Source organism: Acomys minous, assembly GCF_964271855.1.
Source record: "Acomys minous genome assembly, chromosome: 10".
Lineage (NCBI taxonomy): Eukaryota > Metazoa > Chordata > Mammalia > Rodentia > Muridae > Acomys > Acomys minous.
Window position 1 is genome coordinate 73,954,147 of NC_140491.1, and position 109,856 is coordinate 74,064,002.

Here is a 109,856-nt window from a genome sequence, read left to right on the forward strand (position 1 = left end):
CTAATTTCCAATTATTTTCTCTATCAGGCTGGGCAATTCTGGACAGGTAGGGAGGTTTAATAAGCTCAGTCTTGGTCAGGGTATGGGGACAGGGGTGTGTGTTCAGGAATTGAGGCTGGAGCTGGGGACAGACACAAAGTCGCAGGAGCTGCCAAGATTTCCCTACATGGGAAGAGTGGCCTTGCCTGCTTTCTGGGAGCTACGAGGAGGCTCATCTTCCCTTCAGTGATGAGCATTTTTAAATGATAAAGAAGATCATCTAGTAATGAATGCTGAAATAGAACTTAGAATTTAAAAAGGAGAAAGATGGAAACCGCTTTGGGTCAACCTTTAGGGATTTGTAGAAAGGCATGTTAGACAAATGGCCAGATGCGCAAGCATTGCCTTCAGCATTGCTTTCTAAGTAGAAGGAACGTCTTGTACAGGGACTTTGGCAGGATGGTGACAGTGGCTGGTGGATGTGAGAGATTCTCTTTTGGAGTATTGAGTCTCCTGTGGCTAGGGGACAGCACACTGGGGCAGACTGTAAAAGAGTACAAATCTAGTTTACTCTATACATACATGTGCTTGGACATAGCTTACTTCCATAGCAGTTAAATCCCAGGTGCTCTTATGCCGATTATTTGTTCTGTCCGTCTCCACCCCCACCCCCAGCCCCACCCCCACCCCCAGCCCCCTACCCCTGCAAATGCACTTTTAAGTCCTTGGTTTAGCACAGTTGGTTTCTGGGAAAGCACTGTTCCCTTGCCTCCGCCCCTACCTGTGTTAGAGGTCTCGCCTTTATCACTGTGTGCGATCGTGCACTATGATCAGACTCCATCAGCCTTATACTGTACAGCAGACATAGTCTATGGCTGTGGGATACGGTTCCTTGGCTGGGGGGAGGGGCAGGAACAGCTTCTCAAATAGCAGAGCTTTTAGGGAGGAAAAAAGCTACCGAATTCATGATGTTTCTACCTCAGGAAAGTCATAGGGCACATGAAAAATAAAATGTCATTCTGTGTAATCAATGGTCGCAGTAGAAGCTGGACTTTTAATGAGGAGGGAAGAAGGTAAAACTCCAGTGTCCTGGGATAGATTCCCATAGGTCTCTCTCTCTCTCTCTCTCTCTCTCTCTCTCTCTCTCTCTCTCTCTCTCTCTCTCTCTTTTTAATGCAAGACTCAAATCTCTCTCCTCTCCAGAGACCACCAGGGAGAGCTGGCCTGAGAGTGGATCCAATCAAGAGGAAAACACTATCCAGAGGCCGACTTCTGAATGTATCATCTGAACACCTGAACTTCTGAGCTGCACGAGCCAATAAAATTCATACCACGTTGATTTCTGCCACATGAGCTGAAAAGGGTTCTGGCTGGGACTGGAAAAACGAGCTCAGGCCCGGATGCCAGTGCTCATATGGCCTGACTTCCTCGTGTGGACAATGAGGAGGTTACAATCCTTTGAAGTACAGTGACCCTGGGATGGGTAGAGACAAGCCCCTCTTCCAGAGGCAAATACGAAACTAGCAACAGGAGCCTGGAGAGATGGCTGCTCTTCCGCAAGACCGGAGTTCAGTTCCCAGCATCCACATGGCAGCTCATAACTCTCTTAACTCCAGTTCTAGGGGACTTGATGCTCCCCCCAACCCCCCACCCGGCCTCTGAGGGCACTGAGTGCACACGGTGCACAGACATGCAGGCAAAACATCCGTACACAGAACAGAGAGGGAAGAAGGGAAGGGCATGATACCCACTGCACGTCATTACGTCACCTGCTTTCTGTATTTCTGTAGACACCATGGTGGTGTCTATGGTAGGGGAGTGAGTATGTTTCCTTGGCAGAAAGGCATTTTCAGGGCAGTTTAGAGCCGTATGAATATACTTCAGGCTTGGAGGGACCATGTGGGTTTTTGGTTTTTTTTTTTGTAACTACTCAAATATTGTTACAGTGAAAAATGGCTTTGGGATATTATGTGAGTTCCTGAGGACATCTGTGTTCTAATTAAAACTTCCTTGGACCCTGAAATTCGATTCTCATGTGTCACAAGACAATAAGCCTTTGACTTTTTCCCTTAGCCATGTAACACCCACAAGCTGCACTAAGAGAGGTAGCGTGTGCCACTCTGCTGAAGGACCGCCTACCTGGGGAGATGTTGGTAGGCCTGACATTTGTAGATTCTTTTTTTTTTAATTTTATTTAATTTTATTTTTTTCTCCTTTATTAATTTATTCTTGTTACATCTCAATGGTTATCCCATCCCTTGTATCCTCTCATTCTTCCCTCCCTCCCATTTTCCCCTTATTCCCCTCCCCTATGACTATTCCTGAGGGGGATTACCTCCCCCTGTATATGCTCATAGGGTATCAAGTCTCTTCTTGGTAACCTGCTGTCCTTCCTCTGAGTGCCACCAGGTCTCCCCCTCCAGGGGACATGGTCAAAGGTGAGGCACCAGAGTATGTGAGAAAGTAATATCCCACTCTCCACTCTATTGTGGAAAATGTTCTGTCCATTGTCTAGATCTGGGTAGGGGTTTAAGGTTTACCACCTGTATTGTCCTTGGCTGGTGCCTTAGTTTGAGCGGGACCCCTGGGCCCAAATCTGCCTATCATAATGTTCTACTTGTAGGCGACATTTGTAGATTCTACCTAGAGCTCTTCTACTGTGCATCTTTCACTTTCCCTTCCTCTTCCTCCTCCTTCATCTTCCTTTTTTTTTTTTTTCTTTTTGAGACAAGGTCTCACTATGTAGCTCTGGCTGGCTTAGAACTCTGTAGACCAGAGAGCCACCTGTCTCTACATCTTGGGATCAAAGGCACGCGCCACCAGACCTGGCTCATCTGTCCAACCTCTTGATCCTTTACAGCGAGTTTGGGTTCGGCTTCATCACGTGAACCCTTGAGGGACACACCGACACCGTAACATCTGTTAACTGTGTAATCCTGCCTAAGTCACATCATGCCTCTGGGTTTCCCTACTTCCCACCTGGACAGCAAAGAGGCGAGGTGGGATGGACTCGAGAGTTGAAGAGACTCTCAAGTCACCAGGATCCTAGTGCCTCAATCAGCAAACTCACTGAGCATGTGTTACATGACAGGCGCTGTTTAACAGTCTGGTGGCACAGCAGTGGCAGAGTTGTCTCTTGAAGTCGACATTTGTATTTTAAACAAAGGACAGATACCAAATTATACAGAATGTTGGGTAGTGGTAAGTTCTATTTAGAAAATAAGAGGGCAGGAACTGAAAAGTGGCAGGGATGTAATTTTAATGAGAGGCCAAGGCCAGCCTCTTAATCACTGACACATAAGCAGAGAAATGAACAGATGGTGTGGGCCCAAGAGCATCCCAGGCAACAGCAGTGGCCAATGGAACCTCTTGGGGAGCTGCTTCCCTGTACCCAAAGCAACAGTGGCCAAGGGGAGAAGAGGCCATAGGGTGGACAGGTAGTTAAGCACAAGTCACTTGGGACCATTTAGATGTTTGTATTTTATTATAGAAGTGGTGAAAAGCCTTTTATTTGTTCCTTTGTTTGAACTTTTAAACATCTTGCTATGGTGTAGAGGCTCTCCATGATTTTCTGGACTTAAATGGTTCTACTTCTGCTTCTCACACAGCTAAGACAACAGATACATGCTATTGTATGTAGCTTGAGAGTGACAATTCAAAATGAATTTTGTTTTTGTTTTTTTGTGACAGGGTTTCTCTGTGTAGCCCTGGCTGTCCTGGACTTGCTTTGTAGACCAGGCTGGCCTTGAATTCACAGCGATCCGCCTGCCTCTGTCTCCCGAGTGCTGGGATTAAAGGCGTGCACCACCACGCCCGGCCTCAAAATGAATTTTTAATAAAGGATTGTTGGGTCAGGTGACAAGATTTGTTAGGCCAGCTGTTTGAGGCCTGAGACACAAGTTCAAGGCCAGCCTGGGTTACGGCATGAGATGCTTTATTAAAATGAAAAACCACTAAAAGGGCTGGGTATGTAGCTCAAAGATAGAGCACTTGTCTAGCACAGCAAACTCCTGGGTTCAACCCCTTCAGTTCAAATCCTCTCTGTGGGGGGGACGATCAGTGAGACATGGCAATAGCTGTGACCCAAGCGAAAACAGCAGTGTTGGGTGAGGAGTCATCATATTCAACATGTGTTTGGAAGAGGGACCAGATAAGAACAAGAAGGAAAAAGAAAAGAAAAGAAAAGAAAAGAAAAGAAAAAAGAAATCAAGGGCAAACTTACTTGCTGGGTTCAAATATTTTAGGAACAGAGTGATTACACACAGGAAGTGTTTTAACATTTATCTTAAAAGGCAAGAGTATCTTGTTATTTTATACACTAGTATAAAAATCAGAGATATATGTATGGATTTGGAAATTAGCAGCTCATCTTTGTAAGAGACAAGAGTCATAGAACGCTTGGCTTTCCCAATTTACAACGTGCTTTGTGAGTCCTCTCCTCAGGTGACCCTTTCCCCACGTACAGGAAGCCAGCAGGTTAGAGTGCGGCCGTGATCTCAGTCTCCGCTCCCACCTCACACTCAGTATTCCCATCAACTCTCCACTCAAACAAGTCAAAATGAAAGTGAGATGATATTGACTAAACAGCAAAACAAAGAATAATTTCGCAGTACAGAGCACCTCTTAGTAGCCCAGGCTAACCCTTGCACTCTGAAGTCTCTCTTCAGACCCTTTCGGCATATTTGCAATGCACACATTCATTCCTTTAAAACTTCTGCTTAGAGAGAGGGAACACAGGACACGTGCAGGGACTCCAGTCCCCTATGCCACGAGACCACCCAGGCTCTCTAATGTCCTTACCTCTAATGGCAAGGCTAGGCAGGCAAAAGTGTGCAGCGACTTGGCCGGTGGAACCTTCTGGAGAGAAGACACTGAAAGCACATCACCTGGACACACGGGCCGATCTGAGTGGAGAGCAGTCTACCAGAGCTCTGATGCAGGCCGTGGATAAAAGACGTTAAGACCACACAGATACCATCTTGAGTTTATTCACAGAGAGGGTAAGAATCGGTACAAATCATAGACATTGTTTAAATACAAATAAATAGCTCTAGTTTCTAAAGAAACAACTCTAGATAACCCTAAGTATTCTCTAGGTTCCTATTAAAAATAGAAGGCTATTGGCATGGAGCTCTACTCCACCACAACCCTTTGAGAACTTAAGGATGAAACGGTGAGTTCTATATTCTGAGAAGTCACCAGACAAATGGGAGCCAGTGTTCCCACTTCCCTGAATGAGCTCCCAAGTGGAAGGAGAGTTTCCTGCATCATATACACACGACTAATAAATTCCCAACGTACTCAGTATCTAAAGTTAGCTAAAAAGACTGGCCTTGGGAAAAGTGGTAAGGGTTCCTCTGAAGCAGTTCCGTGGACTTTGAAACCTCAGAGGTCAAGTGTCCTAACCCCAAGGAGACTTGAGTTTCTACAATCCAAGTCATCACGGGTGGCACCTGCGGTGAGTGACAGTGCTTTGCCCAGTGAAGAATGGTGCTGCTAGTGAAACAGTCTGTCAGGCCTGCCTGGCACCAAAACGATCAACACGAGGCTGAAGACACACGTCCCAAGGCTGTCCGTTTGTGCACGTCCCTACGCTAGAGACAGTTATCTGGAGAGAAGAGAAGCATGCTGACAGAATAAGGCTCACTTTGAAGCCGTGCAGTCTTCCAAAATGACACAACAATGTGGTTACGGTGTTACGGTCTTGGTGCCAGAGCACTGGCCTCCCTGACTCCCGGTGCCTACTGCACTGTCTTTTTCAACTGCACAAGGTCACTCAGCCACTACTTACCCCATAGGACTTTTAGAAAGTAATGCTTGAGAGTGAGCAATACAGTAAACTTTAGGTTTTCAAAGACATTTTGGTTTTCTACCTAGATTGATCATGATACGATTCTAACTGGAACAACCTCATGCTATAAAACAATCTCATGCAGTAAGTGTATTAAAATCCAGGTTGGTAATAACATTTTGGTATTACAGAAGGTGAGGTTACTCAGATTCAAAACCATGATTGCCAGAGAATAAAACCTGGATTTCCAAGTAGAGTATGTGTTGTGGTATAAATTGCTAAATGTTGATTCTACACTTTGTTCACATCAACAATTTGAAGACATACACCATGTTTTCCTAATTGAGATTTGGAAATAATAAGCATAATTCTTAAACAGATTGCTACAACATTCACTCAAGGGATCAGTTGCTTTTTGCCAAGAATTCTCTTTTGTCTGACTGAAGGATTTCCACAGTAAATTCCCAAACAGTTCTAAAACTGTCTCTCACTTCCCACCCTTGCCCTTACTTTTTGCTTATGTTGAAAAGATGTGTATACGTAAGAATGCCAAAAGTTTTTGGTGGATGTTAATAAATTTAGCTTCCTGATTTAAATAATGACTTTGTATGCTTGTTTTTCTCCCTGGCACACTGTGTTCATGGAGTACAAATCCAAACAAAGCAGCCAACTAGAGCATCTCAGTGTTCACATCACAGTTTGGACACATTCCTATTTATTCTGGATGGTGCTCAATTCCAGACAGTTCAGGGAAGACACATCCATATGACTACCCCAAGTGTCATGTGACCAGCCCTAAAAAGAGACTGTGCTCCGTTGTAGTACCATTCACATCTACAAAGTACAAAGGCGAAGGACTTCAGACATGGAGACATTTGCTTTCGCTGCTCTGGTAATTCACAACCATCATCTCCGAGACTTCCAGGCTGTTCTAGAGTAAGGAGTAGTCCTTTTTTTATCAGGTGGCTTGAAGTAGGAATACACAGGCGCTGCCGGGTACTCTGCATCGGGATGCTCTGCCATCATTTTCAGCTTTGCTTCAATGGCCTTTATCTTTGCAGTGACACTGGAGAGAGCACAGCAGAGGGTGAGAGGGAACTAGGTATGCTCAAAAGCGCTGTAGCTTCCCCTTCTCATGCTGATGGGGATCGGGGAAGCAACACAACATAAAATTATAAACAGGAACCAAGAAGACAAAGCCTGAGAACCAGTTCTGCTTTTATAATATAACCTGGGCACAGCTCACATGCTCGTGAATAGTCAGTCCTCAGACACGGACTCTAGGCAGTGTCTTAGTGCTCGTCAGAAAGGAGACAAAAAGACAGGACTGACAATGGTGTTAAAAGGTAGGTTATATTTCTTTTTTTCCACAAATGTTAAATGGCTAGTGAGAGTTGAGATATGGGCTCAAAAGCCCATGTCATTAGTATCTAATATACCACCACATCTTTTTGACCACTGAATAATATTAAAAAATAATTCTAGAATTCTTATTAAGTCTCTTTTTCTCTCTTTAAAAACAAAAAAAACTTTAACTTTATGTGTATGTTTTGCCTGCAGATATGTCTGTGCCTGGTGCCCCCAGGGTCCGATGGCTGTGGCCCGCCATGTGGCTGCTGGAAGAACAGCTACTGTCTTCACCTTTGAGCCATCTCTACAGCCAAGTATGCTACACTGAGCCAGACACCCACCATGCTCAGGACTTTACTGCTTCTAGTCCAAAGGGTTAGCTGCAGGGCTGTGTGGGACAAATGCAAAGAAATGTGCTCAGGGCTCACAATGCTAACAACCTGCGGGACGAGGATTCAACCAGTTTCTTTGCTGAAAAAGCCTTTGCTTTTTCCTCCCCATAGCTCTACAGCTACAAAAGGGATGAAGTGAGGGACGCTACATAAGCCGTGAGGGGCCTGCTTCTGACTGGGGTCACTGCAGTACCTGGACCAGAATGCAAAGCACTCAGGCAGTAATGTGTTGCCTCAGATTCCCCATTTTTCATTTTTGATGCTGTCAAAGGTCTATGGCTTGTAAGGAATGTCCACGTGGTCTTCTAGAGATCCACAAAGGGCACAGGGCGGCTGAATATTCCCATACATTTTTGTGGGAAACAAATTAAAAACTAAGTCAACAAGAAGGGAACAAACGTGGGAGGAGGAAGATGGTTTCCCTGCATGCAAGTGTTCAAACATGGATTCCATAAATACGTGCAATCCGTTGAATACATGCCACCAGTAGAAGCAGCCTACACTACAATCAAATCCTGATGCATTTTGGTCTTTCTTCCATTAATGAGACAGCCAGACTTCAATCTGCATGAGTCACAGGGAAACAACCTCATCTACTGAGGCATAGTTTTAAAAGAAAAATAAAGGCCGAGATTCTCTGGACTAAAAATTAGGTGGCAATCAGCAGGCTATCTGGTAAACAAGCTGCAAGTGCAGAGGCAGAGAAGGTAAAGCAATGTTCGCCATAACATGGAGTCCATGGAGTGTGAGGTCAGAGAGCAGCACGGGCGACCTATGCAGATCTCTAAGAGACTGACCTGTGGTCAAGGAGTGTCAGATTTTATGGGGAGGACGGCACATGGCTATGATCTCTCAGTGACTCTGAAGAAATGTTTCAAGACTGTCTCCTTCCCTTGCTTTTAAGGGTGTGCAGCTCAGTGCACATCACATATAAGGAGGACATGTGTCCTTCCTGTCTGGTGTTCCGTCCACACAGGTGTCACAGAGTTGATAATCTTACAACAGACTGAGTGTATGTGCTAGCTTCCGACCTCCAGGTGTTCCCTCACATGCCTTCTTCTGCTCTCCTGAAAAGGCTTTAATATGTATCTTTATTTCTAACCTGGGGCAATTTTGAAGTAGCAGATGAAAAATGGTCCATCAAGCCTGTTTTTAAATTCTGGTTCTGTTACCAACTACCAGCATAGTTTCAGCAGTTATATTTCACTTTTCTAAGCTTCAGTTTTCCCATATGTGAAGTACTTTTTATGGCATTAAAGGATATACTCTAAGTAAAGTACTTAGCATAGTTCTTGCTTATAGAAAGCTCAATAGATCCTGACTATTGTTACTGTTATTGTTAAAAATTTTCCCTAAGCTACAATGCACAGAAAGAAAAAACAAAAACAGCAAAACCCCCAAACACCACACGCACACAGAACTGCTTCTGCTTAAAATCCCACTGAACTTCTTTTCCCTACTCAACTCCTAGTGCTCCTGTTTTGAATTAACTCCAAAGAAGCAACTGACAATCCTTACAAACTGGAACAAAACTATTCTACTTGCTGCAAGGGTGCATAGAATTAAACGTCTGCAAACATAAGGGAGGCCATAGCCAGGGAGGGGCTAGCATATGATGCGAACACCGGGGACCGAGGCCTCCTAAGAACGCTTATTTTCAGAGTAAGGATGTGATTTATCTCGGTAGCCCCAGCACTAGCTCAAGGCCTGGTGTGTGACAATTAAACCTGCTCTTCTTTGAGAGAATGAATTCTATACATGGTGGCACGTGACAGCGGTGGGGGAGTGTGGAAAAAGAGGGACTCTATACTGAACACATCCTACAACACAACAAAGCAGGGATCCAGTCTAGACTAGGAGCCTGTAGATGAAGACGTGGAAGAAGAACAGTTGAACTGCTGAACGACAGTCCTGCAGGGGCCACCTACCTGAGGTTAGACTGGGCAGGTTCAGTGCTTGAGGACGGCTCAAGACTGATGGGCAGGATCTTATCATTCTTGTTATGATCATATCTCTGAAAGGGAGAAAAAGGGCAAATTAGTTCACCTGGGCAAAAACCAGACCTGACTGTACGGCATGAGTTGAATCATGCTAATCCTATCCAGTTTATCACCAATATATTTCCAGACAACCTTAGGCCTGTTTTATATTTAATATTAATGTAAAAGTGCTCACAGTTTTGTCCTAAAAGCTGTCAGTTTAGGAAAAGAAGTCAAGAAAGGGCCTCTATCTAGTCACTAGTCCTCTTCACTGGGGAGAGGAAGAATTTCCCGGCTAAGAATTTCACTGTTCAAATGCACAGATGGTACAAATGCACAGCAGGGCTGCCCTCTTACATTCTTAAACTGCCATATAATGCCTCTTACAATATTTGTTTTATTCAAAACACTTTAAAATTCTGGTAGATTCTGCGAAGTACAGAGCACAATACTCAACTCTTAATAGGCCTGAGAGGAGCAGAGGAACAGTAACAACGTTCAGTGGCGGATGCAGAAAACATTACATAGGAAGGGAGCTTAATTTGATGTCAGGTAATTACACACTTGTTGGGAAAAGTAAGTGCGATATTAAGAGCAATCAAGAGTCTCTGGTCAAAAAGGAGCCACGAGGTAGAGGCTTCAAAGGAAAGGCAGGATGATGGGGCTTCTCCTGCTTGCCTCTTCAATGAGATGCAGGACAAGAAAACACCAGCCAATTTGGCAAATGAGACTTAGTGTTAATGTGAGTGAAAGCAGTTGGCAATTCTGTGTCTTAGACAGCAAGTGTGTTCACCATCAAGATCTGGGCTCACAGGCCTCACAGCTTCTGCAATCTGCTTTTCAGCAGGAATATTCTATTTGGATGTCAGGTTACTGAGTCCCTTTGGGGAAGTGTGCTGGGAAGCGAGCAGTGTGCCTCAGATAACAATCTGGGTTCATCTAGCCATGAGCAGAAGCAGCAGCTCTGACAGCAGCACATCTTCTGCTGGCAGGTTTGTCCAGATCCACTGCAGCAGGAGCTGTCGCTTGGGACTGCTACGGTCCACACACTCACCACCGCTGTGCCAGCTGCAACACAATACCTTCTCTCTCTCTCTCTCTCTCTCTCTCTCTCTCTCTCTCTCTCTCTGTTTTTGTTTTTTGTTTTTTTTTCAAGGCAGTTTCTCTGTGTAGCCCAGGCTGTCCTGGAACTTGCTCTGTAAACTAGGTCTTCCTCAAATTCACAGAGATCCCCCTCCCTCTGCTTCCCAAGTGCTGGGATTAAAGGTGTGTGCCACCACTGCCTGGCTTTTCCCCAAGAGACCAACTATAAGATTATAAGATGGACAGGGCAGTGGTCCATTTCTCAGGGCCCAAAGACATATAGACCCTGCCAAGTCCCACAAATCCACAGTCTCGTTCCCAACTCCTGAAAGAGGGAGACTGCCTTGTTTTAAACAGAGAAACTACCAATTTCTTAAGCATTTATAACAATAAACACACTCAAACTCTCCTTAGAGTCTATTAATGTCCACAGCAACTAATTTTAAAAACAAATACATTTTCCCCTCCCAAGAACATCTCCCATACAAACAAACAAACAGACAGACAGACAGACAGACAGAGACAGAGGTCTGAGCGTACACATCAGCCACATGCAAAAATCAATCAGAGCAGGATCTGTGGGCATGTGTAGAGAAACAATGAAGGAATTCGCTCCCTCCTGAGACGCTTTTCAAAAGCAAAGTCTGGCAAAACACACAGTAAACAGCAGCACAAGAAAACAAAGCAGGGCTGCTGCAGACCAAGAGGCTCAATGCAATGCAGAGGTCGGAGCTTGTCCTCAGACACTCAGGAGGAGGCGTTTTGCTGTGTCTCCCGTAGACTTACCTTGACTTGAGCATGGGCCCATCGTACAACCAGTTTCTTAGACAGTGCCAGCTTGCCATTCAGACACTGGATGGCTTGTTCTGCTTCCTGTCCAAGAGAGGGACACGAGTTCATCAGAAATTCAAATGCTTATTAGCTGCCCGGATTCTCATAGGGCCAGCAAGTTTCAGTAGCTGGGTTTCTGACCAAATTGCTTTTGGTAACTTGGCAATGGCTTATAACTTCATATGGCAAAACAGCAACAACATCTGAAGTTTTAAAAGTGAAACCTAATTTCAAATCCTGTCATTTGTTGGCAGTAGAGTGTTTGGCAGGCCACTTAAAGTCTCTACATTTGTCAGCTGTAAAATGTGGTCACTATTACTTGTTCCTCAGGGGTGGCTGTGAGTATTCAGAGGGCATGAAAGCAGGGAGCACAGAGGAGGCACTTCCTGAGTGTTAGCGGCAGCACTGCCCTCTCAGGGGTTATCCTTCTGCACTCCTGCTTTAGGGCGTGCAGAGTACCACATCACAAACCTGTGCTCCCCTCAGGAGCTCCAGAGCCATATCCTGGGCTATGGGTTACAGCTTCACGGATATGAATGCGAAAGGAAAAAGCAGGGGCTAATCCAAGAGACCGAGCAAGGAATCTGTGTGCGTCCATCTACACACCTGGTTTGCAGAGCACAAACTCTCCTGACCCTTTCCTGATCAGATCTAGCAGTAACAAGGTTAAAAAGAATCCCTAAAGCTGGATAAAAGTCACTCTCGCAAACCTGGCTGTGTTGCCCATCCTGACAACCCTCTGCCCTACTGGTACCCATGAAGCATTCAGCCAAGTGTAACGCGTATCTAGTCGGGGTGAGGAGTCCTGTATCAACAGGGAGTGCCGAGGCTGAGGAGTAACACACACACACTTACTAATATCCACTGTGTATCAGGCACTAGCTATTCACCAGCCACAAGAATTCGCCACTGAAGCGCACAGTGCTAGATAGGAGACATGGTTTTGTTTCATTGGGGCTCAGAATGTCCACAGTGCTCTTAGCTCTATAGTATCAGGAGCAGCAGAAGCTTACAAGGGACACTATTCTAAAAGGACAATTTCCATCTCTGCACATTGTTTCAAAGTTCACACATGTGATACTAAATGTGAACCTTGCCATAGTACGCACACTTCCATAGCCTCATGGCCTCCCAGCTTTGTGAAAGAGAACCTCTTCCTTTACCCCATTTTTAGATAAAACTGAGGGCAAAAGAGTCTTGTTCAAAGTTAAATAAAAGATACAAGAATATAAAGTATGTTTTATGACTACTAGTCCAGGATTTTTATTTTATTTTATTTTTATTTCATGTGCAGTGGTGTTTTGCCTGTATCTGTTTGTGTGAGGGTGTTGTGTCCTTTGGAACTGGAGTTATAGACAGATGTGAACTGCCATGTGAGTGTTGGAAATTGAACCCAGGTCCCCTGGAAGAGCAGCCGGTGCTCTCCAGCCCTAGTCCAGGGTTTTTAAATGAACATGCATCCCTAACATGGCTTCTGAATTTAACTGTCTGCAAGAATCCTCATCACTCTGTCAAGGAAAATCATTTAAAAATGGTTATTGTATGAACATCCTTTAATTGCTTCCAAGGAAGTGGACAATTAAAATAACAACATATTTGTTGCCTATATCTGCAAAAGTTAGACGAAATGAAATATTCTCAGCACTGGTAAGGATAAATGATGCTCTTGTGCAATCTTAGAACTCTCTGATGCATCATCATCTCTGGTGGGTACTCTGGCAACTAGATTTCTTTTCCTTATTGTGTAGTCCAGTTTGCCCTCCAACTCTCAATCTTCTTGACTTAGTCTCCCAAGTACTGGAATTTCAAGTACAACCATGCCCAGCTGTGGCAACTACATTAACAAAAATTATGCTTTTGCCTTTTGTTTTGTTTTTGTTTTTTTTCCTTTTTGGTTTTTTGAGACAGGGTTTCACTGTGTAGCCTTGACTATCCTAGACTCACTTCATAGACCAGGTTGGCCTCGAACTCATAGAGATCTACCTGCCTCTGCCTCCCTAGTGCTGGGATTAAAGGCGTGCGCCACCACTACCCAGCTTTTGTTTTGTTTTTTTGAGACAAGGTTTCTCTGTGTACTCCTGGCTATCCTAGAACTCTGTAGACGAGGCTGGCCTCAAAATCAGAGATCCACCTGCCTCTGCCTCCTCCTAAATTCTGGGATTAAAGTCGTGCGCAACCATGCATGACTAAAACGATGCCTTTTGGTGATGCCATCCATTCCATTTCCGTAAATGCAGTGAATACATGTAGTTATAGCTATAATGATTCTGACTCTATAATGTTTATATAACCAATCACTGGTGGTGATTCAAATAACTAACACCTGGGGATCAGGTAACATAAGTCCATATAGTGTCATGCAGTTACCAGAAATTGTGATTTTTTCAAACAGAGCCTCACTGTGTAGCCTTGGCTGCACTGGAACTTAACTATAAGACCAGGCTGGCCTCAAATTCAGAGATCCCCACCTACACTCACCTCGTGAATACTGGGATTACAGGTATGTAACCTGATGATTACTTTTTAACTGTCCTCTAAGTCACATGTGAAATGTACCAATTTCAGACACAGATCACTGAAGATCAACATGTGCTACTGAGCAGGGTAGCTCAACAGGGTTACCTAGCTAGTATATATGACTCCAGGCTCAAGATGGAGCACGGCTTTAATCCCAGCATAGCACAGAGGAGGCAGAAGCAGGCAGGGGTTACAAAGTGAGATTGTCTTTAAAAAAAAAAAAAAAAAAAAAAAGAATAGACAGTTGGTCCTGAGTTTAATCCCAACATCACATAAATAAAATATGTATGCATGTATTGACACAATGGGATATATACACATACATATATAACACATTACACATATATGTGTATACATACATTATGTATGCATATCTGTAACATGAGTGGTGTGTGTGTGGGCCCATGCGTGTGCACACGTAGCAGTCAGGTCACTGTTGAGTGCTCACTGCCTTGGTTTTTGTGGCAGGGTCTCACTGAACCTGTAACTCAAGGGCTGCTTACACTGGCTGGCCAGCTAGCTCAGGGGATTGGCCTGTCCCACCCTCTGCCCCTCCCTGAAGCACTGGGATTACAATTGTGTGCCACCATGCCTGGCCTTTATGTGGGTACTGGGACCGGAACTCAGGTCCTCCCACTTACCCTTTGGGCACTTTACTGGCTGAACCATTTCCTATCCCCAGAAGGGTACATGTTTAAAAGATAAACATGAAATGACTGTTTGTGAGTGGTTCTGTCAGAAACAAGGCCTCTATAGAATCAACTGAAAGAAAAAGAGATTTTGTTGGCCCGCCACTGAAGCAGCAAACAAAACAAGTTAGGAAGGGCAGTGTCCACAGGTTCAACATGTGCATCCCAAATCATGTGGTCAGTAAAAGCCCTCCAGCCCAGCCAGGGAGAGGACGTCTGTACAAGCTGCACTCCCTAGATCCACTGGTGGAAGGAGCATATCCTTTAGCTCAGTGTGAGCACACCAAGGATAAGCACACAGGACTCCTGCCTATGACGTGGACAGAGTGCAGACTATGAGGGGGAGGGAGCTCAATTACCTGCTTTGTTTCAAAGTTAACAAAACAGTACCCTCGGGGCTGGCCCTCCAAAGCACCGGACTTATGGAAGAGGAAGTCAAACTGTTTCACCTTGCCAAACTTCTGGAGGAGCTTGAGGAGGTGGTATCTGTGGAGACAGAAGAGCACAGAGTTCACTCGGGAATGCTGTTGGCCGCTCAGCCTCAAATGTGAGATTACAAAAGGGAGAAAATTCACCTCAGCAAAAAAAACGTTCTCTGCAAACTGCTGTTAGTTTATTTGGAAACAGGGCTGTTTGCCTCTATTTAGAACGGGAACTAGGATCATCATGCCTATGCATCTGTCCAGCGCAAAATACCAAACAACAAAACCACACCTAACGGGCAGCTGTCTGCCACAAGGACCGCTTGTTTTTCTTTTGGAGAAAAGCTTTTAAAAATAGTGTTGATTTATTTACCTTTTAATTTCTTGGCAATGAAATAGCATTTGTGAGTATCTGCAACTTCATCAGAAACACACACACACACACACACACACACACACACACACACACACACACACAACCTCAAACCTACCCTGTCTCAAAAATAAACAGAGTTGCAGAACCATCCCTATTCACACAAATAAAAAGCAGTCCTAAAACACCTTGGTATTAGATTTTGTAGCTAGTCATTAAACACAATTGTACCTGAGACCGACTCTGCTAAAGCCCAAACTACAGCTAGTGGCATTTCCACAAAGCTTAAAACGTGACTGGAAATTAGGACAACATGGAAGCCAAACACGACCGAGGCTGGTCTCACCACGTGGGGGACACTGGCCAGCTCTGTGCATCAGCCCCCCTCAGCCTCAGTACTACAGCGTATCCTCTGGGGCACGGTCACATTAAACACAGTCAGGGGAGGAGTTCACTCCCAGCAGAGGCTCATCACACTACTGCCTGCCGTCTGCTTATCCCTTTCTTATCTTCCCGCTCCTAACACTCAGTGGGTTCCCATACAGATGTGGCCTGAGCAGGTTGCTGTGGTTGCTCTCCATTCTGACTTCCTGTCATCCGATGTAAGGGTGAGACAAACCAACAGCTCTCCCATTTCCTTTTCCTCTGGCCTTCCTCCTGGCATCCTCTCAACTATTCAAACGGAGTCAAGGCTTTCTCTAAACAATGCTGTCCCCTTGATACTAAAAAGGTATCAGTCCACATGCTAAATGTGTTACTCCTCGGAATTCTGCCCCGCGGGGAGTCAGCAAAGTCCTCATCGGCACAGTTATAGTCATATTGTTTTCTAGGAGAAACTCACCAAGATTTTACTCTTGAGCAAGGTCTCCTTTGGGAAGCAGAGATAGGAAACACATTACACAGTGCACTAAATCTGACACTAACATGTGTCAATAAGCAAGTCTCTTATATTTAGTCAGCTGTCTGATACCACTGAAGAAAGATACAATACAGGTCTAGTCCTGGGATAGGATGAAAGGCTCCCAAGCCCCATTGTGGATAGTAATCTGGTCCTCAGTTACCTAGTGAGAATGCAGGACTCTTTTGGGGGGGCGGAATGGGAGACCCCTCTAATACAAACCTCTGTTGTTGATTATCTGAACAGGTTTACAGCAAGGCTGAGCCTCCCCCATGGGCTCTAATTCATAGCCACACCTGCTCTTTCAACACCCATTCAAACCTTCACACCATGCCAACGCCACAGAATGGTGGGTCAAACCCATTTATAACAAAACAAAACTTAAGGCTACTACGGCGCAACTATCTTTTCATTAGCTGCGTTCTGCTAAATAGCAGGAAGGTAACGCGATTGGCATTTCCTAGGAAATGAATTTTAATTTACTCAGGAAAAAAATGCCAACAGATTATTCATTGTAAAGCTAACAAACACACGCTGCCTGAGATGTGTGACCTTAAGAACCCAGGAACATCTGCTTAGGCCTGTGTCTTTCAACTTCTCTAGGATTTCTTCTCTTGTTTGATAATTTCTTGAAATTATCGGAACACTGAAACAAAAGGAATGAAATGTTTACTGCTCTGCTTCCTGGAGACGGGGACTGCAGGCTCTGATAGTGAAAGAAGCCTGCAGCCTCTGCTTTCACATCTGCAAGTACTCTCATCTGCTGCCGGAGTATGGGGGCTCAGTCCTCATCAGCAGGCTCGCGCCCTTAATGAAACGTGCACCCTGCTGCCTCTGGGAGAGAATCACTTCTGTAACCCAATCAGTGCTTCCTTCTCCTAATGAGTCATCAAAATAGCCTTCCTGCCTGGTGGCATAGAAGCAATCTCCTGCACAAACGCTAAAACAGACACCTACTATGTGCTAAGGGCCAACTAGGCATCAGGACCTCTAGACGAATACAACTCTCTTCTAGGCCCTCAATGCTAGTTAGAGAAGATAAACACACACACACACACACACACACACACACACACACACACACACACACACAAAGAGCAAGAGTGTAGAAAAGCTCCAGAAACACAGCCATTTGAATGCAGTATTAGTGTGAGTGAACACCATGCAATGAGAAAGGTAAAGTCTGACCTGTTGGAAGAGAGCAGAGAGTAGGGCAGGCCATGAGGAATGTGTGTTCAGGAAATTCTGATTTGAGGTTACAGGAAACGGAGAGGCAACAAAGAGCCAATGAAATGGCCTCTAGATTTTTTTTTTAGTATATAGTTTTTAGAGAAAAATTTCTTTATAGCCAATAGAAATGATTTTTTAAATTTATTATTTATTATTATGATTACAGTGCTCTGCCTGCGTGTACACTGGCAGGCCAGAAGAGGGCATCAGAATACATTATAGATGGTTATGAGCCACCATGTGGTTGCTGGGAATTGAACTTAGGACCTCTGGAAGAGCAGCCAGTGCCCTTAACCTCTGACCATCTCTCCAGCCCGTCAATAGAAACTATTACAAGGAGAATATTTTTGCCCTGTGCCTTACCCCTTAGTAAATGCTTTACTGTTTCAAATTTAAGCAAACAGCAAATGCCACTTCATGCAAACCACGGACTATGAAGGAAGACTATGGACCGGACTGAGAAAGGTAAACAAACTGCTGTTCCTGGCTCATGCATCCATTTCCTGTGAGCTCTGGTTTATCCAGGTAAGCCCCTCAAAGTCAGCAGCAGAAGGCCACCTGCACCGGGCAGGCTCCCCACCTCTTAGCCTTAAGTTACTCACTGTGCTGCAAACCGATTTCCTCACCACAAACTACCCTAGGGTCAGTGGGGATGTGAATTAATTCCCAGGCAAGACCTCTCCAGGGCCGGAGGCTATGAATTTGAGCCCCAGTGTTACAAAACAAAACTAGCAGCCCCCTCAGAATCAGCCTTACCCGCCACTCTTCTTCACTCCTGTTTCTCACAGCTCAGACCCTCCCACCACTGTAATTTCCCTGTCCCATCTCTGTGGCAGCGCTCACAGGTGACTATCCCCTGACTACCCTGCACCCCAGCCTTGGCCCTTCAAACCCGCCTTGCATGTGTGCAGCTGATTCCCCTGCTAGAACATTACTGTCCTGGTAGCAGGTTCTTGTTAGCATCCTGTGGGGCTCTTCCACGGGAAATTCAACATGTCTAAATACATCTTGAAGGCTCCATCTTTTCCTGACTGTATTCTACTGTCAACCACCCGCTTCACTGCCATTTAGTAGTCGTTCTCGCCTTAAGCCAAAAGGTCCTTCTGGTTCTGGTTCTATGGAGCTCTCTCTCTTACCTGACTTACATGCATTCATGACTTCCCCTCTGCTTAGAAGGCACTATTGGAATTCCTACTGACAGTCTCTGGCACTTACATACAATGCAAGGTTTAGTTACTTATTTTACAGAGCACATTTAATATCTGAGTAAGAAAACTAGCACTAAGTACAGAACGGCAGTCAACTTCTGAGACACTAACCGGTTGGCTTCCGTGCAGAAAGCACTGGTGATGTTGAAAGGGGCTGTCCTAAGCTTATAGTCTGGGACCCACAGCAACTTAGAAGTTTCCACATGTTTAAATTCAAAACAGGATGCTGTAGGTCATGACTGCTCAGTTACTCCGACTACAGAGTATCTGAGTGAAGGTGCACCGAACTAGGCAGGAGGAAACCAAAGCTATCAGAGACTGCTTTGTAAACCGAGCCAACTTGTGTAACTTTCCTTTTCCTACCAAAGAGGGCGAATCTGTTCCCCTCACCCGGGCTGCTGGGAGGTGGAAGAAGTGCAGTGCTACAGTCGGAGAAAACAGCCCCGTCGTGTAGCTAAACAGTCTCACCTTACAGAAGCACGAGGCACAGTGAAGCTGAGGAAGTGGAGCACAGCGCAGAGCACGTGGACCTAGGCTTGACTACGCTGTAGCAACAAGTGCTCATTACTCTCAACAGGTACCTCGTCCACGGCTGCTTCTGGCATGTAGCACAGTCGGGAAACAGCAGTACTGACAAGACGATCCCTCTATGTTCACAAAAGCTCTACCTTACACTACAGCAGTATTTGGGAGTGCTTGTGTTGTAATTATTCACATGGGCTCACTGTAGCTGGCCCAGAAGAGCTGGATCCAGGCATTTCGGCAGCTGGGCTATGGTAAGGAATCACCGTGAGCACAAAGGACAGAGCATCTGAGCACCAGACTGTTATACTCTTGAAAGGACTGAAGAATGTTTTAGTACAGCTTGAAAAAAACTCAGATTAGTAACCAAAAGATGCAGATAAACACAGAATGACCAGAACTAATCACAAAATAAAAGTCGGGGGAAAATGAATGACAGACTGCATTGTTCAAACGCTGTTTAAAAACCACCATCGGGCTGGGTGGTGGTGGTGCACGCCTTTAATCCCAGCACTTGGGAGGTAGAGGCAGTTGGATATCTGTGAGTTTGAGGCCAGCCTGGTCTGCAAAGAGAATTCCAGGACAGCCAGGGCTACACAGAGAGACCCTGTCTTGAAAAAACAAACAAAAAAACACCAAAACAACAACAAAAACAAAAAACCACCATCAGGGCTGGAGAGATTGCTCAGAGAGGTTCAGAGCATGGATGCTCCTCCAGAGACCCTGGATTCCATTCCCAGCATCCACATGGTGGCTCACAACCATCTGGAACTCTAGTTCTGCCAGGGGATCTGATGCTCTCTTCTGATCTCTGAGGGCACTAGGCGTACACGTGGTGTACCTGACATACGTGCAGCCAAAATACCTGTTATGTATAAAACAACAAAAACAAAAAATACTCCCTATGATTATATTAGATCCCTTGTAACTATTTCTGACTGTTTCCTAAAAGGAAGTGAACATTTCTAAAGGAGAAACATTCCAATCAACTTCTGTAAAAGATTACGAATACGTGTTAAAGAGCTGGGATACAGGCCCAGGAAAGGAGTAAGGGTCTGTAGAAGAGGAAATAGCAGGAAGTGGCAGCAGCTTTTGGTTGGGTAAGCTCAATTACGAAAACTAGAAGATGTTTTGTAAACTGCCCTTTCAAGTCATTAGAAGATTAGAGATTTGGATTCAACTGACAACGTAAGTACCACGTGTTCATCCCCTTCAATCCTGGGGAGCAACTGTCTGTTAATCACTTAACTAGGTTCACTAACTATTTTCTACCCTTTGAGAAGCAGCATCTGAAAGGTCATGTACTTGGGTAACTTGAAGGAAATAACATTTCCGTAAGACTCATGGAATTTAGCAGAGTGACACTAAGCTTTCATGTGATGAACCGTAAGCTTTGACCGGCAGCTACAATTCTGAAAATAAATTATGTACCACATCTGTTTGTTTGAGAGACAAATCACTGCACAGGAAGGAAGTTAGAGAACAGCGCTTCGGCAATACAGACGTGGGGATACTCCAGGTGGAGCACTGCACTCCCAGCCAGCAAGCCCTGCCCTACAGCTGGCATTTCATGTCTGCCTCTGACGGAAACATCAACGGGGAGGTCTTAATCCATGTTCCTGGTAAAGATGTGAGTCAGGAATACGTTCCTGACTCACTCTGACATAGCCCGCGGCAGATGCCCTCGTGAAGCCCTCTGACAGGCAGCAGGGCATGCGCAGCACAGAGGTCTCGTTACGGAGAACTACGGCCACCACAGCCAACCAACACTGCCTCCACGCTTTAGATTTCCATTCAGACAAGGAGGGGGGAGATGAAACCACTCTGGGGAGCACCCCTTACAGCTTGGGGTTTAGATGATGGAAAAGAGTAGATGAAGACATTAAGAGCCCGTGCTGACTCACACATCCATCCTCAGTCATACGAGAGGATGTTAGTAAATACAATGCACAGTCCAGTGTTCCCATGGCCACAGTAACATCACATGAAGACAACACATCTTCAACATCACTGTCACTTACATGGATACCGAATGATAGCCACACTTATGTGATTTGAGCCTCTGCAGGTTTAGGAGCTAAACTCTCTCTTGTGATGTAAAATTATATCTCTTTTCCTCTTTCCTAATCCCAATCCTTGAATATATATGTCATCTCATGCTAGCCTCGCATGAGCAGGCTTGCCCTTTGTGTTTACTTAGCTCTACCTAGGCCTGACCCCAGGACTGTTGGTTTGTTCCAAGCTGGCTTTGAGTACTGACTCCGTGGAGGTCAGTCTACTTACCCTTCGCTATTCTGCCACCAACCAACAGCAACAAAGGACATACTTTGGATTTGAGATATGGCTCTTTCTTCCTATTCAACAAAGAGTGGAACTCTTTGCAACTGTTCAATTCTGTACCCAGTGTTTATGGGGAATCATTCTAGAACCAACCTGAGGCATATTTTGTCTCTCAGAACGGAGGAATAAGAAGTAGTCTCCAGATCTTTGTGAATAGGCATATGGGCCCCACTTGACTGACTACTGTAAGCACCCCCAGAACCATAGAAAGTCAGAGTGGGGTGGGGGTGGGGCTGGAGAAATGGCTCAGCAGTTAGGAGCACTGGCTGCTCTTCCAGAGGACCTGGGTTCAATTCCAAGTACCTACACAGGAGCTCACAACTGTCTTTAACTTCAGTTCCAGGGGATCTGACACCCTGACACAAACACACATGCAGGCAAAACACCAATGTACATGAAGGGAGGAAGAAAGAAAGAAAGGGAGGGAGGGAGGGAGGGAGGGAGGGGTCTTAGAGATCACCTGAGTGCCTTTGGTTTTCAGTCATTCATAAAATGATTGGAGTATCTGGTGTGTGCCCCACACTATGCTGAGCAGTTTAAACAAGAGGAGCCCTGTGATAAGCGAATCTGAGGAAGCCTTGTGTAAAATAGGACTCCAGAGATACTTTGACCAAGGAGGGAGAAGAGGCCCTGGAAGCCTTTCGTCAACTGCCACTCTTCTTTTGGCACTCCCTAAGCAGGCTCCATGGGTTGAGATCACTTGGGGACCTCTGTACCATCCACTCTCTTCCCTGTAATAACGGACATGAGGGTCTAGAGGCAGAATCACCTTACCCAAGATCACGTTACCAATTGAACACAATTGTCCTGACTTTTCCTTTAGGGCCATTATAGTGAAAGGGAGTATCTTGGCAGAGAATGAATAGGTTTTTCTTTCCACGACTTCTCTGATGTGGGGAAGGTGTTGGTTGGTGGCAGAATAGTAAAGGGTAAGTAGACTGACCTCCACGGAGTCAGTACTCAAAGCCAGCTTTGGGACAAACCAGCAGTCCTAGGGTCAGGCCTAGGTAGAGCTAAGTAAACACAAAAGGCAAGAAGAGAGGAAGCTGCTCATGCGAGGCTAGCATGAGATGACATATATATTCAAGGATTGGGATTAGGAAAGAGGAAAAGAGATAATTTTACATCACAAGAGAGAGTTTAGCTCCTAAACCTGCAGAGGCTCAAATCACATAAGTGTGGCTATCATTCGGTATCCATGTAAGTGACAGTGATGTTGAAGATGTGTTGTCTTCATGTGATGTTACTGTGGCCATGGGAACACTGGACTGTGCATTGTATTTACTAACATCCTCTCGTATGACTGAGGATGGATGTGTGAGTCAGCACGGGCTCTTAATGTCTTCATCTACTCTTTTCCATCATCTAAACCCCAAGCTGTAAGGGGGTGCTCCTCAGAGTGGTTTCCGCTCCCCCTCCTGTCTGAATGGAAATCTAAAGCGTGGAAACGGCTAAGAATAGCATCATGTCCCCTTGGGTGAAAACTCCAAACAACTGAAGGGATCAAGGTGCTGTGGAATGGCTCTCGAGCATCCGCAGCAGACACTGAGCCTCTGCGCATATCAACTAAGCGACTTGGACTTACTCTGTGATTTTGGGATCCAGGTTGCCAATCCATAATCGGTGTCCTTCCTGTAGAGAGCCCTCTGAAAGGATGGATGCGTTCTCCAGGGGAAGAGTTTTGGTTTCTGCTTCCATCAATCTCTAAGAAATACTAAAGGCAATGTGAACATTCAGGCAGGAGAGTGAAACAACCTTGTGTGAACATAAGACTTGACATTCAATCCAAGCAGCTGTCTAAGGAGGGCATGCTCTCTGGGCAGTCCTGTAGAGGCCTGTTACTCCCCAGCAGGAGCCCTGGGCCAGTTCCCTTGGAACAGCCCTTCCGGCAGCCAGAGTCGCCTTTTAGGATAGAGAAGTACGGTTGTGTGGCGAGTTTTAAGTTTTCATGACGCAGGAGGCCAAAGGCTCTATCAGCACATAATGCTGCAGGGGAAAAGGAGACAGTCCTGGTGGCGTTGAAGGGAATGGGCAGGGAAATCCAGCTTATGTTCCTGCTCTTCCTGGAGATACACAACAGGGGAGGACATGGCACAAAGCTGTGAGCACAGGTTCTAGAGTTAGAGCTGGATTTGAAAGCAGGTTGTATGACCTCGGTAACTATCTGAACTTTACAGGTCTCACTTTCCTCAAATATAGAATTAAAAGCAATAGTGTTTGCCTTATAGGCTAGCTGTGAAGACTAGGTACGTAAGAAAATTACTGTGCTTAACAACAGTAAGTAGCCAGTATCTATCAGTTATTGATCACCAAGCTTACTGTTTTGGCGGAAACAAGAGACTGCCTTCTTAGTGTGATTTTCAGCAAGTCACTTGACTTCTGTTCACCTTCGTCCCCTCCCAAGGACAGTACCTCTGCCAACTTACACCCCTACAGCCTTTAGAACCAGGCTTCTGTAAGTATTCAAGACCGATAAACTACCACTAGTCTTCCTTCCTGCAGTATCTCATCTCACAGACAAGGAGGATGAGGGCTGTGATGGAGGCAACAATGCAAAGAGCAAAAAGCCTGGCGCCAGCCAGGCATGATGGTGGCACACGCCTTTAATGCCAGCACTCAGGAGGCAGAGTCAGGCAGATCTCTGTGAGTTCAAGACCAGCCTGGTCTACAAAGCGAGACCAGGACACCCAGAGCTACAAGAGAAACCTTATCTCAAAAAACCAAAAGAGATCTGGTTTTAAGTTGTTCCATTTCCACTGGAGGTAATTTTCATTGGCACTTTAGTTTCCTCGTTCTTATTTATTGACCTTATTATCAGAGGGTGGGGGTGGTGGGGTGCTGTTTATGCCATGTAGCACAGGGAGACCATAAGACAGCTCTCAAGAGTTGGTCCTCTCCTTCCATTTTCACTTGGGTCCCAGGGATTGAACCCAGGATGTCAGGCTTGGATGGGAAGCACCTTCAATGGCTAAGCCACCCTGTTGGCCCAGTTTCTTCATGTTTTATAATAAACTTTGAGGGGCAGGAGAGATGACTCAACAGTTAAGAGCACATGTTGCTCTTGAAATGAGACAGCTTCTTCTAACTTTTGCAGTTACTGCACACATGTGGTGCACATATATAGATGCAGGCAAAAAAAATGCTTGTGCACATAGAGTAAAAAAAAAATCTAAAAAAAATCATAAAGATAAACCTTGTTTTGCTTAGTAGTTAAGGTTGCTGAGAAGATAAAAAATGAGTTGATAGATAAAAATAAAAATTTTAATAAGTATATACTATGATCAAGGGATAATAACAGGTTGTGCTGTGCCAGACTTCAGACCTCCCTGCTAGAAAACATGTCTTCTATATCTAGAAGTGCCTCAGAGCTTGGCCTTGTAGGAAATAGTCCCTTTTCTCAGAAATTTTTGAAAGGGGAACAGAACTAAAAAAAAACAAAAACAACAGATTTAAGTAATTAAGGATAGATAGGGAGATACTGTAAACAACACTGAGAAGGGCAACGCAAGGATCGCACTATAGAGTGAGTGGAGTTCGATTTGAATGCTAGAATTCCTGTGCTCATGTTTAAAAGCAACAGTAACATCAAAATATACTTAAAAGTGCCAAAGCGTCCATGTTTCAATAGGAAGAATACAAGACATGGGGCTAGAGAGATCTGGACTCAAATTTGACTTTCCCAACTATAGTGCCTTTGGTAACAGTCTCTCCCTTAGGAAACTTCCTCATCGTTCTCTGACCCTGTCACTTTTCCCCTTCCCATATACTGTGACTACAATGGGCTATTTACTTTCTGCCTGTGTCTCCAAAATAATAAAAACTACTACAGCACTGGGCCTTGCCGCTGTGATCACGGCTCTATGCCCAGCCTACAGTGGACTGCATGGCTCAGAGTGGGCGCTGTTTTCTGAGAGAATGAATGAAACAAAGTAAATTCTCTTCTTTCCAAAGCTGGAGACAATGATTCCTGTATCACGTGGTTATTTTAAACAAGAACATATATGTGACAGCTCAGCACGCGGACATGTGAGAAACAGTAAAATCTAATGAGACAGTATGCGGCCATCAAATCTTTTGGGGTCTGCAAAGGCGACAACTCCTTAGAGTAACAGTTCACAAAATGCCTATCTATTCCTCCCAGCTGAGCTGCATCAAGCCTAGAATTCAGGAGGGGCCAAGGGTCGCTTATTCCTACACGCTAACCCCGGGGTCAGGGCTGGAATCAGGCTTTCCCGATCCCTGGCAGCGAAAAGTCCCTAATGGGATTGTTATTTCCGGGCCAGGGACAGGACAATCCGGGGCGGGGCCTAGAAGCCTACCGGAGCCGGCAGTCACCGCCAAGGCCCCGCGGTCAGGATGGCGCTGAGCTTCGAGTACTCACCCGCTAGCCTCAGAGCTGTGTCCTCAGCTCATGCCCCGAAAGAAGCTTCCGATGCTGGGGTCCGAGCGAGGGACGTGAGGATACCTCGGTCGAAACACCTCTCGCCGCCCCGCTGCCCGTGACGTACTACGCCTGCGCCGCCGCACCACCCCGTGACGTCATGACGCCGCCCGGCCGCCTCCGGTGTCGCGCGTGTGTTTCACTGTAGTCCGGGCTATAGGTGGTGAGTAGTCTCGGGGTGGGGAGAGGGGGAGGGGGGGTCTCAAGGAGCGGGCGGGATCTAGGTGCTAGTGACAGTTTTTCAAGGACCTCGGGGCGGGGGGGGGGGACCTCGTGGGGCTACCATCCGTGACTGGTTCAGCAGAGTTCGGCTCGACCTTAAGGCCGGGGGGCGGGACTTCTGGTCCCTTTACGCTCACAAGGGTAGGGCGGGGCTTGTGTCACTTAGCCCGCATTTAGAGCCTTGCCTGGGAGCTTGGTAAAATAGTTCCTGATATTTAGGACGTCACCTGACGGGAATAATTATTAGCGGTGACGAAGAAACAAAAACTTTTAGCGCTATCTTTACGAAGGTCACGCGGCTCCCAAGTGATGGAGTTTTAAATTCCACCCGGGCCTGAGTCGAACGCCTGGGCTTAAAAAAAAAAAATCGTCATTCTGTCGTCCTGTGGGCAAACAGTTGTCATTTCAATGGCGCTTCAGATTGTACAGATTTGAGATCACATACTTAGGAAGTGCTAGAAACAGAACTCTTTGCTTAGGCCATCTCAAAGTTTGGTGCTTTTTCTTTCTTTTTCCTTCCCCTCCCCTCCTTTCTATATCGCCTCATACACAACTACTTTGTCTTCTGAGTTGCTGTAGCAGTCAGACAACACTTGCACAGCAGTGTCTGTCAAAGCTGCTAGTCACGAAAACTCCAGCACCACATTCATCAGAAGGACACTGTGGAGGAAGACAACTAGTTTTGCCATTTCCTTGGGAGTGGTTGTAACACTTTGTCCATTTCTCAGCACTACCAGAAAGTCTCCACACAGGTTGAAGGGTAGACTCCTTTTGAGTGTTACAGTCAAAAGTGCGGCCATCTTCCAGCTGCTTACCAGCAAGGATCAGCCTCTGCTGGTCAGGAGGAATTCCTTCCTTATCCTGGATCTTGGCCTTTACTTTTTTTTTTTTTAAGTATCTAAGGGTTCAACCTTAGAAAGATCTTCTGTGGTAAGGGTCTGTTTGGTGATGTTTGGTTCCACCAAAGATGGCAGGTCGGATAGGTGGTGACTACATTCCATTGCGTTTCCCAGACTCTTGGAGAACTTGCAGTTGGGAAGGCTAGAAACCTCATCCGATTGCTTCAGTTAATGGCTAGGATAAAGTACTTGCTGCAGTTCCCGTCCTTGGTAGGCTTGTGGCACCTGCGTTCTGAGTGTGGGTGGGTATGGATTCCTGAGATGGTGTAATGAGGATGAGGGACGTGGGGTCTTCTGGTCTTTAGGTGACGCCATTTGTCCACTTGCTAAATCTTTAGCATTCCTCTTTTGGCTTGTGCCAAGGCATTGGATGCTGCATTGAGTCAGCTATTTCAAGTGCCTTTCTTCACGTGACACTGAATTTGAAAGGGAGCATACCCTATTCCAAGCAAAGAACTGGAAACCCAGGGCATACTGGAAGCAGTGTTGAGAAGTAGGTCCCAGGACCTGCCGTCAGAGGCGTAGAGCCCAACTCTCAGGCCAGCATGTTGACATTGGGCAAGGAATCTTTCCGGAAGTTCATTACCGTACATACCACATTTGTATGATATCTGTATTCTTGGGCCGTACTAAGTACAAGGTAGCGTAGTAAACACGTGGATTACTAGTAGGGAGATTCGTCTACTAGAACAGTCCATGGAGTGCCAACAGTCATAACTAACCTCCTCAAGGTCACACATGTAATAAGTGGGGAAACAGTCGCTTGTGTGTGTGGGGTCAGTGTTATTCGAACATACTTGAACTCTCATAAGAAGTTTCCTCTTCAGTTTTACTCCTTCATATGTGCTCACCTGACTTGATGTTCATAAGGCTAAAGACACAATGACCTGTGTTAGTGAACTCGCACTGGGAAGTTTCCTGTCTTCTGTGCAATGAAACGTATGCCTCAAGCATTCCAGCAGTGTGGTTATTTATAGAACTGTCTTCCGGTCCACGTGCATTGGGTCTGCTTTTTGGTGCTGCATTTTCTGTCAAAGGTTGTTTATTTCTAACCCATTTTAGTTTCCTGTTGCTTTGTGGATTGGTGTTATGACCCATAGCAGGAACTCCCGGAAACCTGTCATACACACTGCAGCCAGATTGAGGCCATGTCAATTAAAACAACCCAAACCACACATTATTATACACCCATATTTGGATATAAATGTGAGTTGGGCATTGGCTATATTAGGTAGAAACTTCGATTTAGAATTGTCACTCAGAGCCAAACTTTTGTGAACAGTTTCTTTGTTTTGTTTTGTATGTTTTCCTGAGCCAGGCTTTCTCTGTGTCGTCCTGGCTGTTCTGGACTTGCTTTGTGGACCAGACAGTTAGTTCCTCTTCTTGGACAGTGAGTTAATCTCTCTGAGCCTCAGTTTCAGCATCTACAAAATGGGGACTGTACTGCTGTATCTGTGGCATTATTGACAGTAAATGAACTGATAAAGCAAGCTGTACAGGGCTGAATTTGTATAGACTTCACACGCTCATTGCAGATATCTGGCATAACTTGCTATTAAAAATTCCATCAATAGAAATTGTTTGCCTTTACAGCATTTATTTTTTTGCTTGCTTTTGTTGTGTTTTGTTATCACAGGATATGTTGACACAGGATGACCTTGCATCCCTCCTATTCCTCCGGCCTGCACCTCCTATCTTGCTAGGAATACAGGCATGCCTCAGCACCCATGGCATTATGTCAAGCTCATCTTCCCATTAAAAAGAAGTAATAATATTAATAGTCACATGCCTTGAAAAGGTAGGGTATGCCTGCCTCACCTTGTTATTCCCTACTTGAAGGAATAAGTCTCAGTACCATTTTACAGATGAGAAGATGCTGATGCAGAGATTCTCAGGGGCGTTTAGTCAGCGTGGAGCTGGGATCAGCTTCATGGTCCTTCTGCAGGCCGCCTGCTCTTGTGCACTCCGTTAGGCTGCATCAACATTTCAGCAGGCTTTTGTTTTTGTTTGTTTTGTTTTTTGTTTTTTTAAGAATGAGATGTGATTTTCTTTTCTTTTTTTTTTAATATTTTATTTAATTTTAATTTATGTGCGTTGGTGCGTGGGTGTCAAATTTTGGAGTTACAGACAGTTGTGAGCTGCCATGTGGGTGCTGGGAATTGAACCCGGGTCCTTTAGAAGAGCAGGCAGTGCTCTTAACCACTGAGCCATCTCTCCAGCCCCGAGATGTGATTTTCAAAGATAGTGCTTCCAGATACTAATTGTTTTTAATTTTTAGCTAAGTAACAGGCAGATTCTTGGCAGAAGCTCTTAGTGTTATATTTGTTGGCTAGGACTGTGTTCTGTCTCAGAGGAGGTGATAGCATCCGTGTGTGGTCAGAGACCTGAGAAGTGTATAGAAGCTGCCTTAACTCGGGGGATGGTGGCGTCTCCCAGTTCTAGACCGTAGAAGACCTCAAGCCTCAGTCATGCTTCAGACTCAAATTAAAGTACCTTCTAATTGGTAATCAGTGCATAAGGAACCAAAGAAAATTTTAATTAAATGCTGCCATGTAAATTTTCTAGTCATTTTATGCTTATTAAAATGTTTTTCTTACTTAAAAATCCCCTCTAGTGCTCTGCCCTTCCTCTTCAGGCTTTATCAGGATTTTGTGCCTCTGCTCATATGAGGACTTAATTAGCATCATTACGGATTTAGGCTGCGGCACGTTTGCTTTCAGGCATTTAGATGAACTGAAAGAAGGCCACAGAGTGTTGGGTCACTCAGGCCCCTGGGCCTCAGTTTCTTCACCCTGTAAAACGGGGGTAACAGTTCTCCCTGAGGCTGCTGGGAGGTGGACTAGGGGTCATGTATGCTCAGGGCCAAGTTCCTGCTTACTTGGAGGAGTTCATCAGTAGCTGGCCTGAGTTAGTTTTGGAAGTTGCTGTGGGTTTTCTTTTACTGAGTTTTTTTTTCCCCTTTCCTTTTTTTCTGAGACAGGGTTTCTCTGTGTAACCTTGGCTGACTTGGAACTCCCTCTGTAGACCAGGCTGGCCTTGAACCCAGAGATCCACCTGCCTCTGCTCCTCAGTGCTGGGATTAAAGACATTTGCCTCCACCATCTCCTTGAATGAGACCTTTTTTTTTCCCCCGACTCTTCAGTGGCTGTTTCTGAGGATTGTCTTCCATCATGGCAGGGAAGTGCTTCCGGCTGCTGCACCCTGCCTTCCGCAGTTACCTTGCTACTTTGACCAGACCTGTTTCGGAAGTCTCCGTGAAGAGCGTGAGCGGAAGCCAGCCCGACCACAGGCACCACCCAGCCCATCCAGGGGTACCAGTTCGTCATTTCGCAACCAAGAAGGCCAAAGGTAGCTGATCTCCTTCCCGGTCTCACACCTTTCTAATAAGCGGCAGAGATCGCGGAGTTGTTCTGAGTTTCTTTCCTCATCCATGTGAGGAAATGATGTCTCAGATGGTCACAAGACCCAGGGCTTGTTTTGTTACCATTAGACCTCATTTGTTTTGTTGGTAGCTCAGAAAATGCCTAATTTATTTCATTTAAGTGCAGAACCAGAGGTAAAAGTATCAAGCAAACCAGAGTGCTCGTGGTAGGAATTGGCCTATTCTCGTCCTTTAGGAAGATTCAGATTGGGGGTATAATTAAAGCCAGAAGGGTTTTGGGTAAACGGGGCATTAAAGCCATGGGTTTAGATGGATGATCTTAATGGTTTATGTCATCCAAGAATGAGATTTTGATGTACCGCAGGTCTTAGCTTAAATGCCACTTCCTCCGGGATGTCTTCCTTGGCCTGAGTCTGGGTCAGGTCCCCTGTTACATGCACTCATGCACACTATTATTTTACTTTGACAGACTTAGAACTGCAGTCATTAATTAATCAGTTATAAAATTGATTATTGTTTGTTACCTGTCTGCCCTATTGGATCTGATGAAGATCAGTTGTTTCTGTTGTGGTTGTTGAACACTCTCCAGGGCTGTTTATATACTGTGTTTTCAAAAACTTTGTCGGATAGATGAAAGACAGAAAATGATCAGGCAGACCTGCTGTTTGCAGTGGTGTGTCAGGCAGGCCCCTGTTGCGGATGGTGCGAGAGATAGGCTGCTAAATATTTCCCCTTTGACTTTCCTTTTTTGCTATTACACAGACCCAGACCTGATTTTTGTTGAAAAGAGGCTTAACAGATCGAAAGAAAATTAATACATACAAGACGTATATTCTGTTAAGTTAGTGTTTGATTTGTATGTTATTTTTTAAATTTTCTAATCCAGTCCTTATCATTATCCATCGAAAACAATTATAATTTTCCAGTGAGGAAACCCTTACAGTTATTTAATGAATATAGATTTTTAACATTTGCAAATATAGAGGCTTAGAGGCTGAGGTACACTTGTTTGGGGGGAAAATTGCCCATGGCCCCATCCAGAGAGAAAGGACAGGAATGGGGCTTCTGAGGCGGTGGCGTCGCAGTCCTCTAGATTCAGCATGGTCTGTAAGCAGAAGCTTTCCTCATCTTTGGCTGCTTCTCCCGAGAGCTGGTGTCGGCGTGCTCCTGGATCTGCGGGGTCTTTCTGCTATAGGGATAAGATCCCTTATTGTTTGTGCTAGGAGGCCATGTCTTTGACTGAGGCCACTTTCAGTTCTTTTCTTTGTACTTTTCATAGCCTTTTCAAGAACTCTTTTCTATCCCAGGGAAATTGGTGTGAGTTAATAATCTTAACTGTAAAGCTGGCTGTGATTGCTCACCTGTCATTCTAGTGCTCGAGAGGCTGAGGCAGGAGGATTACTTCTGATTCCGTGTGACCCTGGCCTTCATAGTGAATTCCAGGGCACTCTGGTTTGGAGAGTAAGATTTTTTTTTTTTTTAACCTCAAAAAACAGAAACTGAAGCTCAGTTAGGTTTCTTTTCTATAAGCTGTGTTGCTGGCACTCTGTCATCCAGTTGGTGCTAACTCCTATGTTGTGTGTCACGTTTCCTTACATATCTGTCTTTTGTTGAACTGCTTTGCTTCTGCACCAAATTGCCCTTATTCCCTTAAATCAGTCATAAAGCCTTGAAAGCTCTACTGCAGATCTTTATCTATATATATCACACACATTTTTTTCTTGCCCTTTCTATGTGAAATGTGTAGTCACAGCCAGCGTTTTCTAGAAAATGATATCATTATTGTATCATTTTATGATACACTCCTAATTTATTTTAAGGCATAACATATACAGAAAAGTATATACCTCATTGTTAACTGGTTAGCCCAATGGATATTTAGAACATGTATACAACTATGTTTCCATCTCCCAGATCAAGAAATAAGATGTAGGGGGAATGGAGAGGTGGCTCAGCAGTTAAGAGCACTGGCTGCTCTTCCAGAGGACCTGGGTTTGATTCCCAGCACCCACATGGAGGCTCACAACTATCTGTGACTACAATTCCAGAAGATCCAACACCCTCTTCTGGTTTCCCTGGGCACCAGGCACATGTGGCACACACATATACATGCAGCCAGACACTTAAATGCATAAAACAGTAAAATAAAATTTAAAGAAATAAAGTGGAGCATGCCACGGTGCCACATGCCTGTGATCCTGGCAGGGGGAATCACTGCAAGTTTAAGGCTACCATGCGCTGTGCAGCAAATTTCAGGCCAGCACAGTTACACAGTGAGACACTGTCTCAAAACAGCAACCACAAAATAACAAGCAAACAAAAACAGTAACAAAAGTTCTTTTAAAAGAAGAAGAAAATACCATCTGTACTCTAGCATCCCCACGAGATTGGCTTTAATTTTGTCCTTTTTGAACTCAGTGTCTGGCCCTGTGGGGTAACAGATTTGCCTGTTCCACCTGCAGCAGCTGCTGTGTGTTTTGACTTTTATAGTGTCCTAAATATGTTGCTCCAGTTTATGTATGTATCCTGTAGTGGCATCTGGGTTGCTTCCAGTTTGGAGTTAAACTAACAGTTTAACTAACCGTTGAAGTATACGCACTCTTGCCCATGTGCTTTGGTCTGTATGTGTGCCCATGGATCCCCATCTCCCTTAACTGCCTCCCACTGCGTTGCCTAGGAACGCTATTCTAATTTGAGCAAGTGTGATTGGTGGAAATGGGCATTCTTCTTTTATTCTGGACTTTAGATAGACCATTTCTTATATGTTGACATAAAGAATGTTTCCTTTGTAGTTTCCATAGTCTCTTTTAAGTAAATATAATCCTTGAGCTTTTTAAAAAGGCACTCAATTCTAATCAAATGATACATCATGTTTATTGAGATGGTTCTACCTGCCCTCCCCCTTTACTTTTTACTTGAGCTCAGGGTTTGGTGCATAGTAAGCATGTCCTCTACTCTGTGCTGAATCCCCTGCACTTCCTGACTTTAATCTATTCATATAATAACTCAACGTTAGTAGCTTTTCTGGTGTTAAACCGTTTTTGCGTTTTTGATAAGAGCCCTGCTTGTTCTTATAATAATAATTTGTATATATTTTGCTCGATGTATAATCTGAGTGTTCACTGTGGGATTTATCAAGCTTGTATGTAGGATTAAGTATGAGGCTCTTCAGCCTGTGTTTGCTTGCATAGGATTAAACTGAATGGAATTCCACATACTGAAGGCTTACCTCTGTCACTGTCCTTTTCAGGTCTTGTTGTTGTTTATCTTAGCCTCATGGTGTGAGGTCAGTACATCTCTCTTGATACGATGGTTTAAAGTCAGGGCTAATTAGTTCCTTGCCTCTTTGGTACTACAGCCTGCCTTTAAATTCATCTGGATCTGGTATGTACATATAGATTATAGATTCAGTCTCTTTAATAATTATGAGACTGCTTATATTATCTATTTTAGAATTTCTTTTCTGTTTTCAAAGCTGTTGGTCTAAAATTGTGCCTAATAGCTTTTTTTTTTTTTTAGCCTAATAGCTTCTTATGATGAAAATTTTCACTGTTTTGATAAATCTTATGTTCTTCTTTTTCTTAGCATATGTTTACATCTTCCGTATCATAATCATTTCCCCAGAAATTTATAAACTTTAAGTAATCTTTTAATGTTGTCAGTCTCTTATTTTGTTGATAATAATATTGTAGTGAGACAAGGTCTTAACATGTAACTCTGGTTGGCCTGGAACTCACTGTGTAGGCAAAGCTTGCCTTGAATTCATAGATATAGTTTTCCTGAGTGAATGACATTAAGGTAGCCTATGCTTAGAATCACAGTTCCAGGTACTTAACTTTTTATTTGTTCTGCTTAGCAGTTACCAAGAAGGATGTGTTAAAATCTCCTGCTGTGGTTTTAGAATGAACAGTTTCTCCTTTTTCATTTTGTGGCTACTTTGTGTGTGTGTGTGTGTGTGTGTGTGTGTGTGTGTGTGTGTAAGTAAATATATGTATGTATGTATGTATGTATGTATGTATAAATCCTGAATTGTTACATATCTTCTGATACTATTTGAAGTAGCCCTCATTTCTAATAACACATTGTTAGAATTATTATTCAAATTGTTAAAATATTTTCATGCTATTAATAAAACTAACTTTACTTTCATTAACATTTCCAGGTTTATAAACATTTTTCATAACCCTTAACCCTGTGATTTCACATGTATTTATAAATTTTCTTGTATATTCTGTATGGTTAGTTTAAAGTTGTACTGAGAGCCTTGAGATTTTAGCGAGTCATTTTGGTTCATTTCTGTTTATCTTATTTGTTGAGTATTTACATTTTAATTTTGTTTCATACTTTTTTGTGGTTTCTTTTCCTTCTTTTTTATTAAGTTAATCAGGATTCTTTATTCCTGTTTCATCCCTGTTGATTTGCAAGCTATGTGTGTACACCATCTGTCTTTACTTGGCTAGTCACCCTTAACTTTTTTCTTTTAACCTTTTCGTAGTAATAAAGCTACAACTTGTTAATTTTCACAAACTGGAGTCACCATTGTAACCAAGACTCTCATTTCCCCACAATCAAGAACTGGTGTGTGTGGGGAGGGGCGCATGCCTGTAATGTTAGTTCTCGGGAGGCTGAGGCAGAAAGACAGACACACATAGCATGACATTGTCTCAGAAACCAGAGGCTGGGGATGTAGCGCGGGGTAGGACACGCTGGTCCTGGTGTGGAGTACTCTCAGCACCCACATGGAGTGAGTGCCACCCTTCCCCGTGCCCCATTGTTAGTCAGATGTCTGGTGGCATGGATTGCTTTGTCTGCTATCAAACCGTTCAGGATATATGCTACTCTGTGGCTTTTTTACTGTAGTAATGTATATTTGTGTCTGGCCTCTTTGTTCAACATGTAATTTTGATCCCTTATGAATAAATCTGTCTTTTCTCTCCAGCTTTTTAAAATGATCTGTATGTCTTTGGTTTTCTTTATTCACAATTTGTCCAGATATGGATTTGCTTCTATTGTCCTTCTTTTAATGAGTGCTTCTGAATTGACATTTTTAAAAAATCAGTTTCAAAAATTCTAAGCCCTTAGCTTGTTTATTCACAAGCAGTTGAGGCTTCAAGCAGGATGGTGACTTGAACAGATCTTTGGAAAAAAGTCACATTGCTTCTTATTCATTGGTTACTTTGTGAAAAATATTTAAATGCTGTGCATCTCAGAGTTCTCATTTTCCTACCTTAGAGAACTGTCTTGAATATCAAATGGAAGAATGTATTTGAAATTGCATTGCAAATTAGGGTGTGGAACCCAGCACAGTCGAGCTAGCTGTAGATAATAAAAATTGCTGAATGAATTTTAATGATGTTTTGTTAAACATTTAGTGAACAAACATTACACAGATACTATTGAAGTATTTCCTTCTTCTCCTTTCCCACCCCCCATGTAGAAATGCTAGAGTGTTTGTGTCACATGCACGGTACCGAATGTATGTGAAAAACTCCCTATGGTTTAGACATGAAATCAGATTCCATCCGCCCTCCAGCACTGTTGATTTTCTAAAGTACAAGTCAGTGCGCTCTGGCGGGCGGTAGTTAATGTCTCTGCGGTTCATTTTGCCCAGATCAGCTATACGGTGCTGAGCACAACCTTGTCTCAGTATGCTTGAAACTGAATTCATACATTTCCTTTCTCTCCATTGGATTTGTGGAGATTGTTTCATGAAAAGTTCATGTGCTTAAAATTAGACAGATTTGGGACCAAATCTTGACTTGGCCATTTCCTGATCTGTGACATTAGGCAAGTCACTTTACCTTTCTTGTCTTTCATTTTTCTGAAAAAATAAGGTCTTAATTTACTTCTGGATTCCTTGGTATGGGTATATTACTCTTTTGGGTATGTGAGTGACTTCATTTGTATTCCGGAAGCAGCTTTATAGCATGGACTTTATTAGTCCTCTTGTACAAAGATTGAGTAACTGGCCCGAGATCATAGAGCCAGTGTGCACTACAGCAGGGTGAACCCAGAGTGTCTGTCATAAAGCCTGTGCCCTTGCTAATGTTCAAGGATTTGGCAGACCTGGGAGCTGGCTGGCACTTAGTACATGTGAGCTCCTGTGTAGGACAGAGATGGTTTATATAAAATTCTAGCACTTGACACAGTAGGCACCTTTTTTTTTTTTTAAAGCCCATGCTTATTATCTCTGTGTGTGCTTCTGTTCTTTTGTTCACTGACTTTTAGCTAAAGGGAAAGGACAGTCCCAGGCCAGGGTGAATATCAATGCCGCCTTGGTTGAGGATGTAATCGACTTGGAAGAGGTGGATGAAGAAATGAAATCTGTGATGGAAGCACTCAAAGATAATTTCAATAAGACCCTCAACATAAGGACTGCACCAGGTTAGTGGCGGGCCCCACTGCTCAGGGAGTGTCACAATGGGAAAGAACATGGCCCTGTCACTGTGTCAGTCCCAGCTTTGGCATGCCTAGCGTGTCTGTGAGCAGTTACTTTTCCATAACGGATGAGTTTCCTTGTCCAATTCCTGCTGTTGGCTTTGGGCAGTAGGAAGTAACTGAGTTCATGGGCATCATGGCGCTGGAGTCGAGCTGCGTGTCTCCATTAAGCAGCTGTCTTCTGTGGGGTAGCATGGTGCTTGGCCCACAGAGAACAGCTCAGGGGTGAGCAAAACCTCTGGCGATCAGCGCTCCTGTGGAATTACACTCTAAGCTCATAGTTGTCTGTCCTTAGCCCGCTTTTTCCAGCTTGTTCTACTTGGTAGTTCTAGCCTGTACTGAAAACCACCGTCTACAGACTTGCCCACCTGAGGCCTCTCTGTGCCCGTGAGCTTGACCAGGAAGATTCCGTTTAGGTTAATAGCTTCCTGAAAGTGGCTTTTCTAAGTGGGAAATGTCAGAACTGTCTAGGAGAACTGTTTGCAGATGTGATGGAGAAGTGGGTTGTCAGCTAATGGTGCAAGCACTCAGGAAAAATCCAATTGCTGTTAAATTGGCCTCTTGCAAATTGTCATCATCCTATAGTTAAGCCTGGGACCCCCTCTGAAGGAGAAGTTCATAAAGAAAATAGAAGATACTTCACAAACTTGTTTGTGGAAACTACTCAGTTCATTATAAAAGCGGCCAGAACCATGTTGCGTTCAGAGATGCGATCTGGCATGAGACTGGAAGGCAGTTCCTGGCATTTGTTAACCTTTGTACTGGGGTGTTTCTGCCTTTGCTGACAGTAAAGCGTGCCATTCAATCTCTCCCAACTGTTTATTTTAAGCTTGCTTATTATTTTAGGTATGAAACTGATAAAGTGCTCTGTCTCCCCTGTGCTTTCTGGCCTGTTAACATTCTGCAGCCGAAACCAGAGAGCAGCTTGAGAGAAGCCCAGGGAGAAACGTGATACCTAAAATGAGCCAGCCAGTTCCACTCTTGTTGAACTTAAAAAGATGACGGGCTTGGAAAGAGGGCGGGAGTGTAATTTGTTAAATGTTAACCTCTGCGAAAATGAGGGGCAGGAGTGAGCTGGAGGGAGACTCTCACTGGGGACAGATTGAGGGGAAAGGATTTGATGCATTATGTCGATATGGATTGAGGGGATGGGCACCACCACAGCTGCACACTGAGATGCTCATGTGGGGACTGTGTGGCAGAGGCTCTCAGCCCAGCTGTCAAGGAGGCTGAGCTCAGACCCATCGCCAGCAGCCTCCCCTTGGCATTTCTTCTTTCCTTTCTTTGGTTAAGTTTGGGTAATGTTTGTGTAGAATTTGAGGCTGTAAAGAAACTGGATTAAATAAGCTAAACTTAGCCAGTGGTCTCTGCTAGGCAGGTTCTTTCACACCTTCTCTCAGTTACCTGAAGTAGCAGCACTTTTCCTCTTCACTTCCACCTGTCCCATGTCTGTCTCAGAGACAGCTGACGTTTAAGATGCAGGCTTGTTCTTTCCTTCTTGCCACTTTCCCTTCACCCTTTATCCATCCGTTTGTTTGTTTACCACAGCAGTCCTGAGCACACACTTTGTGCCTCTTACGTTAATAGATGGGGACATGGAGAGGGAAACTCTTGTTCCTGATGTTTAGGAACTTAGAACCTCTATGAAAGGGCAGACAGGTAAACCAGTGTGTATAAAACCACATGGCCCAGCCGACCATGGCTGGAGATGATCACGCTTATACTTGGATTTAAGTTATGTGATTAGGAGCTCTTCTAATGGTGGGCAAATCAATCTGTCTGCCTCAGTTTCCTCATGTGTAAAATGGTGGCAGTAATAATCACAAGATAATTACAAAGCATTAACATGAAGCATTCTTATTGGATGCACCAGTAACTTAAGGCTGCCATCATTCTTACTGAAACCTGCTTAGGATGTTTGGCTCGTAAGAAGGGTCAGGAACACACCTGAGGAGTCAGGCAAGGTTCCTGAGGCTAGGTACCACTACAGAGACACTTAAAGGAGGAAGCAAGAATCATCTGACTAAAATATATTCTATGTAGTGGTCTACATAGTGAGTTCCAGGCCAGCCAAAGCTACATTATGAGACCTCAGAAGGAAAAAAAGTTATATACTAGAATTTTATAACAATTGTCCTAGCTCAGCTAACCAAATACTAAGACCATGGGAGTGAGCCAGTCAACACAGCTTCAAATACGATCTATTCAAGAAATGCTGAGAAAAATTATAGTGAATCTAAAATCCTATGGGTCAAGAGATTCAGTGCTATTAGTCTTCAGCTTGGCCTATTGATGTATGGAAACCTGAACATAGATTTCTAAGTGATTATAGTTAATTTTAAAAGATGAGCAAACTTAAAAATGTGTAAGGTGATTCAACCAACTGATTCCTACCACTCAGTGGCTGATTCTGGAGGTCACTCTGGGTGATGTGGTTGTTTAAAAACTAACTAGTCTGAGCATGGTAGATACTCCCAGCCCTGTGTTTTTCAGGTCCTTCGACCACTGCTCTGTAATTCCTAAAGCAGACATCTATACTTTCTTAGTTAAGTTTATTCTTGGTTTTCAGCTATGGTAAACTAAATAACTTACGATCTCAAAAGAAATGTCCCTAATAGAAGGAAAATTACATGCAAGGATATTAGTTTGATTAAAACACAAAAATTCCAAAAAATAATAGCAGCATTATTGCGTCATAGTTATAAATGCTTTTCAATATACTTTTGAGCCTATCCTCACGAAAGCCCTTTAAGTACAGCTTTTGTCTCACTTAAAGATTAGAAGTGGAGGCTCAGAAGGGGCTTAGAATCTGGGAGCGGTGAGTTGGTATTAGGTCTTTGGGTTTTTAGAATCATGGTGATTTTTTTTTTTTTAAATCATTATACTGCATATACTTTTTGCAGGTTAAAGCCAGTGGTGTCAACAACTGTCATCTTATGATGATACTGAATCTGGCTGAATATTCAGATCTTTGGGCCATAGTGTGGTACTGCATTAATCCTATGACATATTGCCAGAATACCTCCCCCATCTCCCGCCCTGTTTCTCTTTGTAACCCAGAATGAGCCATCCACGAGTGGTTCCTACTGTGAGTGGTAAGGGTTTTCTGCTACCTTCATTTGCATAGGAAATCAGGGACTTTAAATAACCCAGCCAGAGCTGGGGATTTATTTATCTTTTCTGACTAATGAAAATTTTGCTCAGGATTTTACAGAATTCAAGTCTGGAAAAGGATCAGATCCAGGTAATAATGAGGTGTTAATACCTTTTATTTTGTTTTGTTTTGAGTAGACTTATTTCTGAAGAAGGTCTCAGGACCAAAGGCAAGGTGACAGAAGGAAGTTGTTCTAAACTGGCTATGTGCTAGAATTGTGTGGTGAATTAAAAACATTACCACAGAATCAGGATCTGTGTGTGTGTGTGTGTGTGTGTGTGTGTGTGTGTGTGTGTGTGTGTTTCCAAGGCTCATGATTTTGTGCACAGTAGAAAAGAACTTTGCTTGAAATCAGACTTGAACACACTTGAGTTTGACTCTTGGCTCTTGATTGTTTTTTCACTTGTTAACTCTGTGATCTTGGTCCATTTATCTTTCTCAAGTCTCCTTTTCTCCTCTGTGAAGTGATGGTAGGAATAATAGCATTACAAGGCGGGAAGGTGGGAAGAACTAAGAGGGACAGTAAGAGGTGACTTCGCCGTGCTTGTTCTTGGTACCTTACATGCCTGGCCACTCCTGTTCAGCTGTAGTCATCACTCATTCTGTAAGCAGCTACTCTTCTAAGCTGAGTTGGAAACCAAGGCACACAGAGACAGGCTAAGTGCTTGATTTCTTAGTGCTGTTCTAGCTAGTAAGTGGCAGAGCTGCTAAAAGGAGAATCAGTACCTTATAGTTTCAGCTCTGTGCTAGATAGTTTTATGTCAACTTCACCTAAGCTAGAGCCATCTGAGAGGAGGGAGCCTCAGTTGAGAAAATGCTTCTGTAAGCCCCATGTGTGGGGCTGGAGAGATGGCTCAGCGGTTAAGAGCACTAACTGTTCTTCCAGAGGTCCTGAGTTCAATTCCCAGCAACCACATGGTGGCTCACAACCACCTATAATGAGATCTAACACCCTCTTCTAGCCTTCAGGGGTACAAGCAGGCAGAGCAGTGTATGCATAATAAATAAGTAAACAAATCTTTTTTAAAAATCCAGCTGTAGGCAAGCCTATAGGCTATTTTCTTAATTAGTGATTGATGGGTGAGGGCCCAGCCCATTGTGAGTGGTACCACCCCTGGGCTGGTGGTCTTGGATGCTATAAGAAAGCAGATTGGGACTGGCTATGGCTGTGTAGGCCTTTAATCCCAGCACTTGGGAGGCAGAGGCAGGCAGATCTCTGAGTTGGAGGCCGAGGTCAGCCTGGACTACAGAGTGAGTGCCAGGGCTACACAAAGAAATCCTGTCTCAAAAACTCAAAAAGAAAAGAAAAGAAAAAATAAGCAAGCAAGTAAGCAAGCAGGCTAAGCAAGCCACAAGCAAGCCAGTACATAGCACCCCTCCGTTGCTTCTGCATTCTCCTGCTCCAGGTTCCCGCCCTGCCTAAGTTCTTGTACTAACTTCCATCAGTGATGAACTGTCCTATGCATTAGGAACGCCTTAAGTCCAGGCAAACCAGAACAGTGACTCTCCCTAGTGCTAGTAAGGAATTCCAACAGGGTTCTGCTAGCCTTGCACACTCTCTCCATTGCCTGAAACTGCTCCTATGAATAACCTTGTCATATCAGCAAGGGGTTCCTGTATGTTTGTTGAATCTGAATTAGATAAAGAGATGTGGGCTTCTGAGGACCTTTAGAATTCTAAAACCTTATTACTTTTTCTTTAGGATCCCTTGATCATATTACTGTGGTAACTGCTGATGGGAAGCTTGCTCTTAATCAGATTGGCCAGATCTCCATGAAGTCGCCACAGCTGATTTTGGTGAACATGGCCAGCTTCCCAGAGGTAAGATACCCTAATATTTTAAGGGTCTGTCTTAATAAATTTGATAAAAATTTGGAATAAAAATTTGATCAGAAAGCTGTGTGTGGTAGTGGCCTTTAATCCCAGCACTTGGGAGGCAGAGGCAGGCAGATCACTGTGAGTTCAAGGCCGGCCTGGTCTACAAAGCGAGTCCAGGACAGCCAATATAACATAGAGAAACCCTGTCTTGAAAAACCAAAAACAGAAAAACACAAAACAACAACAACAACAAAAAAAAAAAAAAAAGAAAAGAAAAGAAAGAAAGAAAGAAAAGGAAAGAAAGATTTGATCAGATCAGAAGGAAATGTTCCCTTTAGTTTGGGAAAAAAGTGTATTAAAGAAAATTTATGATACAAAAAGTTCTCTTATCTCTATATTTCTTACCTGTTAAACTCAAATGTTAGAGTGACCAAGTAAATTATATGAAAAACAATAATGGCGAGGTAGTGATGGCTCTTGGGGGTGTAAGGCTCAGATAACCTAATATCTTAGTTACTTTTCTGTTGCCATCACAAAACACCATGACTAAGGTAACTTGTAAAAGAAAGTGTTTAATTTAAGCTCACCGTTCCAGAGAGTTAGTGACCAAATGGAGGGAAGCTTGGAAGCAGGCAGGCAGGCATGGAGCTGGAGAATAGCTAGGAGCTTTGGAAACCCCAAAACTGACCCCCAGTGACAAACCTCCTCCAGCAGGCCACACATGGTAATCCTCAAACAGCTCCACCAAATGGGAGCCAAACGTTCAAGTGTATGAATGGGGCATTGTCATTGAGACCACCACGCTGGAAATCATCATGTGGCCAATCTCTAGGGCACCTCTGCCCAGTTCTTGCTGAAAATTGCCAAGCAGAAGTATAGGCCTGGTAGTTAATATTAGCAGATGCTCCAGTTTTTATTTCAAAATAAACTAATAGCCCTCAGTGTCGTACAAAGTATGTTTTGTTCTCTAAAGTTTTGAACTAATTCATTTTCTCTTTTAAAAATATGGCACAGCCAGGAATGCTGATATGTGTCTGTTATCTTATCTCTTGGGTGGTGGAGGCAGGAGGATCAGGAGTTTAAGGCTACATATGAGACTGTCTTAAACAGAAAGCCCTTCAGACAAATAAAACATTTTAGTAGAGCCGGGCGTGGTGGTGCACGCCTTTAATCCCAGCACTCGGGAGGCAGAGGCAGGCAGATCCCTGTGAGTTTGAGGCCAGCCTGGACTACAAAGCGAGTCTTGGACAGCCAAGGCTACACAGAGAAACTCTGTCTCGAAAAATCAAAAAACAACAACAGAAAAACAAAAAACATTTTAGTGGGTCAGGTATAGCATGAGCCTTCATTTTGTGACTAAAAGAATTTGGAGAAGACCCTCCAAGAGTTCACCTTCCTTCAAAATAGAGCAACACATCCCTGGCTTTAGAGACTGGAGGTTGGGGTGCAGCTAACCTTGAGGCTGCAGTTGAGAAACCTGGAGAGCCTCAAATCTAGTCCTATCTCTGCCTCCAGCTGGCATTGTCCTTTGGCAGGGTACTTCCTTCTCCATCCCCTCACCTTCCTGTTCTGGTCTCTGTTTCAGTGGTATTGTCCATGGCAGGCTGTGTGTTGGATCTGACAAACTAGCTTAACAGTAGGAGCAGAGCAAACCGTTTCCAATCAGGAGAAGCCTGCGGCTGACGGGCCACTGCTGGAGTTGCTGGTACTAACCACTGCCCCCCTGCATTCTTCCTCCTACAGCCTAAGTGAACTTTAATGGTTCAAAGTATATATTGGATTGTAGCATTTTCATAATTCAAACGAATTTTAAGAAACAAAAGCCCCAAATCTTTACTGTGGCTGAAAGGCTTTGGGCGATCTGACCTTGGCCTGCGTCTAGTCTTTGCAGTTCCGTGTGCAGTTCAGTGTCCTGGTGCGCTGCTCTACACATACTGGCCTTAAAACACATCAAATGTTTTCTGCCCTCTGGGCCCTTGTAGGTTCTGCTCCTGTGGCTTGGAGCGGTTTTGCCTGGCTTGTCACTACTCATGTTTTGAATTACAATGTAGCTGTCACTTTTTCACTAGATTGTAAGCTTTCAGTAGAAGAGCCATATATCGTAGAAGAGTCATGTATGTTCATCGTGTCCATGTCACAGTGCCTGGCCCACGCGATGGGCCCACACACTGTCCCTAAATTGGCGGGTGTGTGTTACTAGGTTTATGGAAGAGAAGCACTCGTTCATGGCGTGAGTGAGGAGCCTAGAAATGGATGACAGGGAACTGTCAGCTTCTCCCCTCCTCGGCCTCCTCTGAACCACTGAGGCCTCTCTGCCCTGTTCATCTAACCCCATGGGCACAGCAGGCCAATTTAGGGAATAGCCTCCTAATTACACAGCTTGAAAACCTCATCAGGCAGATTGCTTTTCAGAGCCAGCCACTTCTGTTATTAAATAGCAAATGATATTCACAGAAGGAGCACCCGATTGGCCACCAGAGCATCTCTTACAAGACAGGAGGAGGTATTAACTGCTTAATTTTTTCTTAGAAAGATGGAGTATTTTTTCATCTTTTAGCTAAAGTATCTGTGTCATTTCTCTGGTGTGCAGTTCCCTGGGTTTTGGGAAAAGCCTTACCAGCGTCTCGGTAGAGGGGTCTACGTATAGACACACTGAGGAAGTGGGAGCTACGTTGTCCTTTGAATTCTTTATCTCATCTGGTGTATACATTAAACAAACAGCTCTAACTAATCATTTCCTTCCTCTAGCTTAGAAGTTGCCCGTAGAGTACCGAGTTTCATAGCTTCAAAATGCTGAGCTAATCCTCCCTGTGTTTATAGAATTCCTTTCTGTTTCACGTGCAGTTGGCTTTCTTTCCAAACCTGAACATTTCTGTGTCATGTTGTTGTGACACAATGCAGATTTACATGTATAATCTTTCAAATGCATTGAAGGCAAAAAAGTGTTGCATTTGTTTAGCATAGATTCTGCTTGATAAATGGTGCACACAGTTGCTGTCTTCCCTAAACATGCCTGAAGCTACAGCTAACGATGGCAGAGAAAAGAAGGGAATAAAAACATAGCATCCTTTGAATAAAGCAAAGAACAGCAACCACAAATCTCGGTGGTCTCCATTTTTTTTCTGTGGGTGGGAGAGAACTGACGAGCAGCACATCTCTGCTGGGCTGGCAGTCGCTTCCTTCAGCTTCTTTCACACCGTCAACAGTAAGATCAACACAGCTGTTGTGTTTTGTAGGTGAGGCAGCAGCTCAGAGAAGGAAGCGCTCTCCCCTAGCTTCACACTGTTGAGCATAGCTCTGCTTGACACGGAGACTTGTGCTCCTTTCACTACCCTCCGTTAATTCACCAATGCCCTTCGAGTCCTTCAAGTGAGTAGGCTCCATGTGGGGGCTGTGAACTCATTGATAGTTAAGAGATACTAGAGGTCTGTTTTCATGTACCTTTATTTTAGGGACTCATGGAGGTGTAAAGAAAACCAGTCATTGATATGGCATTACAGGATTTGTTTACTGGTCTACAGACATTTTGCCATTCCCTGACCATCCTGTAGAATAAACTTAAGAATAGCAAGGGAAGCTGGGCATGATGGTGCATGCCTTTAATCCCAGCACTCGGGAGGCAGAGGCTTGTGGATCACTGTGAGTTTGAGGCCAACCTGATCTACAAAGCAAGTTCAGGACAGCCAAGGATACACAGAGAAACCCTGTCTCAAAAAAAAAAAAAAAAAGAATAGCAAGGGCAGGCATTGCCATTTGATAGTGGAACCCTCGCTGCTTGTTCCTGGTCTTTCTCAGTTCTCAGTATTCCAGCAGCCATAATCAGCTGGTTAGTATTGAGAGCAAAGTCTGCCTTGTGATATCAGTGAGTGTCCCTGTCCAGTGATGGAATAAAGGCTACGGTAAGGGATGGAAATTATCTTTGCATGTTTGTCTTGTTCTATTTGACCTATGAATAGTTTAAATATACTGTTAGGGAAATGACTATAGTTTTCCTGAGGACCGTGTCCTTCCACATCAAACCAAAATATACATACCTAGGATAAGTGAGAGTAACTTTCAGTGGGTTTCTGTATAAGAAATCTCAGGTAACATTTTCCCCTGACTATGAAGACATTCAAGAACCAAACTGTAAAACAGATTTTTGAAGTAAAGTCAGGAAATTCTAGTGGGTTGAAACAGGATTACAATGGAACTCGCTCATCACGCCTTTGTTGCACCCTTGCCCTGCACTTCACTGGCAGATGCCTTCTCCCGTGAAGGCGGAGACACTGAGCCACACTTCCTGCCTAGCTCCATGTCAGCACTGAGTACTTGGACCTGCAGGGGGAGGTTACATGGAGCTGCCTGGGCCAGACGGAAAGGGAGCTTTGTGCTGGGAGGGGTGCCACAGCTGTGTTTTATGGGTTATGTGGTAAAAAGCTGTAGAGAGCTGGGAGATGGAGATAAAGCTTCCTCTATAAAGTGGGGGCTCTCCCTTCACTCGTAACCCTAAGAATGAACGGTTTTATTAAGGGCAGCTCTTCTCTGCAAAGAGATAACCAACTTTATTTCTTTGCCCGGTTACTTGTTTCATCTTACTTTATGTGTGTGAGTGTTTTGTCTGCTTGTATGCACACTATGTGCATGCCGTGCCCTCGGGCCAGAAGACGGTGATGGGTTCCCTGGAACTGGAGCTGCAGATGGTTGTGAGCCGCCACATGGCTGCTGAGAACCAAACTCGGCTTCTCTGTAAAAGCAACCAGTGCTCTTAACCACTGAGTCATCTCCTCCGCTCCGCTCCTAGTCTAGTCATTTCCTCATGGAATAACTACTGCATACATTGAGCTTGAGGGTTTATGAAGAGTATAGATGACTGAATGCAGTTTGGCCTGAGAGTAACTGAAGTGTGACAGGTTGTCTCTAGATTGCCTATTTCTTGGGCTGTCAAGGAATATTATCTGTTCTAAAGGATTTGACATTCCTCTGTAGGCCCCTCGTTCATAATAAGCAGGTAGTGCTTGGTTATGTCACAGACCCCTACCCCTACAGCCTGAGACACCGTTTTAAAAGTTCACTGTTTTTATCATTGACCATACTTATATTCTGCACACATTCAGATTCCACACATCTGTGTGTGGGTGTTCCGGTTTGCCAGTTTGACCTCATAGAGGTATAGGATTAAGGTCATTTAAAGATGGAACGGGAAGTGTTTTAGATACTTCCTGTAAAACACTAACAATGAAATGCTTGGAAAAGTAAAATAGGTGTGTGCCAGCCTCCATGCCTTTCCGATGTAAAAGTTGAGGAGGAGCTCAAGGGCAGGAGTTGGCCTTTGGATTCAAGTGGCATGGATCAGCTGTGGAAAGACGTGAGGGCCTTTTGAGCGTGTAGAGCCTTGTTCTTGAGTTCCTTGTCATCCAGTGGAAATCTCTTCCACCCACTCACTCCCTGTCACCTTCAGGGTTGATACAAGGTGCAGTCAGCACATGTTCCAAGGAGAGGCTGGAATCAGGGAGTCTGTGCCAGTGAGTGAGCCTGAGAGAAGTTCCTGAAGGATGCTAGGAGGACAGCAGTGTCAGTGTGATGTTACATTAACTCTGCCATAAATTTGAGGACTTTGCATGAGTTCAGTACATGGACGTGGCTTGTTCATATACGAACTGCTTCCTGACTGTTAACTGTCCCAGGCTTAGTAAGGTGCGTTGCTTACACTCTCTCACTGGCTTAGTGATACTTGGGTACCACATCATCTCAGACTTTGAATGGTCAATTTCAGTGCTCAGGGTGCATGGTCCCAGAGCTGGATGTAAACTGAAGTTTGTCTGACCCCAAGACCCATGCTTTTGCTCTTCCCCCGTTCTGTTTTTCCTGCTGTGCACGCCAGTGGAGGGCCACTGCTCAAGTCCAAAGTAGGAGTGAGTTTGGTATGAGTGTGGATGTGAATGAGTTAAATTTATTTACTCATTCCAAATCGGCACTGGTATATTTTGAGTGTAAAATGTCAACTGGAATTTTTAACGTATGAAATCTTTCATCTGTCTTTGCACCGATCTTTGCACAGACCAGCCCTCCTCCCTTGAGGATGTATTGTGGTTTTGATCTGTGTTGCCTCAAACCATTGAAATCTTTTCAAAGAAGCAGAGCTGTTTTCTTTTTCTTTTTTCTTCTCTCTTTTTTTCCTTCCGCAATACACTGGTACCAGGAGTGGACATAGTTTGCTATTCAGCTTGATCAAAGCACTCTACACCAGTGTAACTTCCTGATCTTACTGGTAACAGAACTAAATGTTTCCATGTTCTGCCAAGATGGGTTGCCAGTTATCGACAGAGGGCTTGCATCTGGTAATAATTATTTACTAATTCTGTTTACCTTTTGATCTGGTTTTCAGTGTACAGCTGCAGCTATCAAGGCTATAAGAGAAAGTGGAATGAATCTGAACCCAGAAGTGGAAGGAACATTAATTCGAGTACCCATTCCTAAGTAAGTTTGGCTGAAGTCCATGTATTTCAGTGACCTGGGGTAGTTGTCCTTGGATGGAAACCAGTACCTGGCAACACTCTCGGGCCCATGGCGAGCCTCACCTACCTGCTTCTTTCCCCCTGGCTGTGCCGTGAGATCAGTTTGCTGGTGCAGACTTGCTTACCGAATGCCTGTGTGTGTGAGATGGTCTAGGGCAGCGAGCTTTCGGAACACCTTGTCCTCCCCCAGTCTGGCTGGGAGGATAGGACAGGTTGTTAGCACACACAGTCATTGCAGGTCCAATGAAATAAATTCTAGGAGGAAAGAAAAGCCACTAGTATCCAAGTGAGAGTGATTGATAGGAGAGAGAGCGGGAAGGGCAGGTTTAGCGTGGGAGGTGGGGCAGGATTCTGTAAGGAGCTAACGTTTCTGTGAGAGCATGATGATGAGGCCAAATCATCAGCCTGGAGTAAACATTCCAAGAAGGGGGAGTGGCAAGCACAAAGGCCTCAGATCACAAAGCAGCTTGACACTTGTCAACTCTAACCCCATATTCCCTGTCGAATTATTTTTACATTAGTCTTAGGTAATTGAAGAATTGAAGGCATAGGCCCAGAGTCATGGTTTTTTGTTTTGTTTTTTAATGGAGTTTTAAATGAATAAAAATAGATCTTTGCTCCTAAATTTAAAAAGCGCGAACAGGACTGACGAGATGGCTTAGTGAGTAAAAAAAATTGTTGCCTGGCAGAAGCCTGGCAGTCTGAGTTCAATCCCTGAGCCCACACAAAGGTGGAAGGAGGGAACTGACTCTGTGGCCGTGTCCTCTGGCCTCCACACGTGCGCTGTAGCAGCAGCCCCTCCCCCAACAATACATTTTTTAAAAATGTTTTTAAGTGAATGCTTGAGTAGTGGGGTCAGGAAGATCAGAAGCTCAAGGCTGGCCTGGTCTGCATAATGAAACTCTTCTTCGAAAGAACTGACGGGATGGCGGCTTGTTTGAGTAAAGGAAGCGTCTGAAGCTCAGGGAGAGGGTGGTGAGAGCAGGGGCCGGACGGGTACTGCTGTGGAGGCGGCACAGGCCGTGGCAGGAACTGGGACATCTTCTAACCGTAATGAGAAGCCACTGGATGGGCTGATGTAAAGGATTAACCTGATAGGCCTTTGTGAGTGTCTCTCTCATCGCTGCCTACCATATGGAACTCAGAAGACAGAGCAGACATAAAAAGAACAGTCAAAGTTACGGCGGTCCCGGTGACCCGGAGCCATGGTCACACATCAGAAGAACTAAGCCCCTGTTCCTACACAGTGTCTCCCGTTGGATCACTTTTGTTTGGCCATTCCATAAATACTTACTAGGTACTAACTGTAGGCCAGGTGCCTTCCTAGTGGTTGGGGTATAGCAGTAAACGGAACAGCAAAATGCTTGCTCCTCAGAAGCTCACATGACAGTTGAGCAGATACAACAGAGTCTCTGTGTAGTGTCCAGTGACGGTAATGTCTATGAAGAATCAGCAGGGGAGAGAGACAGGACGGCTGGCCAGACGGCTCAGCGGGTGAGGGCACCGGCCGATCTTACAGAGGGCCTGGCTTCTGTTCCCAGCACCCACGTTAGCTTACAACTGTGTCTCTAGTTCCTTCTGGCATTGTCTTTGGTACTGTGGCTGTGATAAAGCACCATGACCAAGGCAGCCTACACATGAGTTTATTTAGGGCTGGGAGTTCCAGATGGGTAGACATTTATCACCATCAAAGCAGGAAGCATGGTGGCGGGCAGGCGGGCAGGAGCGCATGGCACTGGACTAGCAGCTGACAGCTCACCACAGAAGGAATGAATGCCGGCAAGAGTCTTTCTAGAGCTTCAGAGCCAACCCCACTCCTCCTCTAACAAGGCCACACCTCTAAATCCTTTCCAGCGCCATCAACCAGGGACCAAGTATTCAAACATATGCACCAAATGAGGACCATTCTCACTCGAACCAGAGCAAGCCTCTTGAGCACTTGCACAGATATGGTGCCCATGAATGCATGCACATATGCACACCTACACATACATTTTTAAAAAGTCTTTAGAAAAGTTAGAGAAATCTGGGGACATTTGAATGTTGTCTTCCAAGTAACTAGAAGGGACGTGGGAGGACTGGGACTACTTTTGTGTTTCTTTGTGGAAATGGCTTCATTTGTCATATCTTCAGCGCTAAGAGGTAAACTATTGCCTATGAGGCCTTAGCTTTTACTAATGGGGAGCTCTATGGCTCAGGTTTCCTTGGTTACAAAGTATGATGGCATCAAGACCTTCCTTCCTTCCTTCCTTCCTTCCTTCCTTCCTTCCTTCCTTTCTTTCTTTCTTTCTTTCTTTCTCTCTCTCTCTCTCTCTCTCTTTCTCTCTTTCTTTCTTATAATGATGATGAAGCCTTGCTATGTGGCAGGTATTTGAGACCATCCTGCCTCAGCCTTTGGAGTGGTATGAGTTACAGATTTGTACCACCATACTCAGCCACGAGAACCGGTCATAACACTGAGGAGACGAAGAACTTCCTTCAGAAACTTTTTCTTGTTTTGCCCAGTAAATAGCTGTGTTCTTCATACTATATAAAACTGAATTAACACTCTGCTCTGAGAGCACATAGATGGGGCAGTATAACATTGTATTTAACATCCACAAAGGCTTGGGTTCAGTTCTGGTACATGGTTGCCTTGAGCATGTGTCTATAGCAGCCTCTGCTAGAGACACATAGACCTTATGTTCCAAGACAGCTAGCTAGGGCTACACCAAGAAACCCTGTCTCAACAAAAACAAAACAAAACAAAAACCCAAGAGGAATAGATGGTGGTCAGCGTCTTCATTCTCTGGTTCTTAATCTTCTGTCTGCGGACTTAGAGGCCACTCCACTTGGCTGAGCCTTGGCTTCCCACTGCTCCACAGAAGAGGGCGGTCTCAAGCTCTGCCAGGTTCCCCCACAGTCCTCAGATTCTGCAATGCTATGAATCTCTGTTCACTGTTGACTCGGGTTCTCTTCAGAGCAGTGCAAATGCTTGTCACAGTTTTATTGGAAAGATCAAACTGACATAACACACGGATCTGCATCCCCGCTGGAGTTAGCAGTTGCCCTTGGTGTGCCGGGCGTAAGTTTGAAGGGTCAGGGTGTCTAACTTGTATTTTCAAAGACACGGGGATTCGTTACATTAGTTCTTACATTATTTTATCTTGGCTAATGGATGTAATCCAAGAGAAAGTTGACAGACCAAAACCCTCTGCTCCTGCAAACCTCATTTTTTATATACTTTCTTCTCTTTGACAAGGTGGTAGGGTCATGAGGCCCTTTACTGAATTATGCGTTTGGTAGTTTTCCAGATAAAAAATGAATGGTCTGTTCTTTATTATGGAGGCTGTGTCGTGTGAAGGGATAAGAGTTGATTTTAAAGTAAAAGGACCAAAGTTTCCACTAGGTTTTGGCAGTGACTCCCATATGGCTCTAGGAGTTTTCTGTGTTTATTATCTGTAAAGTAGGTGAAAGGTACACAATGATAGGCAGAGATCTCATGAGGGTAAGAGAGACAGTAAAGAAACTGCATACGCTGTCACTTCAATGAACAGTGAACATTAAGGAGTGGGCAAGGGCCAGCGCAGTGGGAGCCGTCAGGTACCCGACACACAGGGGACGCACTGGAGTACTGTGCTTAGGTTTAAAGCCTGCTGAGTTGGCATCCAGCTCTTCTTTTTGGCAACATGACAGTAGCAGCTCTTTTTACATCTCCGAAAACTAAAGTGCTGACCCTGGGTCTCACAGCGTGTGTAAGGCACACTCACAGGCACACACCCAAAGCAGGTTTGGAAAGTACAAGAGAGTCCGAATAAATCACTAAGACCCATTTCTGTTTATTTTTATCAAATTTCAAGCTTAGTTCCAGGAGGAGCTGCCGTTTCTGGCCATTTGTGACCCTTGGGCCTCAGGATCATCGGCAGCTTTGCTCTTGTCCAGCGCAGCTGTCCTCTACCTGCAGCTACCCTGAGCTTCACCGCATGCCGTCGGTCTCCTGTCAGCCTTAGTTCTTTGAAAATGATCTCACCGAGTTCGAGGCTCTCTGATCCAGGAGGAGGAGCTGGAAGAGAGGTCTCTTTGGTTCGGGAGGTCAGGCCAGGAAGCTGCTTAGTCCCTCTTTTTGCTGCCAAAGATCAGCTCTGTGGCCAGGGTTGTTTGTTTGTTTGTTTGTTTGTTTTGAAACAGGGTCTCACTATGTAGTAGTGTTGGCTGGTCTGGAGCTCCTCCCTATTCTATATAGACCAGGTTGGCCTTGAATTCTGACTCTCGAGCAATTGGGTTAAAGGTGTGTGACACCATGCTTGGTGGCTGTAGGAATTCATCCTGCTGTCTCTTCTGGTTAAAAAGGAAAAAATACCCTATCCTGTTCTTCAGGAAATAGCTCTTGTACTGTTTTCTCCCTAAATGAAGTAATTGTGTCCATGTTTTCTATGAGAATTCCTTACTTTTTTGCAGGCAAGGTCTCATGTAGCCTAGGCTAACCTCAGACTTCCTGGTTAAAAATGACTCTGAATGTTCGATCTTATGTGCAGCACCACACCTGGTTTATTCTTTTGTTTTTTGGGTTTTTGTTGTTGTTTTTTGAGAAAAGGTTACTTTGTGTAACCCTGGCTGTCCTGGAACTTGCTCTGTAGACCAGGCTGGCCTTGAACTCAGAGATCTGCCTGCCTCTGCCTCCTGAGTGCTGGGATCAAAGGCGTGCGACACCACGCCCGGCTTCCTTATCCTTCTTAAATGTTCTTCAGCACTGCTTCCCAAATGTCACATAGCTTACATTAAATTGTTTTTCTTTTGGTAACTCTTTTCGATTTATTTAGTTTAATTGAGCATTTTGCCTGCATGCATGCGTGTGCACCTTGTGTGTGCCTGGTGCCCATGGAGGTCAGAAGAGGGTGTCAGAGCCCCTGGAGCTGGAGCTGTGAAGACCGTGAGACACCATGTGGGTGCTGATTAGCCAGCCTGAGTCCTCTGCAAGAGGGACCAGTGCTTTTAACTGCTGAGCTCTCTCTCCAGTCTCTTAGCTGTGTTGTAGTTCCTTTAACTTGTAAAGCTTTACTCCACGTCCTGCTGAGAACAGATGAGGTAGGGGAGTGGGGACTTGGGAAAAAGATGTGACTATGGAGTGTGGGCCTGAGTGTTGCCTTTGCTGCTTGATTGTGTGTTTGCAGCATCACTGTACAGTGCTAAGTTGCTTAGAGATATGGACGTTTCACGGCTCCACAACCATCTACAGCATACCTGGGTGACCCCTCCATTGTTCCACAGACCCAAACATGTTGTCATCCGTGTAGAAACCTCTGTAGCGTTTGGTGCCACCTCTGGCTCACTGCACAGAATGGCTCACAGAAAGCAAGGTGACAATATGTGTTCCCTGTTTGCTTCATTTCATTCTGCTGTTGCCTGGTTTTTATGCATAATCACTGTAAACCTTTGAGAGTTTGCTCAGGTTCATTAGGTAGTTCAAGCAGAGTAAAAGAGGATCCAAATTTGAGGCCATTTCACATTAGATTTGTATTCTTGATTCTGTAGACTTGTGAGTGTGCTTTCTGTTTTACATTTGCTTATTTTCATAGTAAATGGTCCAGTGATTGATATTTTAAATTGCAGTAACATAATTGTCTTAGTTACTGGTTTATTACTGTGAAGAGATGCATGACCAAGGCAACTTATAAAAGAAAACATTTAATTAGGGGCTTGCTTGCTCACACTTTCAGAAGTTTGGTCATCAAGGTGGACAGTGTGGCGTCAGGTAGGCACGATCTCTGGAGTGGTAGCTGAGACATCGTGATTTGCATGCAGAGAAATCCCGGTTTGGGTGAAAATCCACCCCCAGAGATACAGCTACCTCCTAATCCTTCCTAAACAGTCCACCAACCAGGGACAAAGCATGTTACAGGATCTTTGATCCCATTGCAATCCCTGAGATTGTGAACTGTAAAAACCTGTCTTTTATCCTGTTGTGATCCCTGAGCTTGAGCTGCAAATCCGTTTCTTGTGGTTGAGCCGTAACACACCTTTAATCCAAGAACTTTTTGTTTATTATAAACAGGTCATTAGGTGTGGTTCAGCCAGCCTTACACACAGCTTTAATCCAAGAGCTATCTGTACACAAGATTTAATAAGGTTAACCCTAGGTCAAGAGGTGGAGCAAGAAACCACCTGACAAGGATTAAAGAGTAGGAAGGGGGGCTGGAGAGATGGCTCAGAGGTTAAGAGCACTGGCTGCTCTTCCGAAGGTCCCGAGTTCAATTCCCAGCAACCACATGGTGGCTTACAACCACCTGTAATGAAATCTGGTGCCTTCTTGTGGTGAGCAGGTACACGTGTGGGCAGAATACTGTATAAATAATAAATCTTAAAAAAAAAAAAGAGTAGGAAGGACTTTGAGTTGAGAAGAAGAAGAGGTCTTGGGGTCTTTGGGCTTTGGTGCATCTTTAGCCTGGGATTTCCACTTGGCTCTTAGAGCTTCTCTGTTCCTTGGCCTTTGGCTTTCTGGGCTTTGAGCTAGCAAGACTTTGGCCTTGGGTATTTCGCCTTTTCTTCCTGGGCAGTCAGCTGACCTAGTGAGCCTTTGGGGGCTTTTCCATTGGGATGTGAGCTGAGTAGGAAGATCAGCTGGGTGCTTTCTCTGCCTCTCTGAGCTAGCAGGTTTTTCACCACAACACCTGGTTCTTGAGTCTTTATTGGTAAAGTAGAAGGATCAGGGACTGTCAATTAAAACAACATTTTTGGCTTCCCACATTGGGCGCCATATATAAAAGTATCTTTTATTTGCCTGCTTTAATTGTTGTCTCAGAGGATTACTGTGTCTGTCTGGTATCCTAGGCATAGGCCTGGAAGCTTCTAGCCTCCATACAATCTATCCTAGGCCTAGAACTTTTTCAGCCTCTGAGACTTACTACTTAATAAGTTTACTCTTTCTTGTTCTGTCTGAGTTTAAGGCAGGCCTGGAATAGAGCAAGTATGAGGTATAGAAAAGCTTAGGTCCAGGCGTGGTGATACATGCTTTTAATCCCAAACGAAGGTAAAGTTAGTTTGTAGAAGGAAGCACCCATGTTTGAAAGTGATGTCTAATTGAGTGTCAGAAAAGGTAATGAATCAGAGAAGATTTGTCAGAATAGGATACACCCAACTCTCACGAGAAGAGAAAGGAAAGGGAAGCTGCTTAATGGAGCAATGCAGAGAGAGAGAAGAGGTGGTTTTTTTTTTTTTTTAACCAGGACAGTAATAGAGAGATGGGTTGCAGAGAGAACTCAGGTAAAGACAGAACAAGACAGAAAATGAGAATAAGCCAAATTAGAGCAGATTGCTGAGTTAGTGTGAGGCCAAGAAGAGCAATTCTGGGCCAAGAGAGAAGCCAGATTAAATAAGCCAGCTGGGAGAAGAATTTGAGTCAGAACAGCTGAGTTGAACCAGCCAGCCCAGAGCTCAGAAAAAACAAGAAAGAAAGAATGAGCTTATTAAGCAGTAAGTCTCAGAAGCTGAAAAAGTTCTAGGCCTAGGATAGATTGTACAGAGGCTAGAAGCTTCCAGGCCTAGGCCTAGGATACCAGACAAAGACAGTAACCCTGAGACAACAATTGAAACAGGCAAATAAAAGATACTTTTACAAAAGCATTCAAACATATGAGCCTGCGGGGGCCATTTTCATTCACACCACCACAATAGTAACCCAAACTGTGTAGAATAAGCTATTGCCAGGGCCTAGAGAGATGACTCAATGGTTAAGCGTACTGTGTGCTTTCGCAGAGGGCCCAGACTGAACTCCCAGCACCCACATGATCGCTAACAACTGTCTGTAACTCCAGTTGTAAGTGATCTGATGTTCTTTTATGGCTTCTATGGACACCAGGCATGGACATACATGCAGGAAAAGCACTCATACCCATAAAGTAAAACAATGTTAATCTTAAAAAAACAAACAAACGAACAACAAGCTGGGCATGATTTTCCTAGCACTCAGGAGGCAGAGGCAGGTGGGTCCCTGTAAGTTTGAGGCCAGCCTGATCTATAGAGTGAGTCCAGGACAGCCGGGGATACACACAGAGAAACTCTGTCTCAGAAGACAAAAAACAAAAACAAAACAAACAAAAAAAAGCCAAACAAACCATAATTTCCAAAGCTCAAATCAGGATACACCATGAGACAGTGGGTTCGTATGCCATGTTTCAATTGGGCAGTCTGAAGTACACTTCTTCAGGAATCTTTCACTCTGCTTAGAGGTGTCTCTTAAGTTTAGTGAGATATTTCAAGTGTATATAATGCTGGGCTGGTGGTGCACACCTTTAATTACACACTTGGAGGGCAGAGGCAGGTAGATCTCTGTGAGTTCAAGGATAGCCTGGTTTACATTGTGAACTCCAGGACAGCCAGGCTCCATAGTGAGATCATATCTCAAAATAAGTAGATAAATGAAAATGAAGTGTGTATGATGGCAAGTTCATCTTAAAAAAATCAAATGAACATGATGGTGAGTTTGGGCAAATGTATATGTACCTGTAATTACCATTTCATTCAAGGCATAAAATAGTTTTTATTTCTCATCTCCTTATTGTGCCCACTCATGTTTCCTCCTTTGATACCAACCACTCTTTACTTTCATAAGAGTGTAGAAGGGGTTGGGTTTTTGTTTTTTTGTTTTGTTTTGTTTCGGGCTTTTCCTCATGAGTCCAAAATATCCTGGACAGTCATTAGCTTATTCAGTAGATACTTGCTGAGTGCGTTCTATATGCAGGCATGGTGTGCACACCAAGGATAAAATGGAGAGCAGGTTAGACAAAGCCATTTGCCATATGGAACGTCAGCAGAGGAGGTGGTCAGTGACACATACAGAATGAGAGGAGGGGAGAGTGGTTGTGCTCTTTCTCCTACATAAAAGTGAGGCAGGGAAGGAGCAGGATGCCATGAATGGAGCTGATGAGGATGAGGACTGAATGTGGAGGACCCTCATGGCTGTCTCCAGAGGTGATCACACAGCAGGCAACTGAAGCATGTGGGGGAGCTTAGTGTAGCTGTGTGTAGCCCTGAGCAGAGGAAACCAAGGGTAAAGGCCCTCAGGGGTCTGCCTCGGGTGTTGGAGAAACAGCGTGAGGACTTGTGGCTGGAGCAGAGTGGGCTGGAATGGGGAGTGAGCAGAGATCTGCACATGCTAGCTGAATGTGGTACCCCATGGGAAGATGTCAGCTTGGATTCTGCAAGAAACAGACACCAAGACAGGATTAGGTGTGTGGGAGATGTGCAGTGACACCTGTGAGAGACAGTGGGGACAAGGAGACAGCCCAGAGATGACAGCAGGTCTGAACAAAAGGATAGGATGAAGGTTAGAAAGGACACTTACATAGTACAGCTACTGGGTGACCCTGGGCAGAGGCTACCCCTGGAGGAGGCCTGCGAATGGTTGGTTATTGGCTGGGAATAGTGAGGGAGTCTGTTTGGGAATGATCTCAGCCAAAGTTCTGAAGTGATCAAAGGAGAATTCCTCCCAGAACCAGACCACAGAGTTTCCAAGACAGCAAGAAGTCTGGGCTACCTTTCCCTCAGGCACTGTCCATATTCCCCATACGCAGACATACGTGGTTTCTGCAGGAAACTTGCCTATGACAACAGACTGGCCGAGGTGGGCAGGATGGTCCCAGCTGCGTGCAGTGCGCAGGGAACTTGCTATGCAGCCAGGGAGAGCCATGGCAGAGCTGAAGGACAGCCCTAAGAAAACCAAATTTAAAAAGCACTGTGCCCTTGGGCAGGATATTCCAATTCTCTGAGCCCCTTTCTTTGTGTATAAGACAGAATAATCTCAGCATTTACTCGTGTGAAGAAGGATTGGGAGAATCCTGTGACGGATGAAGGAGACAGGGGGCAGCAGTCAACAGGCTGTTCAGTTGCAGTGCAGGGCTGGCACCAGTGGGAAAGGGGAAAGAACTTAACAACTGAGAATTGACTCTGTGTGTGTGTGTGTGTGTGTGAGAGAGAGAGAGAGAGAGAGAGAGAGAGAGAGAGAGAGAGAGAGAGAGAGAGAGAGAGAGAGGGAGAGAGGGAAGGAGAGAGAGAGAGAGAGAGAGAGAGAGGGAGGGAGGGAGAGAGAGAGAGGGAGAGAGAGGGAGAGAGGGGGAGGGAGGGAGAGAGAGAGAGAGAGAGAGAGAGAGAGAGAGAGAGAGAGAGAGAGAGAGAGATAGAGATACTTTGAGTATTTCCCCTGGACTAGCAATACACAGTACAGTAGCACAGTAGCTTTACAGTGATGCTGGTTACAGATGGTGAGTCACGGCTCTTAGCCAGCCACATGATCACAAGTAAAGGCTGCTGTATTGCCAAGTTGCATGGCCTGGAAGGCTAGGTATGTGAACTAATGCATTTTCAAATTAGGCTATTTTTAGTTTATAATGAGCTCTTCGGGACATATCCCAATCATAAGTCAGGGAGCACTGGTACTTAGCTATGTAAATGGGAGTAAATGTCTGCAGTACCGCAGGTTGCTCTGTTTTATTATTTTGCACATGTCTTTTCATAGTTGTCTCATTTACTTCCAGCTACCAAGAAATATACTTTTGACGTGACTATAGTGCAAACGAGGAAACTGGGGCTAGAAAATTTAAATAACTTGCCCAAGATCACAGGTTAGTAAGAGGAAGAGCCATTTTTCAGACTCACACGTCCGCCTCCGGAGTTCATGTTCTAACTATGTGATCTGTTGTTCCATTTAGTTCTGGCCTCACTTTATGGATCTTGTTACAGGATAGTGTGTTTGATTGGCACATTCCAGGGAGTATTGGTAAGGCCACTTCATTACACAGCCCACACATATAGAGATGGTGGTAATCTTGAAAGAAAAGGCAAGGCAAAAGAAGAAAGCCTGCTGATCTGACTTGGGCTTAATGGCTTCAAACTGTACCTTAGCAATTGCTGGTGCTCTCCCTGCCATCTCTGTCACCCGCCTCTGTCCACCGTTCCCTACGGGACCTTTCATTGTTCAGTCTAGTGCAGAAAACTGTCTCTTCCTGTTACATATATAAGCAGATCTTAGCGTACGGTGCACTTGTGAGCGTAGCTGCTAGATTTGACTAACCAACAGTGAGGAACTTAGCAGAACCCCTGAAATTCAGGATTCAGGCCATACTGGGCTCAGGGTCCAGGTGTAGATTTCCAGCAGACCTTAGGCCTGTGGCTTCATCTGAGTCTCTGCTTTAGAATCTGTAACACCAGGCCATACACTAATGGCACTGGAGTATTGTGACATTCACTCAGTACATACATACAACATGCATCAGCTTAGAGCGTGGTAAGAGTTCTGCAGATGTTATCATTACTGAAGCAGAAAAGACGTTACAGTCAGATGGTGAGGCAGATACAGTTAAGCAGAATGTCACCATACCACAGATAGCAGGGTCCTCCATATCTCTTTGTCTTGCTTTATTTTCTTTATATACTTATGCCATTTTGTACATTTATTTATTCATTTACTTCCTGTCTCTCCTTTGCTAGAATGTGTGTGCTTTGAGGAGAGAGGGGAAGAATTTTGTCCATTTTATTCATCTGTGTATCCCTAGCCCCCAGGAACAGGGCTTAGCATGTAGTAAGTGTGAAATAATGGGACCAGTGTTTGTGGTATCAGTCAGTGCGAGTATCTACTAGTGGACCCTGCTCTTCTGGCTACTGCTGTGTGTTACCTAATTACGTTCATGATAGTCCTTGGGGTCCTTATGTTATGTCCCTGTTTTATACATGGAACAAACAAACAAACAAACAAAACCCAACCCAGTCACAGAAGAAGGAAGGTCTTTGGTTCTCTGTGCCTAGTGTCACAGTCAGTAGGTGAAGGAACAGGTCACCTTTCTCCAGAGCCTAAACCCATAGCCACTGAGCTATGCTTTTCTTCAGTAGAAGATCACACCTTTTGGTTTCTTTCCCCTTTTGGTGCTGGGTGTGGAGACGAGGGCTTTGTCCTGCTCTACCACTAGTCTTACCCTAGCCCTTCATCATTTATTCTTCATGCTATTGACAACTTAAAGTAGTTTAGTGCCTACATATGCCTTTCCTTAATCAACATCTATCATCTGCTCTTCGTGGAAGACAGCTTATGGTGTGTGTGCTACAGCACCTGTGTGGAGGTCAGAGGAAAACAGAGTTGGGTCTCTCCTCCCATTGTCTGTGGTTCCAGGAATCCCACTCAGGTCGTCAGACTTGGCAGTAAGCGCACTTAGCAGCTGAGTCATATTAATGCCCAGAAGGCAACGTCTTAATCTACCCTACCCCAGTCCTGTGTTAATAGACGAGAAAGTAGTAGTGAATAATGTTTATGGGTACATCACTATGTACCATCACATTTATTGACTTACTGCTCTCAAATAATCCAGTTCGTACATAGAATTAGACATATTTGACAGCAGGCGGGGAAACTGAGACAACTTAGACATGAAAGATCTGGCCTCAAACCCTGCCTCAAGTGGTCCACAGATGATGGCTGCAGCTCAGACAGGAAAAGCCAGTGTCCCTGGCTGCTCAGACTGTCTGTGACAGAGCAGAGGTCAAAGGTTGGGTCTCACCCACCAACCCTGTGCTCATTTGTGTGTGTGTGTACGCGAGTGTGTGTGTGTCTGAATATGTATGTGTCTGTGTGTGTGTGTGTGTGTGTGTCTATATGAGGGTCTGTGTATGTAAGTATGTGTCTCTGTATATGTGTGTGGTGTGTGTGTATGTGTGTCTCTGTGTGGTGTGGAGTCTGTGTAGTGAGTATCTCTGTGATGTTTGTGTTTGTGTAAGGGTTTTGTCCACTTAGTGCAGGGCTTGGGTTCCAGTCCTTCCTGGCTGACTGAGAAGATGAGTGGCTTAAAGGAGACCATTCAGCTGCGAGCTGGAGTTGGGACCCCTGACCTCATCTCCTTTCTCTCTGTTAGCATAGGTGCTAGGAGCCCTTCCCACGTGTATGCTTCTCTTTGGTCTCATGTCTTTATGAGGCCTTAGTGTAGTATGACGGGTTAATGGGAGGGGTGGGGTAGGGTACTTAGAAGCATAGGAAATGTGGCTGGGCTACACAAACAAACCCATTTCCTTCAGGGCTTAGCCCCAAAGCATTGAGTCGCTCCTTCCAGCAAACAATGAAGCAGGGCATGTCTGCTGCTGATTGCAGCTCCTGCTGGGGGTGGGGGGAAAGTCTCCCAGCTGCCCGGGGAGGGGGTGGCGAGCACTTTCTCTGGAATTGTCAGAGATGTGTTTTGATATGCTGTTCCCTGGAATGCAGCTGCCTTCTGAGGCACTACCTCTCCTGTTGGAGCAGAAGTCATGGCCTCTGCAGCCCCACTGCCTGCCGCCGCCCTTGCTTCCTGTTTTTATCTTGGTAGTATCGAATCTTGAACCCAGGACTTCCCACACGCTAGACTGGTGCCCTGCCATTGAGCTATAGCCCAGCCCTCTTTCTACTTTTTGTTTTGAGACAGGATCTCACAAAGTTGCCCAGGCAGGCCTTAAACTCACTCTGTAGTCCAGGAAGGCCTTGACCTTGGCAGTTCTCCCACCTTCGCCTCCAGGTAACGATTGCGGCTGTACCACCGGCTCGGCCCTCTGTCCTTCTTATCTTTGCTGCTCTCCATCCACTCCATGCCCAAAGCTTTAAGGAACCAAATCCTTTTCAAGTGTTTCCTCCCTAACCACTCACATCCTATTGTCCCTGGGACTTGGCGATCCTGTGGTTAGAATAATTAGTGTAGCCACCCTGGGTAGCGCTCCTGCAGCGCACATGTGCTGGCAGTGGGCCAAGCCCTTGCCACCCATCATTTCACTTAGTCCTCGCATCCTCCTCTTAGTAATAGCATGCTCTCATTCTAAACACGAGAGACTGAGTTTGCTGAGGCCGAGTGTCATATTCAGAGTTCTGAAGCCAACAAGGGGCAGAGCTCTAGGATCCACTTCTTGGCTGAAAAGCACATCTATTTGTGTTTAATGCCACCTTTTAAGTGACCAAGGACATCATAAGTGGGTTTTGCTGTAATGACCCAACTCAACAGGGATTTCCCTGGTGGTGAATAACTTTGTACACATGTCCCATTCGGTAGAAACAATGGGAAGTATTGTTTCAGCCAGTGCGTTTCTCCGTGTGTTGGTTACCAGCAGGGCATGCCCTCTGCTTGTTGTTCATAGGAACATGCTCAAGGAATCCTGCAGGAAGGCCCCCATCCAGGATGTTACTGGACGACCTGCCTGGCGGAGTTTGTGCAAACAAAGTATGACACTGCTGGCTCAGCCAAAACCCCTGGCTGGTGCTGGAAGACTCTGTGACCCTCGCGGAAAAGGCTGCTGTCTTCATCACGCAGCCAAGATGCTGCTGCAGGGAGGCTCTCCAGCCTGTGCTCTGTCTGTCTAGGAGCTTCTGCGCAGACTCCTCTCCTCAGACACTGCATGCACATTGCTGGCCACACAAAATACTGGTCTAGTTGGGTTTCCTTTGCCTCCTGAGCCCCTTTTGTGTTGTTTCGTGTTGTTTGTAGGAGTCCTACAATCTGCTAGAATTCCTCCCCTAAAAATACAAAGCAAAACAAAATCGTGAGCTGGGCTGTGGTGGCATACACCTTTAGTCCCAGCACTTCGGAGGCAAAGGCAGGCAGAGCTCTGTGTTCGAGGGGGCTAGCCTGGTCTACAGAGTGAGTTCTAAGACAGTCAGGACTGCACAGGGAAACCCTGTCTCAAAAAAATTGTGATAAAATACACATTAACTTTTAAAAATGATTTGTCATTTTAAGTGTCAGTGCATTTCATCTGTAAAACTGAACCTGTATGTATCGAAGAGTTACCTGTACACAAACCATCCTTGGCAGCCGTTCTCCTTTCTGCCCCTGTGGCTCTGCCCGAGGAGCCTTATATAGATGGAGTCATACCCTGGTGTTCCTTTGAGTTAGGTTTTCACTTGGGCTTGTCCACGTGTATGTGTATCAGGATCACGGTCCTCGTGAGGCTGAGTAACAGCCCCACTGCGCAGCTGACTCACTGTGACACTGGAGGCCTTGTGTGGCTTAGCACCTGTCAGCCCTTCTGGCCTCCTCACTTTGGAGAGTCTTGACCTCCTGCTCTCTCCATTCCAGCCATAGTGCCTTCCTTCAGTCTCTGGGAAAGGAGCAGGCACCCCTCTTCTGCAGTGTGTGTCAGCCAGCCCAGGGTCTGGCCTGGAGCGTAAGGGGCTCAGCAAATGTGCACCAGTTTAGAATGGCCATTAGGCTCCTGGAATACAACCATGAGTACACTTCCCAGAGCCCATGAATGTGAGCTGCAGATGATCAGATGTATTGATCATTGGACTGGAAAGGGATTAGGATATTTCCATAATATAATGTGGTATGTTTCTTTTCCTAAAACAGATGTGCCCTTGTTGCTTCATGAGGAAATAATTAAATGTGTTTGATTAAGACATCCATAAGCACTCCCATGTACTGAGGCTACTGTCTGCTGCTGTCTCTTCTGCTGCCTCATGTTTGTTGTATCTGATGCTCTGAGTTGCTCTCTGAGTGTCTTTTTTCATCTTCTTTGATGTAAGGAAACTGAGTCTCATAGATGAAGTAGTTTTTTCTCAAGGACGACTGTCTTCTTGGTGATGGTAATGAAATAGGTCTGTCTGCTCTTGTATTTACTCATAGGCCAAGCTGAGTATCCGTGCGTCTGCCCTTCTTCTGTTGGCTCTTCCTACCCAGAATCCCCAGCTCCTCTTACCTTCCCCCATTCTTACTCCTTTTCCTTATACATTTTTTGACAATTGACTGGGTACTTGAATCCTAAAACAAATGGTTTTTTACAATGTCAGTAATAGTTACACACTGCTACACTTAGAAACCAATATTAATGGTGGTAATAGAACATTTGTCTAAAATATTGTACTGTATTAAGGCCACATTACATATAGTGATCTCATTTTTTAAAAATATATTTTATTAATTTATTCATATTACATCTCAATTGTTATCCCATCCCTTGTATCCTCCCATTCCTCCCTCCCTCCCATTTTCCCCTTATTCCCCTCCCCTATGACTGTGACTGAGGGGGACCTCCTCCCCTTGTTTATGGTCATAGGGTATCAAGTCTCTTTATATTGTCTTCAGATAGAGGATGTATCAGATATTAAACTGATAAGAACAGCTACTACACTTGATCTTAGCCAAAAGGCCGAGAAGCGATGATCTCATTTTTTTATATAGCCTATTTTTCTTGAGCGTTTATTGAGTCTAAATTTATGGGGTTTTTTTTTTTGTTTTGTTTTGTTTTGTTTGTTTTTTTTCTTTCATTTGAAATATAAACAAAGCAGTGAAAAGTTAGCTTTCTTTATTAAAGGTTTCTCAACAGTGGGTACCTATTGCAAATTATGTATGAAACACAAGATTGAAGTACTTCAAGAAGGTCTTTTTGGAGAACTTTAAGACGTTTCTTCTAGTCTTAGCTTCCTTTCTTTTCTGCCCCTCCTAGTATTTCAACAGGATTATGTTTTTGAATCAGTGGATCAAGTTTTAATTTTTCTGTTCCTTCCTTATACTGACATATGCTTTGGCAAAACAAAAAAGAGACCTAAACATGTCAGCATGATTTTTGTTCAGTGAATTAAAAACCATAAAAGTAACAAGATCAGATCCAAATCCCTAAACTCCTGGCTTGGTGGTTTCGTCCTGTTCAGTCCCAAGCTTCATATTACAACTTTGAAAGCTTTCTGCCTAGAAGCAAAAGTTCATGATTTATTTGAAATAGATTACAAGGATACAGGCCAGAAAGATTGAGGTTTGAATCCCAGTCCTGTCCCATGGGCCAGTCACTTAACATCCCTGAGACTCAGTTTCTTCTTTCGGAAGAATGGGGCTCTTAAGTTGAGAGGAGGGTTTTGCAGGGCTTAGTGAGGTCACTAATTCAGCTGGCTGCTTTGTCTTAACTTGAAATTCTTTTTGTGGTGGGAGAAAACAGTATGCAGTGGCCATGACATACTCAGCTTACACCCTCACTGCACACACTGAACATGTGTCCAGAGCATGGGAGGATTCTGGCACTGAGTCACCAGTGCTATCCCCAGAACATGGGACTGTACTGCGCCTCCTCAGCTTCCTCAGGATTGTTGCTCTGAGAGTCAAGAAGCATGGCCAGTGATGCCACTTCAGGGCAGAGCATTTTTGTTTTGTTTTGGCTTTTGGTTTTTGGTTCTGTTTTGTTTTGTGTTTTTGGTTTTTCGAGACAGGGTTTCTCAGTGAAGCATTGGCTGTCCTAAACTTGCTTTGTAGACTAGGCTGGCCTCAAACTCACAGCAATCCGCCTGCCTCTGCCTCCCAAGTGCTGGGATTAAAGGTGTGTACCACCATGCCTGGCTGCGTTTTGTTATAATAAGTCCAGTCAGTGGCTTTTGAGACAGGCCAGGGGTGACTTCACATAATGTGCCACACGCTGCCTGGGGCTGGCAGTGTGTGCCCATAATCAGAGCACTCGGGGGGTTGAAGCAAGAGGATCAGAATTTCTAGGTGAGACTGGGTGACATAGTGAGACCTGACTCAGAGAACCCCAAACAGCCACAAAGATACTGCACTTGGATGGACCTCATTTTCTTTACCTATAAAAATAGGGTTCATGGTGGCCAGTGTTATGTTGCCTTGACACAAGCTAGAGTCACTAGAGAGAAAGGGTGCCTCCATAAAATCGTGCTGTAGGCAAGCCTGTGGGGCATATTCTTACATAGTGATTGATGGGGAAGGGCTAGCCCATTATGGGTGGGCCATCCTGGGCTGATGGTCCTGGGTTCTATAAGAAAGCACGCTGAACAGGGTGTGAGGAGTAAGCCAGTAAGCAGCACCCCTCCATGGCCTCTGCATCAGCTCCTGCCTCCAGGTCCCTGCCCTGCTTTGGGTTCCTGTCCTGACTTCCTTCAGTGATGAACAGTGATGGTGAAGTGTGAGCCGAATGAACCCTTTCCTCCCCAGGTTGCTTTTGTCATGGTGTTTCATCACGGCAGTAGTAGCCTTAACTAGGACAGCTCATGATCTAGTAAGACCATTGGGGTATGGCTTTGCAGCCTGGCCTCTTGCTACTCCTTTTCTTGTTCTTATCTGCTCTTTCTGGTTCCTCAAGTGAAACATGGTTTCCTTGCACTATAGCTTTGTATTTGCTTGTTTCTTATGTTGCTCCCCGAGGTCTACTTGCTGTCTCCTACAAGCAAACTATCACATACCGCAAATGTTGCTGTGTAACCTTGCCTCCAAAATTATCCCTGATTGGCTAAATAAAAGGCATACCTTTTAAACCTACCTGGGCAGGGCAGCAGTGAGAAGCGGGGCTCAAGTTCACAGGCTTTGAGGATGGAAGGATCATGGGGAGGGGGCAGAGAGAGGTAGGAGAGGAGAAGAAGGAAGCTGACTGCCAGGAGTTAGCATGCAGGGAACCACGTGGTCAGGAGGAATTTACTCTGGATTAGCATGGGGAGAAGCAGCCCACATGGAAAGCATGTGCAAGTACTTATGGGGATATTGCATGGGAAGTAGCCAGATAGGGATGATTAAGGCAAGCGCACGGGATGTGGGGCTGGGTGGTCACAAGGCAGTTTAGGGGGTTGATATCTGCCCAGCCCCAGGTAAACTAAGGCTTATCTAAAATCCGTCAGGTACACGTCTTTTATTGATTATGTCAGTGGGTTAGATAATACTGCTGCAGTAATTACAGGTGTTAATAACAAACATTATTAGCAATTTATATTTTCTACAACATTGCACCTCATAGCTTTTGTACGTGCTCTTTCTTGGAAATCTCTCTAGCCCTGCCAGCACTAGAAATGTGAACTTACTCTTCAGAGCAATCTCCAACGCCTCACCGGGGATTGCAGCAGTAGACCTGTATTTCTCAAGCTCCGTGTTAGGTGCTGGTCTTTGCAGCCGTCCTGGACCTGAGCTGATGGAGGCTCTGCCTCAGCTTGTCTGTGATCCAGGGAACTCATGCTGCCTCTGAAAGCTCCTGCCCTGAGCTGACACACAGCATTTTACACACATGTCCTTAGGTCATACAAGTTTGTAGTCTAACCTCAGGGTAAAGAGCGTGTGTTCCTGCTTGTGTCTGTGTCAAGAGACCCAGAGCGGTGCTGAGTGGACCTAGTGAGCTGCCACAGTTAGATGTCATTTCTCTGGGACAGGCCTGCTGAGCTGAGCTGAGTTTCTCTGTGGCCTCTTATCTTCTCCCACGTCGGTCACCTCATACTCTGACAAATGTCTTTTTGCCTCTCTGCAGCTAATTTCCTTAGGAGCAGGATGAAGCTTTGTTGTGTGCATCCTACTCCGTTCCCTCAGCTTCTGGGACTCAGTGTTTACAGGACAGAGAATGGAAGGCTGGGCTGTGCTGCTTGGTTGTCATGATGATTAAATGGGGACTAGTGATGCTGTACGTGATAAAATGCCTTTCTTTATGGTTTACACTTGTTATGATGAAGATGCTGATAATACAACTGACATTTATCTGGGTGTGGCACACCTTTATCCCAAGACTTGAGTGGCAGAGGCAGGTGGACCCCAGTTCAAGGCCAGCCTGTCTACAGAGTGAGTTCCGGGATAGCCAGGCCACACAGAGAAATCCCACCTAATTAATAATAATAATAATAATAATAATAATAATAATAATAATAATAATAATAATAAATGTGTCAGGATCATTGCTAAATGAGTCACATGCTCATCTTATTTAGTTTCTGCCCACACATTAGATTCCCACTAGACAGCTGGGGATTTTGAGGAGAGGATATGTCTGCATCTTGTAAGTAGCTTGCTTGAGTTTTAACTCTGGTCTACGTAGCCTGTCTGGTTCCTTAATGTCTCTTACTTGCTCTTACTAGATGACTCACTAGAACTCAGCATGTCCATTGGCATCTATCAGGAGGGTGAAGGTCACCAGCTGACAGGTTGGAGCCATAGTCTATTGAGCTAACAGAGTAGTGTGTAATTCTTGGCTGAAGGTCAGTGTCTTACTAAACAGAGTAATTTTGTTGAACTTTTATATGTATGTGTGTGTCTCTTTTTCAGAGTAACCAGGGAACACAGAGAAATGCTGGTAAAACTGGCCAAGCAGAATACCAACAAGGCCAAAGAAAATTTACGGAAGGTTCGCACTAATGCAATGAATAAACTGAAGAAATCAAAGGACAAAACCTCAGAGGACACCATTAGACTCATAGAGAAGCAGGTACAGTTGCCAACAGATGTAGCATTTATATATGTCATCCAAGGAATCTGTGTCTGAAGCAAGGAGCAAAACGGAATGCTCTGGGCATTGAAGTCACATGATCAACACCAAGTCTCTTAAGTCTAGCTCTATGGTAGACCCTGGAAGGACCCACAGAAGCAGACAAGATGCCGCTGACCTCTGACAGTGTGCTGGGCTCTGGGCTGAATGCTGTATCCTCCTCACTACAGGAGGCTGCAGGCATAGCTGAGGGCCCAGCATTCACAAGGCTCCAGGCTCAGCCAAGGGCCCAGCATTCACAAGGCTCCAGGCTCAGCCAAGGGCCCAGCATTCACAAGGCTCCAGGCTCAGCCCCCACTGCTGGAGCAGCTGCACAACAGAGCTGAAGAGGGCATGAGGAGGCTGCGTCAGGGAATCTGGGGACCTGTGCGTGCTCTCTTGCTCATAGTGGTAGAAGTGGGATCCAGACCTAGGCAAACTGACCCTGGAGCTACATGCTTTGCTGTCTAGCTTCCCGGCTGCTGGGGAGAGAGCAGCTGTGTTCTCTCTGTGCCAAGCGCTCCTTCTGCTGGAGGGAGGGGGTGAAAGGCCCGGGGCCAGGTAGCCCAGCACGCGCAGAGGTGCTATAGAAGAACATTTCCCCTTGGGCCCACAGGTCATGAACGGTCTTAGGTACCAGGGTGAGGAATTTGGATGTGAGCATGTGCCAAGCGGCTCCACGTTGGCTGTGCATCCGTCAGTTACTGGTAGCCACAGTTATGCTGCATAACTAGAAACCCACACTGAAAGCCTCAGGGCACCCGCGTCATTGCTCATCTCGTTTTTCTGAGCCAGCTGGGGTGTAGCTCTTCTAGGCTGGGCTTGCGAGCTCAATTTCAGATCACACATTGGGCTCAAGTTTGCTTTGTACATCTCTCAATCTTCCAGAGTCAACAAGTGTCCTTTCTTGACAACAGCAGGCGCCAGGACTATGAATCCAACCGCCTGACTCACTGTAAGGCCCTGCTCTTGCCCCTTCCCATTGCCTACGCTTGTTTTTCAGGCCAAGCCAGATGGTATTGTTGCCAAGAAGTCTATACGTACTTCATAGAGGTCTGTGGGGCATATGTGAATATTTGATTATACTTTACCCTCAGGAAAAACGGAGGTGTTCGGGATTTAGGGAAGTGATTCAGTCAGTGACATGTTTGCTGTGCAAGAACAAGATCTTGAGTTTGATCCCTCAGAACCCACATGAAACCCCAGCAGAAAGCCAGGAGGGGTGCAGAGGTGGGAGCCCTGGGGCTCACTGGCCAGACATTCCAGGTTCAATGAGAGGCCCTGCCTGAAACCCGAGGTGGAGAGTGGCTGATGGGTAAAAGAAAAGAAGCGCGTGGTCTCCACACTTGCGCACACACATGTGCACTTGGACCTCCCCATCCCCACCCCCGTATCTGAGACCTGCTCCCAAATTCTAAGTCAGTGAAGCTGGAATGGTGCCTGGGAATTTTAAACTGCATCCCAGGCAATTCTCATACAGTAACTGTCTTGAAAGATCTCATTTTTTTTCAGACAAAGAGAGCACATGTGTGCTTACAAAAGTAACTGTGTGACCAGGTGGAGGATAGGGTAGGGGGCAGGAAGGGGGATCGATCAGGATTTAGAAGATGAAATGAGTAATGTTTAGTGTCATACAGAGTGTTGGATAGGCCCCAAGGCTGCTGTGTGCACAATGAAAGCATCATGTTGGGAAAGTTGAAAACAAAATGGGGTCGGATGAGGCATGAGCAGAAGCCAGCAGAGCAGGGAGCTGCTGGAGGCCTGGGGGAGGCATGGAAGGGGCCACTGCCCTCAAAATGGAGCAGTAGCTAGCATTTTGGTTGTAGGTCAGCCAACAGTCACCTAAGGGAATTTTGACTTCTGGCTGTTGCTTTTATATTTCCTGATTCAGTATAGCACCTAGAAATAATGTTTTTAAAGATTTTTAATATTATGTATGCATTTATGTGGGGGATATACAGTGAGTGCAAGTGTCTGCAAAGTCCATAAGAGAGTGTCAGAGTCCCTGGAGGTGGAGTTACAGGACCTAAAGCGTCTGACGTGGGTGCTGGGAACTGAACTTGTATCATCTGGAAGAGCAGTAAGTGCTCTGAACTGCAGGCTAAGCCACCTCTCCAGCTTTGGAGCGTGTTGTTTAAATGTTTCCCTGATACTTCTGCAAAAGTGTTCTTTGACAGAAGGACCAGAACGTGTGTGTGCAGCTGCTGTCCTGTGACCGTGGAGAGCTTACTTGACCCTTGGATCTGTTTTTCCTGTAAAGGTTTTGGTCCTGTCTGCTTGAAAGGGCTCCTAGGATGCTAGACGGTGGGTGCCGTTAGGACGCCTAGCGTTTAGATTCTCAAGTCCCCCCTGCTGTCTTTCTACCCTCCTGGTTCACTCAGAGGGACATTCATAGAGTAGGCTGTCTCTCCAAAGAGAGCCTGCTCCTCCTTAGTACACTGAGGACGGCGGGAGTGGGGGAGGGGTCATCTCTGCAACAGACACATGGCTTTTGTGTGCTTTCTGATAGTAGGCTTCGGGCCTCCTGAGCTGCCAGGCTCCCCTCATTCAGCAAGTTGGAGTCTGCCGCAGAGTGCAGAGTGCATGCTCCTTGAAGAAGGAAGGCTGATCAGATAATCAGTGCTCTTGTTAAAACACACTTGACAGAGACCTTGCCAGAAGCCTTCTCTCGCTGCGCTGGCTTCTACCCTTTTCAGACTGTACTTTCCCTCCAGTGCGTCCTACCATCTGTTATTCTTTCCAAGTGAAAATACTTTGTTCTTCTGATACTGAACTGGTGCCTGGCTACTGTGAGACAGAATGAAGACAGCCACGACGTCTCAGCCGAGTAGGTGACCATCATCAGCATCTCGGTGTGCTCCTGCAGGCTGGGAAATCCCACCCTGCACAGCGCAGCAGCCTCTCCAGTGTGAACGTCTGGTGGAGAGCCATCGTTTCCTTGTTACTCTTCCCTTGTTAGTAGCCTCGCTTACAGTCAGCGTGTGGCTGAGGCTGGTGTGGAAAGCAGTCGGAGGCAGCCCAGGGCATCATGTTCTTTCTCTATTTGGACAGCGCCAAAGAAGTTTTTGCCATTGGTTGGTTGGTTTTTGCTTTGCTTTATATAATTAAAGCTGTTGGGTGACTGTTCCTTCATCAGCAGTTTAAAGTACTATCTGGCCATTATAAAGACTGTGTAACAGTCTGGAGGAGAATCATCCCATAAACGCACAATGTGGAGAGGCACTCAGCATTTTGAAATAGCCCTTTCCTTTTCTTCAACACATAGTTCTAAACAGTATTGAGTTGTACAATATATGTAAACTTTTGAATCCAGGTTTAACTTTTCATCTGTTATTAAGGTGACTAGCTGTTTATGTGTCTGAAAAAATTTTACAAATGGCAACTTCTCACAGCTGCTAAATAATTCATCTTGCACTATGGAAAATTGTCTTTTAGAAGCTCTGCTTTTAGATATTTTTATTTTTAAAAATCTTGTTTAAATTTTCTAAAACTTATATTAGTGAGGTTTCAGTGAATATCTTCCCCTGGGGAGCACCCCAGGTCTAGCTTACAGAATAGAGAAGTGCACTGGCTGGCTTATTTGTTTTCTCGCTGGGGCTGGGGCTTGACCTGAGAGCCCTACATATGCTTTGTAAGCACTCTACTCCAAGCTCAGAAACGCATTTTTTAAAAAGGTTCTTAATATAGCTTTCCAAAATCACTCGAGTTTGTAGAGTGTCAGTGTCTCAAACTCATGCACATGGTTTCCTTTATGTGTCTGAGGTGGGACTCATGATCCTCCTGCCTCAGCCTTCTGAGGGCAGGGACTAGAGGTGCGCACCACCGCGCCCAGCTTAGCCTATCTTTTGCTGAGTCCTAACATTTGAGCTGAGTTTCTGTTCTTATGAGACAGTGCCTTGCTATGTAACACTAGCTGGCCTGGCACTTCTTATGTAGCCCAGGTGGTCTCAGATCCATCCGAGTCCTTCTGTCTTAGTCTCCCAAGTACAAGGATTAAAGGCGTGCGCCACCACAGCCCAGCAATAAATAATTCTAAAAATTGTCCATGTTAATAAAATATTTTCCTAACTTCTATATAAATTCCAATAATGGAAGTTCAAGGGACATAAAAATATTTTCAGAAACTTGGTTCCTAGTTTTCTATTATTATACATAACATACTAATGACACACACAACCCCTTAACTGATTAAAGTTGACAATTTCTTTTAGATACATTCCAAAGTCACAAATCAGAAATAAAAGGTTTGAGGCAGCTGTCATAGCATCCTCTATGAAGGCTATAAAAATTTATATTAATAAGAACAAACAAATGAATTATGAAAGAGGATAGAAAGCTAATGTTTTGTTCAGTTCTGATCTTGTCACAGTGGTGGTGAAGTACAAAAAAAAAATAAAGTGGTGGCGCACTTGGGAAGCAGAGGCAGGCGGATCTCTGTGAGTTCGAGGCCAGCCTGGTCTACAAAGCCAGTCCAGGACAGCCAAGGCTATACAGAAAAGCCCTGTCTCAAAAAACCAAAATAAATAAATAAAATTATTTATTTACTTACTTACTTTTTGTGTATGTAAGGCAGGGTTTTCCTTGGCTGTCCTGGAACTCAGACATCTGCCTGCCTCTGCTTCCCAAGTACTGGAATTAAAGGCATATTCCACCACGCCCGGCTGAATTTATTATTTTTTAAACAGTAGACTATACAGTAACAATACAATTACATTTTTATAAAGAAAACTTGTGGCTGGAGAAGTAGCTCAGTGGTTACAAGGACTGCTTGTGCTTACAGAGGACTCAGGTTCTAGGGGATCTGACCTCTGTGGGCACCAGGCATGTGTGTGGTGCCCACACATATATGTGCACGCAGAATACACATAAAACAAAATTAGTAAGTCTAATAAAAATGTTTTAAAGATACTTAGGCATACAAAGATCAGTAACTTTAATTATCAACTATTAGGGGTAGTCGTTTCAGTGATGTGACTCTGAACAGCCTTTTAGCTTATGAAATTGACCTTCTCTTCTGAAATCATTTTTAAAATTCTTTGGAGGCCAGATTCTCTTGAAATATTTTTATAACAACCTTTCTTTCATCTCTGGTGTATAAGATTGACATGGTCAAGATGCAGGTTCTGTCTCAGTCATTGTATCTGACCGGACTCCCTCAGCCCCTAGCCTAGCCCAGCTCTGCTGCGGGACCAGAGATGTCCCTGCTCAGGTCTGACATCTGCCAGCCTGCTGTGGTACCTTCGCTTCAGTCTGCCACAAATGGGCCTGCTCAACATTAAAGCATTTGGCAGAAACCACCAGTGACTCTGGCCAAGATCCTTTCACTGCTGTCTTCTTCTGAGGAGCAGCACTCTCTGAACTGAAGCCCGGTGCTGGTGGGGCTGACGGAGGGGAGGGCCCTGCAGGCAGGAGGCAGCCAGGAGGCAGGCAGGGGCTAGACCTGGTAAGGCCATCCTCAGGAAGGGTGGCTGTGTGCAGGCCTGCCCAGAGGTCCTCTGTGCTCCTGTCACCTGCTTCTCCATCCCTGTCGTTCACATTGATGGTGCTGGTAGTACTGGTGGGGTTGGTGATAAGTGATATAACATAAAGCAGGACGTGAGAGTAAAGATGGTTCTTGCTTTGGAGTCAGGCAGTCAGACTGTAGCTCTTTCCTTGGCAGCTATGTAAGTGAACAAATGGCTTTGCTCATCTGTAAGTTGGGATGGTCTGTGCCCATCTCACAGGAGCACAGGAGGACCAGAAGACACATGTGCTTAGCTGTGACTAGTATGTGATGGTTCTTGATAATTTTCACTCTGTTCATCCACTCTGGTTCCTGATCTTGTGCTTTTAAAGGACATGGAACTGAGTCCTTCAGTGACCCTAGCACATCGTGGATGGGATGAGGAAGGCGGAGGCTGGGTAGTGTGGGGTAGGATTGTCAAACCGGCCACCAGGAGTGAAGTTTTGGACACACCATGTCACATAAAAAGTTAGTGGGCAGAGCAGAATGGACAAAGCAATCCTGCCCAAGTTACTTGGCTTAGTTTTCTGTAGAATGGGGACAATAACTGTCTTTTTTATAGAAATTATGTGAGATGGTCAGATTTCAACAAATGAGTTAACAGAAACAGAAACATTTCATACAGTAGAAACTCTTATGCACTAGCTAGGTGAAAATATGCTAAGGGACACAACAGCGTTTCATGGGTCATGTGGATTGTCAGCCAGTAGGAGCTGCTGCTGGTGGTATCATTAGTCATCAGTATTTTACAAAGTCCGATAAAGATGAAAATGGTGAGCCTGCAGGTAACCTGTTCCCAAGGGCCCTTTGTACCTATTAGCTGGTTTAAAAAAAAAAAAAGAGCTAGTAAATACTTTCATTGATGGATTATCGTGCAGTCAGAGAGTGGTGGTAAAGTCACAGTGACAGCAGCCAGCATTTGCATAAGATAACCAGAGTGTAGTGTGCTTGTGTGGTCCTTTTTACTTACCTGTCAGTTGAGGAGAAGGAATAGCACCCTCACTGATGTGCGAGGACACCCGCTCAGGCAGATGCCATGGCTCATGTTTTCCCGTATTGTCAGACTGTTAGCTCTCGTTCCAGCCTGCAGTGCTGCTGTGTTGCTAGGCGCTGCTCCTGGCCTACGCAGGGCAGCTGCTGAGGAGGAAACCAGCTGCCATGCTGAGTCCGGCCACTCTTCCAGAGTATCTGGCAGCCCCAGGAGCTGTGCTTTTTCCAGCTGAAAAATGTGTAGATTTTAGTATGGTGAGAGCTTGGCTACGTTCCTGCCTGGGACCAATTGCTGCAAGACCTTTTTAGTTTCTGCTCTTTCAAACCACGGATTTAGTTCCTAATTCCTGGCCAAGGCCTGTGGTCGGCAAATAAAGATGTCAAGCAGCTGCCGTGCTGCTGAGCATACAGATCTGCACGCTGTGCTAGCCCTTGGAGCTTCCTGCCAAAGCGCCTGCCTCCATTTCAACCTCATTTAAAGTTAGAAGGGAGCTTGCAACACGTACTAAATCATGTTTCATTCTTAGAAAGGCATGCATACTTTTGCAGAAAAACTTCCTGAGAACATGGTATGTGCTCTGTCTTAGGTGGGATGTGACCAATACAGACCTGAATAGCACATTATTCATCTTCCCATCACTAAAAGATAGAATATTAAGATTTTGGCATGTTATATACATATATGAAAGGAATTTAAACGGAGTCACCATATAATGGAAGAAACTGCCCCAACTAGACATCTTATGCCACCAAGAAGACATTTTATGCCCCTAGGTAAAAAGCTCCACTGCCAAGAATGGGCTATGTCTTGTTGAGTTGTTGACCAAAATGGTCCCATAGACCATCTCCCTAAGAAAGAAAAAGAAGAAAGGAAAAAAAAATCACAAGGAATTGCTAAGACTATTGATGACTCTCTATAACTTGGTGGTAAGGCTCTGTTCCTGAAGGCAACTTATGTCATAAGGCATGTGTAAATCCAGCTGGTGCCCAGCTACAAACTTTGTGACCTACAACAGAGGTCTGCCTGTAAGATATATTGATGTAATAATGTCACAAATATTGTAGGAGTAACTAAGCCACTCCCTTTATTTGCTTGTTTACCTATTTCTTTATTTATTTTTGGATTGAAGGCCCGTTCCGTGCAATGGAACCCATCCATGATACTGATGAAGTGTTCAGGAAACTGAGACTAGGCAGGTCATATACCTAGAGAAAAGTTTACTGTTATTATTCTGCTAAAGGAACCTAGCAATAAAATGACCCCTAGTGGCATATTGCTTTACTTATAGAACAGAGCTTAACCTATAGCTTAGCCCCATCAGAAAAGCTTATTTTTGTAATAGGTGATAATTAACACAGAGACCCACAGATGGTCAAACTAGATGTTGAAGACTCAGCTCTTAAAGGATTGTCACTATCAAATCCTTCCCCTCAAGGCTCAGGGATCTATGTGGAAGAGGAGGCACAATGTTTGTTAAGAAGCCGGGCGGGGGGGGGGGGGTATGATTCCAAGGAAGCAGTGCCTTCCAATACAACAGGACTGATACACAAATGAATTCACAGAGACTGACAGCAAGCACAAGACCTGCACAAGTTCCCAGCAGACAGAGCCCCAGCATAGAGAAGGGGGAGTGGACACACAGCCCCGCCCCTAACCAAGAAGCTATTTTCGGTTGATACCTTCTGGAAACTGGAAAGTCAGTTTTCTCAAGGAAAGTGTCACTGGGCACATCAGCCACACTATAGGGCATGCCCTGTGTCCAGGAATAAACAGACTCCGGTTGTTTCCTTTTTTTGAGAGAGAGAGGGAGGGAGGGAGGGAGGGAGGGAGGGAGACAGGGGGAGAGAGGGAGAAAAACCATGAAGATAAGAAAAGTCTGAGGAAGGGCCGGGTGTGGTGGTGCATGGCTTTAATCCCAGCATTCGGGAGGCAGAGGCAGGCAGATCGCTGTGAGTCCAAGGCCAGCCTGGTCTACAAAGCGAATCCAGGACAGCCAAGGCTACACAGAGAGACCCTGTCTCGAAAAACAAGAAAAAGAAAAAAGAAAAATCTGAGAGAAGTTGAGGGAGGAAAGGGGAATATATTATGAAAAAAATGTTTAATGAAGATTAAAAGGTTTTGGCATGTGTCTTTTGTTGAAATATTTTATAGATTAGTTTTCGTCTACAGATACGTAAACAGAAGTTTTTATTTTAAACTGTTTTTTTCTTTAATTGAAGGACAGCATAAACATGTCTCCAAGATGTTAAGAATATCGTGAAGCACTTTTTCTTATTTTTATTTTGCATATTTTTTATTATACAAATGTGACCCATGCTGGAGTCGTAGTCAGATGTATTTTCTCTCCTTGAGAATTTGACCCGGCCATTGTAATGCCTCTATGTGTTCATCTGCTTCCCCATCCTATAACTTTAGATTTTCTGATTTTTTTCTTCACTATTCAAAATTAAGTGGGGGTTGGAGAGTTGGTTTCAGTTAAGAGTGTGCCCTGCCCTCACAGAGGACCCAGGCTCAGTTCCCATCACCCACTTCAGGCCTGTCTGTTTCAGCCTCATCATGCCTACACTTGATGTAGTGCACATAAACCATGCAGCCATGTGCACACACAGATAGAGTTTTCAACTTGCCTTTGTTAAAGCCAACAGAACATCTTCATACCTAGACCTTAAGAACTTGGCGGCTGGGGAGCTGGCTGATGATGAAGAGCACCTGTTGCTCTGCCCGGGTTCGGCTCCCAGCAGCCACATGGTGGCCCTTCCCCACCATAGCTCTAGTTACAGGGAACCGTACATGTCGATAGACAAACACAGAAAAGAATGTAAAACAGCAGCAGCTTGGGGCTGGAGAGCTAGCTGTGTGGTTGAGTGCTGGCTGTTCTACAGGACCCAGGCTTGCTTCCCGGCACCTACGTGGTGGCTCACACGCATCTGTGACTCCAGTTCCCTGCGTCTTACATGCTCCTCTGGCCTTCTTGGACACCAGTCACACACATGATGCACAAACACACAGAGAGCCAAAACATCCATACATAAAGTAATATCTATAACATTTATACAATATTTTATGTAATATAACATATAAAGAATATGTTCAGATCATGTCCGCATGATAATTTCCCAGTTGAGGCATTTGCAGCAGTTTGCTTTCCTACTGTGATGCAGGAGCATGCTCATTCACTGTAGCTTGCTGGGTCTGAATATTGTAATTAGAAACAGTAACGTCAAGTTTTGTTAGCAGTGATAGCTGAAGGTGTATCTTGTTTTAATTTGCATCTTTTGTGTCTCCTGAATTTTCTGTGTTTGCTGATCAGATGCGCATTTCTTTTTCTTTCTTTCTTTTTTTTCTATTTATCTCTAAGATCTTACTATTCTTTATATCAGTTCATCTAAAGGCTTTCTGAAATAGAATAGCCAAGGTGTAAGGCATTCTAGAAGCCTGTGGGTCCAGATGACCCTTTTGTGGGGTTGAACGATCCTTTCACAGAGGTCACATGTCAGATAGCCTGCATATCAGATATTTATATTCAGTGCATAACAGTAGCAAAATTACAGTTATGAAGTGGTGACAAAAATAATCTTATGGTGGGGGGGGCGGGTCAGCACAACACGAGGAACTGTAATAAAGGGCCACAGCATTGGGAAGGTTGAGGACCACTGCTCTGGGGGCTTATTACTTTACTTTATAGTGCTTTATAGTAGTTTTAAAATGTTGGCTTGTAGAATCAAATTGCTGTATATTAAAGTCTGATGTTATGACTTTCTGACTGCACCCGGAAGAAGTGGTCTGTCTTATTTTTCTTACCTGTAGAAGGGGAATAGTCACAGCTGTTCTGAGGGACTGCTGTTAAGAACCAGTAACAAGCCAGGCATGGTGGCGCAGGCCTTTAATCCCAGTTCGAGGCCAGCCTGATCTACAAAATGAGTCCAGGACAGCTAGCGCTACACAGAGAAACTGTGACTCAAAAAAACGAGAGAGAGAGAGAGAGAGAGAGAGAGAGAGAGAGAGAGAGAGAGAGAGAGAGAGAGAGAGAGAATCAGTAGCAATGTCCATGTCCATTTCCTAGTGCAGAGCTAGGATGGCCTCAGCCAATGTGAACCTTGTCACTATCAGTATTTCCCAGAAACTTCTGCATGTTTCAGGAACATCTGTCCCCCTACTCCAGTCATCAAAGTTCAATTTGTGTTCTTGCAGATCAGCCAAATGGCCGACGACACCGTGGCAGAGCTGGACCGGCATCTGGCAGCAAAGACCAAAGAGCTCCTCGGATGAAAGTCAGCAGTCACAGCCGCACACCAGAGTCCAGTTTCATCCCTTAGGTGCCAAGCTGGTGCCTCCACTACTGTCACCGTCATTCGAGACTGTCCCTGCTGCTCCTCCATGGGAGGCTGAGCCTCCTGTTGGGCTGCTCAGACTTGCGAATCTCTTGCTTGTTTCCCTGCCCAGCCTTGTACTGCCCTAAACCTCTGATGTGAAGGCCCTCAGAGAGAGGATGTCTGCTGTTGGCAGTGACCCTGACTGTGTGATGCCACGACAGGGCTGGGCCACTGTCAGGCTTAGCAGCTCCTTTCAGACAGTGAATGAGGCCCTGCCCTCAGGTACACTCGTTTGCACTAATGTGGGCCTTCACTCCGACTGCTAATGATGAAGCAGGCGCAGAGGAAAGATGGAGTGCTCGGATGGAAGAGCCCCAGAGCTTGTTTATAAAGCCACAAGAGCAGGCTTTGGCTGGTCACCCCACGTGCTGCTCCTCGTGGGGTGGGCTCCCACTCCTGCCCTGTTTACTGTGGCATCAGTCGTACCCTCTGGGCAGTCTCTCTGCCTCCACATGTAGGCCCCATTTTGGCCTTGGCTCCTCTTATTTAAACCTCCATTTTTCTTTTCTGTTCATCTGTTTCTTGACGGAATTACCAGAGAGAATGGCACAGAATAACCTTGAAGTTGTCTGTGTACTTACGTTGTGAGTAAATTGGTAGCTGCTCACCAAATGCCCTTCCCTTCCTGTCACTCCGCTCTCGGCTCTCAGCATTTATTTGGAAATGAGCTGCGGTTTCCCCAGGGCCTGTCTTCCTGATAGGTGCTTTGTCGTGGCCCATCTTTTTTTTTTCATTGTTGTGTGTGTGTGAGAGCATGCGCATGCGTTTACACGTGTCGGTGTGCACTCATGAAGGCGCACACGATAGCATTCATGTAGAGGTTGGACAACGCCCAGGAGTCAGCTCTTTGAGTGTGCGGGACCTGGGGATAGAACTCAGACTCTCGGTGTTGCGTCGAGCACCTTTATCCACTGAACAGCTCGCCATTGTAGTGTGGCATTCAGTGCCAAGTTAGGTTAGTTTGTCTTTTTTCCCGTCTCCTGCAATCATTTTTTTCATTCATTCAATTATAAGAAAGTTATGTGTTAGAAATTATTTGTAATCTTCACAGGAAGCCAGACAGATATATACCACCTACACCCACAAATAACGGAAACAGAACCACAGTGCTAGGAACTGACTCTTCTCAGACAGTGGAGTAGGGAAGTGATAGAGTATTTTCTTATTTATTTATTATTATTCGTTTTTCCTGATGACAGGGTCTCTCTACGTAGCCCTGGCTGTCCTGGAACTTACTTTGTAGTCCAGGCTGACTTTGAACTCACAGAGATCTGCCTGCCTCTGCCTCCCAGGTGCTGGGCATGTGCCACCACGCCTGGCTGGGGACAATTTCCATTGGTTATCAGCCTCATTTTACAAGGTGTCAAGTTTCTCAAGCAGCTCCGCTCAGCTAGCAAGCAGCAAAGCAGAGATAAAAGTTGCAGGCGGGGTTCCAGAGCCGCTGCTTCCCACTGAGGCCTGGGGTGAAAGGGCCATTCCCTGCCCCCAGTGCCCTCCTGCCACCCCCCGACCCCCCTCCAGCGCATGCCAACCAGGGGTCCTGTACTGAGTCAATCCTGAGACAACTCCCTATTGTCTGGGGTTCTGCGCTCAACCCCGGAAAAGTGCCCCTCTTCTGATGACAGTTCCAAGTCTAGAGCTCACAAACCTAGCTCCCAGCCCCCTCATTTGATCCAGTTAGTTAACCAGAGTGCTGCTCAGGACTTGGGAAGTCGGTTTACCGGCTTTCTAGAATGCTCAGTCCGCAGATGAGCAGGACGGGGCAAGATACCAGCAAGTGTGGATCCTCTCCATGGCACCCTGTGTGCCCACACCCCTAGCACTCCAGCTGGCTAACCCGAAGAAGCCAAGCCACCTGCTGCGTCAGCTGTAGGCTGGATGCTAGAACCCAAAGGAGTTGTTACCCCCCGGCTTTGATCGGGGCCACTACACTGAGCGGAGTCACCCTCAAAAGTGCCTCAAGCAGGAAAATTTGTTCCAGTTCTAGGTGGGGAAACCCAGCCGAAGTGGCCTGTGCTAGGTAACTAGCCTCCTGCTGCTGCCTCTGCCTGCATTGGTACAACATGCTGTGAAATAGCCAGTGAGGATTCAAGGTTAGGATTAGGCCAAGGATCAAAGGACCGAGGATGCTCTCTACCCCGCCTACCTACCCTCTAAACCAGAGATCAAGGGGAAGTTAGCCCAGGACAGCAGCCTGAGCCACATGGCAGAGGCTTTGCCAGGGTTCAGTTCTGTGAGTGGCCAGAATTCTCACTGCAAATGTGCTGCTCAAAGATGCAGGATTTTTTAATAAACAGAGGAAATGATAAATTATGTTGTAACTCCACTCCAAAGGCATTTGGTTCTTAACAGCCAAATCCTCTGTAGTCTTTAAATAAACAAAACTTATTTGGTGAACAGACGGGGGGGTGGGAAGGGATGAAAGATTTTCAGTACTTGGGTTCCACATGTCAACAATTTCTCTCCTGTGTGTATGTTGGCCAGAGCCATATATCATGATAAATGAATAAAGGAAAGCCCTGAGCCCAGGGCGGTGAGACGGCTCAGCAAATGGTTTTCAGCTGATTGCTCTATTTCAGCCGACATTTATCAAAGAGGGTCTGCTGCCCTGTGTGTTAGGGATGTGTTGGTGGAAGGGATCAGAAGGCGACTACCTGATTGGGTATGCTTCATCCCCGTCTCCCTTGACAGTCTCTGTCTTAAGAAGAGCTAGCAAAGCATGGAGGGGCTCACACCAACAAAATCAACCACCCCCTAAGTTCAGTTCAGTGGCCCTCAAAGTCCTATGAAAAACTCCATTTTAGGATGTTTAAAAATCTTTCTTTTGGGGGCTGGAGAGATGGCTCAGTCGTTAAGAGCGCTGCCTACTCTTCCCGAGGTCCTAAGTTCAATTCCCAGCAACCACATGGTGGCTCACAACCATCCCTAATATGATCTGGTGCCCTCTTCTGCAGATAAAGCACTCATTTACAAAGTTTTTTTTTTTTTAATCTTTCTTTTGACCAGGCATGGTGGTGTATGACTTTAATCCTAGCACTTGGGAGGCAGAGGCAGGCGGATCTCTGAGTTCAAGGCCAGTCAGGTCTATAGAGTGAGTTCCAGGACAGCCAGGGCTACACAGAAACTTTGTCTTGAAAAACCAAAGAAAAAAAAGAAGGAAGGAAAGAAAGAAAGAAAAGAAAAGAAACTTTCTTTTGGTGCATATGTGTGTGCATAAGTACACAGCTCTCATAAAAATATAAATTTAAAACATAAAAATTTAAAAATAAACTTTCTCAGGACTGGGGAGATGGTTTGGCTGGTAAGGGTGCTTGCTGTGCTCACGAGGACCTGGGTTTGACTCAACACCCACATAAAAATCCAGACATGGAAGCACGTGCCTGTAACCCAGCCCTGGGTAGGCTGAGACTGGCAGCTCTCAGCAGCTCACTTGTTCCCCACCCCTGCTGAAGCAAAAACAACGAGCATCCAGTTCAGTGAGAGAGCCTGTCTCGAGAATAAGGAGACAAGATGGCGCCTCACATGCTGGTCTGGCTGCTGCAGGTGCTCACTTGGCTGCGTGCACTCATAAACTCACGTGTACCTTCCCACACATAGACAAACACACCTGCACACTCTCATCTGTCCCCCCCCACACATACAAATGCACCCATACACTGATGTGTGTTCCATACACACGTTCACCTGTACACTCACATGTGTCCCCGCACACAAATGCAACTGTACACTCATGTGTCTATCCACACAAATGCATCCATATACTCATGTGTCCCTCCCCAACAAATGTACCCATGTACTCACATATGTCACACACAAATTACCTGTACACTTACATGTGTCCCCCCAATGCACCTGTATACTCACATTTCTCACACAGCCACTAATGCACCCTTATACTTACATGTGTCTCACACACAAATGCACCTGAACACTTACACGTGTCTCCTCTCTAGAAATGCACCTGCACACTTACATTTCACACACACACACACATGCCCCTGCACACTCACATATGTCCCCTCCACACAAATTTTTACAATTTCTCACAACTCTCGAATCTTAGCCCCATTTATAATGAAGTGTAGAAAGAGGAGAGCTGTTGTGTTCATCTTCTGGTTTACTTGTCTTACCCTAAAGCTGCTGTGGCCATTTGTCACAGTTGGCACCCTGTTCCTGCACTACTGTTACTTACAGACTATTAAACCGTGGTTTGTTTTTAGTAATCCAGAGTATTAAAGGATTAGCTAAAGTTTTTTTGTTTTGTTTTGGTTTTTTGTTTTGTTTTGGTTTTGATGATGATGATGATGATGATAAAAGGATCACTATTCACCAGATTTGATGAGTGTTAACCTCCCACTTGGGAGGCTAAGGCAAGAGGATCACCTTGAGTTTGAGACCAGCCTGGGCAATCCCATCTTTAAAAAAAAATAAAAATGGGTGCAACCGCTCAGTGAGTAAGAGCTCCCTGGGGTAAATCCTGGGGACCTACTTACATAGTGGAAGGAAAGAGCTGACTCCCTCGGGTTGTCCTCTGACCTCCATGCGTGTACCTTGATACACATGCTCACACAGAAGAGAAATAATTGCTGAAATTGTACTTAAAAACAAAAGACTCCTATTCTCAGATGATCTAGGAAATCCCACTCTGCCTTGGAGCTGCAGGCCAGTCCACTGTGAGCTAGGTGCCATGCTAGACCTTAACATGCATCACTCCACTGAAACAGGGTTGATGTAGTATTGCTGTCACCTGTGTTTATGCAACCACAATCACACAGCTTAGCAAGCCCTAGAGTGGAGTTTCAAACCCAGATCTAACTTTGAAGCACGTTTGTTGTTGTTGTTGTTGTTGTTGTTGTTTTTGTTTTGTTTTTTGGGTTTTTTGTTTTGTTTTGTTTTTTGTTTGGTTTGGTTTGGTTTGGTTTTTCAAGACAGGGTTTCTCTGTCCTGAACTCACTTTGTAGACCAGGCTGGCCTCTAACTCACAATGATCCACCTGCCTCTGCCTCCCGAGTGCTGGGATTAAAGGCGTGCACAGCTGCCACCACCACCCGGCTTCACTGGCAGGTATTCGAAATGCCTGTGGCGCTGTCCTAGGCTAGGTGTGGACGATGATGGAAGAGAGGCACCTTGCTGAATAAAGCAGCCGATGAAAGACCACCTAAGACATCATCCATAGGCTCTGGCCACACCCCATATGTTGGCAGCTTCTCTAGAACATGTTGGAGAACCTGAGGGAAGCAGCATGACAGCCATGTAGTCAACAGTGATATAGAAGCAGGCGCTGGCCTTGCTATGTGCCATTTGGTTTGCAGAGTGCACCTTGCTCTTTAGCCCAACTGCTTGCCATGAAGGCCCATGCTCCTGAGGCCGCTGACTGATGCTTGCCCTGCCCTATGTGAGCTCAGCTTCCATGATGCACAGCTAAGGAGCAATCTCCATGCTGAGGGCAACATTTATATGCACCTGGGAAATGAAGTGTAGAAGTGTTTGGGTTTTGTTTTTTGTTTTGTTTTGTTTTTTAAAGATTTATTTATTGTCCAGGACAGCCAGGGCTACACAGAGAAACCCTGTCTCGAAAAACCAAAAAAAAAAAAATTATTTATCTATTATTATGAATACAGTGCTCTCTCTGTCTGCATATACACCCATAGGCCAGAAGAAGGCATCCAGATCACATTATAGATGTTTGTGAGCCACCATGTGGTTGCTGGGAGTTGAACGCAGGACCTCTGGAGGAGTAGTCAATGCCCTTAACCTCTAAGCCATCTCTCCAGCTCCACAAATGGTGTTCTTAAGCTACGCAGTGGTAGCACACACCTTCGGACCTCTGAGTTCTAGGCCAGCCTGGTCTACAAAGCAAGTTCTAGGACAGCCAGGGCTACACAGAGGAAAAAAGGAAAGTTGCGGGGGTGGGGGGGGGGCGGGCGGGAGCGAGGACGGGAAAGGAAGAGGCACAGAGGAGCTGGAGAGATGGCTCAGTAGTCAAGAGCAGTGGCTGTGTTTCCAGAGCACCCACGTGGCAGCTCACAACTGATCTTTAGGTGAGTTAACAAATACATACAGGCAAAACACCAATGCAGATAAAACTACATAAACCAGAAAGGGGGAGGGGTGATGACTGGGAGGAGAAGACTAGAAGGGGGAGGAGGAGAAGGAAATAATGGGGTTTTGTTGTTTGTTTGTTGTTGTTGTTTTGTTTTTCGAGATAGGGTTTCTCTGTGTAGCCTTGGCTGTCCTGGACTCATTTTGTAGACCAGGCTGGTCTCGAATTTACAGAGATCCACCTGCCTCTGCCTCCTGAGTGCTGGGATTAAAGGTGTGCGCCACCACTGTCCGGCTAATAATGGTGTTCTTTTTTTGTCTTTCGAGACAGGGTTTCTCTGTATAGTCCTGGCTGTCCTTGACTTGCTTTGTAGACTAGACTGGCCTTGAACTCACAGTGATCCACCTGCCTCTGCTTCCCGAGTGCTGAGATTAAAGGCATGATCCACCATGCCTAGCAGCCCAGAACCCTTTCAACACCCCCACGCCACATTGCCCAGTGAATTAGACTCTTCAGCCTTGTGTCTGTTGACTTCTGGCTGGTCTATCTCTTTAGGACCCTGAAGAGATGTGTAACTCCCACAACCACCCTGGTACAACAACCACTTAGATGCTCTATTACCCTTTCTCAGGTGGCAGGCAGCTTTCTTCCAAGTCCCAGCTCTTCCCTCAGCCTACTGTGTTCTACCTTAATACCTGTCCCAACCGAAGGACAAAACTTTCCCAGACTTCATGGTTCCCTGTGGTTCCACGTTCCTCTCAGCACAGTGCCTCTGTTCCTTCTGCTTTCTAGGCTTGCATTTGCCTCCTCAGCATCTCACAGCCTCAGACTCAGCAGCCCCGACTCTTCTCTGGGTCCTCACATGACAGGCACCACCACCCACCCAGGTCCCAAACCATACATTGGGAGCCATCTTTACCACCCTGCATTCTCTATCCAGTAAGTCGCCTCCTGCCACTTCTCTCTTCTCTGTTCAAGGTACATCCTTGAGAGGTTCTTTTCGAGACAGGGTTTCTCTACTTAACAGCCCTGGCTGTCCTGGACTCACTTTGTAGACCAGGCTGGCCTCGAACTCACAGAGATCCACCTGACTCTGCCTCCCGAGTGCTGGGACTAAAGGCATGTGTCACCTCGCCCAGGAGGAAGGTGTGACAGATATTCCAGGCAGGTCACCACAGGATGGGACTCTGAGTACTTGACTCCACCCATGAGGTGGAGTCTCATCAGCTAAGCCTCTACAAGGGTTTCCGGGCTACTGTGGAGGACAATGCGTAGTGTCCCCAAAACTGGCATCTACCATTCTTCTCCCTGCACAGGCTCCTTATGGCTGGCCTCTGTAACCAGCAATGCCCATTAGCAGGCTTTGCTTTGCTCCTACTGGGAGTATTCCTCATCCCGGACAAGAGTGCTAGTTCGTGGTCTTGGGATACAGCCTGCAAAGATATGTCTTCACTCTAATCCTGTGCCTGCCTCTTGACCCCTGCGTTCCAAGGCATCCTGGGTGAGATTCCAAGCCCCCTGTCTAAGATTTCCAGTACACTAGCACCTCCCCAAACCAACTCATTCTCTGTTGTGGGGCTCCCTGATGGGCCACGCACGGGCAGCGTTGACCGTAGATGTCTTCTCTTCTCTCCAGGCTCCGGTTCTCAACGACAATAGCTCCCCCACCCATCCCCCCAGACAATCAGAGTCGCTGACAAGAACTGGACTTGACTATCCACCTGGCAACCTAGGGGCTACTTGTTACTTTGTGACTGAGGATAGAAGCACAGGGGTCTATTGACTTGGCCAAGGACACAGAGGACAGTATGAACGCAGGCATCTGGTGCCTGCCTCCTAGCCAGGCACCTTTGTAAGTTAACTGAGATACCAAGACGGGGGTGGTGTGGGGGGGGGTGTGGGGTGGTGGGGGGGGGGCTGGGGGGGGCTGGGGCAGGGGGAAGGATGGGGAGGCTGGAAAGGGCTCTGTGAAGTGCTAGGTGAGTGAGAGATTCTAGGTCCTGGTCCAGTTTGTACTTTCATTTTATTTGCTTGCTTGCTTTTTGTTTTTCGAGACAGGGCTTTTCCATAGAGCCCTAGCTGTCCTGGACTCACACTATAGACCAGGCTGGCTTTGAACTCACAGTGATCTGCCTGCCTCTGCCTCCCGAGTGCTGGAACTAAAGGCGTGTGCCACCACACACAGCTCAATTTGTACTTTCTACTATTAATTATTAAAGGTCACTCAGCTTTCCTATGGGTACCAGGGAGAGGGTGCTATCAGGGAGCCCTGTTGACTTCACCTGTCTAAGGCAAAATAAGTGACGTAAAGGCAACAGAACAAATGACCTCATAAAATTACATTTGTGGACTTTGTCGAAATTTAACTTAAAACGTCAGGTCCTTGCTCTTCTGTCTTTGGTGTTAAGCATTCTATTGTGCAGTGAGAAGCTGATATTTCTTTTCTTCTTTTTTTTTTAAAGTCCTTTTGTTTAAAAAAAAAAAAGAGACTTGCACACTCCCTGGTCCCCACTTATTTATGATTTATTTTAAATCACGTTCTTTTATGTGTGCATGCATGAGCACGTATGTGGGGGTCAGAGGACAACTTTCAGGAGTCAGCTCTCCCCTACCATGTGGGTTTTGGGTTTTCGTCAGGCATGGCTGCAGGTGCCTTTGCCCGCTGAGCCATCTCTCTGGCCTTTATTTATTTATTTTTAACTTCTGCTGGTTCCTATTTGTTTGTCTATTTTTAACTCTGCAGATGCCCGAATCTCAGAGTCTGGGAGCCCTCACGCCCACTCCCGCTGCTGCTGTCTCTGAAGCTGACAGGCATCCCTGGGAAGGTAGAGCGGTAACTAGGGAGAAAAGGCGCACGCGGAGGCGGTTTGAGGCGGTTTGACCCATGTGGTGTGTCGGGGACCCCCGTGGGTGAGTGTGCTGTAGTGGCGAGGCCAGGGTCGGAAACGGGATAATAGTCAATCAGGAGGGGTTTAGAGTGGAGCAAGGGAGGGAAGAAAGGAGGGATGGGTGCGGGGAGGCGAGTCAGAGAGGACAGGAGGGATAGAAAAGACAGAGCTGCACACGGGAAGGGGACAGAGACAAACATGGAGCTCTGAGGCACAGGCTTACACGCACGCAAGCTCGGCTATTTCCAGGTAGAGTCAGGCAGTGAGAGGAGAGACGGTGGAGGGTGTGACAATGAGACGGAAGCATCATGTGTTACCTCGGAAGACGCTTACATAGACGACACGAGCTAGGATTCGGAGACAGACAGACAGAGAGGTGGCAGAGCCCAAAGACAGAGGGAGGAGGGGGCAGATCAGCTTTTTATAAAGAAAAGTGGGACAGAGGCTGGGTGGAGGCCCCGGGGCCCTGTGCAGGAGCCTGGGCCCTGGAGGGGTGTGGCTGGAGGAAGCTGCAGCGGCTGGGTCTGGCAAGGCTGCAGGACTAGATAAGGCCATCTGCCAGAGGAAGGCAGGGAAGGAAAGCCGGGAGGCTGCCCCAGCCCAGAGAACAATGGATACTTGACTTCAGCAGGTCATTAAAGAGACAATGAATACAAAGAGCAGCAAAGCCTTCCCCAGGGACAGCAAAGAAGTAGGCTTTCTGAGGGCCTGGCCCCACACTCCTTCACTTCCAGAGGACACCTGAACACTCCTGGCCTGGGTTCAAGCCCCTCCTGGCCTTGAGCCAAGGTGGTAGGTTTCAGCTAAAATGAGTTTCTAAGCACAAAGGGCTTAAAAGGAAGCAAGCCTGGTCATATACATACATACATACATACGTACATACATACATACATACATTTGTGTAAACCGGTGTCACACATAGCAACTACTCCTAAAATGGTTGCTCCTCCCCGCCCCTTTTTTTTTGTTTTAGAAAATGAATAGAAAAGCTGGGCATGGTGGTGCACACCTTTAATCCCAGCACTCGGGAGGCAGAGGCAGGTGGATCTCTGTGAATTCTAGGACAGCCTGGTCTACAAAGTGAGTCCAGGATAGCCAGGGTGACACAGAGAAACTCTGTCTCAAAAAACCAGGAAAAAGAAAGAAAGAAAATGAAAAGGAGAGTAGCGTTGTGAGAGAGACTTAGTAAATTGTGGTGGTGATTGCCACTGGGGAGTGGTACCCCAATGTCTTCACAACGTGTAGATATTTGTCTGTACATACATGCTGCGAGGACAGGGGTGGTTGTTCCTGTGTATTCCAGATATTGTTTCCTTGTCTTAGTTTGTTTGCTTATTGATCTTTTATTAAATGGGTGTTTTGGCTGCAAGTATGTGTGTGTGCCACATGGGAGCAGTGCCCTTGGAGGCCAGAAGAGGGCATCAGATCCCCTAGGACTGGATTTACAGAAGGTGCTGGAAATTGAACCAGGTCCCCTGGAAGAGCAGCCAGGGCTCTTAATGGCTGAGCTTTTCTCTCAAGCCTCCATTTTGTTTTATTTTGTCTTACTTTGAGTCAGAGTCTTAGTAAATAGCCCTGGGACTCACTCTATAGACCAGGCTAGCCTTGAACTCATATAGATCTGCCTTCCTTTACCTTCTGAGTGTGTGTGTGTCACTGTTCCTGGCCCCAAGGATTTTGTTTGTTTGTTTGTTTGTTTGTTTATAGATAAGTTTCCCCTCTATAGCCCAGATCCTTAGTCTATCTGTCTCAGCCTCCTAAATACTGAGACTGTAGGTAGGCGTGGCCTCCATTCCACCATTGTTCTCGGCTTTCTTTTTTTCCAGTCCATCTTCTTCTTTTTTTTTTTTTTTTTAATGTTTATTTATTCACTTACTTAGTGTATGGGTGTGTGCACATGTCACGTGCACATGTGGAAGTCAGAACACAGGGTCTGGAAGTTGATTCTTTCCTTTCACTAGGAGGCTTTTGGGGATGCGGCTCAGGTTGTCAGGTTTGGCAGCAACCACGGGCTGAGCATCTCACCCTTTCTATCAATCTTGACTGTTAAGCTGTTTTTCAGAAAAGGGAAAGGAGGAAGGGAGGGAGAGAGGACAGAGAAGGACAGAGAGAAGGAGAGAGGGAGAGGAGAGGAGGGGAGGGGGAGGAGGGGAGAGAGAGAGAGAGAGAGAGAGAGAGAGAGAGAGAGAGAGAGAGAGAGAGAGAGAGAGAGAGAGAGAACTCTCCTGGCTCTCCTTTAGGCCTAATCTAAATGGTCCACATCCAGGAAATCCCCCTTCCCATGATTCCCCTGTGATCTCTTCTTGCTTTTAACTGAGCAAGGCTTTAAGAACTTTCTTTCTGCTTGGATTAAAGGAGTGCACCACCAGTTTTAAGACACTCCTCTGCTGTACAGAGGGTGATAGTGAGGTGCAGAGGTGTGTGTGTGCTCACATGAGTGTGTGTACACATGTCTGTGAACTGCCCATTAAGAACAAAAGTGAGTGGCCGAACTGAGACTTGAGTCCACATTTGTGGCTGCGCCCTGTCTCCACTCAGTTTGCCTGACACCACACACTGGGCTTTTTGTTTGTTTGTTTGTTTGTTTTGTTTTGTTTTTTTTGTTTCTTCTTCTTCTTCTTCTTCTTCTTCTTCTTCTTCTTCTTCTTCTTCTTCTTCCCAGGGTTTCTCTGTGTAGCCTTACCTATCCTGGACTCACTTTGTAGACCAGGCTGGCCTCGAACTCACAGAGATCTGCCTGCCTCTGCCTCCCAAGTGTTGGGATTAAAGGCGTGTGCCACCACGCCTTGCTTCCACACTGGGATTTTTAAGGCACTAGGTCCAGAAGTGTCTCTGTGTCATCATAGAGCATCAAAACCACAGGCTTTGGGAAACAAGAAAAGGACCCAAAGCTCATCCACTTAGTTTTTAGTGAATTTAAGGCTTAAAGTACACAAGTGACTCACAAAGACCCTTTGATGTCAGATGCCCTGCCTGGGGTTAAAAAAAAAAAGTATATAGTAGTTTCATCAGCTTCTCTTGGGTTCTCAGAACCAATTGATTCCAACTTGGAACCACCTTAATAATAGGCAACATGGTGTCTTGACCGCAGCTGAACTGTGGGCGGCTGCAGCTGGCTCCTACCGACCAGCTTGCTTCCCTCTGCTCCATCCCTAACCATCTGCCCAATCCTTTTAGGACAGTCTTGGCCCTCCTCAAAGCCTCCAGTGACTCCCCACCCGGCTGGACAATGACCAGCCCCTCTTGGCCCATCTCCGTTCCTGCAGAGCTAAGAGCCCCCTTAACTCATCTTTTTCTGTTTGACCAACTCTCCAAAATGCAAACCACGACCCTCCCTGCCAGAGACTCTCCACTGCTCTCAAGGTTTTACCAGAAACCCGACTGGGACAGGTGTCCAGGCCACTCCCGCCTCCAGCTGGGTTTCCTTGCGTAGGCCGGCCCCCCCTCCCTCCAGAGACATTACATAATCTACTCCTTTTACCCAGAATGCTTCAGACCCAAGTGACCACAGCTGCATGGGATAGCCTTCTATGGCCTTCCCCAGATGAGCTAGTGAGACAGAAAGAGAGTAAGAGAGGAGAAAACTCCAGGGATTAGCGCACAAAAGGCGCGGTGGGGAGGCTGGGAGCCCTTAGTTTACATGAGCATCAGCAGCCAGGAGAGCAGGCTCCCGAAAGCCGTCGAATTTGGGAGAGGCGGGTACTATGTAAATGACTCGGAGCTGAGGAGCTGCCGTACCTCGCTCCTTTCTTGCCACCTTGGAGCTAGACCCCAGAGGAGGTAAAGTACCTCAGCAGCCTCTTCTGTGCTCCAGACTCAGATTCCAGTTTGTTACACCAGTGCCCACTGACAGCTGTCCTGTGCTCCTGGACTGTCCCCCACCACAACGACCGATGGCCAGGAACTCTCTCGGTCCCCACAGTGCCAGGAACGAAGCCTCTCACACACTATCCTATCCACTTGGCAAGAATCTGCTGAATGAACAAACGGCTTTAACGCATCTGGCCGCTCGATGGGGTGGGGTTGATCCATGCTTGAGTCTCCTCGGAGGCTGCCTCCGCAAGTTCCAGAGGTGAACCAGTCACCACACGGTTGCTGACCTCACAAGGCTGATGGAAGAGACCGACATTCCCCAGGTAAAGCCATAAGATAGTGCCCAAGTTCAGGAAGACAAAGCCCGGCGCTTAAAGAAGAGAGGGGTTTTGTCAGAGAACACCTCTTCGCAACAGCTGTGACTGGGTTCTTTCTGCGTGACGGGAGGCGGGTTGCTTTGTGCGCCGAGGCCTCAGCTGATTGTGGCCAAGCGCTTGGCACCCACAGACCGCGACCGCCAGGGTTTACCGCGCACCCCCAGCGCCCGGGCGGGCCGTGCGCAGCGCGCCAGCCCAATCTCGCCTCCTATATTCAGAGTTGATTAGACGCTATTTCTGCCTGGATTTTTCAGAAGGCTCAAGAGCTTTTTTAATCACTACAGTGGCTCATTACGCTTTTGCAGTGACACTCATGTCCTTCAGTTCTCTTCTCAGATTAGATTCTATAGTCAGATGAATATTGGATGATTTCATTACATACAAATGCAATCAACAGTTTTGCATAAATTTCTTCTCTTTTCTTGAGTTTCAATTGACCCCAGCACCCATGGTGGCAGGCGCGATCCACATGCAAATGAGCTGGGTTTGCAGCGAGAGGGAGGGGCTGAGAGGAGGCGGGCACAAGCTCCAGCCCGGGGAGGCTGCAGCCCTGATTGCTCAGGCTTTGAGAGAGGGGGTTTCGAGGAGCAGTGGGTGGTAGTGGAGGGGGCTTGGGTCTAGCCTTACGCTGGCACAGGGCTCCCGTTCTGCACGAAGTTCTCCAGGTTACCTGAGTCACGGACATGCTCAGAGTGGAGACTCTCTCTGTTTGGGCCCAAAATGGACAGCGGCGCCTCAGTACCTGCATCCGGGCTCATGGCGGAGATGCTAGAGATGATTTGGTGGAGGTTCCTTAACAACGTGGATTGTACTGTTTTAACAACTAGCTGGTGGGTCGCCCCGAGCATTCCTGTTACGTGGTGGCTCTGACCAGATGAGAGCCCGTGGTGCTGATGTTATTATCATTATAGCATCATTATTCCGTGTGGGAGCTTAAGCTGTGGTTCTGAGAGCAATCAGCAACTGGTGAAAGCAGCCAGCCTAAGGCAGTTGGCAGAGTTGAAACCTGTCTCATAGCTGTTCTCAGGGTTTCTTTCTGCTCCCCCCCCCAACCCTCCACCCCCACCCTCACCCCCCGCAGCTCTTTTGTGATGGAGGAAGAGAATATCCTAAGAATTGGGCTTCAGGAGGCTCCAAATCCATCCTCAATGGGTGTTTGGGGACTCTGCTTGTTTCCCTAGGGTTGGCTCACAGGACCCCTTGATTGAGTAGGGGTTTTCTGCACCTTCTGAAGCGTCTGTCTGCACCTTGGCCCTGGGCTCTGGGTCCCTCAGCCCACCTCTGCTTGCTCAGCCTATGGTAAGCCCTGAGGTCAGCAGGTAGCAAGCCAGCCATGGGAGCTAGAGTCACCATCCCCAGAACTGAACAGAGTATCTAAGTGGACTTGCGCCCCCTCACCAGTGTCTGTCTCCAGGTGCTCCCAGTGGCTGTCATGGGTCCTGGCTGAAGTCAACACCAAGATGGAGGCTGCAGGGGGAGGAGAAGACAGGGGACCCAGCTGTGCACTTCACACTCGCCCACCGACAGCACCAAAGCTGAGGGTGCCCAGGACACAGGTCTGCATGTGCCCCACCGCACTTCCTTCTGGCAACCTCTGAAAAGCTCCTACTATCAACGCAGACACGGCCCTGAGAACAGGGTTCTGGAACCTAGAAGTAGAAGTGCAAATGCACACACCATCAGGGACCTTACGGGGATGTCACCTCACCTATTGTCCTCATCCTGGTCACAGTGGAGCCCTGAAGTAGAGTGACCACCAAGCCATGGAGCGTGAATGGGTCACATCGGGTCCTTTCTGTCCCTAGATTGGGCTCGTGGACACCTAGGAGTCTATATTTAAACCAGCAAAACTACTAAGGCCCAGAGAGGGGAAAGGCTAGCAAAAAGTCACACAGCATTGAAGCCAGAGCCTTCTGCTGTGGTCTGGGGACTCTTTGCTGTTCTGGCTGCCCCTGGGGACCACTGCCGACTCCAGCTCCACGCCTAGATCCCTTGCCTTCTGCCTTTCCTGGGCCTTCTGGCCTCTGGCGTGCATCCGTGCCAGCATCACTCCCTCGGTTTCTTCCTAGCTCTATCTAGCGAGGCCCCTTTGCCAGGATGCACCCTTTCCTTTGCTCTCAGCGGTGTCTGCTGCCATTGCCGGAGCTAGCCTCTGAGTGAAACAAGGTGATCTGAGCCCCCAGGCCTGACCTGAATAAAGCTCTGACTCCCAGAGAGAGGAGCAAAATAGGCTGTTTTCCGACTTCTCCAGAATGTTCCTACAGTGACCTTCCCTGGCTGTCCATCTCCACCTCCCAAGCAAGGACTGCATGGGAGGAGAGGGGAGGGGGAGAGAGGGGACAACTGCTCATTCATTAGAGATATGATGCAGAGAGTCAAGAGTTTGAGGCCCAGAAAAAAGGCATGTGGACACATGAGACATCATATACTTACTTATCAGAGATACGATCAGATTGGTCATCATTCTGGTCACGATAGAACCAGGTGGAACACGTGAAGTGGACAGAGCCATGGCAGACTTGCCCTCCTCAGCCTTGAGGACGGGGCCGGGAGAGCTCAAGATCCGCACCGTTCAGCAAGCAGACTAGGGCCGATGGTGTCTCTACCACCTTCAGGTCGGAGCACAAAGTAAACATTCAATAAAGCACTTGCTAGGAATAAGCGATGGAGTCAGTAGCGAGCTGCAGAATTTAAGCATGCAGACACGGGCATGGAGAGAGACTGGCATGAGAGAGAGTGTGTGTGGATGAAGGAGTCCCTGGAGCAGGGGCACAGATGCCCAGTCCAGCTGCATCCGGGAATCCCAAGAGGAGCTGTCAGGTAGGAGACGGCACAGGGCCCCAACTGTGCAGGCTGGGTACCTTCGCTTGCTTGATTTCAGTTGGGTTCTGTCTGCTTCAGGGAAAGGAGCCAATGCCCGAGGACCTCACTAGGGGCCAGCAGAGCTCCAGGCAGCTGAGGGTGCTTGCAGTAGCACCAGCCACGCCAGGTAGGGGGGGCCTTGTCTGTTTCTCAGACCAGCTTCACCTTCAGTAGGGCAAGCTGAGACCCAGAGAAAGGGAAAACTTGTGTGGGTCACACAGCTAGAAAGTGTCCTATCTGGGATTCAAAGCCTCCCTTAGCTAGGTTGAGAACTGGGTGCTCAGTCCCCCTCGTGACACTGCTGTCCACAGACAGGATCCGGCATCTCTGGGGGGAAGAAGCTGTGCCTCAGAAACACCTTGGAGTGAGGGGAGTAAAGAGGGCATCATGGGCTGAGGGGCGGGGGTCTGGATGCATAGAAAGTTGAGCCTGACTCAAAGGAATCCAGGAGGGCTTTCCTGAGGAGCCAGGGAGGGAGAGAGATGGGCTGGGCTGTCACTAGGGCCCGAGGATAGTGGCTAATCTGCCTGGTGACCTGCACTCCACTCTGACCCTCATGTGCTTTTAAGGAGGTCAATTTTTCTACCCCAACTGGTGCTCCATCTTGCTGCTCCCCGACCCCAAAGCCCTGGTGACACCATGCTGTCCCCCTTTGCTGTCCTGTCCTCTTGCTGTAGGACTTCAGCCATGTAGATTGCACCTCCTTCTGATACCTGTGCCCTCCAGCTGTGAGGTGGGGCTGGGTGCAGACACCTGTGCCCTCCAGCTGTGAGGTGGGGCTGGGTGCAGACACCTGTGCCCTCCAGCTGTGAGGTGGGGCTGGGTGCAGACACCTGTGCCCTCCAGCTGTGAGGTGGGGCTGGGTGCAGACACCTGTGCCCTCCAGCTGTGAGGTGGAACTGGGCACAGATACCTGTGCCCTCCAGCTGTGTGGTGGGACTGGGTGCAGAGCTGGCACTGATCTGGGATCTGTACCCTTGGCCCAGAGCCTGTTTCACTATATCAAAAGCCAAAAGACAATGTGCACTGTGCTCAGGCTGTGGCTCCAGCTGCAGACTCCGCTCCAGTGTGTGTTCTGGAGGAGGCAGTGAACTTAGCCTGTGACAGACTCCTCAGCCTTATACCAAGGACTTCCCATCTACAGGGCCTGCCCTATAGCCAGAGAAGTTTGCTAGGTTCGAGCCCTTCAACTTGTAATGGCCAGTAGAGGACTGAGATGTGGCTCAGTTGGTAAAGTGCTTGCGTAGCATATATGAGGCCCTGAGTTCAATTCCAAGCTCTAATAAAAGTGGGCACAGTGGCTCACGTCTGCAATTCCCAGCATCTGGGAGGTGGAGTATCCTGGTCTACAAAGTCAGTTAAGGACAGCCAGGGCTACACAGAGAAACCTTGTTTCAAAAAACGGAAAAAAACAAAAAAGAAAGAGACAGAGAGAGAGAGAGAGAGAGAGAGAGAGAGAGAGAGAGAGAGAGAAGAGAGAAGAGAGAAGAGAGACAGAGAGACAGACAGAGAGAGAGAGAAGGGGGGAGAGAGAGAGACAGACAGAGAGAGAGAGCCTATTAGTATGCCCTCTGGGCCTGGGCACCACTCATGAATAAACTCATATCTCAACCAAACATGAATGTGGACATCACATTGTGAGAAAAGATACCCAAATAGCCTTTCTTACTTCGGGGCAGTTTTAACATCAGATGCCTGGAGCTCACTGAAATGTCTGAATTTCAACACTGTAGAGGAGATGGGATCGTGGCCCTGGGGTGCCGACCTCATGGGGCTGGTGTGAGGGAAACTGACACCGGCCTGGCACACAGCGAGTGAGACCTTTCCTTGTTCAAAATTCTCTCACGGCTTCTGTGTCCTCAGGATAGATGCAGGTGACGTAGCCTGGCTGCCAGGGCCTGGCTTCCTGCCTTAGGTCTCACTTTGTCCTCTGCACCCCAAACTCTATCTTTAGTTCCCTTACTAAGCTCCTTCGTTTCAGTTCCTTCCATACACCAGCCTTCTTTCTGCAGGCTGCCATGTTGTCTGCGTCTGCCATTGGGAGTGGGCCTCCCCATCCCGTTTCTCCCCTTGACCCTGTAGGTTGGATGGCTTTCCCCAAACATACGCCAAGGACTGTGAAAATCCACAGGGTTCCCCTCCAGATGGATCTCCCAGAGGGCAGTGGCCCTGTGTGCAGTCTTTTCTGGCGCACAGCTCATGCGCAATGAATGGATTCCCTCATCCAGCAAAATGTTTCAACTCAGGAACTGAGTGTGTGTTTGTTGAATGAATAAATGAAACACGACTTTGGAAAGAAGGTTCTCCTTCGGGACCTCCTATGGTCCCCAGGAGAAGATTCTTGAAATAGTTTTCTTCCCTTTCCCAAATTTAAGGGCATTTTTGTAAAGGGACCGGGTCTGGGTAGAGTCTCCAGGATTGTAGGCTTCGGTGAGGTAGAGTCAGTTTGTCAGGCAGGATCTACTTGTCCGGGTTTGGTTGAGGCCTCTGGGACCTAGGGGGCAGAAGTGGGGCAAGGGAAGCCCGGGGCTCTGGAGCAATTGCTATAAAGTAAACTCCGTAATCAGGTAAACGCGAGCATGCAGGGGATGGCTCCCTCGCAGCTGTGGACGGCCTCCAGCCAGCCGGAGGGGACCTGTCTAATCTCAGGGGAATGAAAACGTGGGTCTAATTACGACAGCAGGCTGGGGCTGGACTGAGACTGGGGGGGGGGTGAGGTGGGGGTGGGGGTAAAGGGGGGGAGGGGGAGGAGGGGAAGGAGGGGGGTGAAACCCGTCCTGGCAGCGGAATTAGAACATTTAAACTGTCAGGCCAAATCTGCGAGAGGCCTGATTACCTGGCCTGCGAAAAGGCTGCTTTGGTTTTGTGTCGACTATAATTTCCTGGTCATCAACCGTGAAGCCAGCGGCCACCTTCTCTCTTCTGCGATAGGGGGTGAGGTGGGGGTGGGGGCGGGGTCTACCCTCTGCTTTATGGACCCCCGTTTCCATGCCAGACCCATCCAGAAGAACTGTTTTGGGTATCAATAGAGACATGGAAATGGGCACCCCAAATCACCCTCGCTGCCTATGTGTGGTGTTGGCCCTTGGGTTGTATTAAGGAGAGTATACACTAGCAGGGTACAGGTGACACGATGCAGAAGGTGAGCACAGCATTGGCCCTGTGCACACTGTGTGCGGGGTGCATGGGGGTGCAGGTGTGAAGATAGGTGTAAATGACACAGAAGTGGTGTGTGTGGACGGTGTGCAGCTGGTTGATCTCTTTGCACGTGGGAGGGTCACAAACTTGTGCAGCATATTCGTGCTCTTTACATCTGAGATATGGGTGCCTATGTAGGCCAAATGCACACAGGTTATATATGGTGTGTGTTCACAGTGGTGTGTGCTGGTTTTTAAGTGTCATGGATCAAGTCCCTCAGCTCCAGTGGGGCATCTGGAGGTGCAAAGTATTGGTTATATAGTTGGTGAATGAGTCATATCTCCATGATAGGCACCAGAGTGCTGTGGGGTGCATGTTCAAAGTGTGAGTATAGACTGCCTGGAGTGTGTGTGTGTGTGTGTGTGTGTGTGTGTGTGTGAGAGAGAGAGAGAGAGAGAGAGAGAGACTAGTGTGTGGGTGTGAGTGGGTATGAGTGTGCATGTGTGAAAGAGTGTGAGTGTGTGTGTGAAAGAGTGTAAAAGTGTGTGAGTGTGTGTATGTGAGAGTCTTTGGTGTGTGTGGGTGTAAGTGGGTGTATGTGAGAGAAAGTATGTGTGTGGTATGTGTGTATATGAGAGTGTGTGTGTGTGGTGTGTGTGTGCTCTCCTGTGTCATCAGGCATCATAAGCTGTAGTCTAGGAGTGTGGAGTACTTCAGAACCCTGAACTATGGTGATGCAGATTTGGGATCAAGGCTTGCCTGTCCCACTGACAGTTGCATGGGCATGGATGTATTTGTCACGGGCATTGTTTCTGACTAAAACAATCGATAGAAGTAAGTAAAAACTCTACATAAGAAGGGTTGGGGCCTGTGAGGTGGTTCAGTGGGTTAAAGTGCAGGCTGCCAAGACGTACAACCTGGGTTTGATCCCTGGAACCAGCATAATAGATAGATAGGTAGAACTGACCCCCACGGGCTGGCCTCTGATCTCCATATGCATGTAGCATGCCCCGTCACATACACTCTCACACAGATAAATACACGTAAAGGATACCCTTTTCTTTTATGATGTTTGTTACTGTCTTATTATTTTATCTCACAGTCTGGAGCTACAGTCAGCCACAGCAGGAAAGCATGGCAGCAAGCCACAAGGACAGCTGCTCACATGGTCCACAGTCAGGTTGCAGAGAGCCACGCTGTGCCTTTCAAGGTCCCCTCTTTATACAGTCCTTCCCCAGCCACGGGGTGGCGCTGTCCACATTTCACCACCTCAGTTGACACTGTCAACCCATAAGCCCCCTCACAGACACGCCCAGAGATGTGTCTCCCTGGTGACAGTCAAGCTTTACCACCACCACCCAGCCCCTCTCGAGGCAATCACTTGCCAGACATGCAGATGCCTTGTGCTGTAGTGATGGATGGGGAGACAGCCGCAGAGGCGAGGTAATGGCAAGGCTAGATTCACATCCAGGCTGGCATCCTGACCTTGCTCTGCTGGGATGACTGGGAGCTCTTATGGCGCAGGCACGCCCTGAGGACTGACTGTCAGAATCCACTGAGCTCGGTCAGGTCCAGCACACAGTCAGAACCCCACATGATATGTGCACATGGGGTGTATCAAAGCTTTGGGAGTGTGTGAAAAATAGGCAGGAAGCTCGTCTGTGCAAGGCACAAGGAGTGAGTTTGCCTGGCCGTGTGTGTGTGTGTGTGTGTGTGTGTGTGTGTGAATTATATCCTCAAAGGGCTTAGGACCCATACATTTCACATGAAGATCACAACACAAGACATGTGAATTCATGTATGATGGTGTCTTGAGATGTCTGAAATGGACATGTAACTTCTAAAATTAGGGAACACACACTAAAGATCTCTGACGTAGATGAACCTACACAGGGTGATGACAGTCACTCAAGGAGCAGGCGTGGCCCTGGCTGTGGTACGGTACAAACATAGTGGACACACACGTTGTACGTGTATGTGGCTGTGTGGGAGCACACACAGAAACAACGGCATAGTGTCTATGTTGTATCTGCTTTTGAAATCCGTCGGTTTATTAGTGATGCTTGCTCTGTACATCATTGCTAGATATTGCCCCCCTTAAAGCTAAATTACTAATAACCATCTTGTCAGCCAGGTGTGGTGCTGCCCACCTTTAATCCCAGCACTCGGGAGGCAGAGGCAGGCAGATTGCTGTGAGTTCGAGGCCAGCCTGGTCTAAAAGGAAGCCTAGGACAGCCAAGGCTACACAGAGAAACCCAAAAAGGAAAAAACAAACAAACAAAACCCCAGCCCCATCTCCAAATCCCCTTCTTTTGGCCCCCTATAAAATGTAACGTAACTTTAATGTAAGGCATCATTCATTTTGAGTGTGTTCTGTGTGTTTTTGTGGTGCAATGCTGCGTGCCCATGCAGTCCTGCGGAGGCCAAAGAACACTTCAGTGAACTGTGATCCGCCTGTTTCTGTTCTCCAACACAGGTTACTGAGGCGCAGGCACCTGGTTTATGCAGATGCTGGGAGTTCGAACTAAGGTCCTCATGCTTGTTTTCCCCCTCACTAGCTCTCCAGAGCAAGAGCCACAGGGGCCTGGCTCGCAGCTGAAGCAGCAGGCCACGGTGCTGTGCACACACCGAGTGTGCGCCAGCAGCCACCAGGCCTCCTGGGGTCACCCCTGCGCACTGCCTGGCAGGCGGCGGAGGCTGCCCCCTGTGATCTCCCGGGGCGCGACCTCGTGTACCGCGGGGGACCCGAGCCTTGCGCGTTTCCCGGCGGCCGCGGGGCGGGCAGGAAGCGGCACATTGTTCCCTGGCGGAGGCCAAGGAGCCTGCAGCTCGCGCTCTGCTGACCCCGGCATCCGCTCTGCCCTGAAGCCGGGGGAATCTGGGTTCGAATCCCTATCTGCTGTCTTCCTGAATTTCCCCTGAACTCAGGGTCAGACCCGAGATGCCCTTAACGCCCTCAAGTCCACTCGCTCCTCGGCTCACCCTCGGAGTAGAGTTTTAACCAGCTGAGAAGAAAAGAGGCTTCCCATATTGGTGCGTAAAGGAGCCTCTTCTGGGCAGAGTTTTGCCTGCGAGCAGTGTGCTGGATGGAGAAACTGAGGCCCAGGAGAAGAGTCTGCTGCCTTAAGGTTGCCAGTCACAAAAGTTTTGTTAGCTCGGACGTTTGACAATCCCAGGGGCCTTCTCTCTGTGTGTGCCTGGGGCAGCCACCTCTTTGCTTGTGGGTTGTAGTGGATCGAATTAGTCCTATGAAGGTTAGCCAGCTGCACCTCGTAACTCACTGAATCCCCATACTTTCTGCAGTTAGTTAGGTAGGAAGAGTCAGGGGCCCAGAGAGGTCGAGTAAATGGCCGAAGATCACACAGCAAAATGGCTGTGAAGTAAAGCCCTGACCTTCACCCACCCACAGTTGGACCTCGACCTCTCTTTCTGGGTGCGTCCTTCCTGCTGCCTGTTAAAATGTTGGGGACCTGTCCTGAAGCGCCTTGGCTGGCTGGGCCTAGAGACTCAGATCCTGGAGGAGCTGCCTCCTCTCCACCCCTACCCCCACCCGGAACCCTACACCGGGGGTAATTGAGATCAGATGCGCCAGTGACCCAAGGAATGCTCCCGGGAACCTGGAAGCATTTATTGTCTGCAAGGGAATCCAGGGCTCTCTCCCTGCCCCCCCTCCCCCTCCCTCCCTCCCACCCTCGCTGCCTCCTCCCCAGGCTGGGAGCCTAGGGTACTGCCTGGGGTTAAAGCTGGGCCTTGATGAATAGGGCTGCTGAAAGCGCGGTCCAGGCTTCCTCCTTCCTGGGGATATGGTTACAGCGGGCCAGACTTCCTGCCCCTCTGGCAGCTTCTCCTTTCTGAGTGGATCTGCAGGCTCTCAGGATAGGAGCTGAGCAGCTGGCCCAGGTTCAGTCAGACTGGGGCTCAAATGTCACCTCCTCAGGGAGGCCCTCCCTGACCACCCCCATAGGAACCAGCCCACCTACAGGCAGGCAGGCCTTTCTTCAGCTGGGATGGGTAGCCGTTATTTCTTCTAACAATGTTTATCTTGTGCCCCAAGCAGCTGAGGGCCCACATATAGAAGCCGCTCAGCAAAACCCAACTGGAAGATGGCGTCTCTACTGGAGTGGCTCTTTGACCTCTGACAGCACCCCTGACCTCCAGACCCCAAGTCAGGACAACTTCACCCTTTTTTGGTCTCATGCTTCAGTTTCCTTCTTTTCTTTTCTCTTTCTTTCTTTTTGTCTTGTTTTGTTTTGTTTTGTTTGAGACAAGGTTTCCCTGTGTAGCCTTGGGAGTCGTAGACTCTATAGACCAGGCTGGCCTCGAACTCAGAGCGATCCACCTGCCTCTGACTCCCTAGTGCTGGGATTACAGGCGTGCACCAACACGCACAGGTCCGTATTTCAGTTTCTGTGGCTTCCTGTTCTACCTGTGTTCTACTGTCTCTGGCCTCATGTGGGCGCTCCAGGCTGACCTCTGACCTCTGACCTCATGTGTCTGATTGTCGGGGTGGGGTGGGGTGGGGGCCTTTGCCTTTTAGTTTTGCTGTGTGGCCTTGGGCAAGCCTCTGGCCTTTCCTTAGGCTGAAGGATTCTTCTTCAAACAAGAGAAGCCCAGGATGTGTGACCAGCAAAGGGTGGAAGGTGGAAAGGGGCCGATGCCTTTCCCCTGTCCACCAGTGGTGCTGTGTGCCACCCCCAGACTCCCCTGCAGATCCCTAGCTTTGAAGAACATAGTTTGAAAATGTATTTTCTTGATTTTTTTTTTCCCAAAATATTTTTATCCCCCATCGTGTGTTCAAGCAGAGGGCAATTTGCAGACGTAGCCTTTCTCCTTCCACTATGTGGATTTGGGGCATTGAACTCAGGTAGTCAGGCTTGGTGACAAGCGCCTTTGCCTGATCCATCTCCTTGGCTCCTACTGTCTTTTTGCAGCGTATCACTACAGGGCCTCTGTGGTGCCTTTTCTGAGTGTCTGGCTGCAGTGTGTCCATGCACCATTGTCTATGTGTGCTGGCCTTGGTGCTAATCCCTTGCCTCCAGCTTCTCTCCTCGTCTCTAAGCAGCCTGGCACATTTGCCCCACAGGGGCACAGGGGGAGTGCCTGCAGGTAGAGCAAGCACCTTGTGTGACTGTGGGGGAGTCCCATTGTGCTAATCCCTTGCCTCCAGCTTCTCCTCTCCTCATCTCTAAGCAGCCTGGCACATTTACCCTGCAGGGCTACAGGGTGAGTGCCTGCAGGTAGAGCAAGCACCTTGTGTGAGTGTGGGGGAGTCCCATTATTAGAGGACACAGCCCTCCTGGGGTCTGCAGCTCCCTGAGCAGAAAGAATCCTTGAGTTAAAGAAGGGACAGCCTTCCTGGCTTCTCCCTGGACACTTGTCTGGAATTCAGTCCCCACCTCGTGTCTTCCTCACTGCTAATCACAGGGCCTGGAACTGTGCCCTGTAGCTAATAAATGCTCAGTGAATACACGGACAGCCAGGGGAGGTTTCCTGCGTGTGGCCTGTGATGAGTTTACCGGTCAGTCCTATGCATCAGCCGTGGTCTCAGCTCAGAAGCTGCACATTGCCGGTCACACTGGCCTCTGTGAGCTTTCTGCCAGCTTCCGCCTGGGGGAGGCTGGGCATGCTGCTGTCAGGCAACCACACATGGTCCCCTGCCTTGGACACTCAGGATCCTCTCGTTCCAGGGGCTTAGTGTCTGCTGCAGGGCCAGGGCATGACAGGACAGTGCCTGGGAGGGGACCGGAATGCCTTTGTGAGGAAGCTTCCAAGCAGTTTCAACCAAGGGGAGTTTCTATGGTAACACTGAGGATGGGCACAGGTAATTGGGTGGTGGTAGAGTGAGTGGGCAAGGCACTGGAGTGAGAGAGGCGAAGGATAGCAAAGGAGGGGCTTTCAGGCTGCTCACGAGGGCTCCCCGACTCCACGCCAACCATAGCAGACTAGTAGGAGTCTGGTCTCAGTTTTACACCATGGCAAGAGTTGGGGTGTGTGTGTGACTCAGGACTTGGTTTAAAACAAACATGTTGCCTCAAAGTCTGTTTTGAGGCCACAGTTCTTGGGGATGAAAATGTAAATTCTCACGTAGGGGTGGGGTGGGGGTGGAGGTGGGGGACTTCAGCTGACTCTCTGACATACACTCTGGTGCCCATGATTTGGTTACTGCCCCTTGGCAAGATGGCCTTTCGGCCCACAGAGGAAGGGGATGCAGGCTATCCTGATGAGACCTAATAGGCTGGGGCCAGACAGTGGGGTAGGACTCCCTCCCCCACTCCCCATCTAGGGGAGGGGAACAGGGCAGAAGAGGGACGGAGCCACTGGAAAACAATTGAGATGTAATGCGAATAAATTATAATAAATAAAAAAGAAAGAGAAACAAACGAAAAAACCAAATGTAAATTCTCTAACAAGCCTCACAAAGTAGGAGACCTGCCTGCCCTGGCTAGGTAGCATGGGAGCCCACGTCTCGTGCCTTCTCCATGGGGCCCTTTGGGCCCTGTGCGTTCAGGTCCCATCCCAGTTCCGCTGTAGTGGGTCAGAGAGACCCTCCAGAATGACCCGCAGGAAGCCAACCGCTTTTTCTCCAGCCTGCCTTGCCCTAGCCGACGTAAAAAAGTGGCCTGTGCTGCCACCTGGTGGTCACTCTAGAGTACTGTCCTGTGCGGGGCGGCGGGGGGGGGGGGGTTACGTAGTCCTGCCCTTAGCGACTCTAGAGGCCTTTGCGATCCTGTCACGTGGTTTGCTTTCTGTATTTCCCAGGCCTAGGGACCCAGCACCCTGGTTGTCTGTGCAGAATCTTGGACTTCGTTATCGGTTTCTTGCTCTCTCTGCATTTCAAATTCAGCCTGTCCCTGTGGGAAATGTAAAAGAAACTATCTTTTTTTAAAAAAATCCAAGCATTGGTCTTCTTTTTTTTTTTAATCCAAGACCAACTTCATTTAAAAACAATTGTAAAGAGCTATTTGGCAGAAACTCAGGTTCCCTCAGAAACTTCAGAGTCCTTCTTTCCTTAATTTGAATTTTTGTTTGTTATGGGTGTGAGTCTTTTGCCTGCACACCTGTCCGTGTTCTCGATGCCCAGGGAAGCCAAAAGAGGGCGTCAGATCCCTTAAGACAGGAGCTTCGACTGGTTGTGAGCCTCAACCTTGTGGGTTCTGGAGGCAGTCTCTCTGGTCAGCACTTCTTAAAGTCAAAATATGTGTGGTAGGTGCTCGGAATCACACTGTGATGATCAACTGTGACATTTTAAATGAGCCCGCCATGTAAGGATGTGAGGGAGGAACTCTGCCGCACAGGATCCCTTTGCACTGGGGAGTGAAAACCCTGCAGCACCCACACTGGATGTGCTCTCTGCATTCCCTGCGTGATTTGGTATGGCTGTGCTCCCTCAGCGCAAATCAAATGTACCGCCCTGTGGAAACACTGGGGATGGTGTGGCTATTTTCTTGGAACCCCACACTCATTAGTCAGACAGGGAACGCGTCTCCTGCTATCCGCCTCCAAGACTGCTCAGCTCTCAGCTCTGGCCCCACCTTCCCTGCTTTCCCCACAGCCAGCCCCGGTTGTGCCCCACAATGGTTCAGGCCTGTGCTTCAGTGCCTGGCTCCCACTTTCAGAGCTCACTGGTCATTAGATGGCCCTGTGACCTCGGTCAGGTTGCTCAACTCAGGGGCCCACTCTGGAAAGCCGAGCTAAAGATGACGACGCCTCTGTCAGGGGGTTATTTTTAGGGTGAGAAGAAATTCTAACAAGTTGTGCTGGGTTGGGGTCCTCTCAAGGTTAGAGGCAGCCTGCTGTGTGTGGGGGTACCCTCACTTGTGACACCCCACCTGTAAGTCCAGAGGTTCCTTGAATTGTTCTCAGGTTTGAGAGTTTTCTAGAGAGACTCACGGAACTCCTCCAGGACCTAGTGTACTGGGGTTGTGGTTGGTTCCGGGGTGAGTGCTTGTGAAAAAGACAGAGCCCCGGGGGAGGGGAGTTGTCCAACGCATCACTTCCACTTTCATTACTGTCTCTGTCTCCCCCCCCCCCCCCTTTCTGTCTCTCTCTGTCTGTCTGTCTCTCTCTCTCCCTGGCTGTTCTGTACCCTGAGCTTGCATTTGGCTTTGGGCATGGAGTGTAGCCAGGAGGTCACGTTCACCTGCACCTCCATGCTCAGCGCTGATGTAGTGTGGTACCACCGATGGGCCAGTTAGTGTCCCCTCACTTAGTCTCTGTCTGCAGGCTGTTGAATGTAGCCTGATCCCAAACTCCACGCCTTAGGCCATATCCACCCCAAGACAATGCAAGTGTGGCTAGCCCACCCTAAGTCACGTCTGTGAGAGTTTCTAGTCCAGAGAACTTCCCAGAAGCCTAGGATGAGGCCAAGTCCATAACTATGTATCTAGAATGTGGTGTGGCTTGTATGCACTCTCAGCCTTAGCAATTAACACACAGTTACCATCTGCTTCCCACATGCCCCACGTCCAGACCTCATGCCCTCCCCACTCCTAGCCCTCATGCCCCCCTCCCCAGCCCTCTGGGTCTTCTCACATTCTGCTCTCTCTGGGAAGAACGTTAGGGTGGAGAAGTCGGTGTCTCCTATCCTGGGTGCTCAGCTCAGAGGAAGCAAGCATTAGGCAGCCAGTTAGTAAGTTAATTTTTAATTCCCCACTGCCGAGTGAAGCTTAAAAACCAGGTTAGATCCAGAGAAAGGATCTTAAGGCAGGAGGCTAGTGGAAAGCAAGTATTGCACTGCCTCAGCTAGTCGCTCTGACCCAGCATCAGCGCCAAAGCTGCCCACCATCTTCCTTCTCATTTACGTCCTCGTGTGCCTGATTGCCTCCAGGTCAGAAAAGCACACAGGTGACTCTCCCATGGGCATGCTGGAAGAGCCAGGCAGGACTCTGGCTTCCAAACGGGCTCTTGAAAGGGGGTTCGGCACAGGAAGTGATCTACCTCTGCTTCTAGAGCTTAGAAAATTCGATTCCGGATTCATACGCCCTAGGACTTTCCTAGGCTGTGTGTTGGGGAGGGACCAGGAACACACAGAGTAGCCCCCCATCTGCCACTGGAGGGGGAGGAGCCAGCACACAGGGTAGCCCCATCTATCTGCTAAAAGCTGTTTTGGGGTCTGCACACTGCCATTTTGGGAGGCCAGGGCACATCTCCCTTCACATGTCTCCCCATCTCTGTTAAAGCCAGGCTTGGGTGGGGAGACAGGGCCTGAAAAGGGGGTAGGAAGTCGGCCCTGGGCTGAGATCCAGGGTTTCCAGGCATAGGCTGAACTCAGGCTCTGAGAGAGTAGGCACTCCAGCGTTGGGAATGGACCACCTGAATTGGACCTCTACGCCCCTCCAACTCCCCGGCCCTGACAGGTGAGCAGAAATCAAGGCCTCAAACAGACTCTACCAGGAGAGTTCTGGGGGCCAGGGGTGCTGGGCTCAGCTTTGCAGTTTGTGCCTGTTTAGCTGCTTTTTGGGGGGTTGGGCGTGGTCTCAGTCTCCTAATATGCTGAGTAGAGGTGGAGGTGGGTGCAGAGCTGGTGGGAGGAGCCTGGAGTTCCTCTGTCCACCCCCACTCCCCCAGCCCCCTCTCCGCCACCCGCTTCTCTTCTGTCCATCCCATAGACCACAGCCTCCTCTTCTCCTTTTCTATTTTCAGATATCCTAGAGTTCCGAGGAAGGCCCAGGCTGGCCGGCAGAAGCCAGGAACTCAGTTGTCAAGGGGGCATCTTGAGAGCGTTGGTGTGGTGGCAGCGCGTGGGTGGCACGGCGCCTCACTTTTGGGAAGGAGTATGAAGGGTCGGTCCTTCCTCTGCCCTGGCCCTGCTCTTGCTCTTCTAGGGAACACAGATTTCTGTTGGAGCTGGACTGCCCAGGAGGCTGGTGGTGGGTGGGGCCGGAGGAATGCAGCCTTGGCCCAGGGCCTTCTGCTCTGCCTGGGGCAGCCTTGGGGGCTGTACCTGGCTGGGCAGGGAGCTGTGAGCCAGGGCTCCGTCTCTGGATTCTGAATTCAGTGTGATAGATTCTGCTTTAGCCGGTTAGCCCCCCAGCTTGGCTTTCTCCTCTGCCTTGGGCCAGGGGTATGCCTTCTTGTGTCTGAGCTCCCGCTGGGACTGGGGGAGGGGCTAAACTAGAACTGGGGGAGGGGCTAAACTAGAACTGGGGGAGGGGCTAAACTAGAACTGGGGGAAGGGCTAAAATAGTGCTGGAGGACAACCACCCGCCAAAGCAGCGAATAGACTGCTTCCTGTGTCGAGGGTGGGCAGGAGGAGGGAAGGAGTGAGGATGGGTGGAGGTTGGTGGTGGAAGGAAGGAGGCGTCTTTGATGAGAATATTCCCCAGGGAGGTGTGGACCATGAAACAGTCCCTGCCAGAAACACCGGCAGACAGAGGAGATAGAGTTAGAACGTGAGTGAGACACATAGCAACATAGAGGCAGCCAGAGAGGTGGAGTTCAAGGCAGAGATGAAGAGGAAAGGCTAGCCACAGACACGATAAGGGGGCGCGAGGGAGAGAGCACAGTGGGAGAGATAACGACAAGAAAAGAGGGAAGGAGCAGGGTGTGGTGGCGCAGGCCTTTAATCCCAGCAGAGGCAGAGGCAGAAGCAGAGGCAGGGGCATTGCTCACTGTGAATTCAAGGGTAGCCTGGTCTACAAAGCAAGTCCAGGACAGCCAAGGCTACACAGAGAAAGCCTGTCACGAAAAACCAAAAGATGAAGAAGGAGGAGGAGGAGGGGAGGGGGGGGAAGGGACAGTGAAACAAGGGAGAGAGAGAGAGAGAGAGAGAGAGAGAGAGAGAGAGAGAGAGAGACAGAGACAGAGAGAGACATGTAGAGAGACATGTGGCTCCTGCAGTTGGAGGCAGACTCCACCTTGCAAGGTGCCAGGCCCGGATGGTTTCCCTCTGTCCTCCCAAAGCCTCTTTGGCGAGAAATGCTCCCCTCAGTTCACTCTCCCTTCATTCTCCTGAAAAAACAAACCCTTCTAGGCAGCCTTTTGCCCCAGTAAACTCATCTGTGGAGCAGTGAAGGTGCCAGGCAGGCAGTCTCAGGTGGAGAATGCCATGGTATTGGAAAGTAAAGAGAAATCGCCTTCCAGTATTTGTTCAGATCACACATGCAGGCACACACATGTGCTCAGCACACTCATGAAAAGTTGTGTACACATGGATAGACAATAGATGCACATATGTGCATGTGCACAGAGATAAAATATCCCATGTACACACAGGTATGGACACACATA

General features: G+C 46.8%; 2 protein-coding genes across 4 annotated transcripts; one reads left to right on the forward strand and one right to left on the reverse strand.

Annotated features, from left to right (window-relative positions):
• Window positions 1–4,951: 4,951 nt before the first annotated feature.
• RBM18 (RNA binding motif protein 18) lies at window positions 4,952–26,125 on the reverse strand. 2 transcript variants are annotated; one of them, XM_084797548.1, is made up of 6 exons: window positions 25,986–26,125; window positions 23,190–23,318; window positions 14,971–15,097; window positions 11,361–11,447; window positions 9,441–9,526; window positions 4,952–6,836 (listed from the first exon to the last, which is right to left on the reverse strand). In XM_084797548.1, the coding sequence occupies exons 2-6, from the start codon at window positions 23,300–23,302 to the stop codon at window positions 6,677–6,679; spliced, it is 573 nt and encodes a 190-aa protein (XP_084653674.1). In that variant the 5' UTR covers window positions 23,303–23,318; window positions 25,986–26,125; the 3' UTR covers window positions 4,952–6,676. The 2 variants fall into 2 exon arrangements, with proteins under 2 accessions (XP_084653674.1, XP_084653675.1); XM_084797549.1 differs by having other exon boundaries at window positions 23,190–23,308; window positions 25,986–26,112.
• On the forward strand, window positions 26,086–80,118 carry MRRF (mitochondrial ribosome recycling factor). Of its 2 annotated transcripts, XM_084797546.1 has the most exons (7): window positions 26,086–26,208; window positions 30,309–30,514; window positions 36,777–36,932; window positions 41,843–41,961; window positions 48,326–48,417; window positions 68,441–68,600; window positions 79,325–80,118. In XM_084797546.1, exons 2-7 carry the CDS (start codon window positions 30,337–30,339, stop codon window positions 79,400–79,402), a joined length of 783 nt encoding a protein of 260 aa, XP_084653672.1. In that variant the 5' UTR covers window positions 26,086–26,208; window positions 30,309–30,336; the 3' UTR covers window positions 79,403–80,118. The 2 variants fall into 2 exon arrangements, with proteins under 2 accessions (XP_084653672.1, XP_084653673.1); XM_084797547.1 differs by lacking the exon at window positions 36,777–36,932.
• Window positions 80,119–109,856: the final 29,738 nt, after the last annotated feature.

Coding starts and splice junctions, on each gene's coding strand:
- RBM18 (XM_084797548.1), bottom strand. CDS start 23,302: ATGGAAGCAGAAACCAAAACTCTTCCCCTGGAGAACGCATCCATCCTT. Junction 15,098..23,189: donor CTGGATCCCAAAATCACAGA/GTAAGTCCAAGT, acceptor CTGTCTCCACAG/ATACCACCTCCTCAAGCTCC. Junction 9,527..11,360: donor GGGCCCATGCTCAAGTCAAG/GTAAGTCTACGG, acceptor TCTCCCTTTCAG/AGATATGATCATAACAAGAA.
- MRRF (XM_084797546.1), top strand. CDS start 30,337: ATGGCAGGGAAGTGCTTCCGGCTGCTGCACCCTGCCTTCCGCAGTTAC. Junction 36,933..41,842: donor CAACATAAGGACTGCACCAG/GTTAGTGGCGGG, acceptor CTTTTTCTTTAG/GATCCCTTGATCATATTACT. Junction 41,962..48,325: donor ACATGGCCAGCTTCCCAGAG/GTAAGATACCCT, acceptor TCTGGTTTTCAG/TGTACAGCTGCAGCTATCAA.